This window comes from Podarcis cretensis (genome assembly GCF_951804945.1).
Source record: "Podarcis cretensis genome assembly, chromosome: 7".
Lineage (NCBI taxonomy): Eukaryota > Metazoa > Chordata > Lepidosauria > Squamata > Lacertidae > Podarcis > Podarcis cretensis.
This window is the reverse complement of record NC_137176.1, coordinates 49514676-49658854: the sequence shown is the minus strand read 5'-3', so window position 1 is coordinate 49658854 and position 144179 is coordinate 49514676. Positions and strand designations below refer to the sequence as shown.

Sequence of the window (144179 nt, the reverse complement as noted above, 5' to 3'; positions counted from 1 at the left end):
CTGGAGAGCTGCTGGCAGTGAGGCTGGATCTACACTGATTGTAAAAACGCTTTAAAAAGTAATGTAATTCAATGGAATTTTACACTGGCGATTTTACATTGCTCTAAAGCACCCTCTGTTGTCACATGCTTATAAAGCGTTTATAATGTTTTAAATTGACCAGTATAGATTAGTCCTGTGTAAACAATATTGAGATACATGGACCAACCATCTGACTTGGTATAATGAGCTTCCTATGTTCATCAAACACTAAACAGATGTCTATCTGAACTTTGGACATTTTACAGACAGAGAGAGATGGACAGATTCCATCCACAATATATTTCCTACATATCATGAACAGACCTCCCAAAATATGAGCAATCGATAAAACTTATGATTGGGAGGCACCTATAGGATGCAGTAAGGAATAATATTTTTCCTATGATCTTATGATGACATCACATGGAAGTGCAGGTTATTTCTCACTAAGAAACCTCAAACATTCTTATATTTGAGAGTGGGGACATGTAGCATTTCAAACAACATCCCTCATCATTTTATTCTTGAAGAAGCTTATCTATTTATCCACGGGTTTAGTTATAATTGCCTTCCTTTTAGAAGGATTCAGTAGGAAACACTTTTTCTCTGAACTAATATTATTAGATATTCTGTTACTGAATCTCGTTTTTACAAAGAACTTTGTACTAATTTAATGTAAAATGCTACCAAATAATTGGAAGGGGAATGAATACGTTTATATCAGCTGAACTATTTTATATTCATTATTTTCAATAGACCTATTCACATAAATCTGTCAGCCTCTTCACAAGACAAATTCTTTACTGGTGGATGTTTCCTTCATTTTAATTTTCCAAACTTATATATCCATTCAGAATGTGGAAGAAGAAAATTGATTTAGCAGTAAGGTCATGGATAGTTGCTCAGGTGCCAAATGCATTCATACAGTGCACACAAGATGCAACATATTTAACACAGTTTACTGTGTTCACCCCGGTTGATATTTCGTTCTCCAAATAGCAATACAAGCAAACCACACAAAGGAACCATAATCCAGATAATATTGTTCCAAACATTGTTGCAGAAGCAGTAGATAGTAGCCTGAGAAATGTGGGATGGTCATGTTTCATTCCCCCTGATACAAAGACCCAAACGGCCCATGCCACTCAGTGAAATACAGAGGAATAAACAAAACAAAACATGTAACTTCCAATGCTATTTTTCTTTTTAAAAAGAGGTGCCAGAACTCACCATGAATGCCTTCCTTGTTCTCTTATAATGGCAATGGTGCCCACCTGAGTGGTGCCAGAACTGAGTTCTGGTGAGTTCCAGCCAAAAAAAGAGCCCTGGTAAGTTCCAGGATGAAAGGTTGAGCACTGCGGGTTCTGTCCTTGCACAAGAAGCACAAGAATCATTACCCATTCCCCAGAAGATGAAAGATGCTCACCCTCCATTTTCTCGTGTTACAGAAGCAGCACAAAAGCAGGAAGTACAGCTCGCTCCTGCTTCCTGTTTCAGCACTTGCAACATGAAGAAAGCATTCAGATTTGTATGCTCAAAGCAGCCATAAGTAAGCAACTCCTATGCTTTGAGATTTTCTTTATTCAAACAAGCTCAGAACTCAGAACAAGAAAATAGCAAAAGCAATTCCATTGCAACAGTTTTAAGACTGAAGCAGGAAGAAAATGTAGTGTGCATCTGGGTGTGTGGGTGTGTTACACACACACACACACACACACACACACAAATACATTGTGCAATTTCATCTTGCTTCAGTCATCATTAACCTTACAAGGTCTTTTATGCAAAATCTCCAATCTCAGTGGTGCAGAACTCAAGGGCCACATTCCTTTCTGGGCAACCTTCCAGGGGCCACAATCCAGTAGTGGTTGGGGCCAAAGGCAAAAATGGACAAAGCATTCAATATGAATTTCTCCTTTGTACTGAATGCAAATTTCTTCATGCCCTAACATCCATCTCTATCCTCAATCCAGGTGAGCAAGAAGCATTATCTGAGTTTGAACCAAGCAATAGCGCCCAAGGAGAGTGCAAATCAGGGCTGGTGAGTGGTTTGGGTTGGGAAGATGTAGCCTGGAGTGAATCCCAAGAGCACGGAGAGGCCGGGAGACCTGCATTTGGTCCCTGATCTATAGAAATCTTGAACAAGATACCAGAAGTTAAAGAATTGGTGTCATCATTCCCCCCCCCCATGAGATCCTTTCATGCACTGAATTTAAACTGTATTGCAATTAAACTGGCACCCAGCTCTGATATTATAACCTCTCTATAGTGCAAAACAAACAACAAAAACCTTGTTTGAGCTTCTCAGGGACAACAGGAAAAACACAGGCTTAGGGTTAGGGTTCTGCTGGGGAAAGCATCCTGTTAATGGCATCCCACTAAGAGGATGGTCTCACCAGCAAAAGCATTTTTAGTTTATCTCCCCATCTCCCAGCAGCCCTTTCGACCCTTGAAAATCTGTCTTTAAGGACTGGGAGACCCTCCTGAATAGTATGAGACGTAGTGTAGGGGAAAGGGGGCAAACCACCAGAAATGCCCCTCTACCCTCTAACGTGTACTCCAGCTGGAGATCCCAGTTTCCTCAATTAATGAAAGAAGTCCTTCCGTTTGTGGAGGGCTAATTAGGATCCAAGGCACAAGTATCTAACATGGTTCTGAGAGCTTTGGAGATGATCTGTGAACCTTACTTTCCATCCCACAGTGTACCAGAACCAGAAGTTGGAAGAGCAGAATGAACGCCACTAATGTTTTTCCTTTCACTCACTGAAGCATCCATTTTACAGTCTTTGAACACTGGTGAAGAGGGTGAATACTTTTCATCTATTATTACTTCATGTGTTAATCAACTATGCACAACACTTCTGGTCTGAAAATATGCTGTTTACAATAAATATGCTGAAGCTGATACAATCCATTAGAAAAGAGGCATGTGGCAGGAAAAAAATTGATAAAGTTGACACACATACTAAGAAACAATCAAACACACACACACACACACACACACACACACACACAAACACACAAACATACACTACTGGCTTTCAGGAGTTATGCCAGCATGAATCCATCATTGTTTTCTTCACCTAATGTGCCATCTGGCTGGTTTTGAATTAGGTGTTAGCCACTAGGATATTTCCTTCTGAATTCATGGCAAGCAAATTGCTTTCAGAGTGGCTTCTGTGGTTTAATCCATAAATCATTCAAATCATTAACATATATATCTATATCTATCTATCTATCTATCTATCTATCTATGGCCGCTGAATCAATCGTACAAATTCAGGAGAGGATGAAAAGTCAGCTCTACCTACAACCTTTTATAACACCTGGGCCAATCAAAGTGGCTTCAGCTGGCACCAGAAGGTTCAGCATCAGGTGATTCTCCCTCAGGAGTATGTTCCAAGGACAGAGTGCCAAGACTGAGAAGGACTTCACCATCTGCTTCACTTCTGAAGTCTGGGGTGATGACATAGAAGAAGACCTCTAGTAAAGATCTTAATGAAGTTAGGTTAATACAGGAGGGGACTCAGATCCCAAAGGTGGGCGTAGGGGATCTCAGAGCTGGGACCCAAATGTGGCCCTTCAGGCATTTCTGTCTGGCCCTCAGTGCTCTTCCCAGGCCACACCCCTTTCCCCCGGCTGTGCTCCAGGCAGTCCTTGAGCATTTTTGCTGGAATGTATCCTTGAATTGTGACAATGCCTGAATGTATGTGTGTTGATGTATCTTTTTTTTTTTTTTTTGCATGAGCAGAATGCAGCCTTCTGTACATACAGTTGCAATTGTTGTTCAGCCCCCGTTTCCCCCTGGCCTCGCCCACCACTTGCATTCTGCCCCCTAGGAGGTTGCATTTTGTATTGCACTGGATAGATATCCAGTTATTCCAAAAGTGGTTTGTTATGCTCCCTGTGATCAACCCCAGTCAAGCAGCAGGAACTGGAGTTTATAAGAAGTCTCTAAAGAAAGTCATACATACAACATACAACAAATGAGTTACTACTACTGTATGGACAACTGTGACCATTTCTTTCTGTCCAGGAGATGACAGAACTTGTCACCTGCCTTAACTAATGAAAGGTGCTTTGCATTATGAAAGACAAAAGCCTCCAAAGAAGTAAGAGTATCCCAAAGTTGCAAACCTGATCCTTTTAGGAGGGGTGGATCTTTGTCCAGAAAAGGCTGAAGACCACCCATTCAGATGAATCACCTACCAACAAAGAGAGGAATTCATTGTAGCAATCAGACAATTCCGCTTGCCTGAGGGAATAATCTACTGTTTTCTCTCCCCATGCCATGGGCACCAACTCCTAGAGGAGGAGCCACCAGCCATTGAAGCTGTGCTGCCGCTGCATTTGGCTCCACCCTCTGGCTCCTCCTGATGTCCTGACATCACACACATGTCATTGCTGCCACCCTACCCCACCCCACAATCTTTGGTGCAAGTTGGCTCTTCTACCTCATGCACTGTCCCAGGTAAAGCCCTGTAGTGGTAGTGGAAGTCCTTGCATGGGTTTCCACTGACAGGGCACATTACTTGAATCCTATCCTAAATCTCCATTATGCCTGGGCTTAACTTATGTTTATTGGCCCTCATCACATCATATCCAGGCAATAAATTAGCACTGCCTTACCTGACTTTGATGAAAAGGAAAAATAGAGTTGTTTATCATCTGTGTATTGGTGACTCCTCAGTCAAATCTCTGGATGACCCCCACTCAACTATTTCATGTAAATATTAAACAAAGCAGAGCCCTGGAACACACATGTGCCATAACTGGCACGGGGCAGACTCATAGCCCTCTTCTAAAACAGCTGCTGAGATTGGAGAGGAACCTCTGGAATATGGTGATCCCAACTCTCATCCCTGGCATGTCTATAAGGACCCCATGAATTATGGAACTGAAGCTGCTGGTGTCTTGCTGTGTGTCCTTTTCTTCTTTCCTTGCTCTCCTTTGCAGTCTTTGCACAGCTATTGCATCTCAGATATCTAAGTCAATCATTGTTGCTGGCCCTTTTTTGTGTAGTTGACGCAGAGAAATTAAATTTTACGATTATTTCTATGTGTGCCATTGGAAACCTTGTCTATGAAATTTATACAGTGGTACCTCTAGTTATGAATTTAATTTGTTCCAGAGGTCCGTTCTTAACCTGAAACTGTTCTCAACTAGAGGCGTGCTTTTGCTAATGGGGCCTCTTGCTGCCGCTGCGCCACCAGCACACAATTTCCGTTCTCATCCTGGGGCAAAGTTCTCAACTCGAGGTAATTCTTCCAGGTCAGCAGAGTTTGTAACCTGAAGCGCTTGTAACCTGAGGCATTACCACCTCAGCGTAACCTGAGGAGGTACCACTGTAAAATGTTCATTCATAACGCTTATCACTAAAGTTACCTCAAAAGCAGCAGAGGTTTGTGGCACCTAGAATCCAACAAAGTTTACTTTATGCCACAAGCCTCTTTCTCGTGTGTGTGTGTGTGTGTGTGTGTGTGTGTGTGTGTGTGTTGCTGCTACAGCTTAAAATGGATTAACAACTTCTCTTGAAGTTGTTACTTGTAGAGTTAAATTGCTTTAAGAGTGTTAACTTTAATTTATCATTCCAAAGGTGAGATTAAGCCTGTTTATTAAAGGATTACACAATATAAAAGCTTTTTTTTGTGGGATTGCAGGTTGCAAAAGGCCATTAGGATTGTGACTGTGTAGGTGGTCTACAATTATATGGTATTCAGACACGACTAGCTGTCGGAAGAAGAGCTGCTACAGCTGTCTGGCTCCTACCAGGAGCATAAAGCTGCAACAGCCAATACCTTAAAAATAAGCATGTTGTCCCAAATAGGCTTAACCATAATCACCTGTGGGAGACTATGGGATATGCAATGCTTACATGAAATGGAATCCCATCACTGAGTACTCCAAGGGTTAAGAAGACCCAATTGCTATAAAGTTTTTAAAACTTAAATGTCACTCTTTATACACTCACAACTGTATTAGCTTTATCAGCTACTCCAATAAAGAGGAAGTGGTTAGACAATTACATCCACATTTTAGAAGAACCTGACCAAGGTATACAACTTTTTAAAAACAAAAAATACCTCTTTCTTTCTTTTTCCTCTTCACTTTGTGTTTCCAGGAAAAGCAGGATGTGTATTATAAGAGGCATCAGTTATTCTATCTTCTCTTTCTGTTGGCAACTGAATATTAGAGTGGAGCAATTGTCACTTTTTGGAGGAGCCCAGGGTAACCGAACCATCTGCTTCTAATGGCTAGACACAATGGGATCCCTAAAATGTGAGCAGACTATTAATAAACTTATAAGAATAAGTTAATGAAGTGTAAAAACTTACTAATGGCAAAATGATAGAGATCTTTTGCTACAGAAGCATAAAAACGGGGGAGGGGTGCACTCAGTCTATTGGCTTCAAGCCTAATTATGTGAGAAAACTTTCAATTACGTGAGAATTATGTGAGAAAAGTCCAGGAAATTTGGCTTCAACATGCAGGAATCTTTTATGCCATATAATATATATGCAAGTCATACATCTGTAAACATACATGTATGAGATGCATGTATGATGTAGCATCCATTACACTGTGCTTGTGGCACAGGAACAGGAACAAGCCCCGGGCCCCACAGAATCCCCCAGTTGCCAAATGCATGAGGTAGTTCCAGATTATATAGCATTTAAGAGCAAATGTGCCTTCACACTCTCTACATACTGGGGTCATTCCGGAAGTGATGGAGATGGTGCATCACCAAGAGACAAATGACAAGAGAATATTTTTCCTTTGTTCAGTGAGGTGGTAAAATTACTTGGATAATACTGAACAGGGCCAAAGTTCCTTTAGGAAAATCTCTGTATTTAAAAGGACTGGAAACCACTACCATAATTCACCAGAGGTGCTAAGTTGTTAAACTTCAAAACTTTCTTTGAAGCGCCCATAAAACAATGCATGCTTCTAGCTTCCTATAAAATGGCGCAAACTGGACAATCTTTGTAAGAATAAAATTATTTAAAAGGGCACAGAAATGACACTTTGTATTGTGGCTGTTTCAAAGTTCCGCCCTGAGGTAAGTAAGTGCATAGCAAAGTCATTTCCCTGCCTTCTGTCACATGAATGCACTTAGGCAAGGATTATGATCCAGGTCTCCAACAAAACGCAGACATGAGTTACAGTTCTAATGTACAGTCAATCATTCATACAGCAGAGCGCTGCAATGCAATCACCTTTCACCATTAAGAAAAACAATTGCAAAGTGATCAGTTAGCATAAAAAAAAATGACTTATGTCACCTATTTTTTAAAGAATCATGCTATTGTTCTCCCAATTTAGTTGCTTTAGTTGTTCAATCTATGATTTTTTTTGTGATTTTCTTCTGTGCTATAAAACTTGACATCCTACAGCTCCTAGTAAACAAAAAGGCCCCTAGCAAACATAAAATGAATGAACTGTTTAAATAAATGTTCAAATCTGGGGGAATGAAACTGGATATGGTTTGTCATCAGGCTCCAAATGGATTTCAGAATGGGAACATTACAAAACTTTAGCTAGTAGCACTAATGCTTTAATGAAACACACACACAACCAATAAGAATAATTTCAATTTCCCTGTGGCTGGTTTTGTTTTTGTTTTTTAAAAAATATTGCCTATGGTAACTTCCGTGTTTGCAAAAATTCAAAATTCTATCATGTCCTCATCTAATATGATGGATTGGTTTTGCCATCATCCAAATGCAATGAGACAGGAAAACATCACCATTGTACTTTGCTCTATCTTGGGTTTGCGAGACCCATAACTCAGGCCTTCTGGCCCTACTTTGTCCCAGCAGGAGAACCTTTTTCCACGTAAGGATTGCATTTTTTTTCCTGGACAACGTTCGGGGTGGGGGGCACATGCCAGTGTTGGCCAGGGCCAGAGACAAAAACAGGCAGAGCAACAAATGTAAATTTTGCCTTTGTACAGTAGGCAGAGGTGTATTATTAAGAATGGAGTGTGAGAGGTGGGGATGCTGAATTTTGGTGTCACACAAGGTGTCAACTGAAATTTGAGACCCCAAGGTCCACCGTGGCAGTAGTCTACTGTATACACAGCCTCATACCTCTCCACACTCCATCTAGAAAAACAAGAGACACTCCTCTCAGATTTCAAGGACCCATTCCAGCAAGACAAAAAAAGGGCCAGGGATAGGTGTGGCCCAGGGAGAGTTTCAAAGGCCAGATGCAGAGGCCTGGAGGGCCACATATAAGGTTTCCCATCCCTGTAGTAATTGTTTAATTATTTCCTGGTGCTGTGCACACATGCAGTCGTGCGCTAGTAGAACACTCATAAGTTGATGCCTGTACTTACACTGGTACTGCTTGCAGAGTTGACTCTACTTATCACCTCAACAAGTCATAAATTCCAGGAAAAGATGCAGTACTATTTCCTGTGTGAGCAGGGGCTGCCGAAAGCTGCTATTGTGGATGCTTATCATCCAGAAAATAGGAATGTGCAATAATGAAGTCGTACATTCTCCTTTTAGATTTACGAAGCTAACATCACACACAATCACCACTCTTCTTTTTCAAAATAAAATGATGGAGAGGTCCGTTTGTACTTGCATAGAACTTCCCAGATCCATTCCCCATAATTTTTAAGAACTGGGGACAGCTGTGAATTGACAGAATTCGCCTTCTATTATAAGTAATTCAATATGTCTCTAATGTTTTACGTACAGCAGCATATCTTCAGTACTTCTCATTGAGGTGACACATCTCCTGATGACGAAAAGCAGGCAGGCAAAAGCGCAGAGACTTGGCTGAACTTCACATATCAGCTTCTCTGAAAACATCAGTTCAAAGATGCTTCATTAAGTGAGTTAATTCATATAACATTGATTCACTTGTCGATATAGCCTAGCTAGGGAGTATTATTTTTTCTGAAGCTGCCTCCAAAGAATCTGCCTGACTTTGACGTTTTAGATGGTGGCAGGTGGGACATTTCCAATAATGTGCATTGTTCAAAAGTAGTTTCTAATGTCAGTGCATGTGTCTATTCAAACTGAGGATAAGGTGGCCTCCACATCAACTGGACATTTTTACAGTGCTTACTGTGAAGTAGTTTTGTAAATTGCCTAGGCCAGGTCTATAGGCTGGTTCAGTCTTCATGGACACTTGTGGACCTGCAAGGTCAAGCATGGGCAAAAGCACCTTATATGTATGGTTGGATTATCGAAACCAGAAATCCCTAAGTACAACCTAATACATAAGTAAACTCCAAAATCAAATGTCCAATCTCTAGCCTCAGAATATATGGCAATAGATTAATTTTAAATAAGTTGTTTTGACTGCAGTAAATGCAATAAAAGCAAGTGAACATAATTAATTTTGGGAGTTGGGAATAAAATTTATTATTATTATTATTATTATTATTATTATTATTATTATTTGTACCCCACCCATCAGGCTGGGTTTCCCCAGCCACTCTGGGTGGCTTCCAGCAAAATCTAAAAAATAATAAAAGGTCAGAAATTAAAAACTTCCCTGAACAAGTCATTTCTCATTGTCTGTGATATGAATTGTTTTCGCCCTGCATTCCCCTCCCCACTCAGAAATTAAATATGCAATTAGTAGCTGTCATTAACACCATAAATACAGAGGACCGATATGATTATACTGCAGTAATGTCTGTAATTTTGTTCAATAGACCTTCCTCTCTCTTTTTGAAGTGAAGGAACATGTGATTCCCTTAATAAAGGATTTATGGGGAGGTGGCTTAGCTGCAAATTATGAAAAACCTACACCTGCAGCATTAGCATGCCAGCTATCTATCCTCCTGGCAAAGAGAAGTGGGTGCAAGCTCAGAGAACTTTCACTCACATTATTCTTGAAACACAGATTGGTTCTGTAAAATGCTCCATATTTGCCATTGGCCTGACAGAGGCATTGGTTGTTTTTTCTCTACAGCCCTCCTAGGTCTTTTGGCACATAAGCTGCATGTGGCTGTGCCAGTTGCTAAGCCAGTTGTGGTGCTTTTGTGCTTTGCTTTGCTGTGTGTGTGTGTGTGTGTGTGTGTGTGTGTGACTAGCCACGCTACTTAGCATTACAAAATGAATGCCCTTTGTGCCAAAGTTGAAGGAAGAGATATGCAGGATTCAGGCAATGTGATGCACATTTGAAAATGGATTTCTGGAGCAAAAGCCTTGCAACGATGCTCAGCCACGCCCCATTCGCAGACACCTGCTCCCGCCGACAAAAGCCTCTATTACTACCTTCATTGTGCCGGTAATAAAGAACTCAAGCAACCATACCCTTCAGGGCTGGACTTCTCATCACTTCTCTTGAACTCAGCCTTAGCATTCAGCCATGGCATGTGAAGTTAATTACTCTGGGCACTGGGGCTCTAAACAGAAGAATGACCCTATTTGCAGCTCCATGTAATGTGTGCCATGCTACAGTGAACTCTTTCACTGCCTACACATTGCACACTCAGTGACTCTGAATGGAGCAATAATTCTGGCACTCTAGAGGAAACCTTGACTGTCATCTAATTTTCACAGGGACACTTGTCTTCCCGGGTATCCATTCAATGGATGCTGCTGACACCACTCCATATTCAGTCACTGTCACCCTTCCAGCTCAAAAAGCATCAGCATTCAGAGGTTGCGACTTTCAAGAAATGCATTCTCCCAGCAGCTTGCAAGCATGACTCGGCGACTGCAGCCCCCAGTGCAGCAGGCTAGAGTCAGGAAATCTTTGACAACTCGCTGGTGCTTGAGCACAACAATCCAGAGTTTGCCAAGACTTTCCCAGAGAGTCACCATTCTGACAAATCAGCACAGCATGCTACATGCACAACCAATTCCTCCTTGGTGCTATAAGTTGTGTGGCGTGGAAGCTGTCCCTCCATATGGCAAGACACACATCTGGAGCAACCTTCATGCAGAGAAGCTACCACATACAGAAGAAGTCAATCGTGGTGTCCACCTCTTTTGCTTTTCTCCAAGCAATTGAGATTCTTCATGGTTTTAGCACTTTATCTCCTATGCTCTCTTCTTCACCATGGAACTCTGAAGGTTTGTTTCAAGTAAAAGAAAGGTAAAGGTAAAGGACCCCTGGACAGTTACGGTAAGTCCAGACAAAAGCGACTATGGGGTTGCGGCGCTCATCTCACTTTCAGACTGAGGGAGCCAGCATTTGTTCACAGACAATTTTCCAGGTCATGTGGCCAGCATGACTAAACCACTTCTAGCACAACAGAACACCGTGATGGAAACCAGAGTGCACGGAAACACCGTTTACCTTCCCACCGCAGCGGTACCTATTTATCTACTTGCACTGGTGTGCCTTCAAACTGCTAGGTTGGCAGAAGCTGGGACAGAGCAACGGGAGCTCACTCTGCAGCAGGGATTCAAACCATCAACCTTCCAGTCGGCAAGCCCAAGAGGCTCAGTGGTTTAGACCACAGCGCCGCCCACGTCCCTACATTTCAAGTAACACATGCTTATTTGAATAAGGTGGAATAGGACAGCTGTACTAGTTCTTAGCCAGTTAAGGGATGTTTTGCACACTGTAGCCATATGTATGAACACCATGTGACCCCCAAATTAGAAATGTCTATGGATGACCACCTCATGAGAAGAGAAGACTCTCTGGAAAAAACTCTGATGTTGCGGATTTTTGACTGACTTTTTGCAAGCTATGTGACATGCAACTGCTATGTGAGATGCAAAAATCTATGCATGCTCACTTGAGCACATGACATCAGCACTCACATGACTTGCTCCACATGTGGCTGTATAGCTAAGGGTTGACCTGGGAACATCTACTGCCAGACTGCTTTTGAATTATGGTGCTGGAGGAGACTCTTGAGAGTCCCATGGAATGCAAGAAGATCAAATCTATCCATTCTTAAGGAAATCAGTCCTGAGTGCTCACTGGAAGGATGGATCCTGAAGCTGAGACTCCAATACTTTGGCCACCTCATGAGAAGAGAAGACTCTCTGGAAAAAACTCTGATGTTGGGTAAGATTGAGGGCACAAGGAGAAGGGGACGGCAGAGGACGAGATGGTTGGACAGTGTTCTCGAAGCTACCAACATGAGTTTGACCAAACTGCGGGAGGCAGTGGAAGACAGGAGTGCCTGACGTGCTCTGGTCCATGGGTCATGAAGAGTTGGACATGACTAAACAACTAAACAACAATGGATGTGTAAGCTAGGCCTCCATTGCTCAATATTCAGTCCATTGGATTACTATGGTTTATTATACACCTTCAACAGTACAACTGTGCTGAAAGAGTGGCACTTGCAGCCCTGAACAACTTAGGAACAGGTTACCTCAGGAGAAACACTCTTAATAGTGGTAGATGCTCCTGAGATTCATAGCATGTCTACAAAAATCAGGACATTCGGTCTGGTGGCCTTTTGGACTGCATTCCCACTGAACATCCAGCAGGCACCTATGCTATTTGCATTCAGGCTCCTGTTTAAAACTCAACTGGTCAGACAGCTGATCCACCTATGTGTGGTGTATTGAGTTGATTTAATGATTTGTGATGTTTTTTATATTAGTTCTGTCATGGTTTTGTTTTATTTTTTGTTCATGATGATCTTGCACTATTTACAGCCATGATACCACCCCCCTTTAACGCTGGTCTTAATTAAAATTAAATAAATAATGAGTTTAGGGAATAAAATTTTCATCCAGTTAATTCTTTCTCAGTGAAGGTTGTTGTTGAGTGAGACATGAGACAATCTTTTCAAAACAAAACCTCTTTTAATCAATGATTCTAGGAGTTGAGCAAACTAATGCAGTTTGAAAGCAAACAGGTTTTTTCCTTTATAACCTTGAGAATTGTCCCCACATATTCCTGTTAAGTATTCACAAGTATACATAATCCTGCCAAGATTCACTGTGTGTGTGTGTGTGCATAGCATTTTTTGAAGCTTTCACAGCTCTGAAAAGTAACTGTCAATTTCTACGAAAAACACCATCACAGAGAAAGCCCTACATTTTTTGGAAAGCTCTCAGAGCTACTTGTTTCCCCACACACTCTTTAAGCAAAAAATTGTGAGGCTCAAAACAAACAGCCATGAAGGTGACTCTTGTAGAAAAGTCCAGTAGGTGAGATCTGCAATACTTTGGCTTGAAAGGACAGTTTAATGCAATAAACTTTTATCTCACCCAGACTAAACACTAAATTTACCTGATACCATTGGCTAAGCTCCTGGCATGTGAAATAGTGAAATTTAGTGCATAGTGAAATTTAGTCAATATGAAAGATGGGATTAGGGGCTATAGATACTATTTTGCATTTCAGGGGGGAAAAAAACCTTCAAGACTTGCAGGCAAAAGTGCATTGGTTATTTCACTGCCCCACATAATAATAATAATAATAATAATAATAATAATAATAATAATAATAATTTATACCCCGCCCATCTTGCTGGGGTTCCTCAGCCACTCTGGGCGGCTTCCAACAAAATATTTAAAATATGATAAAACATCAGACGTTAAAAACGTCCCTAAACAGGTAAACAGGGCTGCCTTCAGATGTCTTCTAAAAGTCAGATAGTTGTTTATTTCCTTGACATCTGGTGGGAGGCTGTTCCACAGGGCGGGCGCCACAGCCGAGAAGGCCCTCTGCCTGGTTCCCTGTAACCTCACTTTTCACAGTGAGGGAACTGCCGGAAGGCCCTCGGAGCTGGACAATGGGGGAGACGCTCCTTCAGGTATACTGGGTCAAGACCGTTTAGGGCTTTAAAAGTCAGTACCAACATTTTGAATTGTGCTCTGAAATGTACTGGGAGCCAATGTAGGTCTATCAATACTGGTGTTATGTGGTCTTGGCGGCTGCTCCCAGTCACCAGTCTAGCTGCTGCATTCTGGATTAATTGTAGTTTCTTGGTCGCCTTCAAAGGTAGCCCCATGTAGAGCACATTGCAGTAGTCCAAGCAGGAGATAACCAGAGCATGCACCACTCTTGTGAGACAGTCTGCAGACAGGTAGGGTCTCAGCCTGCGTACCAGATGGAGCCTCCATGGCAACAGACCTGTGGCTCCATGGACAGCTGTGAGTCCAAAAAGACTCCCAGGCTGCGCACCTGGTCTTTCAGGCGCAATGTTACCCCATTCAGGACCAGGGAGTCCTCCACACCCACACGCTCCCTGTCCCCCCAAAACAGTACTTCTGTCTTGTCAGGATTCAACCTCAATCTGTTTGCTGCCATCCATCCTCCAACCGCCTCCAGACACTCACACAGGACCTTCACCACCTTCACCACCACCTGGTTCCTATTTAAAAGATAGGTAGAGCTGGGTATCATCCACATACTGGTGAACACCTAGCCCAAACCCCCTGGTGATCTCTCCCAGCGGCTTCATATAGATGTCAGAAAGCATTGGGGAGAGGACGGAACCCTGAGGTACCCCACAAGTGAGAGCCTAGGGATCTAAACACTCATCCCTCAACACCACTTTCTGGACATGACCCAGGAGGAAGGAGCAGAACCACTGTATAACAGTGCCCCCAGCTCTTCTAGACGGTCCAGAAGGATGTCATGGTCGATATTATCAAAGGCTGCTGAGAGATCCAGCAGAACTAGGAAACAGCTTTCAGCTTTGTCCCTAGCCCACCGGAGATCATTGACCAGTGCAACCAAGGCAGTTTCAGTCCCATGATGAGGCCTGAATCCCAACTACAAGGGATCCAAATGGTCCGTATCCTCTAGGCATGCTCGGAGTTCTTCAGCAACCACCCACTTAATCACCTTGCCCAAGAATGGAAGATTTGAGACTGGGTGATAGTTGGCCATATTGGCCAGGTCTAAAGATGGTTTAAAAAAAAAAAGCGCAATTTAATAACCGCCTCTTTCAGTGGGTCTGGGAAGGCTCCCCCACAGAGGGAAGCATTCACCACCCCACAAAGCCCATCGCCCAGACCTTCCTGACTTGCTTGTATTAGCCAGGATGGGCAAGGATCAAGGAGAGAGGTGGATGGTTTCACTCGTCCAAGCAGCCTGTCCACATCCTTGGAGGTAACAGACTGGAATTGATTCCATGCAACTCGACTAGACAGGACTCTGGCACTCTCCCGCCCCAGTCCTGCTCCCATGGTGGAGTCTACTTCTTCCCGAATCTGAGCGACTTTGTCTGCAAAAAAAAAAAACTTTGCAAAATTGTTGCAGGAGATCTTGGGGTCTTTACCAGGCCCCGATGGCAAAGGTGGTTCCATTAAATTGTGAACCACCTGAAAGAGTCTCCTGCTGCTATTTTCTGCAGATGCAATAGAGGCAGTGAAGAAAGTCCTCTTCACTGTCGCTATCGCCACTTGGTAGGCTCGACGTTGAGCTCTAACCTGTGTCTGATAACCTCAGACCACTGAGTAGGAGAGCTGAAAATAATGCCAATATATTTTACATCTGAAAACCAATGTGGTTTCAGATAGTACATGGATGGAAGAGTCTAAAAAGCCCAGGACACAAATTTTCATGGCCCTCTAGTGGCTATGGTGGCTCATTTACCTGAGGTAATGTATTTAGCATTAACTCTGGAGTGGTACCTTGGTTTTCGAACATAATCCATTCCAGAAGACGGTTCGAGTTCTGAAACGTTTGAAAACCTAAAATTCAATAGCCCAACAGCTAGGCCTCAGGATCTTGCACTCAGTGGAAGCCGCGTGGCATGTTCAACTTCCAAGGCATGTTTGAAAACCGAAGCATTTACTTCTGGGTTTACGGTGTTCAAAAACTGTGTTCTCCAATGTCTAAAATTTGGTGGTATGTTGCTTGGCCAGATGCAGTGCAATTTTGGGTCATGAGACCCTTGGAATAACCTTCCAAGGGATGCCCACCTAACTCCACCCCTATTAGTTTTTGCCATATGGTCAAAACATGACTCTTCTGGAGGGTCTTTGCAGATTGGGCAACCTGATTGTTGGAGGCTTGACTTTCCTTATCTCTCTCTCTTTCCGTGTGTACTGTTTCTATTGGGTTTTAAAGTTTGGTTTGATTAGGTTTTGCACTTTCTTTTCAGTTGATCATTTTTCTGACATTTTATATTTCTTTTACATTTTTATTTGTTGCCTTAGATTTCTTTGTTGAAAAGTTAAATCACATTTAAGTAAATAAGTAATAAATGGATAAAAATGTGTTAGGGGGGATGTATCACTTTTTTCCAAGTACTGCATCTTCAGTGCCCAAAGAATGTGATATTCTCAAATGGATCCTGTTATGCATAAAACAAAAGTGCATAGATTACACACACAAAGAGATGAAATAGAAAGACTCTTAGTGATTAGTTACAGATAGGTAGCCGTGTTGGTCTGCCATAGTCAAAACAAAATAAAAGAAAAAAATTCCTTCCAGTAGCACACGAAAGCTCATACCTAGAACTAACTTAGTTGGTCTTTAAGGTGCTACTGGAAGGAATTTTTTTCTTAGTGATTAGTTTATTACTAAGAGAAAAAACCTTCATTTCCCCAACAGGGGACCACTTTTGGTGCATTTTCATGTTGTGTTTATTCATACAGGTCTTCCAGTTGTCTACCCTTGGTGGCACTTGCAGCTGAGCCAAGGCTGATGTTGCCTTGTAAAAGTTCCATCCATGCCTTTAGCAAGCTGGTTCAGGTATAGAGGGCATGAAAAGTGAGCTGCAGAGGGATCAAAAGGGAAAACTTTTCAAATTATAAATGATCTGCAGTTCTGAGGTGTTCATTATTCTGAGATTCTACTCCAGCTCAATTGATGTCAATGGAGCCCCATCAATCTAAATTGTGGGCGGCCTATGTGGAGTGCAATGGCACTCATTTAAATTAACTTTGACACCTCATATTGGAGTTTACATGGTAGAACTCAATTTTTCCTCATTAAATCAAATCTAATAAAATGTGTTTTCTCCACTACAATAAATCAAATCATTTGCTTTAGCCATTTCATGCTTTTAATAATCCTATTATTAATATGTCGCTATTTGGAAAATACAAATGTGTTCAGGACATTTACATCAATTATTTTACCTTCTCACTGATCAGCAAAATTTTGAGTGAATGTCATCCCAGGGGATATAATTATATAGCAAATCATTCCCGGCACATTCATATGAAGTATTTGAAAACTGCTCAATAACCTGTGAAATTTAATTCAACTTATTTCACGGTTTACATGACAAGCTCACTGGATCTTTAAATCTGCAAAAGTTTGAGACAAGCCAGGAAGGTCAGCTTTTAAAGAAAACAGAGTTCCCACTGGAAGCTTCAATACCAATTAGTGAAAATCAAAGTTCCCCCTATTCACTATCGTTGCTGCAGATACAGTAAATTGGTAGTGGGCCAATTCTGACAATGACCCCTACCATGCACCTTGGGCCTCATTTCAGTTGCCTTCACACTGCTTGGCTACATCCCAGCTCTTTACCCCACAGAAGAGAAAATTCACTCAAGACAGGAAATGCCCAACACAGTTATCCTACTATGCACAGTCAAAGCGACATGAGAGAAGAGGAGGAGGAGGAGGAGGTTGGACTTGATATTCTGCCTTTCACTCCCCTTAAGGAGTCTCAAAGCGGCTAACAATCTCCTTTCCCTTCCTCCCCCACAACAAACACTCTGTGAGGTGAGTGAGGCTGAGAAACTTCAGAGAAGTGTGACTAGCTCAAAATCACCTAGCAGCTGCATGTGGAGGAGTGGAGACACAAACCCAGTTCACCAGATTACGAGTCTACCGCTCTTAACCACTACACCACGCTGGCCAACCAGAGAAATGAGGGTGGAGCTTCTCAAGGGAAGAGGCAGAGATTCCATTTTTAACAGAAGAACATAAAAATAGCTTACTGCATTAGGGCAGCAGACATCTAGTCCAACATCCTGTTCTCACAGCAGAGGCAGTTTTATTTTATTTTTTTATAATTTTTTTTATTAGGTTTTCACATTTTATACACACACACACAACAAAAACAAAAACAAAAACAAAACATATATAATTTCATACTCTTACTTTCTTTACCCTCTTTCCTTGACTTCCCCCCACCCCCTCTTCATACATCCCAATTCCAATAATTAATTCAGCAAGTTCTTATCTCTCATCTTTAACATATTATTATTATTTTTAAAACTTAACTCTTTTTACTTGTCCACATTTAACTTATCCAATTCTCTTATAAACATTAAATCTTTTTTCTAAGGTCGACCTAATTTCCCTCCCACGAATTTCTCCCTTTATATTTTAATTAATTATATGTCATAATGGCCAAATACAAAAATCATAAAATTTTGAAATTCTGTTCTCCCCTCCCTCCCTACCCCGGTTTCCATCCCTTATGTCCACAGAAACAGTTCCTAGCCCGGATTCCTCACATCCGAGGCCTTCAAGTCTCTGTCAGTCTCTCTCCGCCGATTTTGTTGGTAACCCTTTTTGTTGGTCCTCAGGTCTCAAAGGAGTTCAGTCGCAGTCACACCAAGTTTTCTTCCATCCAAAATACTTAAAAGCAGTTGCTGCAAAAGGTCAGCTGATCTCCCATACTCAAAGAGGAAGTCCCAATCATATTTCTTTATTCTTTTAAATTCCAGAATTCCAGGTACTCCAGGGACTTCCTCCTTCATCTTTCTCATCTTTCGCAGATTTGTAATCCAAAGATCTTCTTCTTTATTTCCTGACAATATAGGCTTCTGATTGGTATTTTCCTTTTCCACTCCTTCTTTCCTCTCCACCTGTTCCAAAAATGTCTCTTCTGGTTCAGCTGCAGATTTTTTATTAGTCAAATCCTTTATGCATTCAGCAGAGTTGTTTGTTTTAGAATTCAAGGTCATAAGTTCTTTGTTCATAGCCATACTCTGCTCTTGCAGGATTCCCACGAGAAAAAACATTTTTTCTATCTCTGCCAGTAATTTTCCCTCTGCAGCCATTGTAATGTCTCTAGTTCCCCCTAGGGGGATTCCAATTACTTGATAGTCCTTTTCCAACAGTCCGTTACTTATTGTTTATAGCTACGTTGTTTCCAACCACCTCAGTTCAAATGCAACACTTTTAATTCAGAGAGTTTTTAAGTAACAAAGTTCTTAACTTTAACCGCCCGTTTGACAGCTCCTTTGACAGCTGTCAAACTCCTTATTCTTTTTCCTCCGGCTTACGCACAGGACACTCCCGGGTTCGGGGGGGGGGGGTTTACACAAAAGCTTCCAAAATTCCTCACTTTCTCTCCAGCACAAAGACTTCTTCTGTCAAATTCATTGAAGTATCTTTTATCTGACAGCAAAAACAATACTCTCCACCTTAGTTCTCCAATCCTTGCTTTAGATCGTTTGTAGGTAGGGGGGGTGCGGACTTCCCTTTAGCACATCCCCCAATTGTACCAAATTCAAAGGTATAAATTTTAAAGTCCAGATTCCAATCTACTCACGGGTTGTTTATTTTCCAGTCCGAATTTTGGGGAAAAAGTCAGCGCTCTCCGGCCATGGCTCGCGGCTACGCTCCACTGAAGTAGCGGTCTACTCACAGCACCACGCCACTCCCCGTACCCTCTCTGTAGCCTTTAAAAAGGCTCTTCGTGGGTCGGGGAAGGCGCTTAAAGGTGCCCGCCGAGTCACCAAGTCCGCAGGCTTCCGCGCCTGCGGTTTCTAAGGGTCCCCGCGTCGCCGGCGCGGTAAGACCCGTCCTCAGCAGAGCCGATTCCCTCCGGAGCTCGGAGGGAATCCGCCATTAATCCGATCGCGCTAACCCGGAAGTCCACAGCAGAGGCAGTTTTAGGGTAGCGCAACAGGTGTAGTCCCACTGGGTGCTGTGCTGCAGGTGGTGCCAAAACAATGCTGCAGAATGGAGCAAGAGGCAGAGAGGGGCACCAAATTTTATCATTGTACAGAGCACTGCTGAAATTTGAGATCCCAAAAATCCACCACTGGTAACAGTGACTAACCAGATGTCTGTGGGAAACTCACAAGCAGGATTCAAAAGAGGAAATTGCAGGTATAGTGGGTAAGGAAGGAAAAAGAGATAAAGAAGCATATGAAAATAGGAAGAACCTGCTGCATCAGGCCAGTGCCCCCAAAACAAAATGAGAAACTGCCTTCAAGGTTAGGCCCATAATAGTATTCTGATTGCATTATAGTAGTCTTGTTGGAAGGTTAGCAGAGCATGCACCAGAGTAGCCACACACATCTTTCCTAGGAAGTGGTGTGGCTAGCAACTTCGGCAAAGTTTATAAAATGTGCTTCTGACCAAACCTGAGCATGCAAGAGGAGAGCTTGGATCCAGACACACACACAGAAAATGAACCTGTTCTTTCTGCAAGAGAATAGCATCTCTTAATATAAGCATTTCCAGCACTCTTATCATACCACTGGCCCTTTGCTATGGACCAATCTAGGTCACCCAGCAACTATAGCCCTGTTCAGCAACTCTGTATGAATGGACAAAGGATCCACCAGGAATGCGTGAGACAAGCTCTGCACTCTCTGTGAGTGTGTTGGCCAAGTGCACTACATAGTCAACTCATGATCGCCATTTATTTGAAGGAGGCTTCCTTACACATGCAATAGATTTCCAACACCGGACATGTTGGAAAGATAGCTCACCTCATGTGTTCCTACTTGCCCAGAATCAGACAATGTGGTAGGGCACCATGCTCACCTAACCTCCAGTGGGGTGTGTTGCTGATGCTTATTGGGAGGTACAGGTGATGGGGCAGGGTGGTGGCAAGGTTGATGTGGTGTAAATCCACTGGAGACAATCAAGCATTTACGCCAATGTGTTTGCACCATGCTGACTCTCCACCACCTCACCCCTCGCTCTCTACCTCTCAGAAGCAGCACTGATGCAAGAAACTGGAGGTCCAGTGTGGGGTGGCATCCCACCATATCATTTGCCACTGCACCTGCTGCTTTGCACGTTCAGGCTGAATGCCTGAAGAGAGGGCTTATGAGTATGAGCTCAGCGTTCTAAGCATTGCTTTGTACTAGCTAGATTATGAATGTATCATTAAACTATGTATTCACTAAATATTGCACTGTGAAATACACTACTTTTTGATAGTTATTTGATTAAAAGGTAGTTCAACTAAATTTAGTAGCACAAAGGTTTAGCTGCATGAATAAGTAGCTCTACAGATCTTTGTTAATTTGCCCACTTCAAGTTAATGAATCTTTCTGATTAGTAATTGAACAAATGCACTGAATTAAGAAAAGATACCGCAGCCCAAAGTGATATTCATTTTGACAATTTTAGCTTACATTTAATTATTTATTGTAATACTGTATGATCTACTAGCAAATGCACTGTAATATATTTTCTAAAAAATAATTAAGTCTCAGTAATACAGAACCCCTCAAAAGCACTTTTTAAAATATATGTGTGGAGAAGTGGGAAAAGACAGGCTAGTTATGCTAATTATCAGGTGAACACATTAGCAATATTGTACTTCATTTATAACTACACACATACACAGCCTGCCCTAGATATAGTAGTGGTGAAGTGCCAGTTGCCTGTTTCTTTTCCATGTCCCTGTGTAGTTTGGTAGAGTCCCTTTTGAGAAAAGTAATGGGAGACTTGTGCTTAAAACCACCCACAGCAACCCTTCTTCACATAAGTGATCTAATCATACAGACAAGTTAGCATGGCAGCCACAAACACATCCAACATCATGGCTTTCCTTCTGTGAAAATGAAAAAGTCAACTTCCAGATTTTTTATTTTTATGGGGAGGGAACCATGACCTTGCTGAGTTTGCGGGTCCATTGTTGCCTTGCTCACATGAGCAATTGTTTCAGTGCACATTAGCTCTGCTGTAACTATCTCAGGTGGCGCTGTGGGTTAAAGCCTCAGCGCCTAGGGCTTGCCGATCGAAAGGTCGGCGGTTCGAATCCCTGCGGCGGGGTGCGCTCCCACTGCTCGGTCCCAGCGCCTGCCAACCTAGCAGTTCGAAAGCACCTCCGGGTGCAAGTAGATAAATAGGGACCGCTTACCAGCGGGAAGGTAAACGGCGTTTCCGTGTGCGGCTCTGGCTCGCCAGAGCAGCGATGTCACGCTGGCCACGTGACCCGGAAGTGTCTCCGGACAGCGCTGGCCCCTGGCCTCTTGAGTGAGATGGGCGCACAACCCCAGAGTCTGTCAAGACTGGCCCGTATGGGCAGGGGTACCTTTACCTTTACCTTTAACTATCTCAGAGGAAGCCTGTGAATGGGATTCGATGTGGTGCACATTCTGGGTCCAAACAAGGAAAACCCAGAATGGAACTCAAAATATCCTAGGATGAATTCCATACACCTAATGTGTATGGGCAGCAGTCGTCATCGTCATCTCCACCACTCACCCGGGGCAGTTCTTATATACTGCAGTTAAGAACAATATCTCCTTCCCGGTGTCAGTGTCAGTTCTGGGTGTCTTGCTTTTGAAAAAGAATGGTTTCCCCAACACTCTGGTCCTCCTGTCAGATCCAGGAACACGGCAAGTACAATGCCTATGCTAAGAGGACAACGCAGCTCTTGCCACACACAAACTAGCTAGCTAGATAAAGATGAACAAAAAGTGGTTCTGGGAAATTTCCACCAAATCTCTCTTGAATGTATAGTAGCTTCAAAGCAACCCACACATTATTCTCTTCAGGAGCTGAATGCAAAGTTTCAGAGCAAGAGCATGAAAGCAAATACAAGGGAGGCAGCTGCAGGAAACGATTGCTCTGTGGTTGAATTAACAGTCCAGGTGGATATAATTAGACACATATCAAATCAATGTTGTGGCAGTTAAGCGCTTCGCTTCTTTAAGGCATGAGAGCTGTTTGAGACATAACAAATAAATTAAAAGGTTGGTGTGGATTTCTTTTTTTAAGGGGGAAGAAAAAGCAACACCTTAATAATGATTCATGCAATGGTAAACAAACACAGGGCACCAGGAAGCTGGGGAGACCTTGTGTCAGACAGTTACTGGCTGATTGACATTCCAACCTAGAATGAGAAACACCAAAGGTAGAGGGGGTGGGGTGGGAACAGTTTTAGAAAAAGCAACAGGGTTATTATATAGATATTTTAATAGAACATACGGTTGAACCATCTGACAAAAAGCTGCAATAAACACCAAAGGAACTGGGGAATAAACACTCTTTATTCAGAAACAAAAGTGGGATGTGTACCAGCCGGCTAAGAAATTAGGTCTTGGAAAACTGGTATGTTATTGTAGGGACAACTTAAGCAAATGTAGAATTAAAATCAAGGCCTTCTTTAACTACTTGGTCACCAACTCTCCCCACCCCACAACCGCAGAGGAAACACTTGTATAGATCAAGACAAATTAATACCGCTTTCCTTCAGTGCCCTTTCTGCTTTTGCCTTAAGCAAGCTTTCCAATCTTTGTAGTCTCTGGGCTGCTCTTCTTCCTTGGTCACGAGCCTTTATCCATGCCCATGTATAAAGCCAAACAGTGTCATGTGGCACCTTAAAAAAGTAACAGTTATATTGTGGCATAAGTTTTTGTGGACTATGGTCCATTTTATCCAATCTTTTATCCTCAGATGGCAGGTTTGAGAGTGCCCCAAGATTCTTCCTCTATGTGTGCATTAAAAAGAAGAAGAAGAATTCTGATCTGTTTCTAGCTCTGATTCACTCTGTGTACTCCCTAGGGATGGTGGGGAATCCAATTCAGCTAACATTAAAAGCAACTTGCATCTCCCCAAAAATATTCAAACTTCGAAATTTGCACTTCTCCGAATTTTGTAGTGCAGCTCTTCATCCAAGAAATGTGTACAAATATGCATGTACTAGGGAAAGTGTGAATAAAAGTGAAAATATTAATGCAAATAATATAGAGAAATGAATCATATTAAGGAATACTATTTTGAAAAAAAATATGTATAATAGGCAAAACAACATACAGTTAGGAGAAATTCACATTAAAATGCTGATCAATTTTCCTGAAGACTTTTTTTTTAAAAAAAAAGTAGACTGAGGTAAAAGTGCAGAGAACTGAATTTAAGATGGAGAAAACGAGAAACTGGGAGAAACCAAAATGGACAGATCCACCCATCCGTAGCTCTCTCTTTGCTTTGATCTGTGCTCTACCTTCTGAGCAGATCTGTAGAAAACAAAGCTCTGTATTCCCCAGCACTATAATGTGGAATCTAAAAAAGACTATGGCTTCCCACCCCCTTTTCGCAGAAGCAGATGAAATTTCCAGGCACAGGAGCCCATCCAGAGTAGATTAAGCATGCCAAATTGTTGGCAGATATAGCTAGGAGGTTTTATGTAGGGTGTTTTAAAAGTCTGGCTTTAAAAAAAAGAAGAAGAAAGGAAAAGTCTATAACTTTTTGATTTTCTGCCATGATTGGATGCAAGTTGCTGGCATGGCAATCTCTTCTGATGGGGTGAAGCCTCCCAAGTTTCAGAATGATAGCTGCAGTGGTTTTTCTGCAAAAAGGAGGGGGAGGGGGGAATACAACAGGAATGATTAGCTGGTGATGGAATAAAATAACGCCTCCTCAGGACAGACAGGGGTGTGGACAGTGTTACCTCCCCCCCCCCCCCCGCAATAACTCAGTTACCTGTAAGGGTCATTGTTGGGGACTGGGATTCTTTCCCCCACCCCAACAAATTTTAAGGGACCCATCCTCTTCTCCCTGGGATGGTGAGAACTTCTCCTCTCTCTGTCACACACACAGAGTAGTAGTAGATAAGGTTTATTGAACTAGCCAAAGGCCATGACAAAACTAAATAGACACTATCAAAGAAATATCTGTAAATCTATATATCTATATATAAGCACACATACAGAGAAAGAGAGCAAGGATCATTAGATGGAAGGGGGGCTAGAGGCAGAGCCAATGCACACTCCTAGTTATGTGATATATGTATCTAGTTGGCCACTGTGGCATGATCCTTTTAATGAGAAGAAGGATCTTGTGAACAAACAAGGGCACACCTCTTTTTATCTGGGGATACCTGAATAGTCCAATATTAATTTATGTGGGCACCTGCTTTTAATTCAATTATTGTCACTGCTATAGAAATTTGCAGGCATGTGAAGTTGATAGGATGATCCTCACCACCAGGAGAGTTATCTTATTTGCTATGATTTTTCTACTTTAGGGCAGAAGATTACAACAAAAATTATAATGGAGCTTGCAGCTACCATTATATGGCCAGAATAAGCACATGGCTGGAACAATGGGGGAATTAGCTGTGCTCCTTAATTTCAATTTTGCCCAGAACCAGTTTGAAGAAGCCAATATTGAGCTGTAGAACCAGCAGAACAGTATTGGATTTCTCTTGTACCTGCGGGCATATACAAAATTTGTCTGTCTCATCACTACTTAACCTACAGCCATTTTCCTTCCAGGATTAAGAAGCCTGGCTTCCAAGCTGGTTTGAGGCCCAGGATCTCTTGTTTCAGAAATTAAGCTATCTATATGAGTTTCTTTCATTGCTTTCTAAAATACTAGAAGCCTTGTTTTTTTTAAAAAAAAGAAAGGGCTTTTTAAAAAGTTTACTGAGTTTTTTTCTTGAAGACAAACACTCGGGGTTTTGGGGGGGCTGATTAGAAGCTGTCATGCAGATTTTATTCAGTGTTGCCATCTCTCAGTTTAAATATAGATGGTGGAATTTAAACAGATACCATCGAGTATAAGTTAGAAGCATCTATGTATGATGGTGGTTAACTTTTATAGCACAGAACTGTTTTCTACAACATAATGATAATTCTTTATTGGTTCCTTAATTTTTTAGGCATTGTTGCTTGTAGCAGTTCTTTAAGGGGGGGTAAAATAGTTCGGGAATGTTTCAGCAATGAATCTTGGATGTGTGTCAGACTTCCAGCAATCACTTCTAAGTGTGATGAGGTGAAAGGTGGGAGGAGGTGGGGAAAGTGGAGAGATTTTTTCTGGCAGTTACTGAGAGTGCTGGAGTGAAATCTGGAATATGTCATTAGCTGCTTCTTTAAAAATGTGCTGTATAAAACCCTCTCCTCAGCCTCACTACTTTTAAGAAGCTGATTTTGCCTTCCATTTTATTAAGGCTTCTTGTCATGGCTTTCACTTTAGTAACCCAATCACCTATGCCAGCATTTGCCAATGTTTTCGGCTTCAAATTTCACCAGCTCCCAACCTGCCCTCAAACATCTGAAGAGCACTAGGTTGGCAAAGGCTGATATATGGTGTGTAAAAATGTCAGACAGTAAAGTTAGCAAATACATAAATAGTCACAACCTTGTCATTGTTTCAGCACCAGGCAAAGACATTTTGGATTTCCTGGGCATGTGAGCATCACCATTGATATGGTACTGTTAAATCTGCTTTTAATGATGCTTGTGGTTTTATTATTGTATTCTTCGCTTTGGCTGTAAATTGGTTTGGGCCTTTTTTAGAAGTGGGATGCAATGTATAATTTGAGCAAATCTAATTTAGAAACAAAATTTCTGAGAGGGGAAACATTACACTTCAGTTTGTTTTGACGTGGATGGGGAGAGCCACCAGATCTCATCTCTCTTGTCCCTTGCAAGCCACCATTGTCCCCTGTGGAATGATATGTCCAAGTCCTTCTACCAGTAAGAGGATGCATGATTTTATTCTAGAAGTTTACTCCTCCGTCCTCCTTCCCTAGACTCCAGCCTCCTCCCAGTATGGCTCCACACTGCTTCCTCACTGCAGGGATGTGCAGCTACTGGGAAGATCATTTTGTTGGTGGTGTCTTAAAAGCAACTTCAACCTTCGGCTCCTTTTGCTGCAATGGTGTGGACAGTGTCATGTGAACCAGATCAGTCACTGGCTAACTACAGATCCAAACAATAAACACAATCCACTTGGGATGCTATGCTTCTTCAAAGAGCAATTATCCTCATCTGAAAAAGCGATGCTGTAAAAATACCTTGATTTATTTTCCCTCTGAGACTTCCTTATCATCTTTGCTCCATTTCAGATATCTTTCTTTTTTCCCCTTCAAATCCCCAGAAAGACAGTTCAGCATCTTATCTCAAAATCCAGCAAAATTCTTTGCACACTGTCTCCAGCTATGAGGATCCTGAGTTTCTAACATAGATACTGTTTTGTCTGATCCTTCTTGTGGCGAGATATGTCATCTTGATTTCCATGGCATTTCTGAGTGCAGCAAATCTCTTCATTTACAAACAAATACAGAGACAGACATCAGATGTATGTCACGTGAAATGTAGATACTGAAATATTTTTACACAAACTTCAAGTTTTAGCTGTGCTTGTGTGCAAGTAGTAGGTCAGAAATAGGGATGGAGAAGAAATTTTACTAAGTTCACATTTAAAAGAAAATTTACCTAATTCTCACTTTCTGAAACACTGTGAACCAAATGCCATCCGTCAAAATTCACACTTCACAAATTTTGCAGGTCAGTTCTCCATCCAAGTGATGCATACACAATTCATGTACAGTGGTACCTCGGGTTAAGAACTTAATTCATTCCAGAGGTCTGTTCTTAACCTGAAACTATTCTTTACCTGAGGTACCAGTTTAGCTAATAGGGCCTCCCGCTGCTGCCGCTGGAGCATGATTTCTGTTCTCATCCTGAAACAAAGTTCTTAACCCGAGGTACTATTCCTGGCTTAGCGGAGTCTGTAACCTGAAGCGTCTGTAACCAGAGGTACCACTGTACTAAGTTAATGTCAATGCATATATTAGTGAAAATAATGCACAAAATACAAAAATACATTATATTAGGGGAAATTGGTTTTTTTTATGTTAAGCAAAATTGCATTTGAAAATGTGTGTATTAGGAGAAATTTGCACTGATGAATTTTCATGCAGACTTTTAAAAAAAATCACAAAATGGTGTAGGAATGCAGAAAACTGAATTTAAGATTAGAAAAATGAGAAACTGAGAGAATATGAAAATGAAAAATTTTACGCATCCCTACTCAGAGATCATCCTGGTTTTGATTGCTAATAAATTTTAAATAATATATCTACAAAGCTCTAACTAGATGACCAGATGCACATTTAAATCCACATTTAAAATCTACACAAAACCACTGGGAGTGATCATAATTTTAGAATGAAGTATCATTCATAAGCTGATGACACTCGGCACTATGTTTTGTCTACTAAACATCTGGATGCTACTATCTTTGTTCTGATTCATTTTCTGTGATCTGGTGGGTGAGGATTAATGATTAAAAGTGAAAGTTTCACTTGGAATATTCACACATAACATTCTTGAATCTGAAGAAATAGAGTTGATTTACCATTTTTATAACATGCACCTCTGCTTACACAGGGGGAAGAGCTTCATATGCAGAATGTCCCAGGTACAATCTCTTGCATCTCAGGCTAGGATGACATGGAGAAGCTGCTGCCACTCTATGTAGACAATAATGAAGTCTTGTGACAAATACATCTGCTGAAGTAGATGGAGCCATGATTCCTATGTTCCCTATGGCATACTTTTCTATCCTGATGTTTCCTCTTTTGCTCCACTTTTTTTAAATGAACATTTGATTTGGCTAGTGTAAGAACAAGAATAGTAGGCTTTCCAATGAGACAACATGATTTGGCTGTGAAATGGGAATTTCACTTGTGAATATGAGAGTATTTGCATTAGGGCAATATTTGTTGTACAATAATAATTAAAATTGCAGTTGTTAGCTGTAGTGAGTTAGATTTTAGAATACTAAGCTGTGGTCCAGGATCCCTGTTCACAATTTGGGGGCCCTGTGTGCATGTATTCGTTGCCTGCCCCCTTCCCTCAGATGTCAGTTACACAGCTATTGGGTTTGTGGGTGTAGGCACCAAACATATCACTGTGCAGGAAGTGCGGCTAGTGTTGAGAATTCAATTCCTTCCGTGCTGCAGATGTGTGGGATTGTTACATGTCACATGTCTGTTTACATTCCTGCACTGATTATTGGAGTCTTGTGAGCGGAAAGGGAGATTCGCTGTTTCCGCTCTCTATAGCTATTGTTTTTTTGCAGTTCTCTCTCCGAGGAAGAAAGACACAGAGAGAAGCCATGTTTTCTTTGTTCTGCTATGTTTGATTTTGTGCACAATAAATTAGACTTAGATGTTACTCCTCAAGGCTGAGCTTCTGCTAGTCGTGTGCTCATGTCCTTGGATATGGGTCACAACAGCGTGTTGGGAGACCGGAGTGATGAATCCTGGGAGATGCTGCATTGGGGAGGAGGCACTGGCCTCGGCGTTATCACCCAAAAGCTAGTGGGTGTGATCCTAATTCTCCCCACTCTGGTCCCGAACACTCCTAGCATCATGGTGTAGCTTGGGGCACACTTTTGCATCATCATCTGCTAAGGAGTAAATTGTTGCTTTCCAAGTACAGAATCTCCCTTGCTAGACAGTGGCATCAGTTTATTTTGTCAATCAGTAATCCATGTGTTTGACTGCTTCAATAACTGCATGTCATTTCTCAATGACTTTAAAGAGATCATTGTCCAGGCTATCTCTGATAACCAATGCGAGGTATTGTTTGGGAAATAACTGGGGTTCCATATTAAACAGCAATCTGCAGGCTTCCTTTGAAACCTCAATTAAAGAGGAGTAATCACACACACACACACAAAAGCAGCAGCAGCAACCCACCACCCTAAATATGATAAATGGTAATGTTTTACTTGAGGTGTCTCAGGGCTGATATATCGGTTTTAACTTTTTTGCTTTCTAAAGTGGTAAAGAAAGTGCAGTGTTCAAACGCTGGTGTCTGTGTTGGGGAATAATGGTGTCCCATTTTGATGAATCCTCTGTCTCTTCTCTTATCTAGCATGTCTGAACTCTGAATGTTATCTAACATAACTTTTTTATAATGCCTGTTCTTTGGAGTACAGCATTACAATGAAGCCGGTGGTGTTGAGTGAAGTTAATCTTCACTCAGACTTGAATTCCTGCTTGCCTTGCCCTTTCTAAGAAGCCAAAGTAACTTGGGACATTTTGACCCGCAGGCATTTTAAGGCTTAGGGAGTCAACAAAGTGAGGTTTGGTGGCAAACAGACACACCGAGCTAGACATTCTTATTCTTATTTTAGTGACTGGTGATCAGAGACTTACTGCCTCTGAAAACAAGGGTGCAATATGGCCATCCTGGTTAGAGGTTTTGACTAGGAACTGAGAGACCAGTTTTCTAATCCTAACTCAGTCATGCAGCCCACTTGGGTGACCTTGAGCCAGTCACTATCTCTCAGCCTATCCTATCTCACAGGATTGCTGTGTGGATAAACTGGAGGGGGAGAAGCGTGTACACCACCTTGAGCTCCTTGGAGGAGCGATTTCATATACATGTAATAATCAATCAATCTGCAGAGTGGCCTGACAGTATAAAGCAGTCTCAAGCCTTCTTCTGCTTTAACAGTCCCACGTGACTGTCATGCACGTCGACAAATTACTGTTCCCTTACTACCGTTGATCACCATATATGGGATTTATAAACTCTTTCATGGTCTATCCTGAGTTACTTCGACTACACAAGCAATTGGAGGAGGCAAGTGATGTAGATATGGAGAAACAAGGTGGTTCACAATTCAACAAAGTATCACAATGTGGACATGTGAAAACTGCAGACATTTCTAGACAGGTGGAAGCCCAGGGGACCTGCACAACTGATGACTCGCCAAGCCAAGCACGGCCTACCGGGTATCCAAGTTAGGCTTCCTAATACAAATGTGCTCTTTTTTCCACTTGCTCAATTGGACTGGATAAACAAGCAGGCAATCCATGGTGTCAGCCTACCATGGATGACTGATGGAATGAGCTTGGCTTAGTGGACCACCAGTTTGAAAGACCTGCTGCTGCTCTCTCCTCCCTTGGGTCTGCCGCATCATACAACAATGCGCAATGACTCTTCCACCACCACATGCCTCACTTGCTGTTGTCCTGGCTCTCTTTTCAAAAGGATTGTCTGCTTTGCTTCCTTCCTTCCTGCCTGCCTATGGCTTTTCCCCATTAGAGGAACCCAGCGCCGTGGCTCTGAAAACAGATGCCAAAACACACATACACACACAAATCCTTTGCTGTGTGTCATTGCCTTTGCTTTGTCTCTTCCTGCCCTTTCCCTCTCACTAACCTACCCTATATTTTGTGTCCATTCTCTAAATAAACCAGACAGACAGAGACATGTACCAACACCCGGGCTGCTCAAAATAAACTGCTGCTGCAAGCATCATTAGGTGCTACATTTCATGTCATGAAATAACAGTTCGGATGTGTTGCCGTTGCTTCCTGCGATAAATCCTCTGAAAAGAAGCAATGACTTTGCAGCATTCTTTTGACCCTCACTGATTCATATCCTAGTGCTGGAGTTCCTACTGTCTGCCCCCATCCCACCCTTCACCCTCATTTAACTACAGAGGATAAGAGCTGCACACACAAAGGCCTGGGCTGTGTGAGTCAGAGAGCGCAAGTGAATTTCCCCACTAAAGGCTGTGGCTGATTCATTCCATGTCTCCCAAGTTGACTGCAGAGATGAGAGTGGTTCTCCATGCATAATGTATCGATTTTGTATAAATGTCCAAGTCCTGAGAATTGTATAAATGTATAAATTTAAGAATGAAAGGATGAATTTCAGGCATACTGTGTGGCATATTATATAAAAAGTCTTCAAAAAAGGCCTTATTTAAAACCTTCTCATTGTAAGCAGGCATGCAGCTAGAAGTTGAGTCCTGCGCAGCACAGAAAGGAATTCAGATCTTGCTCCCACAGAATGCACTACATGGGTTGGGTAAAGAGGAACGGAATTAAATACATATTTAAATAAAATAGAAAGCTTTTTTTTTTTCAAATTTAACAGCATATCAATATAAGTCCAAAAATTCTCCAAAGCAAACTCAAGCAAGTGGCATGCAGTCAGTGGACCAGGTGGACTAGGCTAGTCCCCTAAATGTTCCCCTGGTGCTTCTTTCCCAAGCCCCGGGAAGCTTCTGTCCATCTTAGGGATGGAGGTGTGGTGCTCTAACAGGTCCAAGAGCCCTCCCGCCACCTTCCCAAAGCCCTCCCAGCTTTCAGAAGAAGGTAGGAGGGCTCCAGCATCCTGTCAGAGTCCTGGCACCTCCTTCCCCAAATCCCGGAAGCTTCTGTCCAGCTTAGGGAGGGAGGCGCAATGCTCACACATGTGAGGTCAGAATGTTGTGAAGTCACACATACACTGTCACCCCCCCACCCCCGATCACCCTCGCAAGCTAGGGCTTCTGGTCGTAACTGTTCCCATACGAAAAATTTCACTGCATGCCGCTGACTCAGATCTTTTGTGCATGTAGAGACCAGCTTGTAAAAGAGCTGGGAGCTGCATCGACAATCTCAATCCTTCCCCAAGTTCCAAAATCCAGAATGGGACATTTAGTTGGACATTTTGATTGTGTGTGTGTGTGTAGGGATCTAGTATTCTTCACAGTAGTGTGGGGCAGGTCTACAAGGCAATCCTCTCTACACTGGGATGGGTAGTGCCACCCCATAGTCAGGGACAGGCATACACATTGAAGCAAGAAAGGAATTCCCCTGCTGGTTTGCCCATTCAACACTGACTTCACTAATGCCCCTCCCCAGCCCAGCTTGGGTAAGCTGCAGCAATGCAAGTATCAGGAAGGCAGCTCCGCTCTACCATAGATGCTTGTCCTTGTGTCGTTGAAGGCTGCTGCTTAGGGTAATTCAATTTTACTAGATATCTCCTCTTTTGCTATGAGTTGATTTGGGCTAGGCATCTTATTGTTAGGTCTTTTGAAATGAACAGTTGAACGAATGGCTCAATGTGGATAGTGGGTAGTATCTACCTAAACAGTCATGCCAGCGCAGCAACTTGTAACTTCCACATCTTCTCCCTGCATGGCCCTGTGCTCCCCTAAATCTGCAGTGGAAGGTTGGGGAAATCCCCGGAACAGATTTAGAGGTGTTTCAGTGGCAGGGAAGCTACACCACATAGCTAAAAAGTCATTGTGCTAGTATAATTGTTTAGCTGGATAGGAGGTGGATTTAGGGGAGCACAAGCAGTTTGGTTGCACTGGGTGTGAAGCCTCAGGGGTGCCACAGAAGAGGCCACAATTCTTCTTTAGAGTGGTGTGAGAGATGCGAATGTTTGCATCACACTGAGCACCACTGTTTGCATCACACTGAGCACCACTGAAATTTGAGACCCCAACATCCACAACTGGCTGGATACAGCCCACACCATTGACATTGTTGGTACTGGACATTGCAATTTTACTGTCATTATGTTTATGTTTAAAACATAATAGGTTAATTGACAGTGTGCTAATGGCCTTTGTTAATAAACCCATTATGTTTTATGCCCAAACTTTTAATCAGTTGTTAACTGTCCAATTGTCAATATTATACTGCAGTGGTATTATAATTCTACTATGTATTGTGGCCATTGTGCTATTATTTTGTTTATTTTCTGTGAGCCACTTTGATCAGAATGTCTCTGTGGCAAATGCAGTCTAATAAACAGACAAACTATGGCTTCCGTTTTATTGTATTAATTCAAGAGACTTAGATTCTCTATTTTGATACCTCCAAATCAGCTTCTCTTTTCACTTTCCGATCAAAGCATCTATGAAAAGCAAACAGTCAGAAGAATGAGAAATGCCTGATGTAAAAGGATTATATTCCCAAACAAATGCAAGCAATGGACATCATTCAAAAAGAGATGTTCAGATCTCTTGTCACCAGGTTAAACTTCTATTGAAGGATGTTGACCTCTTGTTGCTAGGGATTTTCCTTCCGCTTCAGTAGCTTTGAATTGCTAATTAATAATCCACTTAAGCTGGTTATATGTCAGAATACTCCGCTCTAATTTTTTTCTGTGCTTTTGATGCTCCTCAATTCACATTCATAGTTTTACATCATAATTTAATGCTGCCAAAGATACAATCAGAAACAGAAGTGGAAATGCTAACAAATCTGGTGTTATTTCTATTACAGCTAGGAACTGTTTCGTTCTATTTTTTTGAAGAAAAAAAAATTGCCGAAGGTTGAAATGAGTCAGTTTTGAAAACCTGAGAAAACATCTAACATTGTAACTCATTACTGAAACCTGCTCTCAAAAGAATTCTATATTATCTTTGAATTTAAATCTTATTTTTTAAAAAATGTGTTGCGAAATCCTAATAAGCATCATATCAAAGCCCTCTATTGCATGAACTGAATGATCTTATATTATAGGATGCACCTATAGCCAGCCACCTGTTGTTTCTTTCTGGATCATATGTAAATATTTGGATGCATAGTACATTAGGTCAGTATATCCTCCTCATCATCAAAACTTTTGTTGGCATCACATCATCAAACCTTTTGTTGGCATCACATACAAACATCCAAAGCAAATCAATACAGAATTACCACTTCCCCAGTGGCACAAAACATTTGTTAAAAGAAAGGAGGCAGAGCAGTCTATAGTCACATCTCTTGGTCTCCAGGGAGATCAGACGTCTGCATTGTATTTCGACAACAAAAAACCAAATAGAGATATTTAGCCACTAACTTGGTGAGCTCCTGATCATTCCCCAGTAACAGAAAATGGATGCTGGTCAGCATATTGTGCTCCATACACTGGTATGGGGGTAAAAAGTGTGTGTGTGGTTAAAAATTCATTCTGATAAGAGATTCCTTGGAACAGATGCGGGGAAGCATTAGCCCTCCAGATGTTGCTGAACTACAACTCTTATCATACCTGGCCATTGACCATGCTTGCTGGGGTTGATGTGAGTTGTAGTTCAACAACATCTGGAGGGTCAAAGGTTATCTACACCTGCCTTACAAGAAGAAAGGCAACTTGTGCGGAAGGATAATTGTGAGGGTGGTAAAGAAGTTCTGATCTAATGTCCTTCTGTCCTTTCCTTTTCCAGATGTATATTCACATTACATTTGCCCTTAAAAGGTGTAAAACTCGTGAAGAAAATGCTTTCCTTGTACTAATTAAGTTTTACTTTCTGGTGTTTTAATATGCAACATGCACAAGGTTTGGGGTATTAACAGATGAAAGCTCAGAGCAACAAGAAGTAAAACAGCAAATTACAGGCATGTACAAGGGACGCAGGTGCTGCTGTGAATTAAACCACAGAGCCTAGGACTTGCTGATCAGAAGGTCGGGAGTTCGAATCCCCACGACGGGGTGAGCTCCTGTTGCTCGGTCCCAGCTCCAGGCCACCTAGCAGTTTGAAAGCACATCAAAGTGCAAGTAGATAAATAGAAACCGCTCTGGTGAGAAGGTAAACAGCGTTTCCGTGTGCTGCTCTGGTTCGCCAGAAGTGGCTTAGTCATGCTGGCCACATGACCCAGAAGCTGTACGCTGGCTCCCTCGGCCAATAAAGCGAGATGAGCGCTGCAACCCCAGAGTCAGCCATGACTGGACCTAATGGTCAGGGATCTCTTTACCTTTTACATATATTCCAGCAAGGGTGGGAGGAACTAAGACTAAGTCACTAGCCAAAGGTAATGCAGAATAAATAAAAATGGCTACAAAATCCCTCATCATTTTTCCGTTGCAGTTATTGCATGATCGATGTGGTTGTAGAAACCCTAGAAAGATTTGATTCTGGAATGATGTGCCAAAAGATATTCATTACACACACAGCTAAACTTCCCTTACTGTGGAAAACAACCTCCACAATTAAAAGCACAAAAAGAAAGGTGTAAAAAGAAGCCAGAACTCTCCAGAACAAAGTTCTGGCACCTCTCAGGTGGGCACTATCGTCATTATGAGAGAACAAGAGAGGCGTTCATTGTGAGTTCCGGCACCTCTTTTTCTAGAAAAATAGCACTGCGTGATAATAGGAACCATAATGTATTGCTATTCATTTGGGGAATAGTCTTTTCTGAATGGTTGCAGCATAGTGAATCAGCAATCTGCTTTCTTGCTAAGGTGGTCAAAAATACGTCTGCCTACAGCAGATGAAAGTTCACCTAGGTCTAGGTGTTGGGCTTGGCATCCTACAATTTAGTCAATTTCAAAACCCATGCAAAAGAGAACAATGTGCTGCGCAGGATCAACCATTTGAAAACAGCTGTAGCATTTTTTTTCTCTCTCTCTTCTGTTCCTAATGATGTTGCTGCATGCAGCTTGAATTTTTTTTTTCTTCCTTTCTTAGAAGCTTCAGGATTAATTTGCTATCAAAACAGACAAGCATTCGCACACTGAATAATGATCTTTCTTAAATTCATAATTTATTATGTTCTGTGATGTCATGAATTAAATAAATATGATTTCTGAGTAGATGCATCCTTTCAGAGCATAGCAATTAGACCCCGCATGACTTTGCTCCTTAGCAGGCATGGCAAGAGGTCATGTAGCCCGTCAAGAAATGAGCCGGGCTTTGCAAAAGCTGACTGGTCAAGCATATTAAAGCTAAGAGAAATCTCCTGGGAGAAATGGCTGGATTTGTAAACGTAATGCAATGGCTGTATGAAATGAAATGGAACAATATTGCTAGAGATGTTATTGTGGTTAAAAGCTTTGGGCTAAATCCAAAAGTCAGTTTTCAATCAATACTTTTCATTCAGGCAAAAACTCTTTGTAGTCCATGAAAGATTTGTCTTCATAAAGACAGGATTAAAAAATATATATTAAAAGGGTGGAGTCAGGGACTGCTTGGAGGCAGCATATGTTCAGATCAAATTGCAAGGACATATAGAGAGAGACACTATCTTAGTGGCTGCTCCACAGTTGTGAAAATGCCTTCCGTGGAAATTCTCAAAATCCTGAGATGAAGCTTTTCCCCCAGCCTGTCTTGTTTGGACAAACTCAGAGAGGGTGAAATTAAGCTACAACTTTATTGTTTCTAGCTCTCAGCTTGTTGAGGTTGAGCTAGGAAGGTGCCAAACTGTCATTTTATTTCCACAGTTATTTCTGCCTCTTTGCATGCTGGCATTGCAGGGCTGGGAAAGTTACCAGCAAAAGCAGCAGTGTGGTTTTCACAATGTAGATTCAATTCAGTGTTGTGCTTTGCAAATTTATTGATTATTATGGTAATAGGCTTCTTTGCACATCATATTCTCTATTGAAAGCACAAACGCCCTCTCAGCAGTGTAATGCACAACTGATTACTTGTGTGGTATAACTGCAACTAGCTTAGCTTAATAGTGCATCATGTTGATAGTCCATCACTGTGCGCTCTCTCTCGCTCTCTCTCTCTCTCTCTCTGTGTGTGTGTGTGTGTGTGTATGTGTGTGTGTGTGTGTGTGAGAGAGAGAGAGAGAGAGAGAGAGAGAGAGAGAATCTGATGATAAAACATTCACAATCTTGCTGCTTCATGACACTACTTATCAACAACATAAAATACTTTTTTCGCACTAGGAGTGGAAGATCACAAATATTTACACTAACCCTCGGCTGAGCACTTGGGATAACATGGGCAAGACCACAGTTGAAATAAATGAATCATCTCAAAAATGATACATTTAAATTAAGAAATGCACCATACTGGCTATCAGATAAAGACCTTCTCCCTTGGAAATATAACTGAATGGGATTTGGAAAAAAAACACAAATTGTCCTTTGTAATATATGTCTGCTCCAACTATGCATCTCTTAATTTGAAAAATAAGCCATTTTTGGACTGGTTTAATGTGTTACAAATGGCATTATGGGTATCCAGTTAGGCTTCTTCAGTGCATTTCTATTGGACAGGGAGATCAATTCCATCCCAGAATGGCCTGGAATGACACTATGTCTGGGACAGTCTCAGAAAAATGACAGGTCACAGCTGGCAGCTGCCCAGAAGAGCCATCACTAGAGGCAGAAGTAAAAAATATTGTTTTAAAAAAATGAAAATAAAGACTTACCATGGTTGCTGCCACCAAGGATACCCCCCCCCCAAGTCTCTTAAGAAATCCTGCCACTGAAAAATCGCTGGCAATTCATCACCCACAATAAATTATGCAGAATTTGTCAGATAGAACCATCAAAGAGAATAAACCAGTTGATGCATGCACTGTGCCCCACCTAGGGATGTTGGAGAATTCCAACAAAACAAAAAAGTGCAGTGGAAATTTCCAATTTCCACTTATTCATCCCATGTCCAGAAATGAAATCAATCCAGCAAATACAATCAGTGTTCACTGTTGTTGTTTTTCCACCTGTTGCATTGTGCTTTCTTTGCGCTGAAATGAATGAGGTGGAATATTGTAACGGCAATGTATTTTATGTAATTAGTTAAGTAAATTCCATAAGTTACATAATTTCTCTGCAGTTGTAAAATGAATGGCATGGTTTTTGACAGAAGATGAACTGCAGTGGAATGGGAACAGTGCTGCATACTGGAAACCCAGGGCAGAATGGAGAAAGATGCCTTCTTATATCGCTTCCCATTTCCTACCCCACCACAATGGCCAGATTCCTTTCTGCCTGAACATAGGAGTAGCATGGCATTCATTTATATATTCTACACATGCACATTCTTCCTTTCCTTTCTTTGCACATCTTCCAACACCTTTTAAAGAAAATAACTAAAAGCTCCTGCTACTTGAACAAAAAAAGTAATGCTAACTTAAAATACTTTCCCCCCAATGAAGGATGATGAAGTCCTTTTGAAGTACCTCTTTGGGAATGTAAATTGCATGATGCTCTCAGATCTTTATGGAAGAAAAAAAATTCTCATAAATTTGAAATTTGAATTCAATTAACTGCCAGAAGCCTTTTAGTTTAGATATTTGATAATTTCTCAAACTTTGGTTCCTAAAAACAGGATTCATTCATACATTATATGTCTTTCCTTCTGTCTGCCTGTCTGTCTGTCTGTCTCTCCATATGTATTTTGGGTCAAAAACAGGATATTGTTCTGGAGACTGAAGTAAGCAATGGAAGAAATTCTGGCCCATGCTGGTCAGAAGTTTCATCAGCAAAATGTAAATTGAATATGCTGAGGTAGCCAGGTGACCTATATTATCATCTCTCTCTGGTCTAAGAAACACATATAGAGAAGTTCCCAAATTCCCACAAGCTTTATTTAGATGGTCCACGGTGCATGTGTAAAAGTACAATTAATACTCATACAGCAATTTTCTTCCATGGGAAGATAAGTTTGGGAACCACTGCTACAGAGAACATACTATTGGTTGTTACCTAGATTCTACCTGTTTCCTGTGTATTTGACTCAACCGTTTGCTTTGCAGCCCTCTGTAGACATTCAAGATTTTTGCATATGAACGTATGGGGAAATGGGAAAGGATCATACATGCTGGCTCTTCCCCTCCAACTGCATCTGTTTGGTAGTCTGTCAATCTGTGCAGGGACCCTGTGCATGCACCAGGCCAGCCTACCTCAGCCTTCCAGTGCCCACCAGATGTTTTGGAGTACAAATCCCACCATACCTGACATTGGCCATACTGGATGGGACTGATAGATGCTGGAGTTCAGAACACCTGGAGAACAACATGTTAGGGAAAGCTACACAATGTTCTGAATGCACTACCTGTAATCTGTGAGAATGGAAGATACAGTTTGCACATTGGAGTGATCCTTAGACAGTTGGGAACTTGAATGCATGAGGTTGTAGTCAGAAATGACAGGCCTGATGCTTATCCCTTCAGGAGTTTTGTTGTTGTTGTTGTTGCCAAGTTCACTCCTTGGATTTGTGGCTTTGTTGGCATCTGTTAAGAGACAATTAAGTGTGCCTCCAGTGGTGTAGTCAAACAACTGCATTAGCAGCACCAAAGTGACCTCCCTGGTGACCAAGCCTGGTCAGTGTGTGTGGAGGTCCTGGGCTGCTCAGACAACAAGACCCCTCTCCCCTCTCAGCCTGGCTGATATGTGCTAAATGAAAGCAGAGCAATACATTTGGCACCAGCTCAGTTGCAGGAGTTGCCAGAAGGAGGTGTATAAGGTCCCTTCTTGACTGTTGGACCCACTATTGGCCTCGTCCACTCAATCCTCCAGAGCCTGTTTTCTCACACAGAGGAAGCCTCTAACTCACTGAGGGTTTGAGACCCATTGGCTACTCTCACCTGGTTTAGTTGGCCAAAGATGTTCCCAGGGTGTTATCTAAGTAAAGGTAAAGGGACCCCTGACCATTAGGTCCAGTCGTGGCCGACTCTGGGGTTGCAGCGCTCATCTCGCTTTATTGGCCAAGGGAGCCGGCATACAGTTTCTGGGTCATGTGGCCTGCATGACTAAGCCGCTTCTGGTGAACCAGAACAGTGCACGGAAACGCTGTTTACCTTCCCGCTGGAGCGGTACCTATTTATCTACTTGCACTTCGACGTGCTTTTGAACTGCTAGGTTGGCAGGAGCAGGGACTGTCGTGGGGATTTGAACTGCCGACCTGATCAGCAAGTCCGAGGCTCTGTGGTTTAACCCACAGTGCCACCCGCGTCCCAGGGTGTTATCTACCTTGCCAGAAATACTGGCTGTCTACCCTCGATAATGAATCCTGACATGGTTCTACGTAGGCCTTTGTCCTTGATTGTGGTAATCCTAATGTCTATTACTGACCTGAAGGTCCAATCTGTGGTATATCCTGATAGGGCTGGAAATAACCTCTTTCTGAAACCCTGAAGAGCTACTTCCAGTCAGTGTAGACAATACTGAGCCAAGTGGATCAATTGTCTGACTCATCACAAGACAACCTCCTATGTTCCTAATGGTTTGGATTTCAGGTCAACTCCTCCTAGAAAAGAGAACTTTGAAGATGTATGGTTCTGTCCTTCTAACAGTCTGCCCATTTATCAAAAAAATATTAGTAAAATATTACTGGTTTGTAACAGGAAAAATCCAAATTCTTATCAACATTATTAGTCTAGGGCTGCATGTAGACCATACATTCCAAGCACATTGATTTCCCCCAAAGAAAGCTAGGCACTCTCATGGAAGTTACTTCTCAGGACATCTTTCATCAGCATCCTTCCAGGTGGTTTTTGAAAATAATGCTTGGAAACATCTGTGTTGTAGATATTTATGCTATCACACCTTTCCTCCAAAAAGTGCATACACACATGTATTTAATTCTCACAACAACCCTCTAGAGTAGGTTTTGCTGAGAGAAAGTGGCTAGCCCATTACTACCCAGTGAGAAAGAAGCTTCTTCATATATTTTAGTCTGACAAAAGCCAAGGCTGTGGTTTTATTTGCGGTATGGGAATCGTTGCAGAGGAGATTGGATATGGAGACCTTTGAAATTTTATTTTGATAGCTGTAAACCAAATCCCAGCTCTCTGTTAGCTCTGTAGCATATAAGAGCTGCCATTTAGAAATATGTCGAATGCAAAGAAAATCTGAGAATGAGCAGCAGAGGCCCCTTTCCCATTCAGATCAGGATACTCCTTCAATCGTGTTATTCACAATGGTGTGATTTAAGAATTAAATGTCATCGCAGTTATTTATTCACTATTGTCAAATCCCTCCCTTTTCTGTGTATAAATTGGTGCTTCAACACTTTTTTATTCAGCAGCAGAATTATATTTATTAATATTTTGCCCTTTCAGTTTAAGGCTATAATTTAAACTGCAATTGCATAAGTCAGGGGCGATAAAACCTATGCCCAAGAGTTCAGGGAAGCCTTGTAAGGAGTGATTCTTATCAAGTGTGGCTTGAAATTATGTCTCTGTGAAATATGTAATAACAGGCAGTGGCTTCTGCGTTGAAAATCAGATAACAAGGGAGAGATCAGGACAGTTAAAAAGGCAGTGTGACATACTGCACAAAATATTCAACTGGAACCTAGGGTGGCCAGTTACACATCACTATTTTTTTTTAAAAGAACAAAAGAGGACACAGATTTGCATGTGCTAATTTATATATATAGATGCAAATTAAGAAAGAATTGTGAGATTTATTTAAATAGTAATACTGTACAATAAATCTCACCATAGTGGGGAAGACTATGAACAGGCGAGCACTGCAACCCCAGAGTCATTTGCGACTGGACCTAACAGTCAGGGCTCCCTTTACAGGGATGTGGATGGTGCTGTGGGTTAAACCACAGAGCCTAGGGCTTGCCGATCAGAAGGTCGGCGATTCTATTTTTATTTTTTTTTAATAATATTTATTAAAGATTTTCAAATATAACAAAAAAAGAAAAGCATCCAAATTTAAGGCCTTATTTTCAATATCATCTTTCCAGGACTTCCCCCTCCCCACCCCCTCTTATATTCCAATTCTTTCAAATAGATTCAACAAATTCTTACCCCAAATTTTAAAATTATTATCATTAACCCAATTTAAAAAATATTTTCCCATCCCCTAAAATCGACCTGTTCCCTTCCACGAGTTCCCCTCTTTAATATAAAATAGAGATTAACATAAAAAATATAATTTAACACCCTTTGGATTCCAAATTTCCCTCCCCCCTTTCCCGGTTGCGTTCCCAATGTCCGTCAATATCGACTGTCTCCTGGAGCTCCCACATCTAAGCCATAATCCTTCACCAGTCCGCTTTGCCGTCTTTTTAATAGTCTTTACCGTCTTTTAATCATCTTTAATTTCGAATGTCCAATCTTGGAAGGGGTCTATCTTCCAACTTTGTCCAGTTCTTGTTATTCTTGTTGTTCTTGTTGTTCTCTCTTCTCCTCTTTTTTTTTTTTTTTCCCCTGCTCTCCTGCACAAATGTTCTAATTCCAAAAAGCTTGTAATTCCTCTACAGAGGCTTTGTTATTCAGGAACAAAACATTACGTCAAGTCCCTTCCATTCTTCAATAGATAAATCTATTGTCTCCTTTAGTGTGTAGACCTCTGTAGACAAAATAGTGCTCCATTTCTGCAGTTTCCCAGGAGATAAAAAGTCCGATTCAAATTCCATGCCAGCAATACTTGTAATAACCCACAGCTCCTCTAGAGGGATTATAGTAACTCAGTTTCATTCCCGATCACACCCACCAGTCAAAGTAACTTATTATTCCTTGTTTTAAACAGTTTATATCCAATTTATAACAAATGTAACCAGCAAAGTCCTCGTAACAAAGTTCTCTTTTTGTTCTTCAGTTTTGGCAGCTCCTTTGACAGCTGTCAAAACCTCTATTTCTCCTCTCCAGGCGCTCTCACGGATCGCTCCCGGGGTTTCCGGGGGGGGGGTGTTGTATTTTAATTCACATTCCACTTTTCTCCTCCAGCCCAGCTTATAATTTTCCATCGCGAAATTAATAACTTTATCAAAAAAAAAGGTTGCACTCGATCTTAGTTGTCAGGTCCTTTGCTTAAGCTCCTCTACAACAGGGGGGAGGCTGACTTCCTTTTTATACCTCCCCCGCTCGCTCCGAATTTAAGAAAAAATTTATTCCCCTTTTTAATCCAAGTTCCAGTTACTCACGGGTTATTCTTTTAAGTCCAGATTTTCAATGGAAGAAGTCGGCGCTCTCCGCCAAATGGCATGCGGCTTCACTCGGCAGGGGAAGCGGAAGACTCACAGCACCACCACCACCCCCTGTCACCCGCTCCGCAGCCTTTAAAAAGGCTCCCAGAAGGTCGGCGATTCTAATCCCTGCGACGGGGTAAGTTCCCATTGTTCGGTCCCTGCTCTTGCCAACCTAGCAGTTCAAAAGCACGAAGTACAAGTAGATAAATAGGTACCGTTCCAGCAGGAAGGTAAATGGCGTTTCCATTTGCTGCTCAGGTTCGCCAGAAGCAGCTTAGTCATGCTGGCCACATGACCCGGAAGCTGTACGCTGGCTCCCTCGGCCAGTAAAGCGAGATGAGCGCCGCAACCCCAGAGTCGTCTGCCACTGGACCTAATGGTCAGGGGTACCTTTACCATTACCTTTACAATAAATCTCACCATAGTGGGGAAGACTATGAACGGGTGACCTATGTCTGCTCTGCCTGCTGTTCAGATGCTAACTGTGGATGGACAATTTTAAAGGAGACCCTGGTCTCCATTCTTACGGCGCTTTATCTTTAAACCACACATGGATGGAGAGCCTTTCACATAAATGACACCTTCAAACAGATGACTGTCCTCTGACATCCCTTGACCATCCTACGTGGCACATGGCTATCCTACTTGGACCTGAAAGACCTGGGTTGAAATCCTTGCCCACCATAAGAACATAAGAAGAGCCCAGGTTGAAGATGCATCTAGTCCAGTGTCCTGGTTCTCCTAGTGGCCAACCAGATGCTTATGAGAAGCATGTAAGCAGGTGCTCTCCCTGTGGTTTTCAGCAACTGTTACTGAGAAGCATGCAACCTCTGGAGATAAGAGCATAACCATCAGGGTTAGCAGGCTTATCCTCCACAAATTTGTCCATTTTTCTTTCAAAGCCATCCAAGTCAGTGGCCATCCCTACATTTTGAGGAGCGAATTTCATAGTTTAATTCTGCACTTTGCAAATAAGTACCTTTCATGTCTGTTCTGAATTTTCATTGGAAGTCCACAAGTTCTAGTGTAAGGAGAGAAGGAGAAAAAAATATATATTTTCACCTTATGCCATGAATCTGAGTGGGCTTTGGCAAGTCACTTAACCTACCTCAGAGGGATTCTATGAAGATAAAATGGGAGCTCCTTGGTTGAATATCCCTGGTAGCCTTACAGCTCTCATGATTCCAGATTATGTTGGTGACTACATTCAGCATGTTATAAAGTGGAGACATATGCTCTGTGGTTATTTACAAATGCTTTCAGGACAAAAGGATTTTCCAATTTCTAGACATTCATTAAGTTCTCCAAACCTTCCCTTTGCTAACTATACTACTTGCAGACAAGGCAATCAGAGCATCTGGATTTCTCAAACTAAAGAACCCTTCAGTTTATAGGCTTCACATTAGCACCATAAATCTGCACATTTTGTGATATTGTTTTTGATTCTCTGAATATGACATGATCGAAACATGTATGTTTTGAAGCTTTCTTCCAATAGGCTCCCCATGTAATTAGAGACATGAGAGACCCAAACTGGCAGGATTTGACCCATTTTCAAACACACGGCAGAACGAAAACAAAAACAGGTTGCATGCATCTTAACTTTGGTTTAATCTTTTAAATGTTCAGATACATTAACTGCAAACATTTTTTCTATGCTATTTCGCTCACTATCCACAACCATAGATGGAGCCTGTTTCTTGGCAGTAGTTGCTCCACAAGTTCTTTAAATATAGTTCCATATATTTTATTCTAAAAACAGACCATTAGCAATTCAAGTGGCTTCTCCCAGGTTAACTCCCATCTTGCACAGCATTTGAGCTGCAATCTGCACACTGTTCACTTCGAAATAAGGTCCTTGAAATGTTACTGAAGTCTACAATAATATTCAGGCTCAATTACAGAGGTCCCGCTCATAGTAAAATGGTTGATCTGAAGGCAGAAACACCTCTTTGAGGTAAAGCTGTCTCATGTGTAGAATTCCCCCTCTAGTCATTCATAATTACCTCACATAAATCATACATTTAACATTTTGGCTTTGTGGTATTAATGGAAACATTTTGAGCTCTTCTGCAAGTTAGAACTTACGAATCTAACTCCAAATGATTAAGAAAATGAAACCGTATTTCTCCTCCCACCCCAAGTTAAGAATCTTGATTGCTTTGAATAGCTTCCCATTAAAGCTAGGGAAACTACTCCAGCCTTGTAACCTGATGCAGTCAACAACACAAAAAGAGAGCTTTCAACACAGATGAGTTTTTCTCTTTGTAGGGGACATACAACATCTATTCTCTACCAACATGTGTACATACCCTAACCCTCAATGTCAGCCACTGACAATGCTGATAACACCTATCAGGTAAGATAACCCAGGAACATGGGTAGGCAAACTAAGGCCCGGGAGCCGGAGTCGGTCCAATCGCCTTCTAAATCCGGCCCACGGATGGTCTGGGAATCAGCATGTTTTTATATGAGTAGAATGTGTCCTTTTATTTAAAAATGCATCTATGGGTTATTTGCGGGGCATAGGAATTCGTTCATTCCCCCCCCCCCCAAAAAAATATAGTCCGGCCCCCCACAAGGTCTGAGGGACAGAGGACCAGCCCCCTGCTGAAAAAGTTTGCTGACCCCTGCCTAGGAGGTACCCAGGGACACTTCAGCTAGTGATTCTTTATATTTTATCTGCATAACCGGTGGCACTACTCTTTCTGCCCCTGACTCATTCTCTGCCTGTCTTAGTGCAGCCCTGACCTTTTATGGGCTGTGTGGTACACTGTGGAATCACAAGGGGGAGCGGGGGGGGGCAGTACACCCTGGGTGCCATGTCTGGAGGGGTGACAAGAAGGCACCCTGCGGGGTGCTTGCCCCACCGCCTCAAGGCTCAGTGGTGTGAGCAGCCATCACGCTGCCACAGCTGCATGTGGAGGATCCTCAGTTCGTGGCTGCAGCTGCGAGCAGAGGATCCTGCCACTGTCTGTACGGCATTTGAACGGCGCCAGTGGCATACCGCTAAGCACAAAGCATGCACATGCACTGTACATAGCGGTTTGCCGCCGGTGCCAGCCAAGCACCGTACGGACTGCGGTGAGATCCCTCCATCACCGCTACAGCCACAAGTGGAGGATCCCTCTGCTGCCGCTGCAGCTGCGAGCAGAGGATCCCACAACCGCCCGTACAATGCTCGGGCGGCAGCAAACCGCTATGTGCAATGCATGTGTGGTGTCGCACGCATGCGCTGTACATAGCGACACCACACATGCACCACACATGCATCCATGTAGCGGCGCAACGCATGCACAGCCGGCGGTTTGCCCCTCCCCAGGTGTCAGTTAGCGTTTGTTCATCCCTGGTGGTACAGTCCATCCACATCCCCTAATAGATCCCACCATGTGTTATCGGGGGGGGGGGGGGGGGAGACAGCACTTAAGAACATAGGAAGAGCCCTCCTGCATCAGACCAAAGGGCCATTTAGTCCAGTATCCTGTTCACACAGTGGCCAAACAGATGTTTCTGGACGTGATTGCAACTGTGTCCTGTCTACTTATGCTCCCCTGGGACTGCTATTCAGAGGCATACCGCCACTCATCCTAGAAGTAATATAAAGCCATTATGAGGACTAGTAGTCACTAATATCCTCCATGAACTTGTCTAACTCACCATCTACACTGGCAAATGGTCCATCTTGTTGCAATTAATTCTGTAGCTTCACTTAGTGAAGAAGTACTTCCTTTTTTTCTTGCATGCTTTCTCTTCTAAACTAAAAAGGCCCTAATGTTGTAACCTTTCGTCTTTCTAGAGTTTCTCCACCCCCTTGATCATTTTGGATGCTCTTTTGTGAACCTTTTCTGCAGTAGCTTTTTTTTATTTATTTAAGGTGACCAGAACTTTTCACAGTATTCCAAGTGTGCTCACACCACAGATTTGCATTATGATATTGGCACTTTTATTTTCAGTTCCATTCCTAATGATCCCTAGGATGGCATTTGCCTTCTTCACAGCTGCAGTACACTCAGTCGACATCTTTACAAGCTGTTCATTACAACCCCAATATTTCATTCCTAGTCAATCATTTTTAGTTCACACCCCATGAGCATATGCATGTGTGTGTGCACGCATGCATGCGTGCGTGTGATTTTCTGTCCCAATGCACATCACTTTACACTAGCTTACATTGCATTGCATTTACCATTGTAATACCCATACACACAGCTTGCAAATTCTTTTGTAGTTCCTCTCAATCCCTTCTTGTTTTAATCACCCAAATATGTGGCTCCTCTTCTTCATTCTGAGATAGCACCCCTGCTATTCTCCCCATCACACCTTCTGAACATATGCGTAATATGAAATCTGTTGTTAACGGAGCCAAATCACCTAAGAATCTGCTTTGGTAATGGCGCTTTAAATGTACTTCCATGTGTACTTGAAACTTAATAGAGCTGGGAATGTGGCCAGGTTTACACTTTATACATTGGTCATTCTCCAGCCTGTGTTAACAGAATTCCACACTTCCTTTGCTGCAAGCATCCACTGCCAGAGGCATTAAGCCTCTTATACTGGTTGTTGGGAATCACAAGCCCCATTTCTGTAAAAACAGAGCAGGAGAGGCATGTCAGATGTTGGAAAAATGTCTTTTCTTATGACTAGCCATATATCCTAGACTTTGTCATGGTACCTTTTAAACATTTAACCTGTAGTCTGCGCTGATGCAGAAATAATGTGCTGATTTCATTAAGAAAACTTTGAGGATTACCTGAGCCGGTGTCCAAGGGTGGGAACCCGGAAAGCCATGAACCATCATTTGGGAGGGGCAAATCCAGCCTGCAGGCTGTGGGTTAGCTACCTCTGAGTTAAACGTTACTTGAAATGTTAGTTATTACATTGGCAATGGTGGGGTAGATGGTTTAACCATTTTTAGTGCTGGTTATCAACTTTATTTTCCTGTTTGTATATTTTTTCAAAGCTGACTGAGTTCGTATAACACATTATACTCTCTGTGCGGACTTAAGGAAGTTGAAGGAGGCCAAATCTCTTCAGGAAGCGTGGAAGTTATTTAAAAACCTCTATAATAGAGGTTCAGATAAAATGTATGCTACAGGTCAGTAAGCGGATGAGGAAGCCTTAGAAAATGCCAGTGTGTTTAAATAGCAGTGTCAAGGAAACCATAAAAGGTGAGAAGATTTCCTTTTTTAAAAAGCGGAAGTGTTGCTCAAATGAGAAAATAAGTGGAGCATTAGCTTGCACGGAGCAAGGAAGGGATTTCAGAGGGAAAATCAAACAAGCACTTTAAATGCAACAGGAAACTATGCAGGCAAAAACTCTGGTGTGTAGAGGACTGTGCTGGGGAAGGATGCAGAAAGGTAAATGTATTCTGTAAGCAAATTGGGTGTCTTTGGGTGTCACTGTGGGAGATGTTGGGATGAGGTAAAAGGTAAAGGTAAAGGACCCCTTGGTGGTTAAATTTGACCGGCACTAAAGCGGCACTTATCTCCACTTTAAGGCTGAGGGAGCTGGCGTTTGTCCGCAGACAGCTTTTCGGGGTCATGTGGCCAGCATGACTAAACCACTTCTGATGCATGAAACAGCGTCATGAGTGCCAGAGCACATGGAAACACTGTTTACTGTCCTGCCACAGCCTTACCTATTTACTCGCATTGGAACTGCTTTGGAACTGCTAGGTTGGCAGGAGCTGGGACAAAGCAACGGGAGCTCACCCTATTGCACGGATTCAAACTGCCAACCTTACGATTGGCAAGCCCAAGAGGCTCGGTGGTTTAGACCATGCCCCTTTACCTTGGGATGAGACCCAAGTCTAAACCATTGTTTCTTGGAAGTGTAACTGAGGAGGTGTGTCAAAGACAGTCCTACCAGTCGCAAAAGAGCTTTTACCCACCCAGACATTTTCCTTGTATGCCAAGCTTGGGAATTAATCTTTTATTTTTTGCAGACAGGTTGCCTTCCCCAACCACTTCAGATGTATCCACTTCAAATCAGGGCACTTCAGAGAGATTTCACCTGAGATTATGGAGCAGAGGGCTACCAGTGGCTACTAGCCACAGTGGCTATGCTCTGCCTCCTCAGTCAGAGGCAACATCACTTCTAAATGCCAGTCACTCAAAGCTACAGGACGACAGAGCGCTCTTGTGCTCAGGTACTGCTGGTGGGTTTGCCACAGGCATCTGGTTGGTCACTGTGAGAACAGGATGCTGGACTAGTTAAGTCATTGGACCAATCCAGTAGCACTCTTTGGATGTTCTTATGAGTTCAGACAAGCCCTCTTCAGTTTGAGATTGGTACAAATTTGATGCACACCCCTAGTGACAACTTCCACTTTAAAGAAAGCAATTCAAAATGCAAATAGCATCACTACCCTCTCTTAGGTAGGTGCTTTCAATGTTGAGTTGATGTTTTTAAGGAGCTGCCTCCCAAACCTCTAGGCTGTATTTCCTGACTAATAAGTAACTAGCCCTGAGTCAAAACAAGAGGGATGGGGTCCTGTTTCACAAAAGTATTGCCCTCTGCAAAGAGCCTTCATTTCAGTGATGTGTCAGGACAGGCACAATCATGGAGAAAAATGTCCACCACATTTAAACTGGCAGCTACCATTTTAAAAAGAGGCAGCCTGGAGCACAACCTCCAATTTTGCTCGTCTTTTGGCAAACCGTTTGCCAAGAAAGGGAGAGGAGTAGGATTTTTGCTCCAGGTTCCTTATTTCAAAGTAATGCTTCTTTAAGTGATGCAATCTCTAGTGTGACCCTTGTTTCTCCCCCTGCTATTGGCAAACTATTTGCATTCAGACAATGGACTAATTCAGTGTAGAAATCACCTTTTCTAGGGAATGAATAGCTATCATGGTGCCGTCCAAGTGGTTTGGACTACAGGTGCCATCATTGCAGGCCATTGGCCATGTTGGCTAGGGTCAATGGGAGTCATAGTCCACAACATCTAATGGACACCACATTGGTGACCCATGTCCTGAAGAAAGGAAGCATGAGAAGCAGCCCTGTTTGCAATAGCCTAGAGTGTAAAGTGCAGGGATAATCGTATTTGTCTTCGCAATTGCACAAGGCCTGCAGTAGTCTTCTGGCATTTGTGTTTTCAGCTTGACAGGATTGTTTTCCTAATTTGTTCAGCTGATTTTGCTTTCTTGTTTGTTTAAAAGGAGCACAGTCTGGAAGCCTGAACTCTGATGTAAAAAGGATAAGGTCTTTGATGATTCAGGTCAATGGAAGATGTAGAGCCAATGAAGACCTCCCTGTGGAGCGACGTTGCCATTGGTTTAGATCTCATCATCACAAGTCGACACCTTTATTGCTCTGGAGCTTTTTCACAGATGTCAGTGACATTGTTCTCTTTGCTCTTGTTTTAAACGACTGCACTGTAAATAAATAAAAGAAGCTGGATTTTTTAAAATAGAAAACCTGTTAAGCTAAGTTTGTGGAAATTCTCAGTAAAGAGTGAAATCTGTCACATGCCCTCTAACTCATGCACATCATCTGCAAGTGCCTTTTCAACCACGTCAAAATGCCGACTTGTGACCGGATGTCAAAATAGATGGGGCAGACAGATGAGGGTTCCATCTTTAGATGTGCATTTCCTTCGTTTCATTACTTGCCGGCAGAGACTGATATTCTTTCAGTATGGTTTTTGCCGAGAGATATTATACAGATAAATCAGAGGGATATATAACCAATGGCTCTGTGGAAGCCTTACACCAGGATCATTTTTAGTTCAGCAGTGCAAAACCAAATTTAATTAATAGGGCTGAGTTTTTAACCGACTTGCCTTTTATAAGACTTATTAAAAGATAAAAATGATGTATTGAGAGCCACTGCCTTTGAGTGTGTGCTGCAGCCTCATTTGCATAATAAAGGGGGTTTGGCACATGAGCTTCATAGTAATAATAAATGTGTATTAATGAAGACAATTATAGACACATGAAAATGTATGCCGCATAAAGGGAAAAATCTTGGTTATTAATGTTGACAAATCCAATACAGATGGCATTATGTATGTTAATATTATTATAAATCCTTATTGTTATGCATGGATGTATATTAAAGCTATCATTATGAATCATATTCTGTCAGCTCCCATGAGAAAAGGAAAGTACATGATGGCAATATGTAATGGCAAAATGCTATTGTCATGTTTATATTGATGTCAAGTTCAAATTGAAATTAGTTCTTAAAAGTTGTGACAGCCACATGGTTATCCATTTGAGTAATAATTAACATTCCACATAAATGACAGTAATAAATTAATGTTGAGATAATTAGATTATGTAACTGTACTCCTGCTCTGAAGTCATCTGATGTCAAAAGGAATTGAAAAGAAATTTTGGGGAGGCTGTCACACCTGGGAATGCACACTAGATATGCTGAAATGTATCCTGCAAATGTGATTCTCAAATCTCTTTAGAATAAAGCACAAGTCATCTTGGTTTGCCTTTTTGATATGTATTCTATTTGGCTGTGATTGTCCTGATTCCAAGAGTCACTTTCAATTTACACCTGTTGTACAGTGGTAACTCAGGTTACAAACACCTCGGGTTACAAACACTTCGGGTTACAGACTCTGCTAACCCAGAAGTAGTACCTCGGGTTAAGAACTTTACCTCAGGATAAGAACAGAAATTGTGCAGTAGCAACAGCGGAAGGCCCCATTAGCTAAAGTGGTACCTCAAGTTGAGAACTGTTTCAGGTTAAGAACGGACCTCCGGAACGAATTAAGTTCATAACCAGAGGTACCACTGTACTCTAAAGATAACCAGTATCTATCAAAATACAGCTATCCATCATGGCCAAAGAGAGAGAGAGAGAGAGAGACCTGCTCAGTATTTCATTTATGCACAAGTTGAGGTTTGCTAAGGAATGGATTGAGACCTCCCTCATGGAACCATCTGTTCTAGTAGGCCTGCCTTTGTGAAACTCTGTAAATTTTCATTTAACACATTCCTTATCAGATGAGTTAGTTTGAGGAATCAGTCAGTGGCTTGGGAACAGAGCTATGACAGTTACTCTATCACAGTTGCATGCTGGACCAAACCTGCAGTAACAGTGAAGCAAAACCCACACTAGGCTCTCAAGGACATGGTTCCTGGCATCCCTGGCACTGACTCCAACTGCCAAAACTTAATTCAGGAGCCTTTCACCATCTTTGTACTCTCCATTCTGGGTCTGCCAGTTGCTTAAAAAATAAAGCCAAGATAGCATCATGCGAGAAGTGGGGAGGCCAAAATAAGCAGAGAACTTATTAAACAGGAAGAATATCTATGGGTCATATAATAAGTGACAAATGGTTGTTATTGCAGGTCTTGGTGAGCTAGCCAAGAAAGAAAGAAAGAAAGAAAGAAAGAAAGAAAGAAAGAAAGAAAGGAAGGAAGGAAGGAAGGAAGGTAAGGTTGTCATCTTGAAAAGCTCTTATCCCCAAACCTATGGGAAGCTGCAGCACCAAAACATTGGGGGAAAGCCCCACTGCACACATTTATACACCAAAAATACTGTGAAAACCCCCAGTGTGTAGCAGATACTTTGGAATATGATCATGCTGTCCTTTTTACCACACTGTATGTCTTTTAAGCCAAGGGTGTGGCTGCTGCAAGTGTGGATTTTTGACTGACTTTTTGCAAGCTATGTGACATGCAACTGCCATGTGAGATGCAAAAATCTATTCATGCTCACGAGCACATGACATCAGCACTCACATGACTTGCTCCACGTGTGGCTGTACAGCTAAGAGGTGACCTGGGAACATCTACTGCCAGACACTGAAAAAGAACTGCAATGAAGAGGCTATTCATTGCTTACTCATACGCATTCGCCATTCAGGAGGATGAAGAGTGATACACTCTTTCAGTGCATGTGTATATTATGCCAGGGTGACTGTGAGGAAAGGATAGTCCCATTCAGGGACTTCCAGGTTGGCGCTTCCGGCAATGGCTGAGCTCCTCCGATCGGGAGGAACTTACTCCGTGAAAAACAGGGTCTGACCACCACGGTGAAGGCGGAGACCCATTGAAATCACAAGCGGGAGAAGCTTGTGAACCTGGGATTCGGCTGGCACCTTTTGCGCCTCCCCTACTTACAGGGAAACCCTGTTTTGGGGATCCAGAGCGACGTGGGGTGAGTGGCGCGGTGCTTTGAATCGACTGCTTCTTTCACGAAGTGAAGCAGCATTGCTGTTGCTGGAGAGCGCTGACTTTTTCCTGTGGACAATTGGATTTTAAACAACTACCCGTGAATAGAACGGAAAATTGGATCTTTAAATACCTTAATTTGGCGCCGAAGCGGGAAGGTCATAAACAGGAAGTCCGCCTTCCGCTTTTGTAAATAGACTGAAGCAAAGACATTACAAGCTAAAGTCTTTGAAAGCTTTTGACAAAGGATTAAATCTCCATCGGTTAAAAATACAAAACCCCCCTTGGAAGCAGGTGAAGAGGGGGGAAATTTTGAACTTAGTAAGCCTGCAGGAGTGAGGGGGAAATCAAATTACCACAGCTCCGAACCTGGGAATGGGCTGCCAGATGACGTTTGGGGAAAGTTCATTGACAGAACAGATTTGACAGCTAGCTAAAATAAGAGTAAGATACTGTTTCCATTGTCCTCTTCTGCATTTAAAATGGAGGAAAAAGTAACTGAAAATCGAAACTATGTTTATTGCTTGAGTTGTGCTTGAAAGTACTGATACAAGTGGAGACTGTTTCCCTCTAGAGGGAGCCTTTGAAATTGTTATAGGTGTGTAACTGGGAGGTCTCCAGCTGCAAGATAAGGATTCTGAGAACCAGAGATTGACCTTGGACCATTCAAAATGTTGATGGGAGAAGTTATTGTGACTGCATTATGTAAGATAAACTATTTGCTGGAAGAGCTTCATAAAAAGACGGATGACATGACTTATAAAATTGATCATTTGGAACAGAAAGTGACTAATTTGAGACAAAAAGCGAGCACCAACACAGAAATAATTCAGGACCTGGCACAGGAACCTACTTTGGCAGAAAAAATGGTGGAGGAAAAGGAGAAAGTTGTTGTTTTTGAACCTAAAATAACACAAGCGGGATCCTTAGTTTTACAGAAGCAAATTGAGGACTATAAATTGAGGCCTTTTATGATTGAATCTAGAAAAAGCCAGATTTTGAGGATTGGATCCCGGCTTGGACTGAAGAAGGAAAGTTGGAAAGATCCCTCTATCCAGGGATTAATTGACTTTTGGGACATGGACTTGGATTTGGAGGAGATTGAAGTTTTAGGGGCCTTTGGATTTGGAGGAATCTTGAAATACTTTCCTGAAACACTGTATAGACCCTAGCTTCAACTATGGAAATTTGGCTGAACTGTCCAGAAGGAATAAAGTATTGTTAGGACGGAGTTCTCTCGAGATTTGCTCTCTAGCATTAAAGAATCTGAAGAAGATTTGCATAAGGGACCTGGAAAAGAGATAATATCCTCGGACATAAGATCTCCAGGTTGATGGACTATATGGAATTGACGGAAAGGACTGGCAGAATCTGAAACCAGGGAGAGGAGTTGATGGAAGAAGATTGGAAAATTTAAAGTTTATATATAGAAATATCGCAAAATTAATGAGTGATAGAAAAATGGTGGATTGATATTTTATGGATTTAGCAGAAATGTTATAAGGAGTTAAGCATATATAAGTATTTTAGTTTTAATGTTAAAATAAGGTTAAAAAATATGTTGTTTATAATATGATAGAGAATAGAGAAAGATGGAAAGGATTTGCTGAAATAACTAGTAGAAGTGGAATACAAAAAGGGAGGTGAGAGGAGGTCGAGGAAACAAGGGAATGAAAGAAAGAGTATCGAAAAGGGGGGATGTATTTTTTTTAAATAGTTTTTGTTTTGTTTTATTTAGGGTTAGGGTTAGGGTTAGGGTTAGGGTTAGGGTTAGGGAGTGGGTTTGGTTTAGTTTAGTTTAATGGGTTTAGTTTAATGGGTTTAGGTTGTGTTTTGTATTGTTTATTTATTGTATTGTATTGTCTTTTTTTCTCTTTTGTTTTTTCTCTTCTGTCTTTTTTCCTTTTAAAAGTAATAAATATTTTTTTTTTGGGGGGGGGGAGGGTAGTCCCATTCAAGGCAAGAGCACACATTGTTTTGTAGCCATGTCTGTGAAGCATCCTAGTGACATTCATGCTTAACCTGACCCCATGGGATATCTGGAGGTAGGCTTTGCCTTCTACTTGACTGGGGTGTTTGTGTTTCTGAACAATAACAACCATGCTGGTCCTTTGAATCATGTCCATGTATAGCTAGTTGAGCCTAACTGGTATGGTTACTGGTGGGAGTAGGAAACAGCTCAGGATAGGTGATATATGTGTCTGATCCTTCATTACCAGTATATCCACTGCTAACTGCAGGATTTGTGGTGGGTAGGGGATTTGCACACCCTTTTCTCTTTCCTTTCCCACCAACCAACCACACCTACTGGGAGTAAGGTAGACCCTTCCCATGTAACTACTTTGTTGCCAGACACCTCACCATATTGCAAGTACTTCAGGTTCTCTGCCTGATTTCATAGACGGCTCTCACTGCAATGCTATTTGGGAGGTGGGTTTCTGGCAGGAATGATGTCCTCAGAGAGGTGAAATTTGAAGGACATGCTCCTGCAGCATGCCAGTTACTGGAATAAAAGGAGTAAGAGATAACAGAAGTGGATGCTTTATATATAGGCATTTGCCACTGGTATAAGAACACTCAGCATTAACCAATGAACACAAAGTTCAAACATTCCAACTGGCATGGAGTTATATCCAGAAATAGATTTTATCTACCTTTGACAGATACCCAAAGGGGCTTTCTTTCTTTCCGACACAGTTTGGCCACACTCATGTAGCTTGTTGTGCCATTGATTTGAGATGAGCATTATGTGTATGTGTTGAAGGAAATAAAATGAGGATAAAACAAACCTTTGACAATCTCTTTTTCTCCACCCCTGCTCCTTTGGGAGCTGATCCTTGACCTTTTGAATGCTGTCTTTTGTAAAAACCTGATAGGCAACTTGAAAAGGAATTAAAGTGCCAGTCATGGAGACACAGAAGGTTAAAATTCTGTTCAAAACCAAGTGGCACTGCTGGGTTGACTCACATGGATCTCCTTTGCTAGGCTATTCTTATTCCTTTCTCTCCACTGCCCTCCATACCTGGATGTTGGCAGACATGTTGCCAAGAACATGCTCTAACTGCCCTTTAAAGACAATAAAATAATTATCGACAGAAAAAAGTTAATGGGATTTTGCCCTAGTCAGTCAAACCCAGCAATTAGTTTTAGCAAGATCAACAGTTCCACATAGCTTGCTTTAAACTGTTTTTACTGCTGTATTTATATTGCTGTAACCCTCCCTGGGACCTGGGAAAGGAAGTTAATGAATCTAATAATAATAATAGAACACCTGGGGATCAGATTCAAGGGAACATCAAAAAAAGTTCAGTCCCAACAGAAAGCCAACGTTCGCCATGGTCTCAGATACTTCAGAGAGTAGGAAAGTCTGGAAATGAGACATGTCTGCATCCCTCATTCAGTGCTTCACAGCAGCCAGCATTTCAGGAAAGAACAAGCTAAGATATACATAACAGAACTGGGGAGGGTGGAGAAATACCTCTTTTACTTACTGTGGGAATGGGAAACTGTGGACCTCCAAATGTTGTTGGACTCTGTCAGCTCCAGCAAGCATGGTCAATGATCAGGGGTGATGGGAGCTGTAGTTCAACAAAATTTGAAGGATCACAAGCCCCAGCCATGGGAATCCTTAGCAAAAGGTGACCAGAAGGCCAGGAGTCTGTGATAAGGCCAAGAAGTGACCATCTGGGGTGAGCTGCATCCAAAATGAGAGGCATTATAGCTTCTGAATCCCATTTGCTGGAATCTGCAGGAGAGGAGAGTGTACTTGTGCACTGGTTGGCCACTGTGAGAACAGGAAGCTGGACTAGATGGGCCATTGGTCTGGTCCAGCAGAATCTTCTTGTGTCCACTACAATGCGTTATCCTAGAGACCCTTTCACTTTTCCCCATATAAGTGGGAAGTCTTGATGCTTCATGATAATGGGAATCTTGTTAATAGTGCATTAAGAAGAAATGTTAAAATGAGGCAAATGCTGTTATCAATAGGGATTATTATAGTAATACTAATTCAGTGATGCTGACATTTTAGTGGCTGGACAACATTAAGTGTTTGAGAGAACCAGGGAAGGTAAATTACCTTCTGATCCTATTATGTGATTTGTCAATACTGTCTCTCAATGATTAGCATTTAGTTTTCTTTAATTAAGGAAACCGATGTGGAGGACAGTTCTGAAAAAAATAGATCACAAACACTGTTAAAAAGTTTGCAGATTACAGACAACTTTAGCCTGCCCTCCTTGATCCACAAGTCTAAGCTTTGGACATTGTGTCTGTATTTAAGTGAGCACATAAACCCAATGGTTCAAAGGACAGACATCTCTGCTTGCCAACCACCAGTTTTTCACTCTTATTATAATTATCACCACTCCCAGGGTCATGTGCAGCATTAATCTAAATTGCCTTGTCATTGGCAGCTAATGCAATCTGATTTGTATTGCTTGCAAGTTTATGCCCTTATCCTTATGGGTCTGCTGTACAGCTATCAAGAAAAGCTTTCCAGGAAAGCACATGCAGAAGCCAGCCCTCTGGACACTCTGTGCACCTCCTGAAAGGCAAGGAACCTGGATAACCTTAGATGATCAGATTGATTGCCCTCCCTGCTTTTCCCATCAGTCATTTCTTACCCGATTATGCATCCAGAGAGGGGTGGGGAGGGAGGGTGAGAGATGCATTTACCATTCTGAAACATGAAGAAGAAGAAAAATCAGTTGAGCATCTGCCTGGGGCCACATAAGTCTCCAAGTTCTCTTTCTTGCCAATGTGCTGAAACATTGTTGCACCCGACAATGGAGGTCGGGGCAGACAATAGGAAACATGAGTAAGCAGTTTCACTCCTTACCTTCACGTTGTGGGTGTCACTGTGTTTACAAGGCTAAATGATAACGTGGATAAACAATGAATTCTGAACTCAGCAAGACAGCCAACTTCCCAAGGCAGCTGATATCTTCCTACTTGAATGGTAATTTCCTAACTTATTTAACTATCAGGAATTTGAGCTAACTGTGCTGTTCCACCACCTGCTTCTTGTTGCTGGGTGTAATTCCCAGAAATGAAGTGACCGGCCTCTTCCTAGAACAAAGAAGCCATCTGTCAATCACCTTTCTTGCATTAGATGCATGAAAAGTGATCCTCCGGTATATATGCACATGGGTCTATAGAGCGGATTCCCCAACTTTGGGATATAGAGGGAAATGTAAACAGTGAGGTCAGATGGAAAGAAACGGGTGTTTGTGTGGAATACACCCTGTGACTATTCTGTTAACAGCTTAAATGTTTGCAAAATAAGCACAGTGATTTTCTATCCCCCCCCCCAAAGGTGCTAATTACATTAGCAATGCTAGGATATCTGCGCTATCATCAATTACTGCTGTTGTGAATGGTCAATGTGCTTATTTTGCCCAGAGGAGAGAAATGAAGCCTATGTAATCATCCTAATAGATCCAAAGGAAATACTTGTAACATTTAAAATGAACACAAGGTCACAAACAGCATCTTCACCACAGAATATAGAAGACACTGAGGGTGTCGTTTTAAACTACTGCCAGCTGAAGCACAGTCCCTCCTTTTTTCCATTTGTCATAAACCCATACATGGCCTTAACTTGCCCTCTGACTTAACAGGGTCCAACAATTACAGCATGGGAAAAAGAACATTTGCTGTTTAAATATGTTTAAGGAACAGTGACCTCCATCTCACAAGTTGGTCAATCATTTGATTTCATTGCAGGGTAATATATGGAACTGTCTTGTGCTGAGTTAAATCACTGGACCATCTAGCCTGGTACTGTCTATCATTGGCAGCTGGTAACATTTTGGACTTGGTAGGGCTGTCATTTTTATCATTGCTATCACAATAGGACTTGTACAGCTCTGATTTCGGAAAGTGTGTCATTACACATATGCATAGTGATGGCGCTTTGCACATGTATGGACAGAGGAAGAGTTAGCATGTAAGAAGGTCCAATTATGATTTCCTGACCAGATTGACTCCATACCTCTTATTTTGAAATTAAGCCCTGCCACATGACATAAGTTTTAGAATTCATATATTGCTTTATACCTACATATCCAAGGCTAAAAAACTAAACAAACACACACATTTAAAAGGTAAAAAAAAGCATGCTTCCAGATTTCCTCCCCCAAAAAACATAAATTTAACTTTTTATTATCCAAAACACTTTTTTCTCTAAATTAAAAGAACAAAGAATTCTATGGAATTCACAGTCTAACAAACTAAAACACAATACATAAGAAATAAAAGCAGTGATTAAGATACAATTACAAAGTGTGCTGTTTCTAGCACAATGCACAACAATTGCTACAATAGGCGAAAGAACAAGAATCACGTAAGTGATCCAGCAGGACCCTCAGCAATTTTCAATTGGTTGGTGGTGGTGGGAGGAGGAACTTGGGAACTGTTTCTATCATATATTTGTTAGTCTTCGAAGTATAGTGAAGTTTTTGCCACCAGTGACTAACTCAGCTACCCATCTTGTTACCACCCAAATAAGTGTACCCAAATAATTCTATGCAACTCAGAGGCTTCCTACATTGTGAATGCTTAGTTGACCTAATGAAATCATCACTTTCCTTTTATTTGTTCTTTCTTCTTTGTTGCATGTGAATCACATGACTACCAGGACTTTAGCATTGCTTTGTAAGGACACCATTCACTGGAAAAGTAGCTCTTAGGTCTGACTCATTTCAATAGTGTCAGAAGGATGTCTTGGCAGATTGTACCTGAGTGATCTGAAAGAGCTTGTGAACATAAATCAACTTTCCAAAGCAAAATTATCATTCGCACCTAGATCACACATTTCTGCTTTCTGTGAGAACATGTGCAGGGCTACTGGAGGAAATTTTAGGAACTCTTTAGAGGGAATGACTCTAGCAGAGATATTTGAAATGGTTCACAGTTCACACCTATGTTTCTTTGCCCCACCCACCTGCCCTGAGAAATAGCTGGTTTGTAAATGCACACAAAAAGTTCAAAAGTGCAAGAGGATCGTGTTTTCAGCAAGCATTTGTTGTTGTTTTTTCCTTTGGATGCAAGGACAATGGAATCGAAACCCGGACAAATCTGTCTCTTTTTTGGCCATGAAATCCTAGTACCATGTTATGCTTCACTTCCTGCTTGTGGATATTTAAAAGGCACCATTGCACAAAGCCCATGGGCTTGGCAATAGCTAATCTCTTTAAAGGAGCAGATGGCCAGTGCCCAAATTACGTTTTTTATTATTATTTTTCTGATCCCTGGAACAACTCATGTCTAAAGTTTGGTTATGAAAGGATCCAAATACCAATTTCCATTTGACGGTTACTCCTAAACTCTAACTGCCCCTTTTTGCTTTCAAGATTCTTTTAGCAATTGTGGTTTTAAGTGGGTCTTTTTGCCATGGACTAGGGCTTGCCGATTGAAAGGTCGGCGGTTCGAATCCCAGCGGCGGGGTGCGCTCCCGCTGCTCGGTCCCAGCGCCTGCCAACCTAGCAGTTCGAAAGCACCTCCGGGTGCAAGTAGATAAATAGGGACCGCTTACCAGCGGGAAGGTAAACGGCGTTTCCGTGTGCGGCTCTGGCTCGCCAGAGCAGCGATGTCACGCTGGCCACGTGACCCGGAAGTGTCTCCGGACAGCGCTGGCCCCTGGCCTCTTAAGTGAGATGGGCGCACAACCCCAGAGTCTGTCAAGACTGGCCCGTACGGGCAGGGGTACCTTTACCTTTACCTTTAACACAGATTACAGTGGTACCTCAGGTTACATACGCTTCAGGTTACAGACTCCACTAACCCAGAAATAGTGCTTCAGGTTAAGAACTTTGCTTCAGGATGAGAACAGAAATCATGCTCTGGCAGCATGGCGGCAGCAGGAGGCCCCATTAGCTAAAGTGGTGCTTCAGGTTAAGAACAGTTTCAGGTTAAGAACAGACCTCTGGAACAAATTAGTACTTAACCCGAGGTACCACTGTACTCACCTACTGGGATATAGGATCTCAGCCATATAAGAAACAGAAAAAGGTGGAAGTGATGTTACTGTGTCCTGAGATGGTACTGCTTTGTAATGCAGGTGGAGATGTTTGTGTCTTGTTGATCTGTACAACTCCAGTATTTATGTATACAGGTGCAAACACTGCACACCCATGGAATGTAACACGTAAACACACAAATGCTCATTCCTGACTTCCCAAACCCATAGGTTAGCAAGTTGGGATTGTTCACATCTGAACCTGCTCTGTAGGAATATCAGATGCCAAGCCTTATACTGAGTCAGTCCAATGGCTTGTCTGTCACAGTACTACCAGCCCTGAGTGACAGATTTTCTCTGGAGCCTGCGACAGAAATGTTTCACAGCCCTACTACCTCAGAGGCTTGGGATTGAATTTGCAGCTTTTTAAACACAAGCTGGGGATTGAACTTGCAGCTTCCTATATTCAAAGCTGACTTGCTGCTGGGGCCCCTCCCCTGTGGAGCTCTGACCTCTCCCAGTCTCAGTGAAGAAATCCTGTTGGGAATCATTAATCCAAAAACAGCTCTGCTGTAAAACCCAGATACTTTGGGCTTAAACAGAAAAAAGAGTGATAGTCAGAAGTGAGCTACTTTTATGAGTATGGGGGAAAGAGGGGGACAAGCAACCCAAAAGAGTCAGAATCCTATGACTTTGGTATAAAATGGAATTCAGTTTTAACATAGCAGCTGTTGGAATCCATGTGTGTGAAGGCATTTCATTATACAGAACAGTCAATAACATTCTTACGTATAAAATATTTCAGCTGGCGGGGGGGGGGGAGCAAAGTAGGAGACTTACATGGACCATCAAACCCTGCCAGTGAATTCCAAAACTGCTGAGAACAAAGCACACTTCACTGGGGACCTGCTGGTTGCTATCGTTGACTGAGCCACTTACGGTAGGAATCTAAATAAATATATGGAACTCGGCCGTTCCTTTCTGTGAAATGTCTTGGCTGCAGCGTGTGCAGGTCAATTTCGGCAGTGTGCTCCTGCTACCTTGCTGTTTCAGTAATGCAAAGCAACTGTAAATCTGCCCTAATTGGGTCAATGGCTGTTTTGCACCACTGGAGCAGCATAGAAAGGCCTGGGCATTCTCTAAATACTGACCATACATCTACCACATCTTGACATGCTTCTTTTGGCTGCCAAGTGTTTAAACAGATAAATTCCTACCTCCCCCTCCCCCCCGGGGTTGTTGCCTTTTTAAAGAAAAATGTACAATGGGTTAGTAAAATAGCAGCCATTTCTGTTTCTTTCAGTGCTGAATACTCCTCTCCTCTTGGCATCAGACCCTTTTTCAAAGCTATACATACATACCTATTCGACTTGATTGAAACAAAACTGCTCAGCTTGAACTTTCGGTTTCAAAGCTCTGCCTTGAATGGTGCATTGCTAGAAGGTAACTGCTTTCACTGTTTAGAGCTGATGATGAATAAGCTGCACCATTGTTCACTTTCATTATAAACACACACACAAAAGACCACATAGAACAGAGAAAAAGTCTATTTTCTAACATCAAACAATGTGACTCAATACAAGATTGCCTAAATGTTTCACGAGGTATCAAAGCTAAAGTCAGCTTGTTAAGCTACTGATGGGTGAATAAAACATCATTTTCCTTTTCTAATTATCTGACAGGAGAGAGGTTTCTGGGCAATGTTTTCAGATGTATTTGTTATTTGCGGAACCATTTGTTTTCCTTTGGCTATGTACTCATCGGGGGCACAGTCCAACAAGATGGTCCCCAATTTCAATGAACAGGAGATGCACGGTGTTCAATTCAACAGCATTTGCATAGACAACGTGCTGCAGGATTTCTCAGTTGCTCATTCTATTCACACAAAGAATAAGAAGAGGCCTGCTGGATGAGACCAAATGCCCATCTAGTGTATGGTTACCAGGTTTTTTTCAACGAATCCGGGATATCAGGGGACACTTTTTTTTTGGGGGGGGGGAGCTGAGTAGCAACAGGGAGTCAGTAGTGGGGATGGTGAGGCAAAAGACCCTAGGCCCAAGCACACATTCATATTGTACGAAGGTGCAAAGCCCTTCTTTCACACCCTGTGAAACATAAATGCGCAGTTTTTAAAAAAATTGGGCAACGGCGGGCCACCCACCCATGATTCCTGAGCCTTCCCTGATCTCCTTCCCTTTTTGTTTTGACAAATCAGAGGAGGCTTGGGAGTCACGGGCGGGTGGCCGTTGCCCAGGAGGGGCCAATCTGGGAGTGCAGTTAGCTCTGGCTGGCTTCAGGTACTGCTTGCTACTTGCTGCTTGCTGCTGTGGCACAGGTAAAATGGCGGGCACCATGGCAGCGAGCGGTGAGCAGCTCCTGAAGCCAGCCAGAACCAACTGTGCTACCAGGCTGGCTCCAGGCTGCTGAGTCTGCCACTGCCACATTTCCTGGGGACAGATTTGCAAATCTGGGGACATTCTGGGGATGGAATTTGTCCAGGGACAGATATGCAAATCCAAGGACTGTCCCCGGAAACCAGGGACGTCTCGTAACCTTAATCTAGTACAGCATCGGTGACCAAACAGTTGCCCATGGGAAGCCCATGAGAAGGAGACAAGTGTACCTGCATTCTCCCCACTTGTGATTCCTAGCAACTGGTCTTCAGAGGCAGGCTGCCTCTGATCCCCAAGGTAATAGGCAGCCACCATATCTAGTAGTCACTGATAGCCTGATCCTCCATAAATTCATCTAAGCCCCATTTAAAGCCAGCCAATTGATGGCCATCATGGCATCTTGTAATTCTATAGTTTCCTTCTGCACTGTTTAAATACAGATTTTCTTTTGTCTGTCCTGCTCTCCCAACACGCAGCCTCATTAGATGAACCCTGGCTTCTAATATTATATAAGAGGGAGAAAAACATACCTATATCCACTTTTTCCACACTATACATAACATTGGACACCTCTCTCATATCCCCACTTGCCCATCTTTTTTCCTAAACTAAAATGTCACAAATGGTGCAACCTTTCCCCACAGAGCAGCTGTTCCAGTGCCATAATGATTTTGCATGCCCTTTTCTGAACCTTTTCCAGCTCCACAGTATCCTTTTTAAGATGCAATGGTCAGGCCTGTACACAATATGCCAAGTGCACACCATAATTTGTATAATGGCATTATTATATTGGCAGTTTTATTTTTAATCCCTTTCCTAATGGTACATAATATGGAATTCACCTTTTTCAAAGCTGCTGCACACTCAGTTGACATTTTCATTGAACCCATCATGACCCCAAGATTTCTTTTCTGGTCAGTCACTGCCTGTTCACACCCTGTAAATGTCCATGTTAAGATTTATTTATTTTTGTCCCAATGCGCATCACTCAGATTGCTTGCTTCACTTGCCAACACTGAATCTCATTTGCCATCTTGATGCCTATTCGCCCAGTTGGGAAAGGTCCTTTCATGGCTCCTGGAAATATCTTTTTGTTCTTATCACCCTGAACAATTTATCAGCAATCATGGCCACTTCACTACTCACCCCCTAGCTCCAGAGCATTTATGAATAAGATAAATAGCACAGGCCCCAGTTCTGATCTTTGGGGGACTCCACTTCTTACATTCTTCTTTTGTGAGAACTGTCCATTTATTGTTATTATCCATTTCTTTCAACAGTTATTGTTCCATAAAAGGTGTCACCTTCTTATCTCATGACCAATTTTTAGTGCAACTGGTAAGTTTGGACCTGTCCATAGCTGTCAACTTTTCCCATTTCTTGCGAGGAATCCTATTCGGAATAAGCGAATTTCCCTTAAAAAATGGGAAATGTTGACAGCTATGGACCTGTCTTGGCAAAAATCAAGTGAAGACAATCTAAGTCATGTTTTGGTCTGCCATCTTGAATCAAAATGGCACCCTGCATCAAAACATCAATGAAGTCTGTCACCCCCATCCCATGAACCCTCATTTAATGTTTGGTGATGATATATTGAGAGGCAGCTAAAGCCATGCCCCAAAATGGGTGGTCACACCAAAGTCATCTAGATTCAAAAGGGAACCTGGTACCCAAATGCCAAACATCCTTGCTTGTTGGTTCACATGATGGAAAGAGGCCTTGGTAACCCCTCCTCCCCAGGTAAGGAGTGTGACCTAGCTAAGCTTGGCAGGACACCTTACTCTATGGTCTTAACCCCCTCATGCATTAATTAGTCTTAAGCATGTTGGCTATATGACGCTGATTTATCCCATGATCTCAAGAGGTGGCTGAACCTATAGAAAGCAAACGAAAAAACCATTTCCCAAAATATATCGTAGATCCATACATGTCTGACACCTGACATCATGTATGGTGTCAGATGTGGGGCAGGTGGCTTTGGTTTCAGGGGAACAGCCTCATGGGGCAAATTGGGTCCCATGCTAGGTCTAATTTGTCCTCCGTGGGCTGGAGGTTCCCTACACTAAAGCATCACATGCAAGCCCTGACCAGGTTAGAACAACATTCAGAATCATTTCCCCCTCCTACCTGGGAAGAAGCTTGTGTAACTACTAAGTAGATGAGTTATTTTTTCCCCTATTTAAAAGGAAGAAAGATGGCATTCCTCTTTAATTCTCTGTCTTTTATGTTGTACAAATAACTAGCATTTATGGGTTACCATGCTATTCAAAAAGGCTTCGTCTTCTACCATTCAGCTCTCATGCAAGCCATCTATTCTTCCCACCCTTGCTTTGGCACGCACATCCCTTCTTAGAAACGGTTTCTTAAATAAAGCACAATCCCTGGCAGACTGTTCAGGAATGACTCTTGTGAGAAAGGCTATGTGAAAAGATAATGTGTGAGTGGAAGCGGTATCTTTGTGGTGAATTCATCTGCTGAAACAACTTGATTAAATGCAGATTTTTATCAAAGTAATCCAAGACCTTGTTCTTAAACATCTATTATTCCATTCCATCACAGATGTGTGCATAATGGCTCTATTTTTCCCCCCAAGAAAGGTTACTCTATTCACAGCAAGATATATAGCTGAATACCCTTAATTAGGAGATGTGTCTTTTTTTAACGCCCACAATCACCTTTTCCACTCAGAGTGGGAATTGCCCTGTCTTGTAATGTGCAAATGACAGTCTAAAGAGAAGTTAACTTTAAACAAGGAGACAACGCAAATAAAATAAAATAAAAGTTCAGAAAAATAAAAGTTCTTGAGTTCATTTTTTCCTATGCCAATGTATAAATGCTTTGAATCAAAATTTTAGATCTTCATTGATTATATGCTATCTTTGTTATGCTTCCCCTGCCTTCCTTTTGTGTCCCTAAGTTCTAGGTTCTTAGATGCATGAATCACTTTACACACTGTAGCCACAACTACACCATGGCCTGCAACACCTTATATCACTCCTTCATTCTCACCATTACTCCCAGTGACTTCCTCTTTACAGTAACACACCACCACCCACTCCCCAGCCTTTCTGTTAATTCCATACAGTTACCCTTGTTGTGAGCCAAGAGGTTCTACTTGTACATTTGTACACTTACACACTTGGTCAGTAAGATGGGTGTCCACCAGGGAGTAGTCCTTCTCTATGGTTTCCCCTTGGCTGTTGACCCCCATTGAACATGTGCCAAATCTCTTTGAGGGGTTTTTCCTACAATCAAACAGTATATACATTTTATGAAATAAATAAAACAAATTTTTATGCTGCCAGCTTTTTCGAGGGCTTGAAAACTTACTTTTTTTTAACTGGCCTTCCAGACTTGATGTTCATTAGCTGGAAGACACTCTGCCACAATTATGTACTTTCTGATTATGTAAAAGTATTACTATTACTATTACTATTATAATTTTATTTTGTACTATTTCAAAATTTTGAATTATTTTTATATTATATTTTTATTTTAAGATGCTTTTAACATGCACTTGCCTGGAAAAGCAGTGTTAAAATATCTTAAATAAAAACAATAAAGGGTGTCATTAAAGCATTCTGGATAAATAAATGAAGTGCCTGATTTTGTCAGTGGAATGTTATTGTGGATATGGTGCTGGCCGACTAACGGTGACACACTGTCAATGGTGGCATCATAGCAAATAGACCCCACCCCAGAATCAGCTTCAGCTATGGCAAAGTTATTGCATATAATGGGTGGGGCTAGCTGACCAAATATTCTGGTTCCGTCAAAAGGCTGCTGTTCTCCAGGTGCAGCAGAAAAGGGTTGGGGAAGCTAAGGTTGGCACCCATTTTAGCTTAGTGTGGCTTTCATTGACAATTACCCAGGAGTAACAATGGACAAGGTGTTTATTTGAGGAACAATGAAAACAGATTGATATTTAATTGCAGTATGGAATGAATGTGATTAGAAGGAGTAATCTGTTAAACCCATTCCCACCCTGTCCATCTCCTCTACTCTCCACCCTCTTCCTCTTCCAACTCCCCTCTACTCTCCACCTGCTTTCTCTTGACAAAAAATCCTAACACCTCCCCAATTGTCATGCTATGCTCCTTTCAACTCTCTCTCCCACTTAGTATTCCCCAGCCCAAGTAGTTTCCTTCCTCCTCTCCTCCAAAAACAAATTCCAAATGTGGTTCACCACAGAGCTGTATGAATGGCAGGCTTTATTATTTATTGTTAGATATGCCTAAAATGATGCGACGATCCCTATGAGAAGAGCATTAAAATAACTATTTTTATGTATATGAGACCTACAATTCACCTAATACAGCTAGTGCAATTTTATATACAAAAGGCTTGGAAAAGATGAAGTGCAAAACTATAGATCTTGACTAGCTCAAACACTGTAAGAAGCAAATTATTTTGCTTCAAATTATCTGCCTGCTATGCTATACTATCTGGCAGGCAGAACTTTCATGTGAGTTTTTAAATAAGAGAATCTGCTTCCCTTTATCTCAGACTATTATCTGTGGTGTATCTAGGGCACTAGTGACAATGGCAGATAAGCTTTACTGTAGTTACACTGAATTTATCAAACAAGACAAAGCCCATGTCTAGGGCTGCAATTTTTTTCCATGCTAAATTGCTCTTTTCACCGTAGAATCTTGCATAATTCACAGGACATTGTCCAAATCATAGAAATTTCACATCCCAATGTAAAATATTTATTGTGACGGGGGAAAGGGTTTCTGACAATGTAAAAGGAATTTGTGACAGCTGTCAACAAGGCAGCACATATGATGTGTCAGACCTGCGAAAAGAATATTATTATTTTAAAAAGATAATGTGTTGTAACAAAGATGCTCCTCCAACTCCTCTGTTAAGCCCCCTCACCTGTGCGCTTTTTAAGGGGTATGCTGAGACAAATACAATACCTACATATAAATTTGCTGAACACATTAAGAGTCTGAGTTACAACTGGCTATATACACTCAATAGACTATCACTTTGCAGATGACATAGTGAAAGCATGGGGTGTAGTCAGATCTTGCATGTGAAATGAAAATGCATTTGGATATCTGAAGAGAGCCTAGGCAAATTCATCGGATGATCTGAAGGGTGTGCTGATTACCTGGCTTGTGGGAGTAGCTAGGTGTAGGGATGCCAAAAAAGAATGTCAAAAACGCCAGATTGATCAGCTCTAGTGCTTTATTAAAGAAAGGTGCAGTTTTACAGCAAATCACCTTGCTAGGTCTCCCAGCCTTTACAGACACGGAACAGACACCGCAGCAAGGAGATGGCTTGTCCACATCCAAGCAAACATTCATACATTATTTTTGCACAAAGCAGCATACGTCACTTTGGCCAGGACTTCCCATCACTTCACCTGACCAAGTGAGGACATAGGTGGCAAATACCCAAACTTGCAGATAGTTCCCCTTTCTGGGCTCAGAACCCAGCACCTGAAGCTAAGGATAACATCAAAGGTAGCTAATTAGTTTATATCAAAGCGAGTGAATATAAACATATATGAGCTCATTGCTTCCTACCAATTAATTGTGGGGTCATCTTGACTACCAAGACGGCGTCTGCAGAGATTCCAAAACAGTTCACCTTTGGTTCAACACAACAGGAGGCAGTAGCAGTGTATGTGATGGAGTGGAGCCAACACTGGCATCCCTGAAGTTTATCTGGATGGGGCAGGGTGGCAGCAAGATTGTGACTGCATGGGGGCACTGGGGTGAGTGTTAGGTTGGCTCAACCAGCGCACCTGCACAGCCCCGAATTTGCCACTCTGGCCCACCCCAGCCCTATCCAAGTAAGCTGATGTTGAGAGGGCAGCTCTGCCCCAGCACATAGATCACTCCAGTCCTGGAGAGGGAACATCACACAACTCAAATATGTAAAGTAAGTTCTTGTAGCTTTGGATGCCATTCTTTTTTATCAAAAATGTTTACTTATATTGGACAGAAAGCAGTCTTTGAATCAGACTGAGAAAGGCCCTCAGGGTCTCAGATTCTCCATCATCTTAGACTTTCTAGCAGCCTTAAAGCAGTGGGACATGGCGAGCTGGTTTCATAATGTAACGTTAAGACAAACTAATTAATAATGCAAACCATTGCATATTTACCTGTAGATAAACTGTGAGTCTAGTCCCCCTGTCCACAATGTACAAACACTGAACATCTGAAAAGCTCTTATGTCAATTGAGCAAAAATGTTTATATATCTAGACCTAAATCTCTTCAATATCTGAGTGATTTACCCATGCTGAAGATATACATTCTAAGTAGAAAGCTTGGCTCCCAGGCCCAGCACTGCTCTTTCTCTGTCCCTAGCTGTAAGTGCGAAAAGAATATTCTATAAAACTGAAGCCCAGCATATTCCTAAGAGCAGAAGAAAAGCCCTGCTGGATCAAGTTGAAAGCCCATATAGTCCAGCATCTTCTCACATTTGGCCAACCAGAGGCCAGTGAGAAGCCTCAACCATGACCTGAGTACAAACGGGAAGCAATTCCCTGATTGTAAAAGGGAAGCATCTAAATATAGCAAAGGAAGTGGCTATAAAGCTTACGGACACCTTCTTTATAGAACTCCAGGAATTACTGTTGAATCTAAAATGCAGATTTTAGGTCTACCCTGACGTCACATCTGCTTTCAGCGACGACCACATGTAACACATTGTTCCCCATAAGGAAACTCCAATGTGTGAGCTCCTGTTCATGTGTAGGTCTCCCTGCAGTTGGGACATCACCAGCACAACTAGGTGCCCCAGCTGTATAGTACTTCTGCACAGGAACAGGAGATCACATAATCAGGTCTCCATACAGCAACCAGGTGCAATATGCAGTTGTTGCAAGAAGACGGCATTATGAGGGCAGCCATCTTTTTCTCCATGCATTTCCTCAGGAAGAGTTTGAACGAGGGTCAAGCCTCGCATGTACACTGGTGGCCTCCATCCAGTGCTCTCCTGCACTCCCACTCAACACCACTTCAGCCCCACCCAGGTAAACAGGAGTGATGCCAGTGTTAGGTGGGCAGCTCTGCAACCCCATTGCAGCACATGCACAGCTACAGTCAGGTGTGTTCAGTCTGGACCCAAATATAGGGGCATAACACTTGACGCTCAGTATAACTTGCGGCTAACTTGACAAAAGGACCACAGCTTTCCACCTCCGTAGCTAGAACCCAAAGGTGCCAGACAAAGCTTCAAAGCAAAGTGATATTTTGGAAGGTTCTTTTCTCACACTTTGGGGATTAATTTGGAGCAAGAGAATTTCAGGCGCATGTTGTTCATGCAATAGCATTTAGAAAGGGCCAGAGCAACTCTCAATTGCGTCAAAATTGGTCAAAGTACAGTCAGCTACCTTGTGAGCTTTTATCTGCCTCGGGTAATGTCAGGCTGATCGACTGCTGTGTGCATTTTGTAACCTTGATTGCTGCTGAGAGAAAACTTTGCAGAAGTTCAAAACAAAACTTTTTTATTTTTAAAAAAAATAAGGAAAAGAAAGAAAGCTTAAAACAAAAACCTTAACATTTTTAAGTGGGGGCAGATTCTGATTTTATGAGGTGGAGATGGGAAAAATTGAGTTTAAGAAGATCCTGTACAATTTTATAGCTGGAAGCTCTGATTCGTATCCAATAGTGACTTACCTATCAAGTCATGTTAGGGCATCTCTTTTTATGTCATTCTTTGCTATACATGTAAGCCCCTAGCTACTCCAAAAAACTGCTCTAGAGGATGGGGAGACCCTCCAGAACAGAATGGGCATTGCTCAGCTAAAGCTCTTTTTGCCAAGGCAAAGACACTCTATGTACCTATGTACAGTGGTACCTCAGGTTACATACACTTCAGGTTACATACGCTTCAGGATACAGACTCCACTAACCCAGAAATAGTACCTCAGGTTAAGAACTTTGCTTCAGGATGAAAGCAGAAATCGTGCTCTGGCAGCGCGGCAGCAGCAGAAGGCCCCATTAGCTTAAGTGGTGCTTCAGGTTAAGAACAATTTCAGGTTAAGAACGGACCTCCGGAACGAATTAAGTACTTAACCCGAGGTACCACTGTAGAGCTCTTCCAGCTCAGGCGGAGCCCCAATTGGGCTAAGGGGCATGGCCACAGCACAGAGTGTTGGCGGTGTGACTAGGCCACACAACCTCATGGAAACCTCCACACATTATTTCAAAACATGGGGTGATCCTCCAAGCCTCTCCATTAATTTCAGAACACTCAGGTTTGGGATGGGGTTGCAAAAAGCAGGTGTGATGTAATTAGAAAGAGAACCACCGTCACTGGTTATGTATGCCATTCACAAGACCTTGAGATAATTATTGCCACTCTTCAACTGACTGGAACTAATGACTGGCACAGATGATACCTGCCCCAGCAGTAGCCCATCCCTGGAGACACCATTCATAATGGCTTCCCTTTCAGTTGATGAGGCAGTGCTGTGTGCCAGATTACTTAGGATTCAATTCTTGCTATACAGATATGTTTGCCATTCCCCCATTCCAAAGCAGTGTTTTTAATTAACTTGCTGAAAGTTGGTGCTAATGAAAATTGACAGGGAGAGAGATTTATTCCAGACACAGGATGGGTACGTTGAGTTCTAATCTCAACTCTGATATTGACTTCATTTCAACTCATTTAGCCCAAGGTGGATAAAAATCACTTGGGTTTCTTGGTTAATTGATTTTTGAAGAAAAATTAATCCGATTTAAAAAAATTGCTTAACTTCAGTTATAGTGTGTCTTGCAAGTAACTTGTTTTAAATGCATATCTCAATGTGATATAAACAAAACATATTCAAGTCTACATGCCTGACCTCTTCAACTGAATCCATGAAGTTCTATCAAATGCAATGTCTTAATCCACACATAGTCCCAAACCATGAGTAAGGAAGCTTAACTACTGTTTCCCCTTCATGGATCACTGCCTTGTCGTGGTGAAGGGGCTTGAATAACTCAAAGAAGCTATGAGCTATGCTGTGCAGGGTCACCCAAGATGGACAGGTCATAGTGGAGAGTTTTGACCAAACGTGATCCACCTGGAGAAGGAACTGGCAAACCACTCCAGTATTTTGCCAAGAAAACTCCATGGACATAAAAAAGGAGAAGCTTTGAGAAGAAAGTGAGAGTTTCCAAGGCATGCTCTGGTTCATGGGGTCATGGAGAGTTGAACACGACTAAGACGACTAAACAACAACAGCAAAGACTCTCCTCCCTGGAAGAGAGGGGAGTGGTTGTGGGCGGGAGCCCGAGCACCGCCCCTAGGAGGGGGCGTTAGCCCCCTGCCTCCACCTCACCTGGCTGGCGCCCACGCCCCTCTGTAGGCATCCAGCCAGGTGCCACAGAGGGGGCATGTTCGGCAGCCTTTTGCTGCAGCGCCAGCCTCTCCCCGGCCTCATTCTTTGCCGTCGTCTCGTCGCGAGTCACCCACCCTCCAGTCCCTTTGAGTTAGGGTTAGGTCATTGGCCTGGCTATGGACCTTAGGTTGGTCGCCCTGGTTGCCCAGGGGGCCTGGTAGGAGTTTTTCCATTTGGCATTTGGCTTTTTGGTTTTTTCGCCTACCTCGTAGCAATCGTCACAACTTTTGTGGTATTGGTGGGTAGGTTAGGCATTGGAATAATGTGTTGTGGTGTGTCGAAGTGCTAGGTGTGGCCATCGCCTATGCCTTCAATTTTTGGGTATTCCGTTAAAGGAATCTGGCGGTCGTGTATTCTGTCCGATGCCTGCTTGGCGGGAGGCCATGGCACGACCCTCGGTGACATCAGGGGAGAGCCTATAGTTGGATTAGCATCAACAGGCTCCACCTACTGATGAATAAACCCACTTGTTTTAGAGATCCAATGCCTAAGCCAATACCTTTTCACTGCTGTAATCAATAAAGTTGTGGCCTTTCCTTGCCCATTAACCTTATATCACGTGTCCTTGTGTATTCATTTCACATTGCGGGGGTCGGGTCCTCGAACCACAACAAACTACTGTTTGGTGCAGAAGTGACTATTCCAGAGGGGTATTTTCACACTATCACCCTCCTGATAGTGGCATTGCTGTTGCTTACCAGGATAATGAGGGGGCAGAATGGAGTATGGTGAAGTTGAGACTGTGTGGATGCCCTGGCAGGGCCAATCCAGCACTGTTCCCAGTGCATCCACATAGTCCTGGTCTCACCACCATTCTGCTCCTCCACAGTCCCTCTAAGCTGGCTATACCTACCATGCCAGCCACTCCTGTTTGGTGAGATTCAGAACTGATAAACCATGATGTGATCAGCCAGCAAATCATAATTGAAAATCAAGGTTTGAAATGCATCTGCAAGCCATGGTTTGTACTAACTATGGCTCCATCTGTGCTATACCTGTAAAGCAGTATCATATCACTTCAACAGTCATGGCTTTCCCCACAGTATCCTGGTAAGTGTAGTTTAAGGGAGCTAAGAGCTGTTAGGAGACACACACTCTCATAGGGCTACATTTCTAGAGTTCTCTGGGAATAGGGATTGACGGTTAAATGTATAATGTAGGTGGGGCCTGCAGTTTGGCAGAATGATTGACATCTATTAATATCAGATCTTGCTCCTTCTTTAGAGACTGGAGTGCTGAGTAATCAGAAAATCAAAACACAACAACAGTTCTAAATCATAGCTTACATGATTGTTTGGAAGGTCAAAACTGATTGTTTGGAAGGTCAAAACTAAACTATGGTTAGGCATGAATGATGGGTTTAGCATTGGGTCTGAATTATACTACTAAGCTAAAGACTGCTTGTCTTTGTAAAAGCATGTAAAGAAACAAAAATGTATGGTTCCTTGAAATGAGCATTATCACACAATAGAGTGTTTTTTGTTTTTTATTGACAATGAATTATTACATTTATTATCGGCATCCATATTAATATTTAGCAAACATTGCCTTCAGTTCCTCCAGCACCTTCCCTTCCTCATCCCTGGTGATTCCCAATCCATGTTTGAAATGCACTTCTTTTTTATTTGAGATTCATGACTACTCAAAAGTCTCATTGAGGCCAACAGGACTTACTCCCAGGTATGTGGATATAGACTTCAATCTAAGATTATCATCAATTTGTTTTTAATGTTTGATTTTATTGGTATTTTAATGAATATTTTATATTGTCTTATGCAAACTACTTAGAGGTTTCTGTCACTGAAGCAGTTATATGAATCTTCTAAAATAATAAATCAATGAATCATATCTATAGCACTTTGTGACTGTCAGCAAATGCTTTCAAGAAATTTTCTCACTAACAAGAACTTTGTGAAGTAGGTTGTTGATTCCAAACTAAAACCAGAAATGAGTGAAACTTGATTGCTGTTACCTGGATAGTCAGTGCCGGATTTATGTATAAGCTAAACAAGCTGTAGCTTAGGGCCACACTCTCTTGGGGGGCCCAAAAAATTTAATGGAAAAAAACCCTGGATGTACATTTCCAAAATATAAGATAAAAAACAAAATACAACCTACATACAGCAACAGTGCTTTGTGTTGTGTAGGCTCCTATGATGTAAGTAATGGGCATATATAGCATATACTCAACACAAAAAACAGCGGCAGTTTGTTGTTGACAAAGGACAGCTGGACATAGAAAGGACCCCATTACCTTCAGTAGCTTAGGGCCTCATCAAACCTAAATCCAGCCCTGTGGATAGTTTATCACTGAACAAAGAACTGAAACTAAGTCTTGCACATCCCCATGGTATTATTATACAATACACTGCATCCACTTACAGCTGTTGCCCAAAATATTTGAGGAAGAACAATATCAGTCATTTCAACCATCTCAAAAGTGACCAAGTACTTATATAAAACATCCAAATCCATGAGACAGTCAAAAGAAAAATGTGACATGAAAGAAGCAGGTTATACATCCAACTTTTTTGTCCAAATAGTATTTGAGGAAAGATGCAGAGTTGTCTGGACAACCTCATGATTCATCTCCATTGTCATCTCTTAGAGAAATGAGCCATCTTGGCTCATTAACTCATAAACGATCCCATTTTATACAATTGTGATGACCCACTGACCTGTAGCCTAGCCACTCAGATAAAGACACAATGTAGTGATGACAGATGATTTTAATCCCATTTTCTGCCTACTTGACAGGATTTATGTAAGTATTCCTGGCCTGTTTTCCATGCTATATTTAAAGCAATTAATATTTCAATCCATCTAATAAGCCTGCGTACTAAAGCACACCGGGTTTTCATATGTCCATATATTGTCAGGTAGCCAAAAATAGATACATAATTGAAAGGTGTGTGGGGAGTCTCATGTTCTCCTGATTCTTTGTGTGCAAAAATGTTGAATTAATATCCCACTCTTCTGAATATGTATTTCTCAGAGTTCCAAATCAGGGATGTTAATGTGTTTAGGTATTTGGGGTATGGGAGAACAGAGTGGGAAAATATGTAGTGTAGCAGCTAGATTGCTGAACTATGATCTGGGAGACGAGTTCGTCTCCGCACTCAACCATTAAACCCACTGGGTGACCTGGGACCAGGGACCGTCTCTCAGCGTAACCATCTTCACAGGATTGCAATAAGAATAAAAAGAAAAGTTTCTGTGTATAGCACCATGTGCTCCTTGGAGAAAACATGGGATATAAATGTAATAACAAATTAAAGATGAATCAATACGTGGTTCCTTGCTTTAGGGGCGTTCAGGTTAAAAAAAAGTATATAAATAAACCATAACATAATGCATACCAACTTACCCAGAGGTAAGTCCCCTTGAATTCAGTAGGACTTACTTCTGAGTGACATGTATAAGATTGGACTTTTGTGGACTAGGTTTATGCAGTGCTAGATTAACCATTAAGCAAAATAAGCATGTGCTTAGGGCATCAAGGGAAGAGGGGCACCACATAAATTTTTCATTGGCAGATTTTTAACATTAATGAACACAAAATAGCTCAGCTGAGTGTTCATTTCCTCAGTTGAAGTATGTTTAAAAATTCCCAACTGAACAACTATGCAACAAGGCAGGCTGGATTTCTTACCTCTACTAAGTATGGAAGCAGATGTGTTACATAAGATTAGGTTTGAGGATCTGATCAAAGACTTTGCAATTAGAAACAGTAGAATTTTTTTTCAAATACATATAAATAAAGTGGAAGGATTCAAAAATAAACCTTATTATCAGTCTTACTGTAGGTTTTGTTTCATTTCAGGGGGGGAATCATTTTGCAGTTTATTATTTCTCATATTTTGAATTAGGTATGTATGGGGGCACCAACATATTTTATGTTTAGGGCCTCTAAAGTTCTTAATCCGGCCTATGTATAGGATTATGCTTTTGTGGACTGACCACATAGGGTGTTATGCTCTGCACAGCTGGCACAAACACAAAGTCACACAGGGGGAGGAGAGAGAGGGAGGGAGGGAGGGAAGGAGGGAGAGAGAGAGGGAGAGAGAGAGAGAGAGAGAGAGAGAGAGAGAGAGAGAGAGGAGGGCTAAAAGGTCAGTAAATGCAGGACTATGTGACACTTCTATGCAAAGCACAAATATATGCAAGGTAAGTACAGTAACTATTCACAACACAGTAATGGGAGATAACCCAATCTTCCTAGGTAAGGAAGGAGATAAAGTGTTAATTAAATGCAATTAGCCACTTCCTGATTAACAATGGGCTTTGAGGTAAGTGGTACAGAAGTTTCATCAACTTGTTTGTTCTGCTTTCAATGGAGTCTAATAACACCTTGGATGAGTAGCGTCAAGCATTTAAATACGCAAATGGCATCAGGTACCAGAAAAGTATGTAATTATAATTACATATAATGGTCAAAGGCCTGGAAACGATGCCTTATGAAGAACGGCTAAGGGAGCTGGGCATGTTTAGCCTGGAGAAGAGGAGGTTAAGGGGGGATATGATAGCCATGTTCAAATATATAAAAGGATGTCACATAGAGGAGGGAGAAAGGTTGTTTTCTGCTGCTCCAGAGAAGCGGACACGGAGCAATGGTTCCAAACTACAAGAAAAAAGATTCCACCTAAACATTAGGTAGAACTTCCTGACAGTAAGAGCTGTTCGACAGTGGAATTTGTTGCCAAGGAGTGTGGTGGAGTCTCCTTCTTTGGAGGTCTTTAAGCAGAGGCTTGACAACCATATGTCAGGAGTGCTCTGATGGTGTTTCCTGCTTGGCAGGGGGTTGGACTCGATGGCCCTTGTGGTCTCTTCCAACTCTATGATTCTATGATTCTATAAAAGTAAAGGGACCCCTGCCTTTTAGGTCCAGTCACAGATGACTCTGGGGTTGCAGTGCTCATCCCGCAACTGCAAAATCTGAATGACTGCAGATACTTATTTTTCTACAAGGAAATACTTCCACATCTAACAACCACCAGTGTTGATTCTTCTTTGTGTAACTAGCTAAGACCATTGCACTATAAATTCCAACTGGAGCCAAAAGAAAATTCCTCTGCTACTTGAAGTTCATCACACATTTTCAACTCTTCAGATGCAATTATTTCCCGATGAACAAATTACATGGATTTAGTATCCTACCACGTTTTCTAGAGTAAGTTTGCATAAAGAACGTGCTAGGCTTTGTGCATTTCTGCGTTGGTGCTGTTGGATAAAAATGGAAACTGCTGAATTAAAGTGGACACGTTATACATTATATTTTGAACTAATAAACTGGTTCTCAGATACAAAATACACACCAAGGGTACAGGTAATAAATATGTAACCTGTATCCAACTAGGCATTTTAAGCAGCTTGCAGAATTCTGAAAAGGACAATAAAAAAATCAAAACACATTATATATTAAAAATTAAAAAGTGAATAGACGCAACAGCAAAGCATAATAAAAAAGCATAATAAAAAACAGCAACAAACTAAAAACCAGCGGGGCAGGGGCTGTCGCTGAACTACAACTTTCAGCATCCTTGATTATTCATAGAATCATAGAATTGCAGAGTTGGGGAGACCCTAAGGATCATCTAGTCCCACCCCCTGCAATGCCAGAATCTCAGCTAAAGCTGTAGTCAGGTCTAAAGGGTTCCCCATGCCTGGCCAAAGGGAAAAGGAAAACCTTAGCAAAGAGACTGACCCTTAGTTTATTAACTCACTGCTCAGTAATTGGCTGCTTTATGTCTGACCCCAATTACAAAAATCTGTTGGAACCTATTGTGCATCTGGTAAAATAATTGAGGGTGCAGTTGGGTCCATATCCTTTCTCCGTGAGTGAATGAGTGAGTGAATGAGTGAGTGAATAAAATGGAAAGGAGATGGAAGTTCTTCTCTAGCTCAGATTGCAATCTAAGCAGGAAAAGAACTATGGGATTGGAGGTGAGCACTGGTGAAACAGCAGGGGACTTAAGGGGTTAATTCTGAGCATTACCCAGACATGGCACCACTACTGCAGCAAAGGGCCTGCCCCAAACATTCAGATGCAGATCATCCACCTGCACTTTCGCTGTCTTTTAAAAAGAAAAACACCACAAAAACCTTTACTTAGCAGTATTATCTGAAACTTTCCAGTGCTTGGAATTAAGGAACATATTCCACTGAGGTCAGTAATAGGATTGTGTGTGTTTTTAAGACCAAGTGAGGTCTCCTTGCATAGTACACTCATGTATAACTTTTGATTCTTGCCTCCCCAAAATAAATACAATTTTGAGCAAGAAAGAATTAGTGCCCAACACACATGAGTGTATCCCCCTCCCAAGATGAATCCTGCAATTTATAGACATGGACATCATTCATCAATGGATGCTCTTTGCTTGTATTTTATAGTCAGGAATCAGTTCCTGCCTGCTGAATGTAACCCATGAAGCAGCCTTAAGTGTGACATGTAATTTAGTGCAATTTATCAAACAGAGTTTGGCTGACAGTCAATTACCACCACACCGAGTTTGCCTCATAAACGGAGACTAGATCTTACATAGGTTTGATTTCTAGAATTAAACCCTTGCAGCTATAGTCAGGGAGATTTTTCAAGTTTTTCAAGTTTTGAGGCTATTTGAGGGAGATTTGTTTGCTAGAGTTTTTATGTTTTTGACCTGCTGAATCCAAATTTGTCTGTATCTAAGCAACACACTTTAGTTTTGACCCTGAAACCAAGGATGACAGCAGCCAAGATGGTTGATGCCAATTGTTTTTCATCATAACTATGCCCTTACAGCTAAAAGTTTAACCATTTTTGATGAAATTTTGAGTGCAAGCTAATATTAGCCCTAACATTTATCCCAAACTTTGTAGAAGCCTAGGTTAAAGATGAAGGACAGATCGTGAAGCTGAGGCTCCAATACTTTGGCCACCTCATGAGAAGAGAAGACTCCCTGGAAAAGACCCTGATGTTGGGAAAGATGGAGGGCACAAGGAGAAGGGGACGACAGAGGACGAGATGGTTGGATAGTGTCTTCGAAGCTACAAACATGAGTCTGACCAAACTGCGGGAGGCAGTGGAAGACAGGAGGGCCTGGCGTGCTCTGGTCCATGGGGTCACGAAGAGTCGGACACGACTAAACGACTAAACAACAACAACAACAGGTTAAAGATTTACAAAATGGTAGCCAACTGCATTTTATTTTTGGCAGCAATGCAAAATAATTGTTAAAACAACTATTCTTGTCATTGAGTGTTAAATGATGCATCATTTCGAATATAAACCAGCCGTTTTTGACACTGCAAGGCTAAAGAAATGGAAATTTAAACATCCAAAATAACTTCCAATATTGCCACATCTGAAATATATATGCCATTTAGTGGTCAGAACAACTATTAAGGATTTTAAACAACAGAAATAGCTTTTGATATTACCTTACAACAACACTTCTCATTATTTGTGTACCTGCTTTTATACATTGTACTAATCTTTTTGTTATTCAGCACAACATCTTTATATTTCCATGGCCTTTTGACAGAATCTAAACCAGCCAGAGGAAAAACTGGAATGCACATAAAGTGGGGGCCAAAATGGTGAAGATTGTTCTTCACAAGAACACAAGAAAAGCCTGCTGGTTCAGGCCAGCAGCCCATCTAGTCCAATATCCTGTTCTCACACTAGCCAGACGCCTGTGGGAAACCCGTGGGGACACAAGTGTATCAGACACAGAGCACTGGTTTTTCCTTCAATAAAACATGTCATTCTAAACATATGAGTGCAGTGCATCCCCATTGTGGATAAGCTGACTCTCCACTTTGGGGCTGTGGGACTCATAGGTCAGAGAGCTCCTTATACTACCACCAGTAATAGTGTCCCTAGAAACAGTATTTGCACATATCATAGCATATGTGCAAATATCTGCTACAATCCTGTGCAGAATTATGTTCAAATAAGACCCACCGGACAGATGCTTTTATCTCAGTGAACATGCAAAGAACTGGGCTGAATTTTACATGAGGACTGGTCCTGTGGCATGCACAGCCCTGTCTTGCCCTGGGGACTCAGAAGGAATAGCTGGGGAAGCTGCTGCCTTGGCTTACCTAATGGCAGGGCCATCCCCAATCTCTCATATATATATATATATATATATATATATATATATATATATATAATCTTGCAGTACAAGAATATAATAAGCACATTTTTCTCATTGCCATTTTTAAAAACGACTGAATCATTCCAGCAATCGTTTCCCAGTTACAAAATGTACCTCATTATTTTAAACTGATAAATAATCAAGTTTGCACATAGTCAATGCAGGATTTTAAATTGCTCATGAAATGAATTAAATCAAGTGCATTATTATTTTTAATAAGGGAACAGTTGAAAGCTGTTCACTTTACTAAGGTCTCTCCTTTATTAAATTCTGTTTTGTTTTTCATTGGAAGGGAAAGAAACCTGCCCTGAACTTTACAGTTATAGATGGTACCCTTCCCTCTCATTACTGGGGATGATGAGCAATTTTCAATCCTTGAAAACAAGAAGAATCAATATAAAGCTCCAGTAAACAGAAAGCCGCTTTGTAGGCACTTTGTAGGCTATGTTGGTGTTTTTGTCTTCATTTCAGTGGATGGAAATCTTGTACATAACTTGTTTTATTTATTTATTTGATGCCACAATGGCTGATGCCCATGCAGGAGTGGTAGAATGCAAGCCCAGGAGACAGACAAGGAATCAGTGAATCCGCAGCCAATGACAGGCCGAGCCAATTCATTCTGGTTTTGCCCCCATCTGCCTCCCTATTGAGTTCTGCAAAGGAGGGGAAAGCAGACAGCCAGTGCCATACCCTGAACTGGTTTTACGAAAGCAGGCAGGTGGGGGATGGCTGAGGGCAGGCTACGGTTGGTGGGACAGCACCCCATTCATCATAATGGACCAGACTGCACTGATTTAATGGATTAAAAAACAACAACACCCAGAACTTTGAGGATCAATTATCCTCCCAAGGTGGTCAGCAAATCAATATAATGATTACACAAAAACAATAAAATATCAAAATAACATAGCAAATAAGTAAATAGGACAAATAAAATGGATTATAAATTTGGCAACAGTGAAAACATTAAAATAGAAGCACTGGATAATATAAACACATACCATTAGTCATCCCAAAGTAGAAAAAAAAAGCATCATTCTTAAAGCCCTGGAGGCCAACAAGGAAGAGACCAAACATGTTTTAAGCTTTAAATTATTAGATAGATGATAGATTACATAATTAAAAAGTTTACCTTCTTTATATATGCTTCACTGATGTATTTTTTGTGATCCACAATGGATGCTTCTATTTAGTTTCTGATCTGACTCATGCAGGCACTTTTAATAGAATGAGGCGATGGCATTTTTTACAGGCAAATAGCATCATGGCATCTTAGAGATGAAATGGTTTGTGAGGGTTATATACACAAATTCTTGCATTATAACGGGGGCAAGGAAAATCAAATAAATGGCGAATGCAACATACAAAATATGGATTGACGTTCTTTCTAATAGCCAATATATGAAGACAATGTCTCACTAAACCCAGCATTTTTTTGCTTCCCTGCTCTAAATGCAATATGATTTGTAAGTTTTCCTGTGAGCACAGCATCCAAACATACCAGGATTTTAAATTTGTTTCTCAGTAATAGTCAGTGCTTATATTTGCAGAGGACCAGAGAAAGAATGGATTTCTGCTTATGTAAGTCTTCTTGGAAGTTCAGTGGAGCTTACTCCCAGGTAATTGCATATAGGATTATAGCCTCTGTGCTATATACTCAAGTTCTGCCAACTAAGGCATAGAGCACTTGACTAAAGCCCCACTGAGTGACAGTAACACCTAATGCACAGCCACTATGACAGATATACCAGTGGAACATCTCAGGTTTGCTCCTGAAGATATTGTCAGATCACGGAATGTGTCCAGGATGCAGGAACACAAGGAACACCTTTACACTGAGTCAGACCATTGGAACAGCCTCACATTGGGCAAAGGATTCCTGCAGTGCAGGAGTTTGGACTAGATGACCCTTGTGGTCTCTTCCAGCTCTACAATCCTATGAATGGGTACATGAATGTGTCTGAGTTAGACTATGAATGTAGTCTATCTGGTTCAGTATTATCTGTTCACACTAGCAGAAGCTCTCCAGGATTTCAGACAGGGGTCACTCTCAGCCCTACATGCAGCTGCCAAGAAGTGAACCTGGGACCTTTCATATGCAAAGCATGTCTCCCCTATGACACAGCCCCTCCCAATAAGATAGGAAGACCTAGCCCCAATAGGGCATAGCAGGCCCAAGTATCATTTCCCCTGTTAGCTGTATCAAAATAACTTGAGTGGGCCTAAAATAATAACAATTTTTTAAAAAACAATAAGAGGTATTTCAGGTAATGGATGCATTCGTTTTTAAACAATTGGGTTTAGGGGAGAATGGAGCAAAGTTTCTCTGTCCTCTAGCACATCATCCATGGAGAATATTAACATCTTTAGAGCCCTTGGTTTAATCTCCAGCATTTTAATTGCCTCAAAGACTGAGGTCAGCTGTGTGCCTCGACAAACAGCCATTTCTTTGGTGTTACAGGTTTGCGCTTGAGAGGTAACACTTTGTAGAACTCTAGTCAATGCCTAGTCAGAGGTGGGGGGGGGGAGCATCAAAGCTGGGAAGTTCAGCTCACGGCCAGGTTATTGCAATAAACACGTGCTTTACATTAAAGCAACGAAGCCCAGAATCTAATGCTTCCATTGGACAATAGATGCTGGTTGCTGGTTGCAACAGAGCTTGGCTGCTGGGCGTACTGTTTCAAGACCCATGGTGCATTTTTAAAGAAGTGAACGTACAAGTAATACAACCCTATGTTTACTTGGAAGTAACTCCTACTGTATTGCAATAGAATTAACTCCTACAATGCTCAATTGCAGAGAAACCAAAGGGAGATGTTCCATAGCTTTCAAGTGTGTCCATGCTCTAAAATGACCTTTACAGACATCTTGCTAAGATTATAGGAACAGAAATGGTAGCAAATGTGCCCATGCTCTTATTATGCTGTCTGTGCAGTCTGCCTGTTTTCCCTGCTCCCCATTCTCAGAGTTCCCCATTCTGAGCTCTAAGTCTGCATGGATCACATGATACTGAGAGATATAGCACATGCCCTGCCATCTGATCTCCTTATGTATACTGATGGTTGCATGCTGTGATTAGTTGCACTATACACATCCTATCAGTTCTGGTATTATAGATGGGGGTGGTTGACCCTGGGATTCCTTTAAAAAAATGTAACTTATCTCCATTTGAAGACAATGGGTTGGAAAGTTTTGACCCAGACACTAAGCTTGAATCGCTAGTATCATTGGCATGAGTGGAATGTACACTACCATACAAAGGTAAGATTCACATCCACTGGTCCATCCACTTTTGTCTCTTGCATGTCCATGGGAAGTTACCCTTGATTCTAGAAGGTTCTCCACCCTTGATCTACTCCAACTGGCAACACCTTTCCAAGGGCTCAGGCAGTAGTCTTTCCCATCACCTCTCCTTTGTAGCTGGAGATGCCAGGGATTGAATTTGAGGCCTCCACCTTGCAAAATATGATGTTGTACTACCACTGAGTTATGGCCCCTCCTGTTGCTGAAAGAGACTAAGCAGAAGGAGAAAGCTGTGTATTGACTCTGGTGCCAAGAAAGAAGCCACCTGCTGGCTCATGCTAAAAAGAGTAGGGGTGGCTGACAGAAAAGCTGAGTAATTATTGACAATAAGGATTCCCCGTTTGTACCCTATCATCTTCGACAATGTGCACAGTTTTGAAATGATGGCAGGACATGAAAGAGTGGGTTGTCATCAAAGAGCTCTTCAGTCTAAAAGGTCTAGGAAGTGCTGAATTAGGTCCTGGGTTGTTCTGTTTCAAAAAGGTGTTTCTTGGCTGGTGGATCAGCTTATGGGAGCTGGGTGTGGAAAGGAAAAGGGAAGGGTTGCAGCATTTGAGGTGAAGTCACAAAATGGAGGATGTGGCTTATGTGAGGCCCAGCGGGACTCCCTTTTGCTTAGTCTACTTTCACAACAGCATGTTTCCTGCTCAGTAGGCAAAAACCAAAATAGAACAAAAACAAAACTGAGCTAAAGAACTTGATAGCTGTGCACTTTGAAACAACAGCTTCCTCCAATGATACACAGCATTGTAAACAAAGTTCTAAAGCTCCCGTAGCAAAACACCGCTGACATATAGCTATATATAATCCTGCCCATAAAATCATTCGTGTGCTATTGTGCAAAGCAGTGGGCTCCTCAGCAGCTGCCTGTTTAGCAAGCTTGATGAAGAACATTCAGTATGGAAATATGGGAGGGGGACATTTAACATTGTTGAAAAGTAATTAAAAATATATTTCACCATATGCTCCTCTGCCTTTATTTCACTTCAAGAAAACAAATGCCTAGAGCATTTATTGTACCCCATCATTTTTTAAAGAGGACTAATGTTCCCACTTGGCATGGAAGACACACAGATAAAATAATCAGACCTGAAATGAATTGTGTGAAATTCATTTATCTGCATTCAAGAAGCTTCTTCTCTGCAGTCAATAAATGCAAACGGCCTCCTGTGCTCCTAAAATGTGTGGCTCTCAAAACAAGAAGGTTGGCTGCTAGTACCTTAAGCAGAATCATCAATAAAGGGCAGTATATCGTTAGGTTTATTACAGAATTGCAATAGTCATTCTTAGTAACTGTGCAATATTAGTAGGATTCCAAAGCTGCTGTGGTTTACCTAGCACATACACAGAAGAAACAACACAGTTAAAGGAAAACAACATAAAACTAAGATCTTTTGAAACTGTTACCGGAAAATCCGAGGGCTCTCTTGGACAAATGAAGACACCAACCAGAGCAATTCAGAGCAAAACAGCAGCCAGTAGGCTCGGTCTTTATTTAAGGAAAAGACTGTCGCGACAGGACTTCCACCGCCCACGAGGTGAAGCAAGATGGAAGCCCCGAACAAAGGACGACCCTAACTTTTATTAATTGCTAATCCCCCAAGCTACACCCCCAGAATTACATCATATTTACATCACGATTACATCAAAATTGGGAGGAGTCGAGGAGGGGTTTCACAGGTAATCCGAGAGTCCTGACACCTGGCCGAAGCCCCCTCTCCCCATCCCACATGAGTCATTTTCAAAAACAAAAGAAGGGCGAGGTTTCCTGCCCCCTGAGGGGAAATCCTGGCCAGAGTCCTTTGTGAGAGTCTGTGCGGAATACACTAAAACATGCCGGTTATTGTGTTCCTGATAGCCTTTCGTCTGGGCCCATCACGATGGCCATCAAGGTGATCACATCAGCTGGGAAGCTCTCCAGAGTACGTGACTGCCCGGTCAAAGGATTATGGCTGCCGTGCATCAGGTCACCCCCCTTCGATAGCCCTTGTAATATGGAGTAGAATAAAAGTGGTCCGATGAAAATCCGAGGTACGGCTGATTTTTGGCGAATTTATGAAGAATATTGTCCTTGTAGTTCAAAGTACTTTCACTTTTCGGAAGCAACTTGCTACATTTTGATTAGATCAGTCACGGTCAATTGAACTCGGAAACATTGTATTGAGAGCTGTCAAGAGGTGAGGGAAAAAGCGCTTGCAGCCTGCAGTACCAGCGTGGCTGCCGCAAGGGGCGCTGTTCGACAATGTTGATTGGCTGAGACGGCCGTTGTTTACCAGTAAAGTTCAGGCGGCCGGTCTACTGGCAATAAAGATAGGGCGATGTGGAGCGCTATTTTGGAAAGCTGTCAGGTTCGCGCTTCCTTATTTACGGAAGGCTTTCTTTAAGAGATGGCCCTCTAAAGGAACATCTCTAGGGTTAGAGGGGGAGATACGTGTATGTGAGTATGGTGCTTGTGTGAAACACGTGTTAAAGGGGGGGGGTGATTTCCGGCGACAGTTCCCCCCTTCGGAGATAAGATTGCGAAGGTGGGGAAAACCGCGCAATCCTTCTCTCCGCACAAATCAATAAAAGTTTGACATGTCATACCTAGTGTCCGGATTCTGGAAGTCCTTCAGGGGTCCCATTTCGATGGAGGTGGACTGGGTTCCGGGTGCTGGCGGTCTATAGGTGGCAGTTGACCGCGGGTGAAGGATTGAAGGGCAAAAGCCGCAGGTTTGACAGCACATCGGGAAGCAGTGGATTGCGCAGCAAAAGACAGCAATGCAGATGGTTACAGTGATCAGGATCAGAAGTCCGTTTCCAAGGAGCTGTTTTATCCAGTCAGACCCCGGTAGCCAGCTCCACAGCTGGCTATCTGACAATCCTTCATGTTGTATATCTTTAAGCTCGTCGGTTAGTTTATGGATGTTATTAAGGTGTCCCGTAATATTAAGGGTTTGATCGGACACGTGTGTACAGCACTCAGTTCCAACAAGGGCACAAACGCCTCCTGTCGAGGCGAGAACGTAGTCCAAAGCAAGGCGGTTCTGTATCGCAGTCTGCCTGACTTCCGTTAATTCCGTCAGGATAGATTGAGTGGCGGCATTGGACTCCTCCATGAAATTTAGTAGGATGTCCGTTAATTTAAGGATGTCGACGTGGTTGGAGCCAGCTCCATACGCGGGAAAGAGAGCTCGACCATAAGTTTCGCTATTAGCTGCCACATCGGAGAGTTGTGATAAGTCCTTTGCCCTCTTATTGCGTCTCCTCCCGGGGGGTAGATCTTGTGTGACCCGAACCCCAGGCAAAATTAGTCCGAGGTAGCAAGTGCCACGGGAATGGGGGCTGGCCCACGTGTATCCGCGGTGGCCACAAACCCAGAACAACCCCTGTAGGCACGAGTTTATGCGGCCAGTGAGGAAGGTGCGGAAGAAACACCGGGAGGCCGGGGAGGGACTCCAGGAGTCAGGTAAGCTCATTACGCGTTTCCATGCAGACATTAAGGTGGGGTGAATAGAGGGGTTGTCCTGGTGCCATAGGGTAATCCTGCCATTTAGAGCAATATCAATGGTGTACTTACAGGTGCTCTCTCCGATGGGCTTGTCATTTCCGCTGAACTTCCGGCAGAGGTCACCCGTTGTGGGTCCGGTTAGGTAGATGTATTGATGGGTCAAGTTCACGGCAGTCAGGTTCCAGGATTGTACGTCAGCGGAGAGATGTTGTTGTAGGGTGAGGGGTACTCCAAGAAATGGTAGGCCGCTGTGGAGGTGTGCGGGAGCATTGGCACAAATCCAGCACTCATTGGTCGTTGTCTGTTTCGCAATTTGAGAGATCAGTTTTACGTAGGTGTTGGAGTGCCAAGTGGATAACAAATCATTACTGTCGGGGTTTTCGGATATTGACAGTTCCCCCCTTTGTCGAGGTGCAGTACCGGGGGGGTGGAGAGGGTCTTGGCGGAGTAGGTAAGTGAGGTTTGTAGTAAGACCACCACATCTTTGGGGTCCGGTAGTGTCCCACTCTGCTGAAGATGTAAGGGAGTGATGCCAGCCTTCTAGGTATGCTTTCCCGTCCCAAGCGGAGGCGAGTCCGATGTCCCAGACGCAGCAGTACCTGCGCAGGCAAACTCCCTGTAGGATGGTTTGGCGGGGAGTGGAATCAACTCGTTGACAGTAAAACCCATGGATCAGGTGATCTGTGGGGTGATTTCGGTCAGTATAGACTGAGTCACCGCCGCCATTGTCTAGAAGTGTCCAGTTTAGAGTTTGTTTGGGTGTACCGTCAGAAAAAAGTACGTAAGAGCCATTGAGGCAGTGGGCTCGGTTCCAAGGGCCATCTTTAGTGAGGATGAGTTTGCCAAGTGGTAGGTATGAGGGTGAGCGAATGAAAAGTTCCCACGTTTGGTGAATAGCGAGGGTTGGTAGTATGGAATGTCGAAGGAGAACGCGGGTTTCAGGTAAGCAGAAATCAAAATCTCCTAGGCGGTCGGGCGTCCCTCTTTTTACCATATCAACAATTCCGAAGTCTAGATATTTGTATTCCATTTGTAATCCAGGGCATGAGTCGTGTGTGGTCATGGTGTTATGAGAAAGAGTCGAGGTAATAGAGAGAAAGAGGAGGGTGGGTATGGTGATTATCATTGTAAATAGCGTTTGTTGTCAGGTTGTGGAGCTGTCCAACGGAGCTGTCAAAGTGCGGAGCTGTCAAACTGTAGAGCTGTCAAACGGAGCTGTCAGAGTGTGGAGCTGTCAAAATGTAGAGCTGTCAAACGGAGCTGTCAAAGTGCGGAGCTGTCAAATGTAGAGCTGTCAAACTGGGTGTGTCTTAGAAAGTCTGAGGCGTATTGGGGGTTGGTCGTCCTGGGTGGCTGATGTGATTATTTCGGAGGTCCAATGGGCTGATGTATATGGTGGGTGAGGTTCGGTCTGTTGGGTTCGGTTTGTGCCGCGATCTGGTCCGGTCTGTTGGGCTCGATTCGTGCCCCGATCTGGTCCGGTCTGTTGGGCTCGATTCGTGCCCCGATCTGGTCCGGTCTGTTGGGCTCGATTCGCGCCCCGATCTGGTCCGGTCTGTTGGGCTCGATTTGTGCCCCGATCTGGTCCGGTCTGTTGGTCTTCCTCTATCTCAGTGTCGTCATCTACCGGTTTGCCTGGGACGCAGCAGGGGGAGTCGTCTGAGGCAGGTTCGGGTGGCAAAGCAGGCTTGCAGCGAGTGTGATGCAACCAGGCTGTCTTTTCAGCTACCTTAATAGAAGTTGGAGTGGTTAAAAGTACTTGGTAGGGGCCCTCCCAGATGGGCTGTAGGGGTACCTTATGGTAAGTTTTTGCCAGTATCCAATCCCCTGGTTGGTACGGGTGGATATTCTCATCTAAGGGAATGTTTTGGCCTGAGGCGGCGTATTTGTGGAGAAGAATGAGTTGTTGCTGGAGCTGTATTACGTATTTAGTTAATTCTGACTCGCCCACTTCTAGCTCTGAGGTAGGAAACTGGGTATTGTACACTGGGGAGGGTCTTCCGAATAGTAATTCATAGGGGGATAATTTGAGGCTTCCACGGGGGCATGCTCTTAAGTTATGGAGGACTAGTGGCATGGCGTTGACCCATTTGATGCCAGTGTCTTTACAAAGTTTTCCGAGCTGCGTTTTAAGCTGTTGATTCATTCTTTCGACCTGTCCTGAGGACGGTGGATGGTATGGGGTATGTAGCTTCCATTTAATTCCGAGGGCACTGGCAACCTGTTGAGTTATGTCGGATGTGAAATGTGAGCCCCTATCGCTGTCTATGTGTCGGGGAACTCCAAAGCGGGGTATGATCTCTTGTAATAGAATCTTTGCAACAATGTGGGCAGTTGCTCTGCGAGTGGGGAAACATTCGACCCACCCGGTCAACTGGTCGATGATTACCAAGGCATGCTTGTAGCCTAGGCAGGGTGGTAGGTCTATAAAATCTATCTGAAGACTTTCGAATGGGACAAAAGCCCATGGTCTGGCCCCTGGTGGACATCTGGCGGTATGTTTTGGGTTAAAGCTCTGGCAAGTATGGCAATTCTTTACAGCAGCTTTAGCGGCGAGGGCAAGACCTGGGGCATACCAGCAGCGTTGCATTGTGTCTATAAGGTTGTCTCTGCCCCAGTGGGTACGTTGGTGTAGGACTCTCAAATGTTTGGGTACCCATAGTCTGGGCATTATGAGCCTTCCGTCTGGGAAGTACCAAACGCCATTTTCTAAGTGGGCCCCTTGTTCTTCCCATCTTTTAACCTCCTCTGGGGTCGCAGTTTTGTACATCTTTGTGAAATCTATGTCTGATAAAACTTGTGGTCCCTGGAACTCATTGTCTGCAGAGAAGGGTTGAAGGGCTGCCTCCTGTGCCGCGCTGTCAGCGCGTCGGTTCCCTGTTGAGACTGAGTCTCTCCCTTTCGTATGTGCCTTACAATGTACTACTGCTATGGCTTCAGGAAGGTGTATAGAGTTCATGAGACGCTGTACCAGGGTAGCATGTGCAATTTGGGTCCCTGCTGCAGTCAAGAAACCCCTTTGCAACCAGATCTGGCCCGTGGCGTGAACTAACCCGAAGCAATATTTTGAATCTGTGTAGATGGTAATTCTTTGCCCTGCCCCTAATTCACAAGCTCTGATTAGGGCGATTAGTTCAGCCGCTTGCGCACTGTATTTGGCATGGACAGGTCGTGCTTCTAAGATCTCGCTGTCAGTGACTATGGCATATCCACTCTTTCGTTCCCCTCCCACAACCTTGGAGCTTCCATCTGTATACAGGATGAGGTCAGGGTCTGTTAAAGGAAGGTAGTCAAGATCTTCCCGTGGTTTTTCCACATGGCGGACTATTTGAGAACAGTCGTGATGTGGGGTGCCGTCGTCAGGGAGGGGCAGGAGGGTTGCAGGGTTGAGAGAATTTACTCTTTTTATGGTGACATTTGAGGGACTGAGGAGGATGGCCTCGTATCTGTTTAAGCGTTGTATTGTGAAGCGTTGACATCCTTGTAAGCTAAGGAGGGTAGCGACAGCATGGGGAACGTTCACGGTTAGTTCGTGTCCTAGGACAGTTTCCTGCGCTTTTTCTAGCAGCAGGGCTGCAGCTGCTACAGCTCTAAGGCACCCCACGTTTCCTAGTACAGTAGTGTCCAACTGAAGGCTATAATAGGCGACGGGCCTATTCCTTCCTTGAAATTGCTGCGTGAGGACACCCGAAGCGACTCCCTTATTTTCGTGCACATATAGAGAAAAGGGTAGTCTGTAGTCCGGGAGTCCGAGGGCAGGTGAGGTTCTCAATTCTCTTTTAATAGATTCAAAGGCTTCAAGTGCCTCTGCAGACCATTGTAGTTGATCAGGGGCATTGTCATGTGTCATTGCTGTAAGGGGGCGGGTGAATTCTCCGTAGCGCGGAATCCATGCTCGGCAGAACCCGCTCATTCCGATGAAACCTCGGAGTTGTCTCTTAGTCTTTGGTAGGGGTAATTTGGTTATCGCCTCAATTCTGTCTGTAGTTAGTGCCCGGGTGCCCTCTCCTAGGATGTGGCCAAGATATTTAACTTCCTTTTTACAATATTGTATCTTTTTCGGGGATACTTTATGTCCTTTTTGTGCTAGTATGTTTAGGAGGGCTATAGTATCCCTTTTGCAGGATTCCAGATCCCGTGCACAGAGCAAAATGTCGTCAACGTAAAGCCTCAGGGCAGAACCTCCGGGTAGGTTTACGTCCGACAAATCCTGATGTAGTATAGATGAGAAGATGGCCGGGGATTCTACATATCCTTGGGGTAAGCGGGTCCACGTTAGTTGCCCTGTCTGCCATGTGAAAGCGAAGAGGAATTGGCTTTCCGGGTGCACGGGGATGCTGAAGAAGGCAGAACATAGGTCTATGACGGAATAGACCACAGTTCCCTCTGGGATGGTGCTTAAAAGATGGTGCGGATTCGCGACTACAGCATGTCTAGGGATGACAAAGGAATTCACGAGCCTGAGGTCCTGTACCAAGCGCCATTTGGTGGGATTTGTATTGGGCTTTTTGACGGGAAGAAGGGGGGTATTACAAGGAGAGGCACATGAGACTAAAACTCCCATCCTCAAGAATTCCTCGATCATCGGGGTCAGTCCGTCTATGGCGTCTGGAGGAAGTGGGTATTGCTTGGTGCAGGGGAATGGTAAATCCTTCCTGTAGTTGATCTTTACTGGTATTGCGGACTTTAGGAGTCCGACGGAGGTCGACTCGGTTCCCCATAGGGAAGGGGAAACGCTATTTAGTAATTCGGGTGGAAGATCAATGGGTGTAGTGTGGACTTCCTGTAGGACCCCTTGAAAACTGAAGAGGGATTCATTTGGCATGTGTAAATAAATCCCTTCTTGGCCACATTGTATGGTGGCGTTTAATTTACAGAGCAGATCCCTCCCCAAGAGGTTGACAGGGCTAGATGTCAGTAAGAAGGTGTGCTTAACAGATAGAGGTCCAACGGAAACTTTTGCAGGCTTGGAAAGAGGGCAGTTTCGGGGAATTCCATCCAGTCCCATTACGGTTCTGGTTTCTTCCCCGGGGATCAAATGGCTGTTAGTGAGGGTGGAATAAGTGGCTCCCGTATCTAAGAGGCAATCGTAAGATTGGCCATCGATTTGCATAGTGCAGATCGGATCGGAGGAGGATAGTTGCAAGACGGGGCAAAGAAAGGGGAAAGAGGCGGGATCTGCTTCTAGTTGTCAATGCGACTTATACTCGTCTATCACCATTTCATGGGCTGGATCAATGGTGCGGTTTTCCGGCTTGAAGGGATTTATTGGATCTTGAGTGGGGTTCCTGGGTCTAGGTTGTGGAGGGGGTGGACCCGCCCGATGTGGCGGCTGGGTTCTAGGTGGAATATATCCATATGAGGTGTCTGATCCTCTGGGTCTGGGGTAGACAGGGTCCCGATAATCCGTTCTGTAAGTTTTTGTGTCTCCGTACTCTGGTCCTGCAGTGTCAGTTAGGAGGGGGCAAAATTTCCTTATGTGTCCTCTTTCTTCGCATTTGTAGCAAATACGTTTGTCTCGGAAGTCAGGTCCCCTTTGGTTGCTTCTGTCTTTGTAAAGGGGGACCCCTCCTGCATAAGCTAATACTCGCGGAGAGTCGGGCCTCTGATCTTTCTTTCTCCGCTCGTCCCTTGAATTAAAGACTGACTTGGCGATGGAAAGAATTTCAGTTATAGTTTTTCCATCATATCCCAGGTGTGAGTTTAGGGCCTTCCGTATATCTGCCGTTGCTTGGTCTTTGAAGAAGCCTTTTACTATGACTTCATGTTGGGGGCTCTCCGGGTCTATCCCGCCCCAGGTTTTAATTGCAGATACCAAGCGGGAGTAATAGTCGGACGGGTGTTCTTCTGGCCCTTGCAGAATGGCTTGGACTTTTGTCCAGTTTACGGTTCGCTGACCAGCAGCTTTGATTCCATCTAAGATGGCCTTTTTAAAAATCTTTAATCCCCATATCCCGTCGGTGGTGTTATAATCCCAGTCCGGATCATTAAGGATCGTCTGGGCGGTTAGAGGGGCCATGGAGGCAGGACGATTTGGCTGGTAGTCTTCTCGGGTTAGAGCCTCCCCCGCCTTTGCTAGTATTTCTCTCTTTTCTGCCTCATTAAAAAGGGCCCCTAGTAGCATGTGCACATCTGCCCAAGTGGGGTTGTGAGTGGAGAAGATGGTGGCCACCTGACGGTGGCATTTGTCAGGGTCATCTCTTAAGGAGGGCATCTTGTCAGACCAGTTCATCAAGTCCGAAGTAAGAAACGGCTGATGAGTAAAAACCATGCGGGGTGGGTCTCCTGCCCTGACTGGGGGTATGGGTAATGCTCGCAGAGGGAAAGCGCCCTCTATGTCTCCGTTTTGCGGAGTATCCTTGTTTCTAGTCCTGCTGGAGACGGGTCCCTCTCTTCCTCCGTTAAGGAGTTGCCCGTTGAGTAAGGGTTCAAGGCCCAAGTCTGCTGGGCCTTCCCTTAAGTTGTGTATATTTGAGGGTGGGTCGGACGGCGAGGTATTCAGGATGTTTTGAGGATGGGCAGTAGCGGGTGGGATGGTTACGCCTTCTCTTAGTCCCGCACCTTGGGAAGGGGTAGCATCGGGTGGATTTGTTACGGCTTCCCTTAGTCCCGCGCCCCCTCCTCCAGCTTCTGTTCTGTCACCTGCCCCAGGTCCTGGCGGTCGGGGAGCCCGTGGTTCGGGGTAGTAGAAAGGAACGAGGGTCCTTTCCAGCTGTTCCTCCTGGGTTCTGATCTCATCATAGGGAGGGGGTCCGTTGGGTTTTAAAACAGCCATTTGACGGGCAATTTGGGCTTGCTGCCGTTGAAATAGTTCGCGGGCTTCGACAAAGACATTTAGGTAGTATAGTTGACGGGGCTTCTCGTCAGCTAAATAGGACTTAAGTGCTTGCATTCTTGTGAGGTTAAAGGAACCATGAGGTGGCCATTTAGAAAGTGGTTCCAGGTGGTGGGTGAAGGCAACCCACGAGACGTTACAGAGATCCCTCAGTTTAGATTTTGAGAGTCCCTTTCTCCCTCTCAATTCCTTCCAGTTGAGGAGGACAAATTGCAGAGGGGTATCGGAGTCCTCTCTAGAGCAGAAAGGCTTCATAGAAGCCTTGTCGCCAGGAGGAGTCCAGTCAGAGTGTTGGGAAGCGTGGGCTCCCATTTCTTTATCCTACAAAATGGGGTTTCGCTAGCGGCACGTCCTACAGACTAAAGGATAGTCGGACAGGAAATGGGGAGAGAGAAAAAGGAAAAAAAAGAAAGAAAAAAAAGGAGGGGGGTGGAGAGAAGGCAGAGAAATAGTTTTTTTTTTGTTTTTGTTTTTTTGTTTTTTTTTTTTTAGTAATTAAGGTACCTCGGTTTATCCCTATAGAGCTTAATCTCGTCTACTATTGAACCGTAATTAATCTCACATTCACAACTCTCAAACATCAGCCTTGAACTCACGGGTCTCTCTCTTTACCCGATACACAAACACAAATCCTAGAGTTTCACCGCAGTACTGCTTACACAACTGATCCTAGTGTGGGGCCCCAATCCGTGAGCCGCCCCTTCTACCCTTCACGACAGCCTCCTGCCTAGCCGTTGTGACTAAGTTCGGAGCCCCTACTGAACGCTTGCGCAGTGCAATGCCAGATTGGGGTCCGAGAAAATGAAAGTTTGGAAAGGAAACAAATGACCTTGCGTTCTCACGTACCCGGGTCATCCCTAACAAAGGTCGCCGGGCAGGAGGGGCGGCTTCATTTGCATGATTAGAGGAGAGAGAGAGGAGAGAGTGCTTTGAAGGACGCCTCTGGACGACTCCGAGAGAGGGACGTCAGAGAAAAACGGTAAAGAGCCACGCTTTCCCGGACTCAATTCCAAGACGGAAAACGGGGGAGAAAAGGGATAGAGAGATAAGACGCTCCTGGACGACCCCGAGGGGGAACGTCGGAAAACAGTAAAGTACCACAATTTCCCCGGACACGTTCCGCGTAAGAAATTGGGGGGAGAGAAAGGGAAAGATGAGAGAGAGAGAGAGGAGAGAGAGAGGAGAGAGAGCTTTGAAGGACGCCTCTGGACGACTCCGAGAGAGGGACGTCAGAGAAAACGGTAAAGAGCCACGCTTTCCCGGACTCAATTCCAAGACGGAAAACGGGGGAGAAAAGGGATAGAGAGATAAGACGTTCCTGGACGACCCCGAGGGGGAACGTCGGAAAACAGTAAAGTACCACAATTTCCCCGGATACGTTCCGCGTAAGAAATTGGGGGGAGAGAAAGGGAAAGATTTTGGCGTTCCTGGACGACCCCGAGGGGGAACGTCAGATAGTAAAGTTCCGCGACCTCCCTGGCCACTTTCCGAAAGGGGAGGATCGGGGGAGAAAAGGATAAAGTTGAACGTTCCTGGCCGACCCCGAGAGGGAACGTCGGAAATGAAAGAAGGAAAGTCTGGCTGTCGTGAGGACGTTTATTTCCACCCGCCACCCAATGTGTTTTCTTCAAACCATACTCACGTTCGAAGATGTCCCCCGCAGATCCCGGGATCCTTTTCTTTTAGCCGGCTTTTACCTCGCCTTTGCTCTCTCTGGTCGGACTTCTGGTGACGGTTGATTACCGCCCGCAAAGAGGAGGCAGGGAGAGGAAGAAAAGGATCCCTGGGCTAAGGTTGCCCAGTGGCGCCCGATCCCCTCTATCTCCCCTCTCACCTCTGCAGGAGAACCAAGTGTCCCTGAGCACGGTCGCCAAAACTGTTACCGGAAAATCCGAGGGCTCTCTTGGACAAATGAAGACACCAACCAGAGCAATTCAGAGCAAAACAGCAGCCAGTAGGCTCGGTCTTTATTTAAGGAAAAGACTGTCGCGACAGGACTTCCACCGCCCACGAGGTGAAGCAAGATGGAAGCCCCGAACAAAGGACGACCCTAACTTTTATTAATTGCTAATCCCCCAAGCTACACCCCCAGAATTACATCATATTTACATCACGATTACATCAAAATTGGGAGGAGTCGAGGAGGGGTTACACAGGTAATCCGAGAGTCCTGACACCTGGCCGAAGCCCCCTCTCCCCATCCCACATGAGTCATTTTCAAAAACAAAAGAAGGGCGAGGTTTCCTGCCCCCTGAGGGGAAATCCTGGCCAGAGTCCTTTGTGAGAGTCTGTGCGGAATACACTAAAACATGCCGGTTATTGTGTTCCTGATAGCCTTTCGTCTGGGCCCATCACGATGGCCATCAAGGTGATCACATCAGCTGGGAAGCTCTCCAGAGTACGTGACTGCCCGGTCAAAGGATTATGGCTGCCGTGCATCAGGTCACCCCCCTTCGATAGCCCTTGTAATATGGAGTAGAATAAAAGTGGTCCGATGAAAATCCGAGGTACGGCTGATTTTTGGCGAATTTATGAAGAATATTGTCCTTGTAGTTCAAAGTACTTTCACTTTTCGGAAGCAACTTGCTACATTTTGATTAGATCAGTCACGGTCAATTGAACTCGGAAACATTGTATTGAGAGCTGTCAAGAGGTGAGGGAAAAAGCGCTTGCAGCCTGCAGTACCAGCGTGGCTGCCGCAAGGGGCGCTGTTCGACAATGTTGATTGGCTGAGACGGCCGTTGTTTACCAGTAAAGTTCAGGCGGCCGGTCTACTGGCAATAAAGATAGGGCGATGTGGAGCGCTATTTTGGAAAGCTGTCAGGTTCGCGCTTCCTTATTTACGGAAGGCTTTCTTTAAGAGATGGCCCTCTAAAGGAACATCTCTAGGGTTAGAGGGGGAGATACGTGTATGTGAGTATGGTGCTTGTGTGAAACACGTGTTAAAGGGGGGGGTGATTTCCGGCGACAAAGCACATCTAAAAATGTAACGATTGTTTCATTGCTAATGTAGCTTATTTGTGTGCATATCTACCCTGAACACTCCTCCCAAGGGCCATGTATTTATTTATTTGCTTATTTGAAATATTCATAAACTACACTTTCATATAAAATATCACAAGGCGGTGTACAGACTAAAAATACACTATTACAATAAAAACATCAAATACATCAGTAAGAGCTGGTTGGGAAAGGACCCCAGGTTTGAAATGCCTGTCAGAATAGCAGAGTTTTTAAAAGGAATCTATCAACAAGCAAGGGTGTCATCTGCCAAACATTTATTGGAACGGAGTTCTACTGGGCAGCACCCATACACACAAAAGCTTTGACCAGCTAAACTTCAGCAACATTAGGGACCACCAGCACTGTCCCTTTAGAAGACCTCAGTGACTGAGGAGGAGCATGAAGAATCAGGTGGTCTTTTAGGTATCTTGGGCTCAAGCTACTTAGATTTTTGTGAATTAAACCTGGCTTGTAACAGTTTGGTAACCAGATACGTTAGTTCAGTAAATGAAAGTTGGGAGTCCTCAACAGAGAATTCTCATATTCTTTTCTAAACATTGTTTCCCACAATTCTTTGGGGGTAGCCATGAAACTATACCAAAAAAGAACTGCAGTACAAATCGGCTCCCGGAGTCTGAAGAGAAACTTGGCATCCAGGCTTTTGAATAGATAAAAATGACTTTTTCAAAACGCAAAGGGATTGAAGCAATAAAAAAAAGCTCAGTATTGTATAAGAAGCATTTAAAACAACAACAACTGTCCAAATAATGGTTGATGTGATTGTCTGGAAGAGCATGTGCTATACTAACATAAAGGTAGCCTGATGGAAATAACATCATCAATTGATACTGACAACAACAGCTGTAATTAGTGGGAATCATATATAAACACAGCTGGAGAAGAACATTCATGCTGTGTGTGAGAGGACACCGTAATTTATGTAATGATCTCATTTAAATATGAGGCTTTCACCAAGCTTTTGATGGCTGCTCCCAATTATGAGCCAAGACCTCAGATTACAGGACCTGGCTTGGTGCCATCCAGCTTTGGGGATGGGGGTACCTCATGATGAATGCAGCAAGCTCTGGATTCCTTGATAACGGAAAGGTGATAGCACTGCCCAACACTTTGTCTTGTTTGTTTTCATCTGTAGTAAATATAAGAATCTGATAACAGCAAATACAGGAAAGATACATGGAAAGAGCCATTTTGTGAGGTTTTTTATTGTTGTTATGTGTGTGGCTATGTTGAAAACATAGGTGTCAGATACCACCTATCCTGCATCTTCATAAAATTTTCTCTTAATGTGTAGCATGCTGTGAACCTTATATTTACTTTCCACAGTTGTTCCCATAATATAAAATCAGTAGTGTGTCCAACATCCCTAGCCCAACTTATCATTGAAGACTTTACTGTTTCTTCCAATGTCTCCCACTCAAGTAATAAATTATACATTTTTTATAATATTTTGACCTTGGATCCTAATGACTCCTTTTCAAATGGTGAGTTCTGTTCTGCAAATCTGTACTTTTTGTCTAGCTTAAATGTTGTCCTCAACTGGTAGTACTTAACCAATCTGTTACTTGATATTTTTCACTCTCCATACTCTTTCAATTTGTAATCCCCTCCAGTAACAGCTGTCTTTTCTAGCTGCACCAAGGGACCACTTTACAGAAGTTCGTAGGAATGAGAATTCCAAAGTAGACCACATCTTATTCACACATTAATCCAGAAGTTGTGGCTCTCACATATTGACCTCATTCCAATTATCCTCAAGCATTTTGCTAGATACAAGGTCCATAGTCTACCTCCACTGCTGGAGACAGTGCCCTTCTCAACACCAGTTGCTGGAAACCTCAGAAGGTGAGGGTACTCTACTGCTCAGGTCCTGCTCACAGTCTTCCCAAGGGCATCTAGTCTGCTGGTCTGGTTGGGCCCTTGGCCAGATCCAGCAGGGCTCTTATATTCTTAGTATCCATTAAGCTAGTCTGTTGCCCTCAGGTGTGGTGACAGACACTGTCCAGTAATCAGTGTTGAAAAAAGATTCACCTGCCAATCAGGTTGGATTCTATATGTGGTATTTAGGGGAGTAGGCACCACCTTGTCCTTAATTCCTACCAGCAAATGTATTGAGCTGTCTCTGGCCTAGGCATGTGTGAATAAACTTCCTGACATCTATAGACTTTGCTGTAACCTTCCTTCCCCACCCCACCAACTGCCTATCAATGATAGTAAAAGGAAAACATGCAGGGATCTAGAGAAATCTCTCAATCACATCTGACATTCATTTGTTCATTTTTAAATGGACATATAATTCTTTTACGTGCAAGTTGTTAGAAGATTAATTGATGCTTGTGGAGAGATTTGAAATCCTCTAAGTGCTGTAAGACAAGATCTAACAGATTTTATTCCCATTATCCATTTGTTAATCAGGGCGCCCCTTGAGAGTCTTCTAAAGTCAGCCCGTTCCTCAAGACACGCATTATATGGGGCTGGAGGTGGCCAAGAAGATCAAGAGAGGAGAGAAAGTGAATTTTAGTTTGTGAAAGACAAATGACAAAAGGGAAACTTTTGGAATATGTGTGCACAGTGAGAAGTCATGTTTAAATTGTGATGAAATTATTGGAGAAAGCAGAAAGGCATTTAAGCATTTTCTATATTCTACTTGAAAATTATTCAGTTTATTTTAATGATAATCGGTTGGGGTAACTGCATTCACAAGAGTTAGCTGTCACTCCCAAATGGAAAAGACACCGTTCCAAGAGAAAAGTAATATTCATCTACCCTGCTCCATTTTGTGGATTCTTTTATTTTCCTTTTAGCTGTATTTAAATATTACTCCTATAAACAGACTAGGACATGGGAGACCAGGGTTCAGACCCCTGCTCAGCCATGAAGCTCACTGAGTGTCCTTGGGCCAGCCACAGTCTCTCTCAGCCTAAGATATTTCACAGGATTGTTGTGAAGATAAAATAAGGAGGGGGGGACGGACCCTGTATGCCACCTTGAACTCCTTGGAGGAAAGCTGGGATAGATATGTGATAGATAAATAAATAAATATCTGCTATTTAACCTTTAGTGAATTCTATCAGACTCCTGGCCTCCAAACTGAAAACTAATGATTTGTTTATATTACAATATTACTCCATCAAGGATTATTCCCCAAATCTTTTAAAATGTAAGGCTGTATTGCTGATTTTGACCAAAAAAAAAAATCCATCTTAAGCTAGCATTTTATGTTTATTAGTGGCCAGTCAGATCAGTACCGGATTTATGTATAGACTAAGTAGGCTGAAGCCTAGGGCCTCTAAATCTAGGGGGCCTCACCAGCCTGCCCTCTCCCCACTGCCGCAGTCTCCCCTCTCCCCAAATTGCAAACCCAATACTTCATGTTAGGGCAGTGGCATCATAACAGGGGGTCTGGGGGCAGTGCGTTCCATGTCTGCGGGGGTGACAAGAAGGTGCCCCGCCACAGCGGCGTGAGCAGACATTGCGCTGCTGCAGCTGCATGTGGAGGATCCTCTGTTCGTGGCTGCAGCCGCGAGCAGAGGATCCCAGCGCCAGTGGCAAACTGCTATGTACAACGCATGTGTGGCGTCGCATGCATGTGCTGTACATAACAACGCCACACATGCGCTGTACATAGTGGTTTGCCGCCGGCGCTACTCCAGTGCCGTACGGATGGTGCCGGGATCCTGTGCACGCGGCTGCAGAGGATACTCCATTCACCGCTGCAGCCACGAGCAGAGCATCCTGGCACCGTCCGTACAGCGCTGGAGCGGTGTCGGCAGCATACCACTATGTACAGCGCATGTGCGGCATCGCTAAGTACAGTGCATGCGTCTGCAAGGCCGCATATGTGTGCTCCGTAGTGATGCCCCGCCCCGGGTGTCACAACACCTTCATTCACCCCTGTGTGAGGGCAGGACAACTTGGGCATCTAAATCTAGGGGGCCTCGCCAGCCTGCCCAGTCCCCAGTCTCCCCTCTCCCAACATTGTAAACCCAAGACTTCATGCAAGGGCAGGGCAACTCAGGCCCAGCAACTATTAGACTCAGGGCTAGCCAGTGGGGCTGAATTTGAAGCAGTGGGGCCCAACTTGATTTATTTATTTTTGTAGGGCCTCAGATCACAGCCAAAGTCTGCAAAATCTTATAGTTATAAATAAAATCCATCTAGATGGCCCTGGTGCAGGGGCTCCATTAGGAGCGGCCCACAGGGCCCAATTTGGCCAAATTGTTCCAATTGCCTTAAGGTCAGCCCTGATGAGACTGTGCAGGGGTTGGACTTGACAAGACCTGCACCTTCTAGGGCCCTGGTGTCACCATTCAGAGTACAGACTCAAGGACTTGTTTTGGAAATAAAGGGGAGGCACTTATTGGAAATCAGTTTTGTCACCTCTTCCCCCCCAAACCCTGTGACAATGAGCCCAGCCACCTTTTATTCACAGTCACATAAGCACTACACTACAGCATGGCCATAAACTTGTATGTTCAACCGCTGAAATATACACCCAATATATAGCAATGGAGATTTATGTTACTGCTTTATGAATGAACACTGTGTTTTATGAATGGACGGTTCGAATCCCTGTGATGGGGTGAGCTCCCATTGCTCTGTCCCAGCTCCTGCCAACCTAGCGGTTCAAAAGCATGCCAGTGCAAGTAGATAAATAGATACTGCTGGAAGGTAACCAGAAGTGGTTTAGTCATGCCCGCCACATGACCCAGAAAGCTGTCTGTGGACAAACGTGGGTTCCCTCGACCTGAAAGCAAGATAAGCGCCACAACGCCATAGTCACCTTTGACTGGACTTAACCGTCCAGGGATCCTTTACCTTTACCTACCAAATTTCCAGTGAAACTACTTAAGCATGGTAATGAGTTGTGAAATGTTTAACTAGCTGATAATGGTTGAATCCAACTCACTTCCCCTTAGATAACCAATGAAAGACACACCAAAACAAAGACATCAGTTTCTGCTCATCCTTAGAGTAAACTGAAGTAGGAGTAAACTGTGATAGCAGCTAACATGAGTCATACACCAATAAACCTATTCTCTAATGCTCAGAAGTTTTCAAGAGTATTATACAGCACTGTTTTGAGGAGAAAGGACAACATTAGAATACTTTAAAAGACATTCTACTTTGTCTACTAAGCCGAATATTGGGAAGTGCTGATCTCATGTTCCAGGAATTCAAGAGCAATGGTGGTGTGGGGGTGGAGTCCTATGTGATTTATGTATCCTTTGTTCTTTTGGTATCTTTTCAGTTTCTTTGACTGCACACCATTTCCCACAAAGAGCTCACTGCCAAAGCATTACAAAAAAGGCAACAACCTGAACTCCACATGCTGCAACAAGATTCCTCTCTGACTCATGGTTTTCTTTGGAAACTCTTGAAGTATTAAGAGATATCCATAAGAAAAGCATAGACCAGACATTTAAAATTCCAGCTAGAAATACAAAGCGATAGACGTGAGCAAATGTTCCAAGAAGCCAGTTTTATTTTGGAGGTTTTCAGTGCTGAAAGCATCTTGCAGGCTTCATGGACTCCTCCACGGCCTTGCTCAAGAACTAGTGTCTCTGGAGCCATGCTGAAAAGAGAGTGAGTGATGGGGAGCCAGTAATTCCAACCTTCATTTTGTAACACTGCCTGCCACTAAGGGCTCATCCACACTTACTGTACATTTGCTCCATGTTTCTAGGCACAAGTCTGGGCTTTTCAGGTCCATGTCTGAGCATTGTTTGTTTGTTTGTTGTCCTGGCGCATTCCCCAGAAAACCTATGTTTTACCACTGAATCAGAGCAAATGACAATTGGGATTTCTGCAGATTGCTGTTAGCGCCAATTCAGAAGTAAAACATGGGTTTTCCTGGGGAAAGTGCCAGGACAAAAACAAAACAGAACTTGGAAAGCCGGGACCTGAGCCTAGAAACATGGAGCAAAGGTAAATGAGCACCATGCGCTCCCAGCCTTGAGAGCTGAAAACACATGGAATAAATGGACTTTTCATTTCCATTTAGGCCCTTTATTCCATTTCCCCAGCGTTTCCTCAACAGTTAATTTCTGCATTATATTTTAGCTTTCACACAGCATAAATTCGCTTTTGGAAATATAGCAGAATATAGTGCAAGATTAGCACTCATTTCCATGTGATTTGCAAACTGATTTTTCCTAAGTAAGTAACACAGAAATGAGCGCTAAACTTGTGCTATATTCTGCCATATTTCTGGGAATGGCTTTTATGTCATGTGAAAGCTCAAATAAGGTGGGAATTAACAGGGAAACATTGTGAAGATGGAATGAAGGGCTGTCTGCAGCCTTAGTTGCAAAAGGTAATGTTTAAATCGGTCAGGCACAATGTACTCCTGAATTCTCTGGCAAGCTGCATTATTTGGTCAGCATCGCATTGCCTATGGCACAGGGACTTCATGATGCCTTGGTCTGGTTTAAATACCTACTGCTGTTTGTGATCTGAGTGCTACTTAAGGAGTTGCATTAAACTGAGTCAAACCATTATTAGTCCACCCAACTCAGTATTTTCTGCAGTGACTGGCAGCGTCTAACCAGGATTTCAGACTGGATCTCTCCCTGCCCCACCAGGAGAAACCAGGGCTTGAACTTGGGAACTTCTGCATGCAAAGTAGATGCTGTGTCACTGAGATATGGCCCATTCCCAAGGGTGTTCCCTTGAAAGTCATTGTTTCAGAACAACTAGGATGCCTCCTTTGGAAAACTGTACACTAATTAAGTAGTGCCTGTGTTGATGGACATTGAAATGTAATGCTAAAATACCCTTCTAAGAACTGCTGAAATGAAATGTTAACACACAGTTGATCTTTTCGACAGCTAAAGTGAGTGGTAAAGTGTGTGCTAAGAAGTCCCTGGTTCAAATTCCCCCTCTCAAGCCATTTCTGAACCTCAAATTCAGAATGTGGGGACAAGGTAATATTAACTTTACAAATTTGTTGCAAAAGTTGATATTGTGTATATTAGGTTTATTGACATAGCTCTGATGTAGTGGTTTGAATGTGCTATGTTCACTGCAACTGCTTAAGTCGGAGTCTACATGACCAACAGAGTTTATGGAATCGCCACAGGGTCTATGAACCCTGCACAGGTTGCTTTCCATGTTCAGGAAAGGGAAAGGGAAAAAATCTGCCTTTTCTAAGAATACTCTTCATGCCCCCAGGTTTGAGCCACAGTGCTGAGTCAGAGGCACTAGTAGCTGCATGTTGGTGATCCCTAACAGACATAAAACGGCAACAGTGATGCTTCTACCACTTTCTGAATGAAGAGAATGCAAGCTTTCACTCACACAGAACTCTTACCCAAGCAGAGCATTACATTTGCACTAAATATTTATTTTTAATTTGGATATAGCCCCCCCCTCGAAATTTCCAGTTAAGTCCTAATCCACACCCTTTGCTGTTTACACCCAGGTGTCTGCATTAGAATCTTAACACCATGGAATCATCCTTAAAAACTCATTCTATTTTTTGGCAGTATACAAGCTTTTGACTCCCTTCTACTTAGCATGATTGCATTTGAGATACTTCAAAGAGAGCTTTTGAACTGTGATAGTGTCAAGAGTCTTTGTTATCATTTCAAAGGACATCCCCACTTTGTAGGGCCTAGGTAAACATCATTTCTTTGAGGCAAACCTTTCAGCATGCAGATTGACTCCTTTCATTGCAAACTCTTAATCCTTTACCATCCACCCCCTTCTGACTGATGGTGCTTCTAACTGAGTACACACATTTTATAACGAAGTCAGTGCACATGTTTTAATATGCAGTTGCCATAATAACACATCATTGTCCAGTTTGTATGTCATGAGAGACTATATGCACTGTTGTGGTTTGTGTTTCCCCCCGCATGTATAAAACAAACCATGATCTCTGATCAGAAAGCCAAGAAACAGCTTTGGGTACAGACCATGATTTGTTGGGAGTGAAACAAACCATGAGCTCTGGTTCAGATGTAATGCTGAGCCAGGATTGTGATTTAATTCTTGTGTGTGTAGTGGTTAGGAGTTAAACTGCCCAGAGAGGCAGGATTACAGGAAACCATTAGCTACAGTTTACCATGACATGTGAACGAGGCTATTCAATAAAAAGCAGAAAAGCAGCACAAGGATCCCATGTTATATGCCAGGAATTATCTACTTTTATTAATACTGATTGAGGTGACCAAACCATGGATGCTTTTGTGGCAGGGAAAGATAAATGAGCCATCACAACAGGCTGGGTTTAAATGGTAGTGGAGAGGGAGGAGTTGAAAAAATGTGGGGAGTTTTTAAAAGGTGAGTATGATGATGTGGATTGAGATGAAAAGGTAAAGCTGGCACATTGGCATATGGGGTAGTATTCTGCTAAATTTTACTCATAGTAGATCCACTAAAATGACTAGGCCTAACTGAAGTCATTTCAGTGAGTCTATGACGAATAAAACCTAGTAGGATACCACTCCTCCTTCACAGATCACTGCCTTGTCGTGGTGAAGGGGCTTGAATAACTCAGAGAAGCTATGAGCTATGCTGTGCAGGGACACCCAAGACGGACAGGTCATAGTGGAGAATTCTGACTAAACACGATCCACCTGGAGCAGGAACCGGCAAGCCACTCCAGTATCCCTGCCAAGAAAACTCCATGGACAGTGTTCTTGAAGGTACTAACATGAGTTTGACCAAACTGCGGGAGGCAATGGAAGACAGGAGTGCCTGGTGTGCTCTGGTCCATGGGGTCACGAAGAGTCAGACATGATTAAATGACTAAACAACAACAAGATACCACTCATGTTTCTCCTCCCCTCCCCTCCATCTTTATAATGCTTTTGACCATGTTTGATCAATTTGAGGCAAATAAACTGGCAAGCATGGTTGTGTGTTAACTCATTAAGCAAGAGCAAAGAAACAAGAAATCTATTTTTTAAGAAAGAGGGGTGTTGTTGCCCCATGCTTTCCATTTATTTCCCTTCAAGCATCTGATCAGAGTTCAATCAAATACAGATGTGTGTGCTTGTGCTTATATATTTCTGTCTATGATTCGACTATATAGTTAACACATCCCAATGCTCTCACTGAGCTTTTCTTTTCCCTTAGGCAGTTTTACTCTAATCGCCCCATAAGCTTTCTCATGATATGCTCAGAAATGTAGTCAACGAGTTTCCTTTTTCCTTTAATTAGTGATCTTGTTATAATGCTATGTGGTGATCTTCCTTTTTGTTGCCTGTATTTTAAACGTAATTTCAATTTAGTTTTCTTTCTTTTTTAAGGGTTAAGCAATGTGAGGGCTTGCTTGTTGTAAAAATAGGCATTCTCTTTCTTACACTGATGTGGGGACCACAAGCTCTGTTCATAAAAGCATGTGAGCTTAAGTTCAGCTAACCACCCTTCAACGCCCGAACACCTTGGGACTGTAAAACAATTTTACACACCTCACAGATTCTCTGGTCACAGTTATGAAGCTGTGTATGAAGTATGAAGAACAGAGTGAGCTATAGGCCTAAGCACCTGAAGCAACCTCTTCTTGTACAGTAAGGTAAAGGGACCCCTGACTATTAGGTCCAGTCGTGGCCGACTCTGGGGTTGCGACGCTCATCTCGCTTTATTGGCCGAGGGAGCCGGCGTACAGCTTCTGTTTTTTTTTTTTTTTTTTTTAATAAAAGATTTTTATTAATTTCCAATTTTTTAACAGAAACAAAAAACAACAAAAGAAACAGACAAACAAAAAACTCATGTTTTCATAACCTTATTTTCATAACCCTCTTTTCCCGGACTTCCCCATACCTTTCCCTTTTTGCATCCTTAGTTTAGTACCATTATTCAGCAACCTATCTTGCCCAATTAAATATAAATTTATCCTCTTTCTCTATTCCACCCTTAATTTTAAACCCAATTATCGCTGCAATTCTACGTCTTCTTTTCCCTCAGCATTTTAACACTCCTCAGTTTTATAATAATTCTTAAGATACATCTTAAATTTCTTCCAATCTTCTTCCACAGTCTCTTTCTCTTGGTCGCGGATTCTGCCGGTCATTTCTGCCAGTCCCATAAAGTCAATCACTTTCGCCTGCCATTCCTCCAGCGTGGGTAGCTCTTGTGTCTTCCAATACTTTGCTAGAAGGATCCTTGCTGCCGTAGTAGCGTACAAAAAGAAATTCTTATCCTTCTTCGGCACCAACTGGCCGACCATACCCAAGAGAAATGCCTCTGGTTTCTTGTTAAAGGTGCGGCGTACAGCTTCTGGGTCATGTGGCCAGCATGACTAAGCCGCTTTTGGCGGACCAGAGCAGTGCACGGAAACGCCATTTACCTTCCCTCCGGAGTGGTACCTATTTATCTACATGTACTTTGACGTGCTTACGAACTACTAGGTGGGCAGAAGCACAGACCGAGCAACGGGAGCTCACCCTGTCGTGGGGATTTGACTTTCTGATCGGCAAGTCCTAGGCTCTGTGGTTTAACCCACAGCGCCACCCGCGTCCCTCTTGTACAGTACTGATGCATTATTTCTATTATAAAAAACTGTGATCTACAAAGCAGTTAGGCTAGAATAGTATTTAGATTCAAATGAGTTTGGGCACATTCAGTCAGTAGGGCTAAAAAATTACATCCTATTTAAATAATTCTAAAACATTTTTTAAACTCCCCTCCTTCATTTAAGGAGATTTCACTTCAGTAGGCACTTTATTCATTCTGGAACACATCGGCTAAGGAAGAGAGGTAATCAGACACCATAATTGGAGGTGAGGGAACAAATCCTACCTCTTGTGTGAGCTCTCCCCCACTTAATTGAAAGTCATGTTTTTCACCTTGATAACATGTGACGCTCCTAGCCGGATGATGCTTTGAGTGTTCCAAGCTGTATGGTACTTTGATCATCCTGTACCAAAGCATAAGTGAGCTCACATTGGTTCACATTATTTTGTGAACTTGTGCATCTGTCATCCTCATTATCTGAATGTACAGCTTGCGCCATTGGGTGGCTGATTAAAAGAATTTGTTACGCACATGATACAGTGATCATGCTCATATCCCTGCTCATATCCCTAAATAACAGTGTGTTCTAATAAGTTGATAAGAATGCTTTAGTCAAGGCCAGAGAGCTCTGTGTTCTTTTTTGAACCTCTCAACAGTAGTCTGGGTTTTATGAATCATTTTTGAAAGGCTTTCTTTTGGCAAAGACATCTGGGGCACCCACCAGATTTTGGCTTAACTGCCTTCCACATTGATTTATACACTTGCTTTCATAACATAATAATGAGTCCGTGTTGCCTTATCCATACATGGCAGATAAGTCACAACCAGGAGACCCCCTTCTGACTCCTCAAGCCAACTTGGTGACGTCCAGATGTTGTTCTTGAAAGTACTGGGACAAGAACCATAATTTCCAGAAGCCATCGGGACAGTCATGGCATTCAAGCAGTTTAATACTGTAGGGTAGATATGTTCAATAGAAGATAGTGATTAATTTGCCCAACTTGTGTTGCCCAACTTTGAAATTTTAATGATTACTAGTAGAATCAACTATTTCTGCTAGATATATCCTTCCTGTTGCTCATTATAAGAGGCTTTGCTGTTGACATAAGATAAGGTGGTTCCTGCCAATCTCCCAGAAGACCTAAAATAAAAAGCGAATTCTTGTAGTTTGGACAGCTGCCTGCTTTCATATGATTTCAGCGCGGCAAAGGGAGAGAGATCTCTCTGTGCCTAAAGAGACAAATCACTTTCTTTCAGCTGCTCCCCACTCTCATCTTCATTGGTAGAAATGACATGGCACTGCATCACTAGTCTCCTTTCTCTCATTGGCTGCCCTCGCAATTATTGCTGATTATCCTTGACCTGCACTTAATGGAGGATAGCCAGCCCAGAGCAGAGGTTAGATAGGCTGTTTTGACATCTGTTTTCCCACTGAAAACACTTTTGTCAGTGTCCATATATTTTGTCAAGGTACATATTCTCTTACAGATGAAAGACCTTGCTTGTATTAGGAAAGCAATTCTTTCCTCATAGACATCTTGCCAGTAAATCTATTATCGCCTCTAACTGACTTCGCTCTGAGCCTACTTTCTCTTTGATGGGCAAAAACAGAGATTAAAGGGAGAAGGAACAATGATTAGCTGGGGAAAGAATGTGCTTCATTAATGAAGAAAAATGACTCAGCCCTCTTCGGAAGCACACATGCAGATCTTGTTTTATGTAGAGTCCAGGGTGGGTGGGGGCTCACCCTTCTATTTAACAGGGAAACAGGTGGGCTCAGAATTGAGAGGGTCTAGAAAATGAACTCCCAGTATGGAATTCTCACTGCCCTCACTGCAAGCCAAGGCCAAACCCTTCTCCAGAATACAAGCCCAACTCATCTAAGTCCACCACTAACCTGATGTCCTCATCATTCCCTCTGCCTTTCCAAATAAAGGTACTCCTGTGAAGGGATGACAACCAGAAACGTGGGCAGGAAACGGTTTGTAGAACTCAGGCTACAAATGCACAGATGTTTCTGCTGTTTGCATGGGCTTTGCTATTTCATGGGCTTCCTGACTCATACAGCAGTTGGAAGGGACCACACAGGTCATCTAGTCCAACTGTCTTCAGTGCAGGAACCCTTTTGCATAACAACAACAAATTTTATTTATACCCCGCCCTCCCCGTCCAAAGCTGAGCTCAGGGCGGCTAACACCAGTAAAATTACAATAAAAACATAATGGGGGGGACCAATTTAAAATACAGGTTAAAATGCAATTTAAAATGCAGCCTCATTTTAGAAGAAGCCCGTAGGCCAAAACCGTAAGGGGAGGGAAACATAAGGGTCAGACTGGGTCCAAACCAAAGGCCAGACGGAACAGCTCTGTCTTGCAGGCCCTGCGGAAAGATGTCAAGTCCCGCAGGGCCCTAGTCTCTTGTGACAGAGCATTCCACCAAGTCGGGGCCAGTACTGAAAAGGCCCTGGCCCTAGTTGAGACCAATCTAACCACCTTGTGACTTGGGACCTCCAAAGTGTTGTCATTTGTGGACCTTAAGGTCCTCCGCGGGGCATACCAGGAGAGACAGTCCCATAGGTATGTGGGCCCTAGGCCACGTAGGAAGCCAGTGCAGTTGGTAAAGCACTGGATGAATGTGATCCCACGGCTCAAACCCACAGTCCTGAGATTAGGAGTCTCATGCTCTACCCACTGAACTCATACCTTTGTTTTCTGCGCTAGGCTATTTTTGAGGGACACTTTGCTCTGTGCTTTCTGTGTACTGCATTAGCTAACACGAATAACAGGGTTGCGATCTTAATTTGTGTGGTGGGGCAAGCCTGAATCCAGAAAGGCACCAGCAGTAAGCAAGAGCTGGGCTGCTGGTGGGTGTGAAGTACATGCATGCACACACACACACACAAACATCCACACATATGTACTCAGTGCTCTCTTTATTGTAAAAGATGAGGTTCCACTACTCTACTTGCTAAAAGTGCCAGCACAAAATGGCTGCCGTGGGTGGCAAAAAAGAGATGGTGGTACTCACTGAAAAAGCCCTGCTTGTACTCATGGTCAGCTTTCTGCTGCCTACATGGCATTGTCCCCAAGTCCCCAGAATGTGGGGGCAAGAGCAGCTTGGCCTGATATAAAACCTTTGAGTGCCTCAAGCAGGACAGGGGTTGCAGCACACATTCGGCCTCAGTCCCTCCATCTGCAATATGGGAGACAGTAATACTGCTTTTTCTTATGGGGTTATTAGAGAACTTTACAGCCGGATAATGCATGTGAAGTGTTTTGAGCACCTGAATGCACTAGACAAGTATTACGTATTATTATTGCTGTTGATTCCACCCATAAAGATGAAATAAATGATACAGATGCCTTTGCACGTTAAAATGTGGGCTTCCAAAGCAATTTGCTGCTGTTCTTGTGATTCACCTAAATGATTCAGAAGTATTTTAAATGTACTCTTTCATTGCCACTTTTTTACTGTTGTTCATAAGCACTCTACTTACACGTTCCTTTCATTCCTTATTATTTTTCCAGATGAAGATGTGCCTGGAGCATTTTATGCACTGATAGAATTTCTCCTCCTTTTCTTTTGCCTTGCTATTTTTTTTTCAGAAAGAAAAACAGACAAGTTGATAAACTGGGTTATATAAGGACAATGCAGATGCACATTTCTATAGAAATAAATGGGGACCAACTGCCTGAAAGACTTTGAGCTCTTTCAGCTGCAAAACAACCAGAGTTTTGAGGTGCAAAGGGTCAAGTTTTGACTGCAACTCTTCTGTTTGCTTCCTCCTTGGGCTTCTTCCACAGTAGTTATTGTGGTGTGTGCCATTGCCAGGCTGTGTTCACTCCATTTTTGGAGCTTCCAAAGGACACCATCATCTAGTGATTGTTGTCTTGCACTTTTTGTTGATTTCTCTGAATGAACTTTTCAGCACTATTCTCCCTTCTTTTCATGGACCAGGGGTTGACATGGGCATTGTCATGTCCGGAAAGTGAATCTCTCAACACACTTTCATCACTTTCATTATAACCTTTGTGGTGGGAACTATTTTATGGCCTCATTTATTTATTTTAACTAGTACTAAAAAACAAAACAAAAACCCTTTTCCAGCTATAAAATTATTTAATAAAAGGGGATAGTGCTATAACACATAGTTCTATAATGTTAATAGTGCGTAAAATGGTGCTGACTAGAAAAGGTTCCCTCTCCCCATCACTTTTATTTTTAATGAAGTATTATAGTGTTTCAGCACTAAAACACCATACTTCAAAATTTTACATTATAGCATTCTGAAGTTATAGCCCAATGCCACTACATTTTTAGAAAAAAGTATAGCTGGAAAGCATTTTATCACTAATTAAAAGATCAATTTAACAAAACAGGGACATAAAATGGCACCCACCACAAGGCTTAGTGGGAATGTACGCTGAGCTTCAAATTGTGCCACCCAGAGCAGCTACAGTATGTTACCCCCACTGATGTGAACAGAACAAAGCACAATACCATCAATAGTGTGGAAATGCAGCAGCAGTGCTCCTTGTAGCTTACAATGGAAGAAGAGCAATTATTGATAAGCATTGGAGCTTCCCCTCTGGAAGCAGGTTTGATTGTCTCAACACTGGGAATATATATATATTTAATGTCCAAATTAAGCCAGGTTTTCCTATGAGCTCTTAATTTCAGAGTTCAGCTTTTTATAATTAAATTCCTGGAAGTTCAATAGAAGATATAGCTGAATCATGGGATGCGGGTGGCGCTGTGGTCTAAACTCTAAACCAATGAGCTTCTTGGGCTTGCCAGTCAGAAGGTCAGCAGTTCAAATCCACGGGATGGGGTGAGCTCCCATTGCTCTGTCGGCTTCTGCCAACCTAGCAGTTCGAAAGCATACCAGCACAAGTAAATAGGTATTGCTGTGGCAGAAAAGTAAACAGTGTTTCCATGCGCTCTAGCATTCTTCATGCTGCACCATGCACCAGAAGTGGTTTAGTCATGCTGGCCACATGACCCAGATAGCTACCTGTGGACATCGCCAGCTCCCTCGGCCTGAAGCAAGTTGAGCCCCGCATTCCATAGTCACCTTTGACTGGACTTAACCATCCAGGGGTCCTTTACCTTTACCTTTTTACCTGTAGCGGAATCATCAGCATGATCACTGAGAGGTAACCCTACAGAGTTCTGGAGGGCTTACTTCAAGGTAATCTGTAGCCTTCAGCATAAATGTGTGGTGATTTGCAGACACACACACCCCAAATTAGCACTTATGGAGGGAAATCAGGGGCCAGTGTGAATAGTTTCCTAAAAGATCAGCTCAGTGTGTTACACTCAAAACAGGCAAAACTCTAGGAACAAGGGGGATCAAAAATAATACAGGAAACATGGTAATGCCTTTATAAAATAATTGGTACACCTGCCCGTTCAGTACTGTTAACAGCTGTGTTCACATTTCAAAAAAGATACACCGTAGTAGAGAAAAACTATGGATTTTTTGTTCTCTAAGATGTGGCATGAAAAAGATCAGCTCTCCTCTTCCATTAAAAAAAAAAAAGACAAGTTCTTATTTTGTGCAAAGTTTTGCCTTAATTGTAAAATCGTAGTGAGATTGTGACCATTATCATTAGCAGAAAATAGTGGCAGGATTTGAAGCTCTCCAGAACTCTTCATCAGGCGAGATGCTACATAAAGTATGTATGAAGAAATGAGGGTGGGTGGGTGGATGTGTTTGCATGCGTGATTCCCCTCTTCTCCCCACTCCCTGCCCCTGTTTTGTATAACATCTTTCCTGATAAAAGAGATCTGGAAAGCTTGAAAGCTCCCACTATTTTGTAACATTTTGGTTGGTCCTTTGGTTGGTCCAACTGTGGCATTTTCTCTCTCTGATGGACCAATACAACTACTTTCGCTTTTTATGTTCCATTACTTTGTTGGGTTATTCACATTTCCATCATTTTTTGTGCATTCCAAATAATTTTTCTCTGCTTCTTTCTCACCACTGCAAATACTTTCACATTTTCTTTGGAGCTCTCCCTAACATGGATATCATTAATTACAGGTGCAATACCATGAATATGCTGCATTAGATTATTTCAGAGAGGAACTTCAAGCTTTATTTTGCTTGCGGTCCATTAGCTAAAACAGAATAATAGAACTGGGCTGTTAATTCATGCAGCATTTCTCCTGGAAGGATACATTGAATCTGGAACAAATGTAAAGAACAATCTCCAAAACTAGCCCAGGCATGGAGAAGCACAGTTGACTGGCAATATGAGCTATCTTGGAATTGGCTGTGCATCCTGTCTTTGGAGGGTTGCACACTCAAGTTCATGGCTTGGGGTGGTGTTGCATGCAGGGCTGCTCCTGAATGAACAAGTTGGATGGGCCTGATCCACACCTTATTCACAGCCAGACTGAATTTTTGCAACATGCTTTATGGGAGCTGTCTTTGAAGAGTTCTTGAAAATTTCAACTCAATGATTTGAATGGACATGAACCGCACAAATAATATGCCACTTTTTGAATCAATAACATCAACATTCATTTGGCTTCTTGCCCCTAAATGATCTGTGTTGAGAATATGTTAAGGCAGGGCTGAGGAGCCTTTGGCCCTCCAGATGTTGTTGGACTACAAAATCCAGTGGCATGGCCCATGGTCAGGAATGATAGGAAGTGTAGACCAACAACATCTGGAGGGCTATAGGTTTCCCATCACTGCCTTAAGGCACATGCATATACTTTTAGGCTTTTTAAAGGCATTCCTCTGAAACCCTGTTCCAGATTCCTCCACTGGGTATGGTGTGGAGTGGCACAAAAACTCTGTTGGGGAACTCTGTTCAAGATGAGACTGACTGCCCTACATAACCAGCAAATGAGTTTAGGTCTGTAAGATTCCTGGCTGAGTTTCTACTGATTTTTTTTCTTCAGGGACGGGGAGGTAATGCTCTTTGATTTTCGTCACAGTGGCTGAATATGATGGATAAATTGTATTTATTTTTGCTCCACTGTTTCTAATGTTTCCCTTTCAGTTGATTTTGTATTTCTTTTTTATGCCATGCTTATATATTTGAATTGGTTGCAAGCTACCTTGTAGGTGTTTTGGGGACAAAAGACAGGATGGTAATCTTTTAAGCTTCAAACAATAAATAAATATACTCACAGATGAAGATGGATTGTGGAATGGTCCAAAACTGGACACCTGCATAATGTGTGGAGGCAGAATTGGTTTATTTGTAGTTGTTTGAGTTTCATAGTTCAGTGGTAGAGAACATGCTTTGTTTACATAAGGTCTCAAGTTTGATCCCTGTGTGTGACATCCAGCTTTATACTAGAATTGCCACTTGGTTGTTATTTGAAGTGCCACCCTTTATTTCAAAACCTCATGGAATTAAAGTAGTTTCCTTTCCAGACACTGTCCCTGATCATATATTACTCGACCAATGGAGTTATCGTTGGGAAGCCAAAACGTGTGAAGACCTAGCAACATGATGGTTTGAGTGAAGGGCAGCCTACATGATTCAGATTAAGGGCTGAGCTTGTGCTGGAGAACATATTATTATTATTATTATTATTATTATTATTATTATTATTAGTTCTCTTTTGTTGTTTTTGTCATATGAAACACTGCTGGAAGGCTTGGCCCAAGACATTTTGCTGCCTGAGGTAGGATGGCATCTCCTCCATCCACAGAAGCTTACCTGATTTAAGTTGAACTTTACTTTAACTCTGACAATGGGGCAGTTTCCTCCACCATACAGCTTAGGGAATGCAGGACGGGCTGCTGACACACAACTCTATCCTCCAACATAAAAGAATGGCTGAGGAGCTCAAGAGGAGGCTACTAATGGAGGCTGCTACTGTTATCTCCACAACATCTGCCACATGAGGCAGCCATCTCACTCTGCCTAATGGTATAGGCGGATCAATCTGCAGGACACACGTGATTTGCTTCCTTGATGGCAGCTAGACTGTCAGGGTTTGATACAAACCAGTATAGTTAGTCTTACTCAAAGTCCTATTCTAAAACTAAGGATCATTATTACCCTGTACAGTGTGAGAGAAGAGAAGAAAAACAAGACTAAAGGCAGCTTAGTACATCACTTGATGAGTGGTAGCATTACAAATCTAGCTGTGAACAGCCAATATTGTGAGTCAGTGCCTCAGGGGAACACTGCTGCTTCCATGGTATTATGTGTTCTGACCAGTAGAGATTGGATTCAGAAGATCCAGTAGGAAGACTAAGCAGAGAACCATTTTAATAGCATATAATTATGACATGTTGAGGCTTAGCCTTAGGCAGGATTCAAAGGGGTCATTTCCCCCCTTCTCTATTTGGAGAAATCTGAAGTGTTTTTTAAAAGCAGAAGCCCAGAATCCATGACAGTAAGAGCAATTTAGCATTGGCAAAAATCCCTGTCCAGGAGCAAGAGATCTTGGCTCACCTCCAAGGAGGGCATGTGATGTCTAGAGCTTTGAGTCTGGTGTCTATCTGCAACCTGTATTAATATAAGAGATACATGGCTGTGTGTAGTTTACCTCGAGTACTAATAAATCTGAAATTGAATTTTCTTTTTGGAGACGGTGGATTATTAATCCCCATAGTCAATTACAATGGAATTATGGAACATATGCCAAGGCATACATTCAGAATCCACTCATTGCATTTTCAGGCCTCACACCAACGTTCCCTCATCTTGCTTGCATAGCTGCCTGAATTGTTAACAAAATACTACATGTCTGACACATAACTAATAGTTACTCTTAGTTGATTCTGTATTAAAGTATCATGGTAGTTGTTGGAGTGAGTAGGCCAAATGCAGGCAGAATGGGTCTGAGACAACATGGCTCATTGGACAAAAACAAAGTAACTTCAGGAACATGCTATGCTTTGACTCCAAAGCAAAACAAGTCCTAGGTATTTTAGTATACTACACAAAATATTGAAACAGAACTAAAATGGGAAACTCCTCACACATCCTCTGGAGCCTTCTGTCAAGGGAGGCATTTCTACACCCCACCAGAAGGCATAACAATGAAAACCTAATTGAAAATTTAGCAGAGGCCTCCTTCTAGGTTATCCAGCCCATGATATTCCTTCTATAACTGAGCTCTTAGTCCTTAGCTCCCAAAGGACTATTGATCTCCTTAATAATACCTCACATCTAGAAGTACCCTCCCACTTGCTCTTCATTGCAAGACTCTAGTCATTAACATATAGTGTTATTTTTCTTTCAAATTTCTTAACATGTGAGGCACAGTTTGCCCACCTAGATATAATTGTTGCCACTCCTGTGCCTCCTCATAATTTTTTTCCTGGTGCCACTACTGCATATAGGTACGCTGGACTCCTTCCTTGCCTCTTCCCTTTTTAATTGTCTTAGCCCATCCTTGCATGCACAAAATATCATGACTTCTTTTCTTCAGTTGTTTATGCTGATTCTGAGATGCAAAGGTACTTTCCTCTACCCTTTTGGCATGTGGATGGGAGGACCACCATGTCCCTCGAGAAAGCTGCATTAGAAACAAATGTGGTGGAGAATGATCTGGGAAATTTGTCTCAAACTCAAACCTGATCATCCACACCATCACTCATCTGTAGGCATTTTTGGCCACATCTTGATACATGCCTTCAGTCTTACTCCAAAGTTCAGACTTCTTGGCACTCCAGAATCATATCCTAAGGAGCTTTTCCTCCTAAGGAGGCTTTCCTTATACAAAGCAGGCCTCCTGGAGATGCTGTGAATGGCATCCTATCAACTCAGAAAGGCTGCCTCCGTTGTGGTGATGTTTTCACACCACAGCCAGAAGGCAGGAGGAAATAACTATGTGCTATGAAACCTAATTGAGAATATAAGAAAGACCCCTTGATGCCCTAACAAAGGTGTAAGAACATCTTGTGAGAAAAGTCTAGACACCTTTTCAGAACTTCCCTGGAAAAATAGTTCAAGGACCTCATTTATAGTCATCATATTTATGTTTTATTCCATCATGATTTTAGAAGAGGATTGTTCGGAGGGAGCATGTGGACTCACATATCTGTGAAATTGTCATTTTTGGTATTTTGCTGAGATTGGGCTAAGGTGCCAAGGTGTCTCATTATTTAGTCAGTCTTTTGGCACATGAAAGAGTAAACGTGGGCACAGAGCACACTATACAGTTTTTACCATTGTGAATCAGGAAACAGCCAGGACTCCAGGGGTCTCTGTGGAAACCTCTGCTACCCTGAGATGCTTTACGTGTTTAAAAAGCTCTGGGTAATTCAAAAATTATACCTACAATGGTTAATTTGAGGGAGGAAAATGAGGAAATTACATTCAGCTGTGTGCCATATCAAACTCAAATGGGATTATAAGCAGCATAAAACTCTGAAGCAGCAGCTTGTGTTGCCTAGAGATGAAATTGTTTCAGAGTGGCTTTGGGGTAGAAAAGCCTACTCGTGCCCCCTCCGTGGCTTATTGTGAAGCAACATATTTCTCTCCTCTGTGTGGCTCTAGGTGCGAGTGCCATAGTAGAATGCCAAACTGTAAAAGCTCCAGATGGAATTTCAATTGCAGTGAACTCAGTAACAAACCTTTCAATGACTTCATGACACCAGAGTATCACCAAGCCATTGTAATGGGAGAGGCTGCCCCCTTGACAGGGTTACCATGGCATAAGTTCTCATTCAACAGCAGTAGCCTAATAACTGTGCAGACATGATGGGGGATGGGGAAGCCTCACTGTGAACAGGAGGAAACCTGTCTATTCTTGAAAGACAATGTATTGCTGTGTGGGAATGAATAGTCTTGCATGGTTCTTTTAGGATTTTAATTTTCTTCATAGATATATGAAGAATACACTGCATATCTATCTATCTATATCTATCTATCTATCATCTATCTATCTATCATCTATATCTATCATCTATCTATATATATATGAGAGAGAGTAATGTACAGTATATTATCATGTAATTTATTTATTTTTTGTTTTATTATATTTTTATTGTTTCATTGTAAGCTGCTTTGAATATTTTTAGGAGGAATGTGGGGTATAAATATAATAAAATATGCCTGAATGCTCATGGGAACTAAAATGTCAAAGCAAAACTACTCCAAGTATCAGGGGTGGCCAATTTTTTACTCATTACCAGTGATGTCATGGGAACTATTTAAGAGATACTCATGGCAGTCATACACATATCTGCTGCTCTTGTGCTGGCTGCATTGCTGGGAACTATTTATTTATATAGGGGTGCATCTACTCTGGGTTCTTTGCCAGGACTCTGCCTGAGACATTTTGCTGAGACAGAGCACCAAATGGCAAACCTCTCCAAGCCAATGTGCACAGTCCTCAAGGCTGGAAAAGTTATTTTGTGCCTCGCCACCTCTGTGGCAGTAAAAAATACAAAAGCCAATGCAGTTGGCTGTCATTTCATGAATCCCAAAATCGGCTGCCTGGGACAGCTGCCTCGCTCTGTTTAGTGCTAACTTTTCTCCCTTTGCCACATTAATTGCTACAAAGCAAGCAAAAAACTAGCTGTCCCGGAAATCATGATGGGACAGAGAGAAATGAATGTGTGTACATTCACAGTGACAGTTCTACAATACTGCCTCCAGGTTTCTGGCAAATTATTGTTAGTAAACAGCCTCATGGGTAAACCACACAGTACATGCTGATAGATTTACTGCACACCCCTCAATGTTTTTGCTACTGAAAAGCAGCCTCGGGAGGCTGCAGTTTTGAGTGGAGAAGGGAGAGGAGATTAACCTGTTCCAGATGATCAGTGTTCCACTCAAAATTGCCTCTCAAGCTGCTTTCTCCCTACAGAGTGACAGTGGGTACCCATCTCCTTTCCCCTGAGCTGAAAACAGAGGGAAATGGTCAACAGGTAAAGGATTATGCACCCCACCCTCTTGCTGCTCTGACATTTAAAGCGCTTGCTTTCTTGGTCTACTTTTCATAAAATAAAAACAATAATGGGACTTTGTTCCACTTCTTTGTATATAGTCCAAACAATGAAACTGTCAACATATAGGAAATCTATGAATTTAATCATCAAACTACTTCCTCCAACGCTGTCTACATAATAATTGTAATTTTGAATTCTCCATCTTGGCTGCCTAAGGTGCTACAAGATTCTGTTGTTCTTGTGGTTTGCTAGGAGCACAGTACACCACTCTCTATTGTCCATTCTGATATCCAATACTTGAACTTTTAGCCATTCCAAAATATTAGGAGGGATGCCTCAAGCATCCTGTTTAGCAAATATCCATAGAAAGCAGCTTACTGATTTTAGACCTTTGGAGCACACATATTTTACCAGTGCTTCTATGCTACAAACATTGCTGGTTCTTTTGTGTGTGTGTTTTAAATTCTGAACTAGAAATGTCCATGTATGGCATTGAAATTAGTTCTTGTAAACTTGGTAGGCAGGAACATATTATCCCACACATTTTTAAGGAATGTGTAATTCACACTTTGCAAGATGAATTATTTGTATTTGTCAACATGATTGTCTTTAGGTGGGAGGGAACTATGTGCCTACTATCTACATTGTTTCCTGGAGATCTTCTTAGCATTTTCTGGTGGAACAATAGGAAATCAAAGGGTGCAAAGACATTTTCCTAAGCACTGTTGACTTAGTCTACTCCTTAATTTCCTAACTTGTTTGCAGCAGGAAACAGCAGGAAGAGAAGGAAGGGAAACAGTATCTTCTTTAGATCCTTGAAAGGACAATTCCTTATAAAAGATAACAAGTTTGTTTCCGTTAATCAGCAAGACATTCTGTGTTTGTTAGTGGTTGTGTTTTGTCTTACATACAACAGATACTGTCTGCATCAATCAGAGTTCCCTTGCTGTGCACGATATTAATTTGTCAGGCTACTCACATTTTTCTTTGTATGTCAGTCATCTAGACCATGACTGTAAGGAGAGCTTTTTGAGTTGATTTAGCAGCTGAAATTAGCTTGCTGAAAAAGCAGGAATGAAATGTTCCATACAACCACAGGTGGGCATTTGTTTGTGGATACCAAACAACTGATTGTTCAAAGCTCAAATTGTTTCAATACATGTGAGAATTATATGAATATCATACAGCCGAAGCCCTACCCAAAGGAAAGCTCCTCTGCAAAATAACTCTCATTCACAGCACACAATAATTCCATCTGTATATAATTCATGCAACTGTGTCCAGCAATGACTCCAGAGCAAAATATATGCCTCCCACACTAGAGGCTTGGTCACAGTTAAAAGGGAGAGTTTTGCTTCTTAATCAGGTTAAATAGCTCAACTTAATGGCTGAACCAAACCACATGTGGCAGGGGTAGCTAACATGGTAACCTCCAGATGTTTTTGAACTCCCAAATCCCATCAGCACCAAGCAGCACAGACAATCATCAGGGATGAAACGAGTTGCAGTTCACAACATCTGGAGGACACCATGTTGGCTGTCTCTGACATATGGGGTGGGGTGAAAAGGGACTATCTTAACTGCAACTGATAAGGGCCTCTTCACATGTTACAAACATCCACATAGAAGAGCCATTAATACACAATATCTTGGAATACTGCTCTGATGTCCAGGGTAGACTCTGGTTGCCATGTGAATTCACACTGGGTAGCCACAGCAGTCTGCAGTTTCCCAGCATCACACACACGTAGCAACAGCAACAAAAAGTTCATCCAACACAATTTGCATGGTAATTTCTACACACTAGCTGATTTTTAAACATATGAAGCAGCCCTATAATTCAGGCAAAATCTTAACCAAGCAGTAACTGGATTGACTTTAACTTCATATCCAAGGCTGCAGGCCAAACCATTCCAAGATCCAGTGCTGTTTTCCCAGAAAAATAGGTGCCACTTCTCAACATGAAGTTGTTACAGTGAGCGCCACACTTTTTAACAACAAAAAAGGATGCCAGTACTTCATACCCTTAAGTACCTCCTGAAAAAGGCACTGCCAAGATCTACTTTCTGATGCTTTTTCATCTTCTTCTGCAAGCTTCTATTGGTGTTGTTCTGATTATGTCATCAAAAGTACCACAAAGTATATATTTATTTGTTGAGATTTCCTAGTTAAAAGTTATTAGCAGTAAGATAAAGACAAGCACTGCAAGAGCTGATTGACATAACATCTTTGTACCAGACAAGCCAATTAACATTTGATTAGCTTTGCAAATCTGCTAGAACTTACAAATAAAGCGGAAGGAGATAGAAAATAATGTGTGAGGTGTGTGTGTGTGTGTGTGTGTGTGTGTGTGACTGATGTTCTGTTTCCATGTGACACCAAAGACTTTGAGTGGAGTTGACTTCCTCTTATGTAACTGTTTGTGCAGACTGTGATTCTATGCAGCAGAGATGGCCTGTGGCCTTCAAGATGTTGTTGGAGTCCAAATCCCATCAGCCCTAGCCAGCATAGCCAATGGCCAGGGGTTATAGAAGTCACAGTGCAGCAACATTTAGAGGGCTCCAGCTTCCCCACCTCTGCTCTACATAGCTGCTAGGGGTCGAGTGATTTTTCACTGGACCACTTTCCTTACCACAGAAGAAGAAAAAGAAGAACATGCTTCTCCAAAAAGCCCCAAAAATATTCTCGCTAGAAGGAGTTCCTGAAACTAAAGAAAGACCAATCCAGCAAACTTTAAAGCCAGCCTTAATTTCTGATCAGAACAATCCCTCCTGCCATGTTTTGTGCTGCAGATTTCAGACAAAGCTTGCTCTCAGTTTAAGAAAGCAGTCCTGCTGAGCACACTTACAAGAGCGTAGGTGCCACTGAACACAGATGGACTTCATTCTGAGTAAACGTGCCAAGGATTGGGCTGCCAATCTTTGTTTTGAAGCAAAGCTTATTTATTTTGACAAAATTATATCCATTCCCCCCCAACCCTTAAAAAGAAAACCCAGATGGACGGACTGCTCCTTCTGTTTGAAGGATGATCATGTGGGATTTACAGTTTAATTGTAAGGACTTGCGGCACATCCAGCGGATAAGTGACAGAGGCGAAAGTCTTGCTGGCAGCTCGGGAGAAGTGCTGTAATGAGGCAAAACTCCCAACCTGATCTAATTTAGAGCCAAGCGGTGCTTCAGGAATGTGCAATAATTAATCTTTTTATTTATCCACTGTGAACAAAGGAAATTAAGGGCGAGAGGAATAAGATTAAAATGGGCAGACGTGTATTTCCTCTTAAGGACCCTTGTAGTTGCGTTCCTGACAGCTAAGGTTCAGAAAGACAGGACCAGATGCGAAGGAGGAGAAATCTTTACTTCTCTTTTGCAGAGCCGGGCAAGATGATCCTCAGTCTAATTGCAGAATAAATGTCCTCTGAGCTGAATAAATGTCTGATGCACACATACTTCAGGGGACAATGGAAACAGCCTCAGACTGACTGGAGGCCTTGTAGTTACCTCCCTATGGGGGAAATGCTGTTTTTATCACTGGCACAGGCTAAGACTCATTTGCCTTGGACATAACAAGAGTCCTACTCCTAAGCAGGAAGAATGTGTTGTGGCTCAATCAGTCTCACACCATACACATCTGACCTGGAAATGTTTGCCATCTACCTCCTCCAAACTTTTGCTACCTGTAAGCACTTATCTCATCTTGTCCAGCATGATCACCCCACTTGTGTTGTTTTCTGATAGCATTCATGGGGAGGCACGTTCTGATAGGTCAGATACATTGGTGACTGACCAGAGCTGCCTCTTCTCAGCCCACCAATTACAGCTGTGTAAGGAGTTGGGCGGGACGCGGGTGGCGCTGTGGGTTAAACCACAGAGCCTAGGACTTGCCGATCAGAAGGTTGGCGGTTCGAATCCCTGTGACGGGGTGAGCTCCCGTTGCTCGGTCCCAGCTCCTGCCAACCTAGAAGTTCGAAAGCACGTCAAAGTGCAAGTAGATAAATAGGTACAGCTCTGGCGGGAAGGGAAACAGCGTTTCCGGGTACTGCTCTGGTTCACCAGAAGCGGCTTAGTCATGCTGGCCACATGACCCGGAAGCTGTACACTGGCTCCCTTGGCCAATAAAGCGAGATGAGCACCGCAACCCCAGAGTCGGCCACGACTGGACCTAATGGTCAGGGGTCCCTTTATCTTTACTAAGGAGTTGGGCTACCTGTCAAAACCTGGGAAGATGACAGACAGGTGGGGTCTTCAGGAGACTTAGGAGCTGGGAGAGAACAGAGCATCTAGAACAGGCACCCCCAACCTTTGGCCCTCCAGATGTTTTGAACTACAGTTCCCATCATCCCTGACCACTGGTCCTGTTAGCTAGGGATCATGGGAGTTGTAGGCCAAAACATCTGGAGGACCGCAGGTTGGGGATGCCTGATCTAGAACAATTAAACTGTTGTAGGAAAGGGGGTTTCTCATTTGATTCTCTCCACCCACTCACTCCCAGCAGAAGTTTGGGAAAGGGACAAAGGTAGAGGTGGATACAGGGCTCTTTAATTGCATTTCCCTTTTTGTTCTTAGGGTGAGCAGAACACCATCCCCATGACAGAGGATCCTTTCCTGCCAGAATAATTGTGGACAATTAAATGACCTGCTGCTCCAAAAGGCACATCTGCATGACCTTGTCCAAGCCCTTGCTAAAGCACCAGGAATAGTTGCAGATATGCCTCCTCGAGAGCTGACGACATCTATGTAGCAGCAATACTTACAGAAAATGCTTTTTCTCACACCAGCTCTCCGCCGCCCCCCCCCCAGCTGCTTCTTACTCCTATCAGCTTTTGCAAGGAAGTGTCCAGTTTTTTTCATATGCATTTACTAGAAGTGCTCAGTGATGGTGATTCCCCTAACAATTACCATGACTTTCTTCCGCGCATGCCCTGTCTGGATCTGGTTTCATTCCCAAATGCTTTTTGTGGATTTATGTTATGTTTGTTCCCTGTTCCCTTCATCTTGGCATCTTGACAACGTATTGGTAAATTCCCTATTACACAACAATTAAAACCATTTTGATGAATTTGAGGCACCAGCAATGTATTCTACGCAGCATCGAATTTAAAAATTATAGGGCAAAACTGAGCATATACAGGGTATAGGCAAGTCATGAATAAAGCCTTTGTCTCACAGAATAGGTCTAATTGTCATTTCAAATGACAGTAGCAAACATTGCCCTCCCTTTCTATGGCAGCATGTTCTGTGGTGTATGCAGAGCTCTCTTTAAGCAGCCACTGAAATATAATATTAATAGCAGAGGGCACTGTGTGATAATAACTGGTATAATTATTATATATTGGGAAACAGACAACTGCATTTAAGTCCTATATATCTTGGGGAATCCCCCTTCCCCATTTGGGTAATAAATAACACTATATGTTATGATTAAATTATGGTTGACAGATTTGCTTATACTGTGTAGAGCAACTGACTTTGCACCTTCTTAGATGAACTCAAAGAGTAATTGGTGGGCCAGACATCCATCTTCTCACTCCACCAGTGAGTTCAGTTTCAAGAGGCCTAAAGGACAAATGTTCACATGTTCAGGAAAGCAATGATCTTCTGAAACCATTGGCCTTTTGGAACTTAATTGCTACTTCTGAGCCTAAAAATTATACACTGGAATCTTTAGATAGCTGTAAATTACAGACTTGCTCCATCTCCTCCTCCTCTTCCTCCTCCTCCTCCTCCTCCTCTTCTTCTTCTTCTTCTTCTTCTTCTTCTTCTTCTTCTTCTCCTCCTCCTCCTCCTCCACCACCTCCTTCTTATCATTCTCCTTCTCCTTCTCCTTCTTCCTTCTCCTCCTCTACAACATTGCCAGAGCTTTCTCAAAATCCTGAGATGTGTGCTGCTAACCACCCTTCATCTTGTCCCATTCCCAAGAATTCTCACTGTTTTTCTCTCTCCAATAGTCCTCCTCTTGATTATCTCTGTTCCCATCAGCTTCTTAATAACAGCTTTTCCTTCCATGCCTACCCTCCCATCGACACATTGTCAATGTTTTGTTGTTGTTGTTTAGTCGTTTAGTCGTGTCCGACTCTTCGTGACCCCATGGACCAGAGCACGCCAGGCACTTCTGTCTTCCACTGCCTCCTGCAGTTTGGTCAAACTCATGCTGGTAGCTTCGAGACCACTATCCAACCATCTCGTCCTCTGTCGTCCCCTTCGCCTTGTGCCCTCCATCTTTCCCAACATCAGGGTCTTTTCCAGGGAGTCTTCTCTTCTCATGAGGTGGCCAAAGTATTGGAGCCTCAGCTTCAGGATCTGTCCTTCCAGTGAGCACTCAGGGCTGATTTCCTTAAGAATGGATAGGTTTGATCTTCTTGCAGACCATGGGACTCTAAAGAGTCTCTTCCAGCACCATAATTCAAAAGCATCAATTCTTATGGTCCAGCTCTCACTTCCATACATCACTACTGCGAAAACCATAGCTTTTACTATACGGACCTTTGTTGGCAAGCTGTTGTTGTTAGATTTAAGCAATACAGAAGCAGTGACTAGCCAGGGGTAGAGATAGGATGAGATGTGGGGGGTGGAATCCTGACAGAATATGGCAGGTCATGAACAGAACTCAGTGTGTCTGGATGGATAGCCCCAAATCTTCACTATGCTGGATTTTCATGCCATGATGCCTGCCCAAATAAGTATGAAATATGTATGAAAACTATAAGGCTGAAAATATATGCTGCACTTTTATAACACATCCTAACTGAAATTAATGAACACACAAAATTAATGAACACCTTCACCCTATACCTGGAAGTAAACCCCATTGATTGAGTAAACTTCTGAACTGATCAATAGTGTATATAGATGGTTCAGTTCTTCCTGAAGCTCCTAGAAACAATATATTATTGTGATGATGATAATGTTAATGACAACAGATGACATGGTAACATATTCCTAGTAAATAAAACAGAGTAGTCTGAGCAGATGCATAGGATTAATATTGCATTCTTAAAAATAAGATAAAAAAGTGTTCATTCATGAGATGGATCTTAGATGATCCCCTTTGCTGCATACACAGCAATATTTCATCTGAATGGGTCTTGCAATTTTATTCTGATCCATCTCTTGAACTGAAACTGGGCTCCAGAATATTTGTTTTATAAGAATTTGATTGTTCATTCAGATGAAACATCTGTATGACTGTGCTCCCATGGAAATAGGTCCAGAAACCATAGTGAAGTGTTATATCAGAAGTGGCACACATAATTTTGTTCTCGTTATTTGTTGCAAATGGCAACTGAAATGTTTTAGATTAAATCCTTGGACAAAGATCGTTATACTCTGACACACAGCTATATTTGTTAAATTTAGAGCATGGATTCCTCTCAGGGTATGTAAGCTGTCCTCTGGGAATGCTCCTCAATACAAGCTTGCGCTCTCTATTTTTGGAAATAATTAAACTATAGTGTAAGGAGTTATTAGACTAAATGGCGATGTAAGCCCCAAAAGCAAAATAGTTGACATTCCAATATTATGCTCTTGGTACAGTGTCACACATTATTTCTTTCAGCTCCATTAAAAATGAAATTAGATTCAATGGAAGTCTAAAAGGTAGGCCTTTGTGATGTATTAAGCAAAGGTATTTGGGTAGATTAGGAAATAAGTACTGTTTACAATTGGCTGTTTAAAAGTGTAAATCCTTACTGGCACATTGATTTTCAGAGTAAAACTGCTCAGTACTTAAAGCATAGCTCAAGCTTATCATCAGAATCAACAGTTATAAAACTGAATTTTGAATCTAATGGCGTATATAATATGAAATCTGGTTTGTTGTCGACCTTAATAGAGAACAAATGAAATACAAAAAACATAGGGAAATGAGCTACTGCTCTGACGTTAGCTACTGGGAAACTAAGTTTGCCACTGATTGTATATCTTTCTTTAAATAAATGCTTTGCGCAACTCCCTATCCGTTGCAGCTCCTTCTCAAGGTGTTGTAAAAACCGAGAAACTGAACAACCCTAAAGCATATTTATACAGATTAAATGGTTTCTAATACTCCAAAGAGCACTTAATCTGCATGAATGTTCTTCATGTAGCTACGTGCCTCTAAAACTTGAATAAGAAGCCACAGCACTTTTGAAAGTATGCAGTATATTTTTACTTTAGCAAATCAACCAAAGGGAGGGGGGGACCAAAGAAATATTAATTGGCTTGCCAAACAATTCAAGATCCAGCTATTCAGAGGAACACCTCCTTTGCCCTTTGCTCTCCATCTACCTTTGATGGACAAAGCTTTTAGGAAGCTTCAGTTCTCCCATCTTTACCTGCCAAGTCTTTAGAGGAGCTAAGCTTGGAGATGTTTCTAGGAAGTGGTTCATAAATGAAATAAAGAATGCCACAGCAGCCACTGCCTTCTTGGGGATCTTGGATTGGTCTGAGAATTAATGGTATGTCTTAGAAGAAAAGGAGTGATCTGGAATGGGCTGAGCAGCAGCAGCCTGCAATGCAGACTGACAACAGAATTCTGCAGAAACCAGATAATGTTGAATACTTGGGCACAAAGGGTGTTATCCCACATTAGTCATGATCAGGAGTCCGACCCATTGAAATAAGGGATCACCCACACTTCTGCTTGTCCCATGCCAACAAAGTTTTCATCTGAGCAGTTTTCTGCTTGTCCTGTGATTTCTCTGTATGGGTCCGAGTGGCTTCGCTTATGTCCTGCCGCTTTCCCCTGAAAAACCCACTCTTCGGTGATAAATCAGAACAAAAAGCAATTCACAGAAAACCCAACTGCCATTTTCTCCGATTCAGTGCTAAACTGCAGGTTTTCTTGAGTGGGGCAAAGCAGCTGGGTCAAACAGAAGTGTGGCTGGGCCCTAAATGGACTTGAGTTGCTTTTATGTAAAAGCCAAGACAGATGTGATGTGGAAGATCAGTCACTCAATCTCCCAATGTAAGAAAAAGGCTAGGGAAGGGGGTGTTTAATCCTTCCCAATGTCATTTCTCCAGCTGAAATTGCCACCCACCTTGAAGCTGTTATTAGCCTTGGTGGAGGGCAGGGGAGATAGGTACTATATCATTTCTGATTTATTTTTTTTACTCATGGGGCCAAATGGCAACTTTTGAGAGAACAATAGTAATGGGAGGGGCATAAAGACTTACACACACTCTTTCCTAGCATCACTCTCCAGAGCCAACTGGATTTCCTTCCCCACTGATGCTTTTAATATCAGAAGTTCCCATCACATATCTTCTACATCACATGTCCAATGTACAACATAGTTACCAATGGGAACAAAAATATATTCCAGGAGCATCACCCTCAGTATTCCCACCTTTCCCTCCAAGTAGCTCAAAGTGGTGCACATGGTTCTCCCTCTACCCATTTTATCCTCATAACAACCCCATGAGATGGATTAGGATGAGAGAGAGAGACTGGCCAAAGTTCACCAAGTGAGGTCATGGCTGAATTGGGACTAGAACTCCAGCCTGCCAGGTCTTAGCCTAACGTTCTGACTGCTACACCACTCCGTTTCATCACCGGGTCTACATGGAGCACATCTGCTTCTGTGTTACCTCCCAGCAACCCATCTTTATTGATTGTCAGTGTAGCTTACACAGAGAAATAAGATGTGATAGCTGGTTACCTCTCATTAACCAACTGCGAACGTAATAAATTAGACATGACATTTAAGTACCATATATTTTTTCTTTTTCCAACATTCAAAAGCAGTATTGGCAGAATGCAAAGGTGAGCAGAAGAATGGGGAAGAGGCTGTACAGACTTTCCTCCTATAGTTGTTTCCCCCCTCAAAAGTGTCCTCCAAGATGCTGTAGTTGGCCTGAGGCGACAAACAGAACACAAAAGAAGCTTTCAGATGATTTTGGACAGGGAAATGACCAGAGGGAGAAAGCACCTGTCTCCATCACCATTCTTCCATGCAAACTCACAGCCACCCAGCACTGATATTGGAAGAAAGACATACACAAATTACAGGACAATTTTGGTTTTTCCCTGAGTTTATATGCTAACTGTGCATTCAAGATTATTAGTCCAATATTAGTATTATTAGTATCAATGTTACTCATCCTTTACTCTAACGTCCCAGGGCAGATTACAACAATAAAACAGTTTAGAACAATTTTCAATCACAAGAATAAGATGGGCCCTAAAAATGTACCCCACAAGTGTTAAAATACAGGGTAAAGAGGTTGCTCTTCAGAATTCAGTGGAAGCTGTATAAAGGGTGGGCCAGTTTGTTCACAAGCTTATTTAGCTCAGCCAAAAGACTAGAAAGAGGGGTTCGTCTTACAGTGCTTTTACTGGTGTCTGAATGAATGGGTCTCATGAATCAATAATTTAACAGAGCTGGGGCAGGTGGCGGTGGTGCCAGAGAATGGAAGATACAGCAAACATTTCACCACTTCTTTGCTGCTAACAGTCTGCAAAGCCAGGGAGGAAATAAAGCGGGGGAGAATAAAGTGCATAATACCAGTGTTTAAGAGTGAGATTGGATGTATGCAAACTCTCTATAGGTGATTCGTGTTGCTATGGCAGAAGCACTTGAAAGCCTAATGAAATACGGCAGAATCCATTCTGCAGATCTGCATGCAAAATTCAAAATCAGCTAAAATACAAACAAAGCTCACAGTAGCTCTGCTGTGCCTCTGCAAGCTTAAGGGTGTGTGGAAACTTGATGTACGGAACAAGTGGCAAATATTGAATACAAAGTACTTTTCCAGTAGTTGGATCCCAGAGCTGAATAAATCTCTCCAGTAAGCAGTGCCCAAGGCTTAAATAGCATCTGAAATGAAAAAGATACATCTGTCAACTGGTATGTAGAACAGGAGGTAAACGACTTGCCTAAATGAGTGTAAACACGAGCAGTCCAATGCAGAGGAAGCTAAAAATTAGGTAAAGAGAAATTCTGAAGACACCAGAAGACATGAAAGTTAACAACAATCTGAAGAAGACACTTGTCCCCATTTTTGTTTCTTACTTTATATTGTTTCATTTTTAATAGTTCATTTAGTAGGCAAAAGTGGAAATGCAGTGCACTCCTTTCATAAAGGTAAAGGTAAAGGACCCCTGGACCGTTAGGTTCAGTCAAAGGTGACTATGGGGTTGCAAAGCTCATCTCGCTTCAGGCCAAGGGAGATGGTGTTTGTCCACAGTACTAGCCATTGGGAGGAAACCAGATTAATAATAATAATAATAATAATAATAATAATAATAATAATTTATTTATACCCCACCCATCTGGCTGGGTTTCCCCAGCCACTCTGGGTGGCTTCCAACAAAATATTAAAATACAGTGGTCTGTTAAACATCAAAAGCATCCCTAAACAGGGCTGCCTTCAAGATGTTTTGCATTGATAACCATGCCTAGCACATTGTACCTTTGTAGCTTAATTCAGTGCAGTTAGCCAGTGATAGATGTTTTTAGTTATATGAGGGTTTTATTGTATACATAATTATTGTAAACTTTTTAAAAATAAAATAAAATTACAGTATACAAATATTTTATACATCTCATGAAATATATTCTGCATATGCTATGCTTAAGAATGCACAGATAATACAATAATACACAAAGAAAATCAGAAACGTTGTTAGAAGCAATTTATATAAATTCAATAAATTCAGTTGGGAGATACTGACTAACATTAGTGATGCGGCAATTACAAAAAATGAGGGTGGGACAAAAAGAGTGAGGAAGATATAAGCTCCTCATTGAGTTGCTGTGCACTAGAAATTTGATAATAGTTTCCCATTTCAATAGCCAAAGAAACAAACAAAACCACAGCTACCACCCAACCCTAATATGACAGAATGCTCTTTGAGTGCTACTGCTTGCTTGGATAATTTAGTATAACCATTTGAAAATATGAGTGGGGGCTTGTTTTGTGAGTGCTTTGGGGACACATTAAACCCATAGCTTCTCAGACTCACATCCAAGTGTGTCTACTGACCATGTATTACTTTTAGCTTGCAGGCGACAATGTGTTTTTCACCATACTTGGCTGCAGTTTCAAACATTTCTTCTGCTTTACCTTCTGGTGACAATTTGGGCATGTGCCAAATTGTCTCTAACAGGTGGTATACGTGCCTAAAGAAATAATATAGTAATAGGTAATAGGTATAACTGGAATGGCTATACCGAAAGAATACAAAAATCTGTTTACGTACGCAACAACAGCTACACAGACATTGATAGACTAACACTGGAAAGAATAACAAGTCCCAACTAAAAAAGATTGGCAACTTAAATTAATGGAATATGCTGAAAAGGCTAAATTAACTGGAAGACTAAGAAATCAAGAAGACAACAAATATATATTAAAAAATGGAAAATTTTTATTGCATGTATACAAAAGCATTGTAAAGAAGTTAATACAATAGCAGTTTTTTTAAAAAAAACACTTGCAATATTAAGGACAATGTTCAAAATTGGAAATAATTAAGGATAAGGAAATTATAGACATGTATAATACAAGATGGGACGTGGGTAGCACTGTGGTCTAAACCACAGAGCCTAGGGCTTGCCGATCAGAAGGTTGGTGGTTTGAATCCCTGCGATGGGGTGAGCTCCCATTGCTCGGTCCCTGCTCCTGCCCACCTAGCAGTTTGAAAGCATGTCAAAGTGCAAGTAGATAAATAGGTACCGCTCCAGTGGGAAGGTAAACAGTGTTTCTGGCTCTTCTGGTTTGCCAGAAGCGGCTTAGTCATGCTGGCCACATGACCCAGAAACTGTCTGCGGACAAACACCGGCTCCCTCAGCCAGTAAAGTGAGATGAGCGCAGCAACCCCAGAGTCATTCATGACTGGACTTAACAGTCAGGGGTCCATTTACCCTTTACCTTTACAATACAAGATAAGATAAAAGAACCAGGGGAGGGAATGGAAGGAAGTCAAGGGATCTGAGTAATTCCAAAATATGGATTTAATAAGGTGTGAAAATGTTTTATTTTTTATTTTTTAATTGTATTTGTTATGGTGCATATGATGAAAATGTTTAAATGTGAAAATTAATTTAAAAAATTAATAAAGAAATAAAAATAAAGATATAATACAGTGGACCTTTTGTCACTCAGTAGGTTGCCTGCTGTAAATGCAGACCTCAAAATACAACTGTCATTGCCTACCCTCTTAACTGCTACGGCTGCATGCAGCACTATGGTTAACAACCTGCCTCTCAATTCATGGACACTGACCACCTTACCAGTTTCTTGTTGAGCCTCATGTCATCGTTCTTACTATTCTTTTGCTGTCAGTTATTGGCATTCAGCATCAGCAATGTGTGTTTTCTGAGCCTGTGGTGCATGAAAATGAATCAATCGGCATTTGACTGTATTCTTTTTGTATCATAGTCACTTGTTATACTACCCTATTGAAGGTGTTCTGCTCCAGATCCTTTCCATGTGCCCTGATCTCTTGTTTGTGTCTGGTTTTTGTATGAGCCGCTACAAAAGTATCACAGTTTCCACCCTGTCAGCTTGAACTCAGAAAAGGAATATGAGATTAACTGTTGAGATGTTGCAAGGGATAGAGCAGTGCAGTCGGAGTGTCTGCTACCATTTTTACCACTGCTACCTCCTCCTTCCCCTGTGCAGGTGTGGAGGAAGGGGGGTGCGGTGGGTGCGGTCCGTCCCGGGTGTCACCACTGAGTGGAAGTGACAAAATGCTGGGTGGCACTCACTGCAGGGCCTGCAGCATGCCAGGGCTATGCGTCTCTCCTGGGAGAGATGCGGTGGCTTTGGCGCGTGCAGGCTCTGAGCTGTGCAAACGGTCCACTCACTGTCTCCCCCCAGTTGTAGGGCGGCTGAGTGGGAGGAGGCAGGCAGACTCTGGAGGCTCCGTGGTGAGCCCCACCCCTATGGGCAGTGCATGCCACCCCTGGGCATGCTGTCCCAGGTGCCGGAATGCCTTCCTCCGCTGCTGCCCCTATGCCCACAAAGGCCCACCAGATATACCCTGAGCAGGAGAAAGGAAAGGTGCTCCAGCAGCTCAACAGGGCATCATTTCTTACCAACGAGGAGACTGGAATTACAAGTTCCACCACATCAACCAGAAAGTGACACTGTTCATGTCTATTTTTATACCCTGGCCTTGAGATGTATATTTTCAATACTCACTCCAGTTGTGATTTTAATTTGCTTTGAAGTTTTTAACATTGTATTTTACATTGCTGAGCGCTACTCTGGGATCTTGTGGCAAAGGGTGGGTTGTTGTTGTTATTATTATTATCATTATCATTATCATTATTATTACTATTATTATTATTATTATTATTTCAGTCTGCATTGTATTTCTGATTGTAAGAAGTGCAGGATACATACACATTTAAGCCATGAACAACACATACTAAATTATTAAAATAATACGTAATAGATTATTCATAATGGAATTCCAGGAGAAACATAAATCCAGTTCACAGCTGTCTCCAGCGTTGTGCATGTTTTTGCAGGACATCAACTCCACAGAGTCATTATACAGCAGCCCATGCTCATGCGGGAAGCAGCATTGAGCACCAAGGCCCACTGTTGTGTTTTGCTGAAATCTGATGGAGGCATCACAGATTCAGATCTGTACAAAACCACAAAGCTTCATAGGCAATGTTACTGTCCTCTATCACAGTTCAGTGGAATCAGCAAGGTTTGACTCTGAGTAGACATAACCAGGATTCCCTGGGTAGGTGGTGAAGATAGAATTAAACTAGGTTATGTTGCCTGCTCAGGATAGAATATATCCCTCAACCTGGTAGTCCTTAGGTTGATATCGAAAAGAAACCTTAATGAGGAATGATTTCTAGTGCACCACTGTCATTTTCTTGTCACGCTGGACTCATTTTCCTAACACAATTGCCTGATTCAGGAAATATGACTTTTCTCAACTTTGAGGAAATAAAAAGTATGTGCCACAAACTCCCTGGGCATATTAAAGCCAGGATTCTTGACAGTTATTTTCCCAAGGTTCTGCCACTTGACCTTCTACTTCCTGTAGAGACGAAACCTTATGGGAATCTTCCACTTTGACCCAAAGTTTAATCTTTTCTGCCTGCTCCTCTTGTGCCCTTTCCAGCAGATGCTTATGTGTTATCTGTTGAACAGAGTTGGAAAGGTTGCTAACCAGCTTTCACCTTATCGTCATACCAACAATTCATTGATTCTGAGGTCTCAAAGGAATGTTGAGATCATCTAGTTTGACCTTCCATACACACAGAGCATTCAAGTCTCTCCCAGCTATTACTCTATCAAGTGCACTCACTTGTCGGGTGAATGCTTTTCCTTTACAGTGTTATTCAGCCTCTGTCTGCCTCAGTGGAAGGAGCTGGGTGGGATGGCCGTCAGCAACTTTCCAAGTTCAGCTCAACAATTCTGTCATTCATCATTTCCGTACACAAAAGCTAAGGGCACAATTCAGCCCTTGTGTAAGCTTTGTACAAGCTCTTCTACAGCCCAACACTAAATATGTTTACTTAGAAGCAAATCCCATTGAGTTCAGAATGGCTGATTTCCCAGAAAGTATTATCAGGATTGCAGTGAGACTTAACAGTTCTTAACCTGGACTGGTTCCAGTGAGATATTTCAAATTGGTATGCAAGTTGATTATTAAAAGAGAGCAAAGGTTCAGCTCAGTCTCTGTTGACTGCCATCAGCTATAAACTAGTGTCTGATTATGGTAGATGACCCTCTCAAGACTGAATATAAAGTAAGATGTGAAGCAGTTTTGGCCACCCCTTCCTGACAAACTAGTCTTTGAGGAAACCACTGCCCATTGAGACTGGTACATTAAATAACTCTTCCCTGCGCTGTGAATGATATCACTGGTTGCTAGTTTCGTGCACAGTTAAGAGTTGCTACCTTTGCAACGCAGCCCACATTTTATTTTAATACTCATGAACGAAAGTGCATTGTTATTCAAACAGTAAAAGGGGGGGGGGATTAAAGACTGTTCCAGCAGTAGCCATTGTGTGTGAGAGCTTTTACAAACTGTTTTCTTAATGTCAATAGCATGCATATATCAAGGACATCTCCCATTAAGAGCTCTACAGGGGTGAGATGCTTACAGCATTAGGTTTCCTAACTTTGGGAAATGCATGCAGGGAAATGGCTATAAATGTGTGTCTTTATTATGTTAGAAAGGCATTGGATGTATGAGATATGTCATTCTTGCAGTTCGCATGCCTTGCACTCATATGTGACCCCTCCAACATCACAAAGATGCATTTGTTTGCATTCGCCTTTTTCCTGGCATCGCCCAAGCATGCGTTTTCAAAATGTCAGTAAGGAAGTATAAAATTGGAAGCATTCAGCACTGTAAAGGAATTGAAAGCATTTGTAACTGCAAATGTGGGCCTCCTTTTTGATATCTATAAGCTGCTACTGCATGTAAGAACTCTGGTCCATGTCTTCAGTGTGATTCATTCCTTCATGAGACGATACAGAATTTTGAGCATGAATTGTAACATTTACTCGGTTTCCCCCTCTACAAAAAGAACAGCTAGTAAATAAAACTGGTCAGAAATTATTCACACCCTTTTGTTACTCCAATGTTTTCTGTAGTTCTGTACAGCCCTGTGGTTGGACAACAAATGGTTCCCAATGTAAATTTGATATTCCCCATTGCATTTCCCCTGTTGCTTGAGATCAGGCATGCCACATGACACCCTTTCCATTTCCTAACTAGATGCATTAACTCAACCTGGCTGGCACAAAATATTCAGACTGTGCTTCTGAAGCCCACTTTTCATAAACGTTATATAGCACCCAAATGGGTTGGCATGAATATTCAGGGAGGCAAATACAAATTGTGAAAGGGGTGGGAACATGACTGGAGCAAACTCATTTAAAAACATGAGCCATGACTTGCATTTTCCCAGTATTCTTCTGGCTACATATAAAATAAGTTTTATGTGAGAATTTCTTGCCAGAAATATCTTTCTCGATAGGGTATGCTTTCCAGAATATATATCAAGTCCACGTCTGAAACTATGGAGCGGTGTATGTGTGTGTGTGTGGGGGGGGTGTTTACAAGAAAATGAAGCCAGTCATATTCTTGGCATCATTTGACTCTGCTGTGCTATCAAGTTTGGCTTCGAATGTGTTGGAAGTCTTGGTTATAGTTCCTCAGTCAGAATTATACAGATGGGAGGAAAGGGAGAAGCCCGTGAACAGGTGGTGGCTGTAACATAACCAGCAGGTAGTCCTTGAACAATCAGCTTCATCAAATGTATCGGAGGCCAGAACCAGAAAGCACAAAACCCAGCATCCTAGAAACATCTTGCAAGCTTGGATTCTGGCAGCCAGACAAGAAGCCCCCAAGGAACCTGCTGTTGGCTTCCACCAACCCTAAACTGGCCAGAGTTTCGCCATCGTTTTCGCTTTGCCAAAGTGGAACTGAAAGACAAATTATCCAAAACCATCAACAAACTCAGCATGAAACAAAGCACTTCAGGAAAAGATACTGCTAGACTTGTCACCTCAATCAGGGCTGATTCTCACAACCATTTCAGCCAATGGCAGCCATGAGGAAATGTACTCCCACGTGTCTTTAGCAGGCATTAGCATTTATCATCCACCACCCCTTTCACTTGTTCCAGGTTTTTTGGAGTACTTTGTGGAAGCATGCCAAGTCCTCAATATTTGTTCACATTTGCCCACAAATAAGTCTCATTGACCTTAATGACTCGTGAAAGTAAAATGTTTTGAATCAGGCTACCTGTGTGAGCAGTAGCTGGCGGTAGCAGGCCAGAGGTGGAATTCAACTGATGGTGGTAGATGCACAAGCTGCAATGATCCTGATAATTTGCCCTCAGAGCATGGGGGGGGGGGGTTGGAATCCTTGGCACCTGTCCCTTTTTCATTTGTAAGTATTAATTTAAATATAAGTGGATTTCAGAAAGCCCATTTAAAATACAATTGGGTAAAAAGCACTGCCCCGCCCCACATTCCCCCCCCCAAAAAAAAAACCCCTGCCAGAAACCAAAACAAAGCCGTGACAATTTTCTGCTGTTTCTCAAGGTGTGGGGAGAGAATTTTTTCACAAGTGCTGAGGGTTGTTGCTGCTTACCCTATTGAGTCTCATGAGGAAGTATGGCTGGAAGGAAGCCTGTGGGGTAAATATTGCACTGTTTCCTGCTGACCAAACTTTGTGAAGAGCAACATGATGCGATATGACCGGGTACTGGGGCTTTTTTGTTTAGAGAAAACGCAAGAAAGAGGTGTAAGGGGTTGGTGCTGCCAAAGCTAGCATAGATAAAACTGCAGGCTCGCAGCCAGTTTCTGTCTTTAAGATTTATTTACAAAAGTTCAAATGGTTCTGAGAGCTCCAAAGGCATGTCCGTGCCTGTCTCACTAAGATGCCTCGAATGGCTTTTTCTTACTCCTCCTCCCCCAGCAGGCCAATCGTCGAAAGACCCGCCTCCTACTTCCTCTGTTCAGTGAATAGCTAGTTCCGGGCTCTGAATCCCCCTGTCTCCCTGTCTCTTCTTCCGATTCAGATGATTAAGTGCTGATTAACTCTTTTGGCTCTCTATAAGTGCTAGTCTCCCCCCTTGGCTCTCTAGCCGTTTGCATTTCCCTGACAAGAGGGGACATGAAAGAAGTGTATACAATTATGTATGGTACACAGAGAAAGTAGACTGAGAGACGTTTCTCTCCCTCTTTCATACTAGGACTCGGGGGCATCCAATGGAGCTTAATATTGGAAGATTTAGAGTAGGCAAAAGAAAGTACTTCCTCACACAGTGCATAGTCAAACTGTGGAGTTTCCTCCAAGAAGAGGAAGTGGTAGACACCAACCTGGAAGGCTTGAAAAGAGGATTAACTAGATTTGTGGAGGATAAGGCTAAGTATGGCTACTAGGCATGGTGGCAATGTTCTCTCTCCACTCTCAGAAGCCCTTTCTGGGAATCACAGCTGGGGAGAGCACTGTTGTGCTCAGGTTTTGCTTGTGAACTTTCCACAGGCATCCGATTGACCACTGTGAGAACAGGATGCTGGACAAATGGGCATTATTTTCTTACATTCTTATCATTCCCAAAGTGTGGCACTTTTGTTTAACGTTTCAAAACCGGGGGGGGGGGGATCCCTTGGTCACTTTGGATGGTTAAGTATAGTGAGGGCAATTCTCCCTCCCCAAACATGGGAAAAAGATATTTCAGGAAGAGTTTCTTTTACCCTCACACACTGAACGAATGGCTGGGAAAAAAAATCTGTAGCACATTTTTAATTTAAAAGCATCAAGGGGAGTGTTTGCACGGTTATAAAAGAAAAGGAAATAAGTGCTATCTTATTTGTTTATGATAAGCTAGGGAAAGGTTATGCATGCAATGCCAGCATTTAGACTTAGGGCCAAATGATACATGATATTATATGCCACAAATTCTAAAAGAATGTACCTGTGTGTGGTGGCAGTGAGACAAGTGTGGCAGGTGTGGACTTTCACTTCATAACCAAAGGGTATAGTGGCTTGAATCCTGGGCCTAGGTGTTCAAGCAACTATAGTACTTCAGAGGCGGTTTTAGGGGAGAAAGCACAACTGGTTTGGTTGCACTGGCGTGGAGCCTCGGGGGGTGGCACAACTATGATGTAGAATCGAAAGCAAGAAGTGGGGGTTTGGTGTGCCAAAATCTGGCATCACACAAGGAGCTGCTGAAATGTGAGACCCCAAGTTCCACCACTGAGCAATTTAGGGTTGCCATATGTCCCGAATTTCCTGGACATATCCGGAATGCTGCAGTTGGAAGTAATGTCCAGGCGGAAATCGCTGTAATGTCCAAGAAAATCTGAACGTATGACAACCCATGTTGGAAGTGTAGATTTTGGATCAACAACTTTTCTGACTTGAATTTCACTGTTTGAAATATGGCAACCCTAACTCTGTGCCCCACTTATTTCTGTTTGTCGTTTGAAAGGGAGATGCCTTCCCCACCAACTCTTCCATCTCATACCTTCCCAAGCAGCCACCTCACTGATATGTCCTGATCAGCATAAGGAGGACAGTTACCACAGTACTTCTTCATTCTACTCAGGCCACGTCAAGGGTGGGGAACCTGTGACCCTCTAGGCATTGTTGGACTCCACTCTCATGAGCCCCACCCAGCTTAATGGCCGGGGGGGATGGAAAATGTAGTCCAGCAAATACTGAGAGTGTCACAGGTTAAGGATGACGTTAAATTTCTTAGGGGGAAATATCAAATACTTAAAGAGAGAGAGAAAAAAAACTCTTGACAATTAGCACGTTTCTTGCTAAATAACAGCAGCATTGAAATGTTATTTCAAATTGGGATCAGGTGACATTTTTTAATAGTCCCTTCAGTCTGTAATTCAGAATGCATCTCCTCCCAAGTATTGATGTGTCACGAGCCGAGTTATTGATTTCCCTTAACAATTTATTTCAGCCATCTGGTGTCTTTCATACAGGTCTACTCTCGTAGATTCATAAGACAAGCTGAATTAATGAGACATTCTATTAAAAATAACAATAGCATAACAACAATGTGTATCATATATGTTTATATTAAATAAAAACTGATAAGCTTTCTCCAGAAAATATCCATTGCAAACTTTACCTTGCCTAAACTGGTATTCCCCAATCTGGTGCCCTCTAAATGCTCCCAACAGTCCCAGCCACCATAGACAAAAGTGAGCCATGATGGGAGCTGGAGTTCAACAGCATGTGGAGGACCACAGGTAAGGGAAGGCTGGTCTAACTACATGCCCTCACTTCTCAGTGATTCAATTCAGACATCCAATAAAACAAGAAATTGTATCAAAGTTTTGAATCATATCAAAGTTCTGTCTCTTCCAGCATTCTCTGCCACAGTGGTGAGGCAGATGGCCTTGGAAGATGACTTCACAAAGGAGCAAGGGAAGAGGATGCTCACAGCAACTGTTAAGGTGGAAGGCAGGGAGGTCAATAGCAGATGTAGCAAGAGTGGAACCAACTAATTCTGGATTAGTTCTCATCTTCCTCCCTGTTTAGTTCTATAAAGGCAACACTGAGGTAGAGGAGGAGCCTGACAGCCAGAGCCAGGTTCATACAGTGTTTTGTGTGGTTGTTGTTTTTTTGGTTGCTGCATCATACTTAACTGATACTAAGTTTGTGGTCTACTGAGACCCCTAGATTCTCTTAACAGGTACTACTGGCAAGCCAGGTATTCTCCATCTTATACTTGTGTTGCTGTTTTTTCCTGTGTACATTTGTCCCTATTGAAATTCATTTTGTTAGTTTGGGCCAGTTCTCCAACATGTTAAGGTCATCTTGAATCCAGATTCTGTCTTCTGCAGCGCTAACTATCCCTCCCAGTTTGGTGCCATCTGCAAATTTGATGAACATCTCCTCAATTCCTTCATCCAAGTCATTTATAAAGACATTGAACAACAATGGGTCCACAACAGAACCCTGCAGCACCCCACTTGTCACTTTTTTTCAGGATGATGAGGAACCATAATAATAATAATAATAATAATAATAATAATAATAATAATTTTTTATTTGTATCCCGCTCTCCCCAGCCAAAGCCAGGCTCAGAGCAGGTAACATCATCTAAATAAGACAATATGCATAATACAATATACAATATGCAAATAAAATAACATTCAACATTCATTAAAACAATATAGAATAATATTAAATATCAGCATTTCAAAATTAAACAGAAATCTACTCAACAGTTACAACAAGTAGTTTCTACACTCCAATCAATAAAACAACAGCAAACCACAGTGCACAACATAATACAATACAAAATGAGAAGCAGAGACTGGAGGGTAGGGCAAGGCAGGTCGAAGGAGGCCTTGCCTGATGGAGTCTCTCCCCTCACAGTTCTCCCTCCAGGACCAACTCCCTTATGAGGACTCCTAGGGCCAGAGGGTGGGGCAAGGCAGGTGGAAGGAGGCCTTGCCTGATGGAGTCTCTCCCCTCACCATTAGTGAGTATTCTTGGGTTTGATCCATCAACCAGCTACAAATCCACCTAACAGTTACTTCATCCAGCCCACATCTTACCTGCTCCTCTGAAATACTATTATGGGGGACTTTGTCAAAGTCTTATTGAAATCATGATACACTATATCCACAGCATTCCCCTGATCCACCAAGCTTGTAACCAACCATTTAATTATCTGTTCTAGGACCTTTCCAGATATTGATGTCAAGATGGGGAAAACATTTGCCTGCCTCCAGTCTGCAGAGACCTCACATGTTCTTCAAGAATTGACCATGGATGGGAACACTCAGTAATGAAATGACAAGAGGACAGAAAAGGACCCCCCCCCCCGAAGATACTAATAATAAAATCTGGAAATGTGATACTCTGTGGGAGTCTGGTGAACAAACCCCATTACACCTAATGGAAGGCTCACACAATGTTCTTCAGTTGCTCATTTGCAATACATTGTCCTCTACTGCCCAATTTGAAACAGAGGGGAAATCATTCACAGAGCAAACACTTGAGCAGCTTTCATTGTCACTGCTAGTACTGTATATTTAGTTCAAGAAATTGGGTCAATGTGCTTTTTTATTTTACTCCTATTCTGCTAGCCCAACAGGAACGCTGGCAAATTACCAGGCCTGCTGGGTCCCAATCCTGACTTCCCTGCAAATTTACAGCACAAGCACTCACATACAAACACGCACACACACAAAATGGAGTGTGCGAATGGCTCAGCTGACACAGCCACAGGCAGGAGAGATGGCTGGTGCTGCTGCCTGTTATCCACACAACTAGCCAGACTGTAGATTTTGTTATTTTATATTTCACACTGCTGGCCAAGTCAATCAGCCGTTGCAATCAGTGCTGATGCTTCAGGGTAAAGGGAACAGAGAGGAGAGGGAGAAACAAAGCTGGAACAGCTGAAGCTCTGCCTGATGCTGTGAATACACACAGAGCAACAGTATAAGTCAAGCCTGCCAGCAGCAAGATCAACTAATCAATCCCTGGAACCCTTTCTCTCTCTCTCTCTCTCTCTCTCTCTCTCCCATTTTATTTTGTGTGAGTACCAGATTGTGGCCACTAAAATTAGTCATTTGCAGAGGGGAATGCACCATGAAATGGATTAGCTCACAAAAGAGACTTGCTGCAGAACACTCCATCATCTTGTTATATGTCGGGTGGAGTGTTGAGGTGGGAATGGGAGAAGGAGGCAACAGGCTAGACTGCTGGGCTGGTGGCTTCTCACATACTAAGAGCCCTTTTTCCATATTTGCGTTGATATTTGTGGTTACATAAAACCACCGTGTCTTACTATGGATAAGAGAGAAGAAATCACATACCTGTTTTGTGGTAGGGAGATAATATGCACAGAGAGGGAGTTAGAAGAAGAAGTGAGACCCAGTTGGCTGCTTCATATTACAATCAAATTAAACCAAATGCCACTTGGCACCCTCAGAGCAATCAGGGAAGATAATAGCATTTTTTTAAATGGAGAAAAACCTCTTTTCTCTCCTAGATGAGTCAGTTTCCCCAAAATGGAGTTTTATAACTAAGATGATGTCAGATTTAATGGCATTTAAATGAAGGACAGCAAGAGATCCAAAGGGCTGAAGATTTCACCCAAATACAGGGCAATTGCTCTGGACTGTGCAGCTGATTATGCCAAAGGGGGGGGGGGTTATTGGCATGGATATTATCAATAAATACCCCAAGAGGGACTTTCAGGGTGGGGAGAGAATACCATGGCCTGACAGGGCAAGAGGGAGCATATGCCCCAGGCAGCAGCATAGAGGGGCAGCAAAACAACAAACATCCTGCCCTGATGATGATGTAGCATGAGAGAAGGAGGAGAGAGGCATGTTCTGGCCAGGTTCTGCTTATTAGGAGAGGTCGTGGAAAGGCCCATTTCATTGCCCACACTGGGAAGAGGAAGACAAGAAGCTGCAGCAGGATCTGAACTTTCAGGCTTCCTGCTCTCAGTGGTGACAGCATGGTGTTGGGGGACGGTGATGATGAGAAATTCTTTTCCCCCATTGGTGGTGTCCTGATGCCACCAGGACCAGTGAGAGAAGGAAGACAGGCT

General features: G+C 42.7%; 2 long non-coding RNA genes across 2 annotated transcripts; both read left to right on the top strand.

The window, feature by feature from the left end:
- Window positions 1–1464: 1464 nt before the first annotated feature.
- LOC307219503 lies at window positions 1465–3010 on the top strand. Its single transcript, XR_013840446.1, has 3 exons — window positions 1465–1570; window positions 1995–2062; window positions 2723–3010. It is a non-coding gene; the product is annotated as an uncharacterized lncRNA (long non-coding RNA).
- Window positions 3011–62113: 59103 nt separating this feature from the next.
- On the top strand, window positions 62114–142473 carry LOC307219499. Its single transcript, XR_013840441.1, has 2 exons — window positions 62114–62235; window positions 142296–142473. It is a non-coding gene; the product is annotated as an uncharacterized lncRNA (long non-coding RNA).
- Window positions 142474–144179: the final 1706 nt, after the last annotated feature.